Source organism: Mercenaria mercenaria, chromosome 4 (assembly GCF_021730395.1).
Source record: "Mercenaria mercenaria strain notata chromosome 4, MADL_Memer_1, whole genome shotgun sequence".
Taxonomy (NCBI): Eukaryota; Metazoa; Mollusca; class Bivalvia; order Venerida; family Veneridae; genus Mercenaria; species Mercenaria mercenaria.
In genome coordinates, this window is record NC_069364.1 from 12,908,687 (window position 1) to 13,052,865 (window position 144,179).

The 144,179-nt window shown below is 34.6% G+C and overlaps 4 protein-coding genes across 18 annotated transcripts; 2 read left to right on the forward strand and 2 right to left on the reverse strand.

Annotated features, from left to right (window-relative positions):
- Nucleotides 1-402: 402 nt before the first annotated feature.
- On the forward strand, nucleotides 403-23,708 carry LOC123551041 (uncharacterized). Of its 3 annotated transcripts, XM_053540497.1 has the most exons (14): nucleotides 403-668; nucleotides 1,034-1,351; nucleotides 1,594-1,965; nucleotides 2,307-2,366; nucleotides 2,880-3,053; nucleotides 3,790-3,903; nucleotides 4,666-4,776; nucleotides 5,312-5,392; nucleotides 6,613-6,702; nucleotides 15,908-16,084; nucleotides 17,616-17,789; nucleotides 20,419-20,448; nucleotides 21,068-21,198; nucleotides 21,382-23,708. In XM_053540497.1, exons 1-14 carry the CDS (start codon nucleotides 605-607, stop codon nucleotides 21,922-21,924), a joined length of 2,439 nt encoding a protein of 812 aa, XP_053396472.1. In that variant the 5' UTR covers nucleotides 403-604; the 3' UTR covers nucleotides 21,925-23,708. The 3 variants fall into 3 exon arrangements, with proteins under 3 accessions (XP_053396472.1, XP_053396474.1, XP_053396473.1); XM_053540499.1 differs by lacking the exon at nucleotides 15,908-16,084; XM_053540498.1 differs by lacking the exon at nucleotides 5,312-5,392.
- A 1,104-nt stretch (nucleotides 23,709-24,812) lies between these two features.
- LOC123552674 (sushi, von Willebrand factor type A, EGF and pentraxin domain-containing protein 1-like) lies at nucleotides 24,813-67,347 on the forward strand. Of its 13 annotated transcripts, none has more exons than XM_053540484.1 (45): nucleotides 24,847-25,375; nucleotides 28,206-28,523; nucleotides 28,892-29,263; nucleotides 29,584-29,643; nucleotides 30,181-30,354; nucleotides 30,909-31,022; nucleotides 31,796-31,906; nucleotides 32,138-32,218; nucleotides 33,305-33,394; nucleotides 35,062-35,232; nucleotides 35,921-36,097; nucleotides 38,931-39,107; nucleotides 39,694-39,870; nucleotides 40,730-40,906; nucleotides 41,101-41,277; nucleotides 41,872-42,048; nucleotides 42,242-42,418; nucleotides 42,612-42,788; nucleotides 43,381-43,557; nucleotides 43,756-43,932; nucleotides 44,519-44,695; nucleotides 44,890-45,066; nucleotides 45,655-45,831; nucleotides 46,025-46,201; nucleotides 47,029-47,205; nucleotides 47,399-47,575; nucleotides 48,168-48,344; nucleotides 48,538-48,714; nucleotides 49,542-49,718; nucleotides 49,885-50,061; nucleotides 50,649-50,825; nucleotides 51,020-51,196; nucleotides 51,782-51,958; nucleotides 52,430-52,606; nucleotides 52,804-52,980; nucleotides 53,738-53,914; nucleotides 56,606-56,779; nucleotides 58,276-58,449; nucleotides 58,730-58,903; nucleotides 60,335-60,508; nucleotides 61,296-61,469; nucleotides 61,904-62,083; nucleotides 62,756-62,929; nucleotides 63,960-64,090; nucleotides 64,395-67,347. In XM_053540484.1, the coding sequence occupies exons 1-45, from the start codon at nucleotides 25,189-25,191 to the stop codon at nucleotides 64,719-64,721; spliced, it is 7,962 nt and encodes a 2,653-aa protein (XP_053396459.1). In that variant the 5' UTR covers nucleotides 24,847-25,188; the 3' UTR covers nucleotides 64,722-67,347. The 13 variants fall into 13 exon arrangements, with proteins under 13 accessions (XP_053396471.1, XP_053396459.1, XP_053396465.1 ...); XM_053540485.1 differs by lacking the exon at nucleotides 24,847-25,375 and adding an exon at nucleotides 27,189-27,384; XM_053540490.1 differs by lacking the exon at nucleotides 49,885-50,061.
- LOC123552676 (putative inhibitor of apoptosis) lies at nucleotides 65,635-84,083 on the reverse strand. The gene is made up of 9 exons (XM_053540500.1): nucleotides 84,003-84,083; nucleotides 74,792-75,614; nucleotides 74,368-74,519; nucleotides 73,346-73,388; nucleotides 72,653-72,787; nucleotides 71,794-71,969; nucleotides 71,506-71,680; nucleotides 69,551-69,655; nucleotides 65,635-66,896 (listed from the first exon to the last, which is right to left on the reverse strand). The coding sequence occupies exons 2-9, from the start codon at nucleotides 75,153-75,155 to the stop codon at nucleotides 66,706-66,708; spliced, it is 1,341 nt and encodes a 446-aa protein (XP_053396475.1). The 5' UTR covers nucleotides 75,156-75,614; nucleotides 84,003-84,083; the 3' UTR covers nucleotides 65,635-66,705.
- Nucleotides 84,084-99,769: 15,686 nt separating this feature from the next.
- LOC128556214 (baculoviral IAP repeat-containing protein 8-like) lies at nucleotides 99,770-118,168 on the reverse strand. Its single transcript, XM_053540501.1, has 8 exons — nucleotides 117,332-118,168; nucleotides 116,909-117,060; nucleotides 115,130-115,172; nucleotides 110,243-110,377; nucleotides 108,544-108,719; nucleotides 108,062-108,236; nucleotides 106,532-106,636; nucleotides 99,770-102,371 (listed from the first exon to the last, which is right to left on the reverse strand). Exons 1-8 carry the CDS (start codon nucleotides 117,690-117,692, stop codon nucleotides 102,181-102,183), a joined length of 1,338 nt encoding a protein of 445 aa, XP_053396476.1. The 5' UTR covers nucleotides 117,693-118,168; the 3' UTR covers nucleotides 99,770-102,180.
- Nucleotides 118,169-144,179: the final 26,011 nt, after the last annotated feature.

The following is a 144,179-nucleotide window of genomic DNA, read 5'->3' on the forward strand; positions in this document are numbered from 1 at the left end:
ATACGTTTGGCCAATGAAATGCAAAGATTTAAAACGAATGCAGAAATCTGTTGGATACTTTCATCTGGGGAACACATTTTCTAAAACAGAACATTTCAGTGTTTCAGTCAGTGAGGCGCAGAAAGAGAATTCATAAACATAAATTTAAATGAAAATAATATATAAATTTTAATGATTAAACTATGCAATAAAACAGTTATAATATGCTCATGTGTTACAAGGATATATCAGAGCTAGGGGTACATCTCGGTATTTTTCATCTTCACATATCTGTCTCGGCCTACCGGCCTCGACGATATGTACAGATAAAAATACCCTCGATGTACCCCTAGCTCTGATATATCCTGGTAACACACTCTCACACATAATATAACTATTACTTAACACTTAAGATAACTTTTCTACTATCCTTATTTGCCGATGATACGCTACCCGCTACAATTAGCGTGTGTACACTGTGAAACTTTATATTTTTAATGGTATTCTTTTCAAAATTAATAGAAGCGACGTCCGTTGACATTCCTTCATTCAGGAAGTGATATTAAAATGGATCGTTTTCTAATCTAGGAGGATTCACAATATATTATTCTGCAAAGGACTAAGCATGGGACTATATGAATATGCCTTTTGTTCGATATTTTTCATTCAGGTTTTAAACTTTATTACAGGTAAACAGTTTTCAAATGATCAGGTAGAAGATACAAGTTGTTGACATTGAAACATGATTTTACACTAACTGGTTTACATTTTGATGAGAAACATACATTCCATGCCTAAGTGAAAACTATTAAATGTTTTCTGATTAATTTTGTATTCAGTTGTTAACAAAAAATATGTTCCATTCGTATTTAATGATTGTTTTATTCCTGTCTAGTGTGTATTTTTCCGGGGAGGGATGTTTGTATTCAAGATGTATTGATATAATATTTAAGAAAATGTATGAAGAATTGATTAGAGCAGTATTTCCTAATTCTATTCTTGGTAACCAACCTCTATGGTTTTCAAGTTACAGCTTTTGTAATCGTAATTTCAGGTCAACTGATACCGCAAGAAGAGTTGAAAAATGTCACATCGTGTGGCCTTCCCATAGATGTAACATGTGGAAGCAATGAAATTATCGCAGTGCATTCCTTGTACTTTTGGTACCATGCGACTTGCTCTGGCACATGCTGTAACTATGACAGCAGTCACTTTAGTGCTGGTGCAGATTCCGGCGTTATCCAAGCTGTCCGTCGTAAGTGTTCGGGCGAAAATGCATGTAGCCTAGTCCACCTTGATGGTAATCGTGATTTTGGAAGTGTGGGTGTCCATGACCCTTCTTACTTTGTTGTAAAATATTACTGCATACTTGGTAAGTTGGACAATTTTAAGCTATTTTACGATTTAAGATAAAAATCCAAATTCATCTTTTTGCTTTAATAATGTAGTACACTCTTTAATGGTATTTTGAAACAAATTATCATAGTTTGACTCATTTCATTACAGAAGTACGACATTTTAGCATCAAAGTATATAAAAAGTATTTCGTATTAACTATAAATTCTATTTTGTTTTTAAATCTGAATGTTTCTTAATATGTTTCTTTGTATACAGCATCGAGGATTACTTCAATTTGCTCAGGGGAAACGCTAACGTCAGCAGGTGAACCAGTGTATCTAATTAACGATAATTATCCGTCCGTGACGACTGGGAATAGCACGTGCGCGTGTTCAATAGAAGTTTTCTCGTGTACGTCCAGTATAAACCTTTATATACTTGATGCAGACTTGTACTTAGATGAAACAACTTGTGATCAAACTATTGACTTTGTCGATGGTACAAATACATCCCTCAGTGTGATCAATTGTAAATCTTATTATGACAACAGGATAGATGAAAACAGATTTAACACCAATTACTTGAAAATTGATTTTATTGATAATTCTGAACACAATCAAGAGGGATACATTTTCCTCGGATTTGGAGGTAACTTTGTTGTTAATTATTAGTTTGATCTTTTAAAATCTTTTACAACTGTGACTGTTACTGTTGTTGAGTATAAGCTTATTCTTTGCTGATTATTATCTAAGCCAGGTTTGCTCTTTACGATAACAACAAATATATATACGATGATATCCAAATTGAGGTCTTTTACTGCAGTAATTTGATATCATAATAGACACATAGACTATATAAGAAGAATGGTTCTTAAAGTACGCAACGGTAAAAACAGACAAAAAAGTTTTGAGTTTTAAATTGATCAAATTACTAATTGAACGATTGTAAACAAAGTTTTAAGGGTAAAATTTTTTCTTTTTGGATTTCAGTGTCTGAAACGGTTGCTTTTAAACTCAGCTGTCCATACGAACAACAATATGTATGCCGTGGTAAGTATTGTTACATGAACATGTGTATTACGGTCAGACGTAGAATAAATAGATGAAATTACATTTGTGTCAATTTTTTTTATCTTAAATGCTGTTGATATTGATATTAGATGACAAACATTGTTGTAAATGTGCGGCTAGTTACCTGGAAGACCAAATATTGAATTAAATGCCCGAGGTAAAATTGCATTTTTTTTATAAAAAGTATCTAGTTATTCATTTTCTTACGTTGTAATCATTTTGAAGAGTTACTAAAGACAATCCAAGATGACAACCGATCCATGAGTTACCGACACATTCAATCCCCTAGTAGTTTCAATAAATTGTTGAATTAGAGAAAAATGTAGTCATTTTTGTGCAATTTGCTCTCAACCAAATCTAATTTTATTAACTTGTCTTTAACGTATGATTTTATTCAGTATAGTTCTTTAAATGAGGCAATGTTGTCTACAGAAAAGTTTGACGTCCATAGATATTTTAACTGATAAAATATGTCACTTATAATTATTGCAGACTGTGGAGTTCCGGGCCCTATATCTCATGGAAAATTGGAACTCGTCGATAGCAGCAACAGCAGTTATGGTTCATTAGCTAAGGTCAGCTGTGACAATGGATATGAGTCAGAAGATTCAACAGTCAGCTGTCTAGATACAGGCCAGTGGGAAAGTGTTGCGTGTTTACTCAAAGGTTAAGATATATACTTGACTTTGTCAGAAGTTTTATTTTAAAGATGTGTCCTTTAAATACGTGACAATAACTTTACTTAGTTAATGGTTGTAATGAAAGGCTTGCAACGAAATATAAGTAACATAAATTGTAGCATCATCTGTTGCCATTTCAACCATTGTATAAATTACAAAATGCTCAGTTTGATTCTTGTTCATCAAACACTATTGACTTTAACACTTACCCTGCTAAATTTCTATAATGAACTTGTCCATCTTTCAATTTGGACTGTACTATTAACTGTTAAAAGGGTTGATTACCAAAAATATACTGACTGAATGGCGACCAGTGCAGACCAAAATCAGACTGCACGGATGTGCAGGCTGATTTTGGTCTGCACTGGTGGCAAAGGCAGAATCACTTGCCGCCAGCAGGCTAAGGTTTAAACACAATCAATAAAGGTATTTTAACTTTCAGAGCAACTGAGAACACAAATATTTAAATTAATGTAGCAATACAATGTGAATAAACATGTGTAAACATAAATGTCCCTGAAAAAGATCTGAGCTCTGTTTTAATAGTATATATGAGGCAGCATTCTCATTTTGTCATGCAAAACAAGTGCATTTACCATTCTGAAACAAATCTTATGAATAATTCCTGTCATTGTTTTTATATTAGTACTTTGATGAAAATTAATGTGAAAGGGCCATTTTAAACTCTAAAAGTTGCAATGCATATCAATATATTCTTACAGATTGTGGGACACCATATGACATTTCCAATGGCACTATAACTCCTGTCATCAATGGGAGTGCAACCTTTGGCGCAAGAGCTAATGTTATATGTGACGAAGGATATGAAATAAAAGGTAAGAATAGAATATGAAAGATATACAAGTATATATGCACTTTTTAGAGAGACTTGGAAGATATATCGTGGAAGGAACAGTCCTTGTTATTCATCTTTTCACACAGATAAGATGCCCAGTGTGAAAAAGCTTAAATGTTATATGTAATGAAGGCTTTGAAATAAATGTTAAGAATACAATATGAAACATATAATTTATAATGCCCTTTTCAGGGTAAAATGGAACAGTCCTTATAATTTATGCTTTCACACAGATAAAGTGACCACTGAGCATTGCGAAAATCTAGAAACAATGTGAACATTTGGAAACATAAAATTTAGGATATCAGATTTTTTTCCATCATTTGAAAATTGTAATTTATTTTTGTGAAATAGTAAGTTAAGAATACATTGCAGCATCTCTAGAACGAACACCGCCGGGTAAACTAAAATTAGGTTTGTTATTTATAGAGGTTATTATTTAGAGCTTTATAAAGCTTTCACTTGTCATTTTGTTCTGTGATAAACAATAAATAACAAGGACTATTCCATTCTATGACTGCGTAGAAATATCTTTGCTCTCCAGAAGTATCATTAAGCAAGATTTTATTTCATACCTTTCAGATTATGCAGAATGACATTTACTATTTGCGCGTTATTAAAGAAAGAATAAAACTACGTATATGTTCTTTACTTTCTTTGTGTTGTAAAAACATCGTCTTTAAATTGAACCAAGGTAAATTTTAATCAAAATTATTTTGAAGGTTAATATCTACCATTACAGGAAATTGTGCTGGTACCCAGTTTCAATGTGGCGATGGTTCGTGCATCGACAACAGTTTGTGGTGTGATAATTTTCCAAGTTGTGACGATATGTTAGATGAATTATTGTGTGGTAAGTCGTTATATATTTTTGTTCGCTAAAAACTGTCAAATACATAAAGGCTAATTTTTAGACATCCCATTCAGGAGTCAAATAACACGTTGTAGTGTAACTGTGATTAAGGAACGTAGCATTCCCTTTGTATATTCATCCTTGTTCTACTTTCCCCTTCAACCCCCTCCCCCATCCCCCTTACCCCTTCCTCTCCCTCTATCTATATTTTGCATAAAATTAAAATGTACTTGTTGGATTTTTGAAGCAACCCGTCTGTAATATTTGTCCGTTTCATCTTCTTTTTGTTGTTAACTTACTTTGCAAATGCGTGGCTCTGAGGCTGTGTTTGTGGTGCTTTGTGCTTCCGAGAAGTCTACCCTTACCTATTATCAAATAACACATGAGGTTCAAAAACACTAAATACTATTGCTTATACGTTATATATAAATTGGACACAGAGCTGCCATACGTAAGTGTGTAAGTTAAATGAAATGTTATTATTCTTGAGGACTCTGTAGATTTAATAATGAATCATTGTTTGCTTTCGTTTCAGAGGATCAGCAGTCTTGTCTTGAAGGTCAAATGTTATGTGGTACGAGTTGTGTTGATTCTCAAGTAGGCATAACATGCAATGGTAAATATCTTGTAAACAGAGGCCCCTTCGATTTAAAGGTATATTAATTCACTTCATTCTACTTCACATATACTGTCCTGAAGTGAAGTTCGCAAGTATGGTCTTAATAGTCAGGCGGCTAGACTGTAATTTGCACGTTATGATGGCACTGACCTTCTTTAAAATACATAATATACTTTACGTCATTTTCGCAATATACCCATCCAGTTAGGTCAGAAGGAAGAGCGGAAGAATATAAATTGAGAAGTCGTGAATTCGATGTGGGAGCGGCAGGTTACGATTTGGGAGATGACAATGATTGAAGTCATTCGTCCTCCACCTCCGATTTCCTATTTGGAAGTAGTTAGTAACTCGTAGAGGAATGGCCAGTATTTGTATCAAATCCGATGAACAATTGAAATACTGTTGAAAAGAAACGGTATAAATCCCAAATAAGAAAAACACACCCCTTTTCAGTACAGACATAAACGATATTACAGCTACCTTTCAATTAAAACTACCGACTTGTTTGTTCAAGATGTTGACGACAGTGACAAATGACAATTAAAGCTATTGGTGACATCTCAAGATATAGTGCCGTATTTACTGATATTGTATATTTTGACGAACAACCCAGATATTTGCCGAGACCGTTTTCCGTATATCATACGATATTCGCTGAAGCTTAGTATATATTTTCATATTTATATCACGCTGTGTTTAGTTGCTTATATGTAATTAACCAGTGTAGTAGAGCAAGAGCACTGAAAAAGATGGTGTATTTTAATGTACTATTGTTGCTTTCAGCCTGCGGTACAACTGATACCGAAGCAAGCACTGGAAGTATTAACAAAGACAGAGTTGGATGTATTATAATGCACAGTTGTATCCAGACAATGGTGTGATGAATACCGAACAAGCACTGGAACTATTTACAAAGAAAGAGTTTGATATATTTTACTGCACTTATTTTTAGAAAGTGGTACATGGATACTGAAGCATGCACTGGAAATATTTACATAGACAGAGTTTGATATATATTCTAAAGCACTTTTGTTTTCAGGCAGTTGTAAATTGATACCGAAGCCAGTACTGGAACTGTTTACACAGAAAGAGTTGAATATATATTTAAATGCACTTTTTTCAGACAGTGGTATCGTAGAAACCGAAGCGATCAATGGATATATTTACATACTATTAGAAAGAGTTGGATATATACTTGAATGTCTGTTTGGTTTCAGATAGCGGTACAACGGCTGCTGAAGCAAACACTGGAACAATTAGCTGTTTAGTGATAGGGAAATGGGAGATTGTCAAATGCTCAGCAAAAGGTACTTCTATTATATAACAAACAAAATGTCAATGGCACCAATTGCAAATCTATGCAATTGTTCATATCGAACGGTTTATGGTCAATCGGCGAGGATTTATTCAATGTATTATATTTTCATATTATTACATCCACCTTTAAAACGTACTTTGCATTATTTCTTCTGTGAGTGTCGTGCGGAGCCGCATTAAAAGAGGGGCATATTCGCATATTACATAATATCACACCGTAACTTTATACTTATTCGTTATAGCCTGATACATATTTGGTGACTTATCACGAGTTACGATTTTTTTGAATGCGTAATAGTTACTTTTAAAATGATTTGAATATATAGACATATTTACTTATTTAGACATAGATATTTGTACGGACAGGGATTTTACACTTAACGCTAGATTTATTTTTTGTGTGTAAAAATTTAGAAAATGGAATTATTAGTTAGTACAACAAAATAAATTTCGAAGTGATTCTTGGCGTTTTAAGAAGTTTTTATCTATGAAATACTATTCTAGTCAATAAAATTTATAGAAAACTCTCAAAAACATTAGTCACTCTATTGAAATTTAGTATAAAATAGAAAGGTATACTATACATATTAAAACATCTACTAAAAACAATATTTGTGTATTATTTTCGATATCAAATTATAAAGAACAAAATTTTGATGTCCACCAGGGGGCATGGATTAAACTCTTTTTACCACGACATACTGAAATATGGTAGCATATAGGCGCCGTTTCTTCTGTCCGGCCGGTGTAATGAAGTATTTCGACCCCCATAGAATAACGACCCCCCGGTCATTATTCTATAGAAAATGTGACTCCTATCCTGTAAAATATTGACCCCCCTTATAAAAAACTGACTCCCTTTGAAAACTCTATAGAATAACGACCCCCCGGTCATTATTCTATAGAAAAACTGACCCCTCCAAGTAAAATACTGACTCCCTGAAGATGACTCCCTTCGAATTTCATAGAATAACGACCCCGGTTATTATTCTATAGAAAAAGTGACTCCTTCCATGTAAAATACTCACTGCCGAAATTACTACATTCGAACTCTCATACAGTATCGATTCCCGGACATTATTCTATTTAAAAAGTTACTCATTCCGTGTAAAACACCGGCTCCTAAAAAGACTTTCGACGATAATATCCATTAAAACGTGATCCCCACCAAACCTAACGGACATTTTTACAAGATCTACAACTCTAATACCCTCCATTGCCAATAGTTAACATTTTGATTGTACTACTACTACTGGTGCCGCTACTTCTATTGCTATTACTACATGTACTTCTTCTTCTACTACTACTACTACTACTTCTACTACTACTACTACAACTGCTACTACTGATACTACTATACCTGCTTCCACTAATACGTCTTGTACATCTACCTCTTCTTCTCCTGCTGCTGTTGATGCTGTCACTTATTCCTCTGCTGCTGCTGCTGCTGCTGCTACTGCAACTGCCACTACCACTGCCACTACTACTACTACTACTACTACTACTACTACTACTACTACTTTCTATTGTTGCCGCTACCGTACTTTACTGCCACTGCTAAGTATTGCAACTTCTGTTAATACTAAGTTCTATGCTAGCAGTTTCTTGTGCAGTTTTCTTCTGAAAAATTACGTCATACCGAAGTTTGCAGGGATTATTGACACTGGTGTGTTTTGTGAACGTATTGTGAATTGTTATTTTCCTGAAAAAAATGTATACACCAAGATACAGCGTCTAGAAATAGAATCCCTTTTCCTGTTGCGGAATGCTCTGATTTCTGTGTCAAGTGATGGTATCTGATGCTAATGGTCAAATGGAAGGACAGACGGACGGACAAGGGCAAATCTATATGCCCCCTCCTCCGAGTGGGGGCATAAAATGCAGCAATTAGGCCTTAGATACAGGAGTTATCTCTAAATTTGACCAAATGACCGGGGGTCGTTTTTTTACGGGAGTCAATATTCTTCGTGAGGTTCAGTTTACTTCACGTGGGGGAGTCATAGTACTATGATCTGGAGGTCATAATACTATGACCGGGGGGTCACTTTTTCTATAGAATAATGACCGGGGGGTCATTATTCTATAGGGGTCGAAATACTTCATTACAAGTGTCCTACAATTCTTGTCCCACAATTTCTTAGCAAGTAGTTGGAATTTAGCGAAACTTCATAGGAAGCTTTTACTTTCAAGAGGAAATGCGCATATTGTCTTCTTGTTTCGGTCGAAACATTTTTCACTTAATTATTTCCCTTTGCTTATTCAACATTAGTTTACCTTAGTACAATTCTTGTCCGGAGTATTTCTCAGCAATCACTAGATGGAATTTAGCAAACCTTCATAGGAAGCTTTGCTATCAATAGCTGATGCGCATATTATCTTCATGTTTCGGTCGACCGATTTTTCACTGAGTTATTGCCCTTTGATTATTCAGCATTATAACACTACAGTACAATTCCTTTTCGGGGTATTCTTCAGCAACCACTGACTGGAATTCATCAAAACTTTATAGGAAGCTTCACTCTCACGAGGAAATCCGCAAGTAATTTTTATGTTCCGGTCGGATGATTTCACTGAGTTATTGTCCTATGAATATTTAACATAGTATACCATAGTACAATTTCTTGTCCAGAGTATTCCTCAGCAGCCACTGGCTGGAATTCAGCGAAAATACTTAAGATGCTGACGATGATTCTTCATGTTCCGGTGGAATGGCTTTGCAAGGAGATATTGCCCTTTGATCTATCTAATAGAATTCTGATTAATCCGGTGCTAGGTGTTAGAGGAGTGTTGTACATACAACTACCTCAATTGAACAGACTTAGTCAAACAGAGTCTGCTATTATATTGCTTGGTTGCATTCTTTGCAAGGGTCGTCTTATGTTTTTTATCATTGTTACATAATTACAATAAATAGACCATACTTTCACTGCAGCACATGCCCATCATTTGACAGGTATGTGATGACCTAACAGTATTAGAATTATCTTGATTTTACTCGTATGTGGCCCAGTCAAATTACAGTCTTTATTTCTCACAGCGTGTAGTTTTTGACTGCGCCGCCACAAAGGCCATTAGAACTGTAAACATACACGTGGGATTATTTTACTGACATGTATTTAGTTCAAAACATTTTAAAGTGATCACGCTGTGAAATTGTCAGTGAACATGCGTTTTCGTTATGCGTCAATCTGTAATAGACATTTGCGAATTAAGACGAAGTAGAGTGTGAAGACCTAGGACGATCTATTTTTCACTGGGGTTATCTCAACTAATTTGATAATGTTTAGTGCTGAAGAAAAAATGCATACAACAGGAATAAGGTCTGGCATATGATGGTTTATGCCATAACTATTGTGGGACATGGACGTGGCTTTGTCTGTTCGTCAGTCTGTTCTGTCCGTCAGAAAAAAATGTGTTACACATACAGCAAAAAGTATTGAACGACCGTCATGAAAATGTACAGGTATATTATTCAACATTTGGAGTTGCGCTTCCGTGTGTTAAGCACATCTGAGCACAAAGTGAGCTATTGTGGTAACACTGTTTCCGTCGTTTGTCTTCGTCTGTCGTTCACAATTTCAATTTCACTTCGCAGAGGTTGCATTTTTAGCCCAGTTTTAATAAAATTTGTCAAAATGTTATATTTAGAAAATCTTGGCTCAGACATTAGGCGACTTGGGCAAATTCTAGAAAAAGCTTTTTTATCTCTATATTCCATTTTCTTCATCTGCCGGGCAATATTTTCTACTGGATCTTATGAAACCGGGCAAGAATATTTGCCTATATCAAATGCAGGTTTATTTTGATCCTGGGTCGAAAAGAATATGACAATGACAAATGAAAGAACAGCATCCCTAACACTCTGGAGACTAAATAATATGAAACATAACCAAAACGTTTGTCTTAATAAAGTGTACGTACAGTTTGAAAGTTAGTCGTCTGGCGTTTAAAGGTAGGTCAGTAAGTTAAATCATAGAAACACATTCTGAACACTCTAGATGCCATATTTTCTACATAAAATTTAGTCAGAACATTTCTCTTTATAAATTGTAGAACAAATTTGAAATAGTAATATGAACTGGGGTATACAACTAGGTCACTTTGTCATATCAAATAAATTTTCTATCCAATCTATCATAAAAAAAAAGTCAGAAAGTTTGTCTTATTATATAATCTAGGTAAAGTTAAAAGCTTGGTTATACAGGGTCAATGTTTAGGTTGTAAAGTCATTAGGACTACAGAAACAATATTTTCCATTTGGTCTTTTATAAAATTTTGTCAGAATATTTTCTTTATATTATATGTATATAGTTGTAGATCAATCTCAATATTGCGTTGTCTGGGATTAAAAACTAGATCACTTAGCGATTTACAGACAGACCTAGTACGACTTTAAATCACTTGCTCCTCTCCAAAGTGGGTTCGAGACTCACTCGGGGCGTTGAATTCTTCATGTTAGGAAGCCATCCAATTGGTTTACGGAAGGTCGGTGGTTCTACTCAGATGCCCGTCCGTGATGAAATAACGGTGGGGAACCTGGGTCTTCCTCCACCATCAAAGCTGGAAAGTCGCCATATGACTTATAATTGTGTCAGTGCGACGTTAAATCCAACAAAACAAACAAAAAACAAGCAAACCTGGCAGCCTTCTTTTGTCATTTCGTTAAGACAAATATACTGACAGTCGTGATACGATTAGATCTTAATTGTGATCTGTGAAGTTTTCAAAGTTAAATTGTTTACGTCTGATGACGTCGGCTTAGACTGACCACTTTGTCTCAAATGCATAACTTTTAATGTTGAAGAAAATTTCGGTAAGGTGTTATGACAGTTGGTCAAAAACTTTTGGCTATATGTATAATATAAATTTTCTCTGACGGACAAACGAACGGACGGACATACAAATATATATTTCAGAAAAAGGTGGCATAATAAGCTAGATCTTATCACAATTACTGGCATGCATTTCCTACCGCACATAATTCTCCGCGCCCACAGGCGCGGAGTATTTGTATCTATTTATTTATTTGTTGGGTTTAACGTCGCACCGACACAATTTTAGGTCATATGGCGACTTTCCAGCTTTTAATGGTGGAGGAAGACCCCCGGAGTATTTGTGATGGCTTTTTGTCAGTGCAATGTATGTCGTAAATGACAATTTTGTCCTTTCGATTTGCAAAATTTCAAATTTTAATTTTTAATACCTTGCCTGGCTTATAACAATGGCATCAACTTTAAAAACATAAACGAGAAAAAAAAAAAGTTTAACAAGACAGGAAAGAAATCAAAGAGCAGAAAAAGCACTTTTTGTCGGACATCACTTGGAAAATTCCTTTCCTTTTCAGTTTGATGAATGTGCCAGAAAGAACTAGTTTTGATCCATAAACTAAAAAACGTGAATGTGCATTTCTCAAGCACATATTGGTGGCTTACCAATGTTGTTTTAAATGTAACCGTATCTAAATATTTTGTTCAGTGTGTTGCAATAATTACCGTTTGCGTAATAAAATTGGCAGTTGCTGCGTAAATGTTTCGCGCAAATTACCAATCTAAGCGTTTTGTAATCGCGCAGCGAAGATAACCAACTGGCGATTTAAGACATACTGATTTTATCTTCCGACAAAATTTCATAAGAGGACCTTTCATATAAAATCGTTTAATGATACAAATGACAAAAACCAAACATGCTTGAAGGTGTGAATTGTCCGAGCCGTTCTGTTTTAAGTTTACATTTTTTAAATAATAAAAAACGTGACTCATATAAATGCAGCGATTTGAAGAAGATATTTACGGCCTTGGTAATTTACGTACTATTTCTTTAAAAGTACTTATCGTCATCCCATGTGTATTTTATAAACACTTTATATTTTTAAAGCCACAATTGTCGTGTGTAAAGGTAATTTTTAGAACATGCGTACGAGTTTATAACATTCAGAAGTTAATATAGACCAAAAACGTTGTCGATCACCAGGTACTTACACTCAAATTATTACAAGAATAATTTTCCGAAGCAAAAAAGTTTTCACTTTTTGTTTTTGCCAACCACTATTTTAAATAGTGTTTATTTACATTTGTATGCCCTTTCGACAAATGTTGAACACATATTCATTTGACATTGATTATATTGAACAATAGGTAGAGGATTAGCCATTATAATGATACACATAAAAAACATCATACGCCCCTCGGTTTCTCAGTAAAACTCCTTACGAACAGGTAAATGACTCTTGCCCCTTGAAAATTTTCGATCGTCATAGGTGTCCACAGTCCACTTTGTCAAGTGTGAAATGTTAACCATATGTGTTCCTTCTAAAGGAACAATAACGAAAAGTGAAAAAAAACGAAGTTTATTTGGATTCGATGTGTAAGTTTCAGAGCCATACAAGACGTTTAGTTTTAGTATGAGCCGCGCCATCTGAAAACTAACATAGTGCATCTGCGACGAGCATGGATCCAGACCAGCCTGCGCATCCGCGCAGTCTGGTCAGGATCCATGCTTTTCGCTTTCAAAGCTTATTGCAATTAGAGAAACTATTAGCGAACATCATGAATCCTGCTGGTCTGGATCCATGCTGGTCGCAAATGCACTATGTTGGTTTTCTCATGACGCGGCTCAGATCACTCTTTGCCAAGGGACGCATTGCTACGACTGCTTTGTTCTACACTTTACACAGACTGAGAATTTTAACAGACTGGTATAACAGTTTGTGTAAATTGTGAATGTAGAACAATCCAAAGAACTATAAAATACATTTATTTTATAGCTCTTTGAACAATCTAACTGTCTTTTGAGACTGTCTTCCTGTGTTTTACAGTAACAGGAAAATTTTAAACATAAAAAGATAAAAGGTAAGGGTAAACTTCCCGGAAGCACAGATCACCCTAAACACAGCTACAAAGCCAAGTAGGACCGCAACAAAAACAAACCGCAGCGAAAAAATAGAATAGACGGGTTACTTTAAATATACAACTATAAGTACATTTTAGTTATATGCAAAACACAAGAAAGGGGGACAAGGGGTAAACAAAAGGCAGGGGCGCCGGGGGAAAGTGAAAAAAGCAACAGGGAAGCAACGCTGTCAAAACGCAGTCCCCCGCCGCACTTCTTCAATTAATTTTTTTTCTAATTTATAAAATTGATTTGAAGTTTTACATGCAATGACCTTCTGGGCTCCTAATCAAGAGCCTCACGAGCCGAGTGCAAAATTTAATCTGTTTCGCCCGGCTGATAAAGTAGACTGCAGCATGGCGGACTTTTCGCCACACAAGATATTGAAACTCACAAAGTCATATTAAAATTTTAAGAAAACGAGCCAATTAAGATCTTGACTGCGCAAACTTATTAATAGCTATACTTAGAATCTAAATGTTTAAATTTTGCTAGCCCGACAATAAAATTCTCACCTCAGTATATCAGGCAAGTGTAGATTTAGATGGCTGTACTGGTCAAATTTCAGCGTGCTTCGGCTGCCTACGTAGTGATGTACATATTAAAGTGGAATTAAATACATTACACAGTGAGAATGCTTACAGCTTAAACGGTACTTGGAATCTGACATGTAAGCAGGGTTTGCTGGTTCGAGCCAAGGACAGTTCCATCAAGACGGTATCGTTGGTTCTTGTTGCATAAATCAGATCTGATAATGACCAGACATCAGTCTATGTTTGTTCGACGAATATAAAACATCCTTCATATTTGTAAACGGACTACATATTCCCTTGCATATTGATGATATCAATTTGCAGCTGAATCGACTCAGGCATAAATGATGAAATACCATTTCGAAAGACGTACCACAATGGCTCTACAGAACCTCAGATATTTTGATGTGATGGCAAACAACAAAAACCACTCGGGTACACCATTTTCAAGCTGTGACACACATTTTGAAGCAAAATAGATAAAAAAGTAAATTTTATAATAAGGAAAATAATGCATATGTAAATCATAAGACGAAACGTTAGTTCATTTAATGTGGGAATGCAACTTTGCAAGAAATGTTTGGAAATGTATAGAAGAAAGGCTGAAAAACATCTTAATACAGTTATTGATATCACTTGTTTAAACTCGCGGTAGATTTTGGATTATATGAACATAATCATACCAGCCTTAATCTACTAATTAACACTGTTATTATTTTTAAACGAAATGGACTATTTGGAAATACTGAATTCATTGCAAATTCAATGTAAGATTGAATCAAGATAAAGTTTTTATATAAAACCTTTTGCTAATATCCGTCACGTTGATCAAATTCATTCATCTTTTCTGAAAAAGAGTCAACATCGTTCCACGACTTATACGCTGATACGCTTATGATTATTACACATTAATGATAATGAATTTTATGCGTTTTGGTTAAGATGTAATACTTTATTGCTTTCATTACAATGTATGATATTGATTTCTTTTTGTTAGGCGGATAGACCAATGCTCCCCGACCCCAATCACGCTATTGACGGGGATAATAAATGGGGTAACCCCTTTCGAGGGCGCCTGAGAAAAAATATTTCAACTGATAATTTTGTTGTTGATTTGGAAAGGTTTTGCTGTCCCATGTGACATTTAGCAAAAGCCGTATCGGCGTTTGATCATTCTTGTTTTGTGGCTGTACATGTCCCTTATCCATGTAGAGGAAAGCAAACATAGTCACCACCTTTTTAGATTTTACGAGTAGGGATAATTCCCGTTCAAAAACGTTTGGTCGTCAAAAGGTTGGCTTATTTTAAGTAAGTCGGCCCAAAGACCGGAATCAAAGCTATATTTGTTATGAGGGTGTGAGAGGCCCAAGGTATCCATGATAAGTTTATTACAAGATCCGTCTGTTTTTAAAAGTAAAAGCTATAAAAAAGCTTGAATTGATTAGTCAAACGTCCTGAATTCTTGAAATTTCTGTGCATCCTTTACGTAACAGACACCAAATTCAAACTGAAATTAGTAGTAAAATGATTGGCCATCTTGCTGGTTTCCGAGAGGTCAGTGGTTCCTATCAGGTGCCCGCACGTGCTGGAAATAATATCCGGAGGGGCACCTTGGGTCTTCCTCGACGATCAAAACCTGGAAAGTCACCTTACGACCTATACCTGTCGCTGTGTAACGGTAACCCCAACAAGGAAGAAAACAACGACTCGGAACTATATGCAAAGGATAAGTAATAAGAATAATAAGAAAGATGCAACAATTTCTTACTTACAGATTGTGGAGCTCCAGTAAATGTAACTGGTGCAACTGTTACAACGTCAAGTAATAACTTAGAATCCTCTGTTGCTACATACATATGTGGAGAAGGGTACACGCATATTTCCGGCGATTTGCAACGGACGTGTAGATCCGACAGTACTTGGAGTGGATCACTTCCAACTTGCATACCCGGTATGAAATCACCAGATTGTTTAATATATTTAAATGACGATGTTGTATGTATGTGTATAGGTTGGCGTGGCACTTATGAAAAGTGTCTTTGCCGCTGTATTCATGAGTCACGCAACATCAAGCTGTATTAATGATATGAATGAATTGGCACGCAGAAAAGTGTCATTCAAATATTCCACAAAACCACTGTGTCCGAAATTTCAAAATGAAGTAGGGATCATTTCATTTCAGTTGAACACAATCACACACATGCATCAAGCCCCACCACAATCCGACAACTATTAATTTAAATTTAAAATAGAATAAACAGTTCCCCCATGTCTATGTTTACTGTATTCTTCAAGATTTTTAAAGATGTATACATGAATCATTGAAAACAGTTTTAAATGGTGAAACAGATTTTCTTCATACTTTTGCAATTAAATTTTATCTTATTAATATTTTAAGGTAGTTGTTTTATTTCTACTGTAGCAGTCCTAAGGCAGCGACTTGTATATATTTTTAGGTATTAATCTTAATAGAAAACGATAATAAAGTAAAATAAGGTGGCATACATCCTTAGCCAGTACTACATACATTATCTATCGGGTTCGCCTATGCTGGAACAACCCAAGCATATATGACATTATACATTCCTTTTGAAAATGTACTGGTACCTTAAACATGTTTTATTCAGCTGAAACACTTGGCACTCTAATGTCACATATTCCAAATACAATCAGCACACCAGACATCACTGACTAAGGATAAGACACAAACAAAGGATAATCGAATATTTCATTTCAAGGATTTAAGCTTTATGTATTTATTTCCAGGACAATTGCAGTAAAAATTCTATCTATATCGTTTAGTTTCTTTTTGTGTAGAGTGTGTTTTTCTTTAATCTTAGTTTCCATTTGTATGGGCAATAACAGTTGAAATTAATATCTATATTTTTTAGTTTCTCTGTTTACAGAAAGTGCAAGACAAGTAACATTCATCTATTGAGTTCAGTTGCTTTCAATACAGAAATTGACTTTTATTATTTAGTTTCTCTTAGTAAAGGTAGGGCAAATTTTTAGAAAATTCTAACTACATATTTGTTTCCCTCTGTAGGACGTTGAAGAAAATGAAACACCCATGCATTGTTTCGGTTCCCTTAAATACAGACAATTACCTTTCTTAAATATGCAGGTCCTAAATCTGTTCAATATATCATTTATCTTTGCACCCAGAAACTATGAAAATATTTTAGCCTTGTGTTCAGATGCTATAAAAACTTCACCTATTTATCTAATGTAACTAACGTTGGTGCTGTTGCTACCGTGACGTGTAATACTGGATGCGATGCATCGGTGACGTCAATAAAATGTCTTCAGTCTGGACAGCTGCGTCATGAAGAATTACAGGTACGTTCTAGATGAAATGCAATAGACAATATAAGGTAAGTTCTGTGGTAAAAAAGCAACGAAAGCTGCCGAAAGGATAGCTTTTGCGTGCTATATCATATTGCAATTATCAATTTTAAAAATATATATGTTAATTTTCGCAGACTGTGGAAATCCCCCTAATATTCCCTATGGAAGTATCACTTTATTAGAAGACGGAAACACAACGTACAATTCTACAGCTAGAGTTACATGCCAAGAGGGTTATAAGGCAAAGAAACAGATGGTCACATGTAAAGAGAGGGGGAGGTGGGAAAGTAGTTCATGTGAACCAAAAGGTAACTTTTTTCGTGGTTGAACGGGTCGTTACTCATATAATAAAGAAAGATTTACGACAGTCTTCCGATATGAATCGGTTGTCTTTTTGCATATTGAGGTTTTTAAATAATCAACATCGTGATGTTTAATTTTCTTGAAATTAAATGAAATACTTTTTTGTCTTTAAAAAAGTCATAAACATAGAAAATATGTTTATAGTTAAACTGACACGGTGTAGGTCAAATGGCGATTTTTTGATGGTTGATAGATGATGGAGAAAGACCCAAGGTACCCTTCCGGTTGTAATTTCATGACAAGTGTGCACCTGGGTACAACCATCGACATTTTGTAAGCCAGTGGTAAAACAAAAAGAAACGAAACCACCGAAAAGACAGGTTTTGCGCGCTATTATCATATTGTAACAATGTCGACGCCATTAACAATTTTAGAGATACATATTTTTATTTTCACAGACATGTGAACCCAAAGGTAACTTGTTGTCGTAATAAAAGATCGAGGATTGAACGTGTCGAAACTTTTATTATTACGAAGGAATTACGACAGTTTTCCACTGAGCCTTCGATATAATAATCAGTCGTCACGTTTCAAATAATCACCACCATGCCGTCTCATTTTTATACACCCTTGGCGGGCGTGCGGGCGTGCGGTCGGCGTCCACAAACTTTGTCCGGAGCATTTCTTCTTCATGCATAAATGGATTTTGATATAACTTGGCACAAATGTTTACCACTATGAGACGGAGTTTCATGACTAAAAACCAGGTCCCTATGTCTAACGTCAAGGTCACACTAAGAAGTCAAAGACCAGATACAAGAATGACATTTTTATCCGGAGAATTTCTTCTTTATGTATGCAGGGATTTTGATGTAACTTGGCACAATTGTTCACAATTATAAGACGGAATGTCATGCGCAAGAACCAGGTCCCTAGGTCTAAGATCAAGGTAACATTTAGAGGCCAAAGGTCAGATACAAGAATGACATTGTCCGGAGCATTTCTTCTTCGTGCATGGAAGGATTTTGATGTAACTTGGCACAAATATTCACCACTATAAGACGGAGTGTTATTCGCAAGAACAACGTCCATAGGTCTAATGTCAAGGTCATACTGAGAGGTCAAATGTCAAATGCAAGAATGATTTGTCCGGAGCATTTCTTCTTCATACATGGAGTGATTTTGATGCATCTTGGGACAATTGTTCACCATCACGAGCCGGAATGTCACGCGTAAGAACCAGGTCCCTATGTCTAACGTCAAGGTCACACTAAGAGGTCAAAGACCAGATACAATAATGACATTTTTGTCCGGAGAATTTCTTCTTTATGCATGGAGGGATTTTGATGTAACTTGGCACAATTGTTTACCATTATAAGACGGAATGTCATGCGCAAGACCAGGTCCCTAGGTCTAAGGTCAAGGTCACACTTAGATGTCAAAGATCAAATATAAAAATGGAATTTTCTTGTATGACATTTTAGTGGGTTGATGAATGCTTCTACTTATTGTCACAAAACTTTATATACAAGTCACCCATGACACTAAGTTTAGATCAAGGTCAATAGGTCAAATGTCAAGGTCACGCTGACTTCTTTTACTAAAATGCATAAGAAAGGTGAATGATATCACCTATTGACTTCAAAGTTCATTTTAGGTCACTGATTACACCCATTTGGAAGTCAAGGTCGATAGGTAAAGTGTCAAGGTCACTGTGATCTTTATTATAAAAATGCATACGAAAGTTGAATGCTTCCACATGTTGTCACCAAACTTTATATGTAGGTCAGCCATGACACCAATTTGAGGCTCCTTTTATACAGCTGTTACACCTGTTACGGAAGGGTATTGTTGCTACTTCACATAATGAGAGGAGACATTGGGCGGAAGTACAATGCACAAGAAACTAAGACTTGTTTAATATTCTGATTGCAAATATAGGTACTAGTACAAAGTAATTTGCTATGACGGGCGTATATTGTGATATTCCGGCACTCTTGTTTAGAACTGAAAATCTTACATCTTAGGATCTAGATGAAAACTGAAACTTTTAAAATTCAGTCTACGTTGTTAGTAAGACTATTCTCACACGAATGAAATCCAGGTTTACTATTCTTGTCTTTAACCGAGTCATAAGCATTGGAAATGGGTTTAAACTCACACCGACACAATTTTGGTCAAACGGCGATTCTTCCATTTTTAAATTGTAAGAAACACCCCAGTTGCCTTTCCGGGCATTATTTCATCACGGATTGGCACCTGGGTAGAACCAGTGACCTTCCTTAAGCAAGCTAGATAGCTACCTTGCATTCTACACAATAAGCGAGGTTTCGAACCAACATCGGTTTGGGGCAATTGATTCAAAGTCAGTGACCTAAACCACTCGACTACGGAGGCCCCCTAACATATAAAAATCTGTGCTACATATATATCTGAATATAAGAACAAACTGAGGTAAAATATTTTAACTATATCATTTAAATGCATATCAGATTTTGTATGCGGGATAATTATGTATAATATTCCGTCATCACAGATTCAAATATGTTTTAGATTTCGAAACTGTTTAACATGCAGTTTATCAAAATGTCATTTGACAAGGGCAATTTTGATTTACATAAACTTTTTTTTCAGAGGATACACACGATGATAAACAACAAACAGGTATGTAAGTTATGGAAACATTTCAACACTCCAATGTTCATTTGTTTGGTAATAAAAGAAACAAAATTTATAAAATTTATATTCTTTTCAAAGTCAGCAATGAACATATATTTAACATTTTGATTCATTTTAGATAACTTACGAGATGCTAAGGTAGATTATAATGAGATGTAATTACAAGTATCTCACACTTTAATTATTAATGCTCGTTTTTTTCTAGACTTTCTGATGTGATCCGGTCGTATGAATGCAAAATATTTGATTTTATGAAAGAGGAAAGAAAATATGTTGTTATAAATAATATATTTTTTTCTAAATTCTACATGTTTTGCAGCAAAGAGGTAAAAGAAAATGTAGTTCGATTATTTTATAGAAACGTTAATTAAGTAGGACCCGACTTTTCTCAAAGCATTGTAAGTCATTATTTACATTAATTTCTTTTTGTGTCTTGTACATTTTACACAAATATACGTTGAAAACTTTTTTTCAGGTTTATGCAAATATTTGTTTTCAGAATTATGCAAATGATAAAGTACACTGTTTGCTAATATACCAGTACTATATTATATGATACATTATCGAAATGACATAAGAAATACATTTTGCTTTTTCTTTACAGAGGATGGAAATGCTTCTTCGACCATTCTGGTAGCCGTTCTGGTACCAATAATAGTCATAGGCATAATATTAGCAATCTGTGTTATTTGGAGATACAGACAAAGATTGTGTGAAATAATAAGTTCTAAAGGGGTAAGCAAATATACGTTATATATTCATATGTTCATATTGTCTTTAATTGAAATTATGGGAAAAAATGAGGCACTCAGTTGAAGACTAAAGAAATGCTTGGTTAATAGCTTATTTATTGACAAGGCATTCCTTTTAAATTTCTTCAATTGAAACTTAATTTTTCTTCCAATTTTATTTTTTCAGCATGAAAGCATATCATTCAAGAATGAAGAAGTTCTTCAGGATCCAAATGTATCTTCCAAAAATGAAGACATTCTTCCAGAAATTCCAGAAGTTCAGCCATGTCAGGATTCGAAAACTGATGTCCAGACTAACGAAATTGTGCCAGAAACACAAAAATGTCAGGAATCGAATGTTGCTGTCAAGACCGATGAAGTTCTGTCGGAAAAACAACAATGTCAAGAATCGAATGTTGCTGTCAAAACTGATGAAGATCTGCCAGAAAAACAACAATTCCAGGAATCGAATGTTGCTGTCAAAACCGAAGACGTTCTACCAGAAAAACAACAAAGACAAGAATCGAATGTTGCTGTCAAAACCGATGAAGTTCTGCCAGAAAAGGACCCGAATGTTGATGCGATGACTGAGAATGTTCTGCATGAAAAGCAACAAGGTCAGGATTCAGATGTCTCTGCTCCGAATGACGAACTACCAGACAACCAACAAAGTCAGGTTTCGAATGTTGCTGGGGACTCAGAAGAAAAAGAAAAGCCGGATCAGAGTTGAAATCTGAATGACTGTTGTTATAGAACGCAACCATTTTTTGTATATTGCATTACAATGTTAAGTGTCATTGTGTAATATTTATTCATGGCAAAGCTTTGAATAACCTTTCTTAATTTAAATGCATTACTTTGATATACTAAACATGTACATAACAGTTCAGTTTCTATGCTACATACATAAACCTGGTAAGTGTGCAGGATAGGAATCCAAGTGAAAACACAGCGCTGCTAAAATGCGCATATTCATTTTAAAGGGGTATTATGTGTTTTGGTTTCCTATCTGTTTGGTTGAGAGTAGGACCGACACAATTTATGTAATAATGCAACTTTCAAGGGTTTTTTTTAATGGTAGATGCCACTAGGGGCAATATTTCAGGCCTGGGTGGGAACTTGGGTAAAACCATTAATCTTCCGTTAGCCAGTCTGATGTTTTTCTCACATGAAGAATTATACCTAACGAGAGAGATTTTGAAGCCATATCAGTAATAGGCAAGTGATTCAAAGTTAGCGACGACCATTACCATTCGGACAAGTAGGCTCCATGTGTTTGACGTGAAAAGAAAACATTTGAATAATGAAACAAAAATTCAGTTTCATAAAGTAATAATACATATTATACAGCGATCCTAACCAAGTACCAGAACTAAACAAATATTAATTTCTATGAATGTATTTCGCTGTAAATATAATTATATTCGAAAGATGTAAAAACGTTCTATCTACGTACGAGATTCTCGAATTTGGTTATATTCTCTAACAGACAATATTAGAACAGGAAAAATTAGAGTGAAATATTAGATCTCCACAAAACTAATGTGCCTCGTACTCATTGAACTGCAAAACGCCTTTCTACAAAATGCAATGAATGGTAATATGCCAAAGTGGAGTACATGCATGTAATGAATCCTTTGATGAATCCATTAAACTATTTTCTTGCATAGCCTTAAAACCTTGAACGAAATACTTTTCAGTTACTTAATTATTATATTTAATTGTTATATGTGCCATTAAACTTAATTCTTATTAGATAAATGTGCTTGGTGCTTGTGATTGGATATAATTTGTTTCTAACTACTGTGATCTTCTTTAACTCTCATTAAATAAAACAATTTACAAGTTTACATGTTGTAAAATGACGGCATAATAAGTCGTTCTTTCTTCGTGAGTAAAGACTTTGTTCCTACGTTGTTGAAGCAGACCGAGTTAATAAACAATCATGGACTGTGTAATAAAAATCTGAGTGACACTGCCACATAGGCAAGTGAAAAGAAAGACATTTTTGGAGCACATGGACCAAAACTTTGTCAGGGATAAACACTCTCACGAAATTTGATAATGAATCTATTATAAAATACTGGTTAGTACACATCGGACAATGTAAGTTGTAATATAAATGTCAGTTGTTGAGCAAATAAATTTCCCTCCTAGAGCTGAAGCACTATTCTCTTTAGTTTATTGCAGACATAAATCTTCAAAATATTAAAACCGATTATTCCTAGCACTGTATTAGGCCAACAAACGCGTATTTAGCAAAGATTACATACTATTTAATGAGAAAAAAATCCAACGAATGAACACGTGAAGACGTAACAGAGTTGCTGCAGTGACTAGTCTCTCTAGTAACCGCCATCAAAGTTTATGTTGTTAAGCCGATACTGACAACAATATGTATTGTGTTGCTAACTAGATGATATATATTTGCCTGATCGTAAATTCAACATGTTATCAAATACATATGATAATGAAAATATTTTACGAATACAATTAAACTATAAGGGCATGTAACTATGTTAATTTATGTTTTTATTGGGAGTCAAGGTCACGCTGACACAATATGTCATATGAAAACTTTCCAGACTTTGATGCTGGAGGAAGAACCCAGGAGTCCCTCCGTGCATTATTTTATTAAGGGCACCGACTAGAACCAACGACATTCGTTAAGATAGCTGTTTGGCTTCCTCATGTGAAAGAAAACTACACCAGAAGCAAGGTTTCGAAATGCAACAATGGTGAGAAGCATGTGATTTGAAGTTAGCGACCTAAACTATTCGGCCATGGAGGAACCGATTTCTTTTGTTTGGTTGAAAGTCAACCGACACAGTTTAGGTCATATGACGACTTTCTCAGCTTGTGATGGTGAATGAAGATCCCAGGTACTCCTGTTTCAGGCATGGGCATGGACATGCATCTGGATAGAAACTCCTACCTTCCGTAAGCTAACTGGATGGCTTCCTCAAATGGAGAGTTATATGCCCAAACGAAGTTAAAGCCCATATAAGTGAGAAGCAAGTGATTCGAAGTGAATGACCTTGACCATTCGACCACGGAGAGCCTAGAATTTTTGAGACCCGAACATATACTTTTCTTTTTCCGTATGGTCTCTAGTTAACCACCTTTGGCATGAATAGAATAGGAATCCAATGCACAAAACGGATCGTCCATAGGATCCGTTAAATGATGGGGACTTATAAAACCGCAAATGTAAGATGTTTTATTGGTTAATGTTTGTTTTTATCTTCCTTTCTTTACTAAAGCGTGGCAAGATCTTTTGAACGGGCAGTCAAAATTATTACACATATATTTCCTAAACTGGGTTATTTCATTTAATTTACGCAATCCTACAAACGCAAAACTTTCAAGATATATAACAATTTAGATGTTAATTAAACAGAGGGAATATATAAACATTTTACCAACTTTCTTTTTGTGCATGACTGCTTAACAATGTTAGTATATACAAAAAGAAACATGTTTTAAGTTGACCTAAAAGCCAAGGCTACATTATCTCGTATTATATTACATTATACTGCTTGTACTATTTATATTAAAAACATACGCACGACTTGTTTACATTGGTTTCGTCGGTGTGCGTTTTATCACGTAAATTGCACCACATGCTGTTAGAATTTCTTGTTTGCTAACTATTTGTTTCACTTTGGGATTAAAAATTTACAGCACGGCAGTCAACTTAATTTCTTCCATATCGGACGAGATTTTTCGTTGTTTTCAACGGTGCTGGTAGACTCCATCTTACACCCCGGAGTTGGATTAACGCGACTCTCGTCCTGTTAATGACAAAATAATAATAACAAACTACATCTATGTTGTAGACTCGTGAAGTAATCATTCTCTTTTATCGTACAACAGGATAAAAACGAATTATTTTGATAGTTCCTCTTTGTTCATTACTTCATTCATATTTATCTAACTTCCTGTTTGAATAAAAAAGAAATAAAAATATTTAGACCACCGCCATACAAGGAAAATGTCAGTTTGGGAAGATAATATACATACAAAATCTGAATTTACCTCAAGCGTGGGAAAGTCTCATCAACATAAGTATTCACCATACCAGAAGATAATTACATATAACATTGAAAACATTGTAAAACATGAACCAAAGGCGGAGGACAAACTACTTCAGACGCATTGTGTCCTGTCAAAATGTCAAGGTAAACATTCACCTTTTTCAACATTATAGTGTCTGTCATATTTTTAACCTCTACCAGTCCCGAAAACCATAGTTTGTACTGGATGACGCAATAGGGCGACATTTGATATTGTGAAAGTAAGATCAAAATATTATTTTTCACGTTTAAATACAAGTAAATATGATAGCCTTAAATGAACTTACCGATCTTGACAACTAACGTATTGGGTGTTTCTATAAATATTTTACAATTAACACTAAAATCATTCTCATCTGTCAGAGATTCGTCAAAATCCCGGACGGACCTGTTCAGCTGGGTGCTACACATCCGGGAATGTACTAAAATAAGCATAACAAAATCAGAAATAATTATGAATTCGGACCTTCATTCAATATAAGAAGTTTGATCTCTAAGTGCAGTTTGGCGGTTATGCACAAACTTGTTCTTCTCTACACAAGTGGCAGTTGAATTATGCAAAAATGTACAAAAGTTCACCAGGAAAAGCCACATTCGAAGAAAGCAGTGGCCCATAAAGCACTTCACATTGAAATATGAGTATTTGAAATGTATACACGTACACATTAGCTGAGCACATGTAAAACGCGTTAATACTAGCGCAAGAAGGAATCATGAGAAAAGAATTTTGAGATTTGCTAGGATAGAGTAGAGCGAATGTAACACACATACGTAGCTGTTTATTGTATAGCATTTTCAAACAGTCAATTCAGTCGTTTATACAATGAACACGAGTTTCAGGATACTATATTTGAAACAAAAAATGTGCCAAAGTTTCAAACTTATAAGACCAGTATGGTATTGTCTGCAGATGACTGACTTTTACTTGATCTATATTTTATAACATATTCCAACGGTTTTTGAAATAGTGTCCCAAAGTGAGCAGAATCTACCTGGATGGCTGACCGTTCCTAGTTTGACACATTATTTTAGTTTTAAGACCCGAACGTCAAATGGAGCTATGAAATTCAATTCAATCATTCATTTTTTTTACACAACGATTACTCATTCGATCGAATGCTTAGTTCAATAAAAATCAGAAAAATAAATGCCTATGAAAATAGACCCTTTTATTCAGGAAACGTACCCTGACCACAATACCTGTTGACCCTTGCACTAAAATGCTTAGTTTTTGATACAGCAATATAAAAGCTAGATATATAGTACTGCGCACAAGTATAATGTTTCAGTTGTTTAAAGTTACTGTAATGTTACGCACCGTGAATTGTAGTGCCTGTCATTCAGCACGGTAGTATAAGATTACAAGTCCAATTTTAAATTAATATTTACATTGTAGTTATTATAAAAAGGTGTACAGAACCACAGCTCGAATTTATCTTAATCATTGTCGACTGCCGTAGAGGCAATGTTTTTTTTCCAGTATTCTCTCAAAACTGATGACACAATGAAATACTATGTTTTTCTTTTGCAACGATACAAACAAAAGGCACAATTTGTTCTGCATATAACTGTAGTACATACATAAGAGGGACACACGTTCAGAAACAGGACAAACTTTAGAGTGACATTTGGTTTTTATTTTGACTGGCATGTGTTTGACATAAAAAAGTTGTTTTTTCTTACTTTGACTATGTTCATCATTTATCGTGATGGTTTTATAAATTTTATTTGCGATTGGTCAGGTAAAGACAACTGTAGCAAATAAGCACTAATACAGAACGAATTAATGTCATGAAAAACTTTTAAATTCTTATGTAAAACTATCAACTTAGCACCTAAGATAAATTTTCTACTATCCTTATTTGTCGATGATACGCTACCCGCTTCAATTAGCATGTGTACACTGTGAAACTTAATATTTTAATGTTATTCTATTCAAAATTAATAGGAGCGACGGCAGTTAACATTCCTTCATTCAGGAAGTGAAATTAAAATGTATCACGTTTTAATATAGGAGGATTCAAAATATATTATTCTAAACGGACTAAACATGGAACTATATGAATATTCCTTTTGTTTGATATTTTTCATTCAGGTTTTAAACTTTATTACAGGTAACAGTTTTTGAATAATCAATTGATCAGGTAGAAGATAATTGTTGTAGAGCTATAAACTTAATTTTACATTAATGGGTTTACATTTTGACGATCACTGTAACTCAGGTGAAGAGTATTATTGATAAATGTTTTCTGAATAATTTTATTCCTGTCTACTACAGTTCGTTTTTGTAAACATCAAGTTTGTTAACATTAAAGATTGCGTTTTGTAACCTTAACTCCGGCTTCCATATTTTAGTGTTTCTAGTATATGAAAAACATGAGCTCAAGCTAAAACAAAACATAATCAAAAATTAGAAAGGTCATTTTGTAAGTAGAGAAATTTTGGTTTGAAAACGTGTAAACACGTATGACCTAATAATCGAACTGTAGTAGTGTTATTATTTTACGGGGAGAGATGTTTGTATACAAGATGCATTGATAAAATATTTAAGAAATGTATGAAGGATCGGTCAGAATAGTATTTCTTAATTCTATTCATATGGTGTTTAGGTTACAGCTATTATAAACGTAATTCAAACAACTCTTAAAGAAAATAGTCTAAATATCCTAACTATCTAACTAAGCAGTACTAAGACAATTACTGCTGTAATCATTCAAACAGTGGCGAGAAGATAACGTTTCTAAACCTTTATTCGAAGTTCTTATATATACTTTTGATTCCTTTATATAAATTGAAAAACAAAGTCTTGTCTAAATCTGTTTCGCTCTAACAAGGTTCTTCGATTGGCAATGTTTATTTAAATATAAACATGAGAAACGAGGGAATCAAACTAGCTTAAATTGGAGTTTCGTATTTTTGTTTTGAACTATTTCAGGTCAACTTATACCGCAAGAAGAGTTGAAAAATGTCACATCGTGTGACCTTCCTATAAATGTAACATGTGGAAGCAATGAAATTATCGCAGTGCATTCGTTGTACTTTTGGTACCATGCGACTTGCTCAGGCACATGCTGTCCCTATGACAGCAGTCACTTTAGTGCTGGTGCAGATACTGGCGTTATCCAGGCTGTCCGTCGTAAGTGTTCGGGAGAAAATGCATGTAGCCTAGTCCAGCTTGATGGTGTACGTGACTTTGGAAGTGGGGGTGTTCATGACCCTTCTTACTATGTTGTAAAATATTACTGCATACCTGGTAAGTTGGAAAATTTAAAACTTTCTTAAGATTTAGAATAAAAATCCAAACTCGTCTTTGTGCTTTAATAACACTCTTTATTACAAAATGGTAATGTGAAACAAATTATCATAGTATTACAGAATACGACATATTGACAGGTGCATGGCGTATGAATCTTATCATACAGTCTTACTTTCACCGTTTCCAGATGTCGAATTTCCTGAAACAATATGTCCAACATCTCTGTCATATGTTCAGAGATTTCCATCCTAGCTAGTTGACTATAACATTTCTGCTACATTGTAACAGTGTATAAAAAGTATTTCGTATTGACTTTTGTAATTGTTTAAACTTAATTTTGTCTTAATAATTTTTTTTGTATACAGCATTGAGGACGACTTCAATTTGCTCAGAAGAAACGCTAACATCAGCAGGTGAACCACTGTATCTAGCAAGCGAGAATTATCCATCCGTGACGACTAGGAATAGCACGTGCTCGTGTTCTTTAGAAGTTTTCTCGTGCACGTCGAGTGTAAAACTTTATATTATTGATGCAGACTTGTACTTAGATGAAACAACTTGTGAACAAACTATTGACTTTGTTGATGGTACAAGTACATCTCTCAGTACGATCAATTGTAAATCTTATTATGAAAACAGGATAGATGAAATAAGCTTTAGCACCAATTATGTGAAAATTGATTTCATTGATAATTCTGCACAAAATCAAGAAGGATACATTTTCCTCGGATTTAGAGGTAACTATATTGATAATTATTAGATCTAGTTTGATCTTTTAAAATATTTTACAAATGTAACTGTTACTGTTCTTGAGTATCGGCTTTTGTTTTGCTGATTACTATCAAAGCCAGGTTTTCTCTTTACGATAACAACAAATGTATACTCAAAATTCAGGCCTTTAGTAAGCATTTATACAGTACTAATTTGCTATTAAAATAAACACATACCCTATGAAAGAAGAATTGTTCTTAAATAACAGAAAAAAATACTTTCGAATTTATTATTGATCAAATTATTAGCTAAAATAAGAGTAAAGCGTCATTCTTTTGCATTTCAGTGTCTGAAGAAGTTGCTTTTAAACTCAGCTGCCAATACGAACAACAAACCGTGTGCCGTGGTAAGTATTGTAAAATGAATATATGTATAATAGTCAGTCATAGCAGAAATAGACAAAATAAAGCTTGTGTCAATTTCATTTATCTTTAATGCTTTTGACACTAGATGACATGTCTTGTTGTAAAAGTGTGGTCAATTATCTTTACTAGTAAATCTTGTATTAAATAACCATGGTAAAATTGCAATGTTTTATAAAATAAAATGATCTAGTAATTCATTTCATTTAGCTGTTATTGTTTTGAAGAGCCATTATAGATAAGTCAAGAACAGAGATGAAAACAGACACATGAGCCACCTATGTATCCAGTCCCCAAGTAGTAATGAAATATGGAACTGTATTATTCTTTTGAATTACTGACAGGTTGTAGTCTTTTTGTGCAATATGTTCTCGACCAAATCCAGTTTTGTTCCACTTTCCTTTAACGTTGAAAGTTATACAGAATTATTTTTTAATGAGGCAATGTTATCTACAGTAAATTGACGTCGATTTCTGATAGATATTTCAATTGATAAAATATGTCATTTACAATTATTGCAGACTGTGGAGCTCCGGGCCTTATTCCACATGGAAAATTGGAACTCGTCGATAGCAGCAACAGTAGTTACGGTTCATTAGCTAAGGTCAGCTGTGACAATGGATATGAGTCAGACGATTTAAATGTCAGTTGTCTAGATACAGGCCAGTGGGAAAATACTGCGTGTTCACTCAAAGGTTAAGATATATACTTGAATTAAACATAAGTTTTGTTTTAAACATGTGTCCTTTAAATACGTGGCAATTAATTTGATTAGTTGATGGTTGCAATGAATGGCTTGTAGCGAAATATAAGTAATATAAACTGTAGCGTCTTCTGTTGCCATTTTAACCATGATTGTTTAATTTACAAAATACCCAGTTTGATTGTTGTTCATCGAACAGTTTTGGCACTGAAACATTTTCAATAAAGGTATTTTAACTTTCAGAGCAACTGAGAATAAATAAAATCACATTAAAATATTGGACCCTACAGAATTGATGTGGGAAACACAGTAACACAATACTTGTGTTAGCATAATGTCACTGAATAAAATCTGAGCTCTGTGGTAGTATTCCCACTTCTATAATGCAGAACAAGTGCATTTGCCATTCTGGAACCAATCTAATTAATAACTTCTGTCCTTATTCTTTTGTATTAGTTCTTTGATGAAACTGAATGTGAAAGGGCCATTCTAAAACTCTAAAAATTGAAATGCAAATTAACATAGAACATGAAATATATTTTTCAGATTGTGGGACACCGTATGATATCTCCAATGGCACTATAACACCTGTCATCAATGGGAGTACAACCTTTGGCGCAAGAGCTAATGTTATATGTGATGAAGGATTTGAAATAAAAGGTAAGAATACAATATAAAACATATACAAGTATGTATGCACTTTTTAGGGAGACTTGGAGGACATATCGTGGAAGGAACAGTCTTTGTTATTCATCGTTTCACACAGATAAGTTACCTAGTGAGCACTGTAAAAAAGGTAAAATGCTGTATGTGATGAAGGCTTTGAAATAAAAGGTAAGAATACAGTATGGAAAATATAGTTTAAAATGCCCCTTTCAGGGTGAATGGGGAAGATTTGTCTTGAAATGGAACAGTCCTTATAACTTATCCTTTCACACAGATAACGTGACCATTGAGCAGTGCGAAAAGCTAAAAACAATTTGAATATTTGGAAACATAAAATTTAGGATAAAAGTTACATTTCAGATTTTCTCCATCAGTTGAAAATTGTAATTTATTTTTATAAAATAGTAAGTTAAGAATACATTGCAGAATCTCTATAAAGAACACCGCCGAGTAAACTAAGATTAGGTTTGTAATTTATAAAGGTTATTATTTAGAGCTTTATAAAGCTTTCACTTGTCATTTTGTTCTGTGAATAACAATAAATAACAAGGACTGTTTGTTCTCCAGAAGAATCGTTAAGGGAGATTCTATTTCATACCATTCAGATATGATATTTAATGTTAACGCTTTATTAAAGACAGAATAAACTACCAATATATTCTGTCATTTGACGTTTTACTTTCTTCTGTCATAAAAACATCGTCTTTAAATTGAACCGAGGTAAATTTTAATCAAAATTATTTGAAGGTTAATATCTACCATTACAGGAAATTGTGCTGGTACCCAGTTTCAATGTGGCGATGGTTCGTGCATTGACAACAGTTTGTGGTGTGATAATTTTCCACATTGTGACGACATCTTAGACGAATTATTGTGTGGTAAGTCATAATATATTTTTGTTCGCTAAAAGCTATCAAAAAATAGGCTAATTTTTACACATCCCATTCAAGAGTCAGATAACAAATTAGGTTCAAAATCACTAAGTACTATGGCCTATAAGTTATATATAAAATGGACACTGTTCACAGAGCTGTCATACAAAATTGTGTACCGCTGCTGCACGAGTGAAATGAAATGTTATTATTCTTGAGTGTTTGCTTTCGTTTCAGATGGTGAGCAGTCTTGCCTTGAAGGTCAAATGTTATGTGGTACGAGTTGTGTTGATTCTCAAGTAGGCCTATCATGCAATGGTAAATATTATCTTGTAAATAGAGGTCACTTCGCTTTAAAGATATATTAATTCACTTTATTCTACTTCACATATACTGTCCTGAAGAGAAGTTTGCAAGTATGATCTTAGTAATCAGACTAGACTGTAATTTGCACGTTATGATGGCACTGACTTTCTTTGAAATACATAATATACTTTACGTCATTTTCGCAATATACCCATCCAGTTAGGTCAGAAGGAAGAGCGGAAAAATATAAATTGAGAAGTCATGAATTCGATGTGGGAGCGGCGAATGCTGCCAACAGGTTACGATTTGGGATATGACAATGATTGAAGTCATTCGTCCTCTATTTCTGATTTCCTATTTGGAAGTTGTTAGTAAATCCTAGAGGAGTGGCCAGCACTTGTACCAAATACTATTGAAAAACGGTATAAATCCCAAATAAGAAAAAAAAAAACTCGCCTTTTCAGTATAGACATAAACGATATTATAGCTACCTTTCAATTAAAACTATCGACTTGTTTGATCAGGATGTTGACGACAGTGTAAAATAACAATTACAGCTATTGGTGATATTTCTCAAAATATAGATATTGTATATTTTGACGAATAACTAAGATATATGCCGAGACCGTTTTCCGTGTATCATACGATATTCGCTGAAGCTCAGTAAATATTTTCCTATTTATATAATGCTGTATTCAATTTTATATATGTGTAGCAGAGAAAAATGGTGTATTTTGATGTATTGCTGTTGTTTTCAGCCTGCGGTACAATGAATGCCAAAGCAATCACTGAAACTGTCAACATAAAAACTGTTGGATATATTTTAATGCACAGTTGGTTTCAGACAATGGTATGATGAATACCGAACAAGCACTGGAACTGTTTACAAAGAAAGAGTTTTATATATTTATTGCACTTTTGTTTACAGACAGTGGTACATGGATACCGACGCAAGCACTGGAAATGTGTAAATAGAAAGAGCTGGAATATATATTTTAATGCTCTTTTGTTTTCAGACAGTGGTACGTTGATACCAAAGCTGGATAAATTTACATAGGAAGAGTTATATGTATATTTTAATGTATTTTTTGTTTTCAGATAGCAGTACAACGGATGTTGAAGACAGCACTGGAACTATTAGCTGTTTAGTGATAGGCAAATGGGAGATTGTCAAATGCTCAGCAAAAGGTACTTTCTTTGCATAACGAAACACAAAGTCAATGACACAAATTTCAAATGTATGCAATTTTTCATATCGAACGGTTTGTGGTCAATAGGCGAGGATTAAAACAATGTATTTTCTTTTTATATTATAACTTCCATTTTTAAAACGTATCTTCACATTAATTCTTCTTTCAGTGAGGCCCGGGGCCGCGTTAAAAGCGGGAGGCATGTTAGCATATTTGCATAATATCGCACTGTAACTTAATACTTATTCGTCAGAGCCCGATACATATTTGAATAACATTTGTGACTTATCACGAGTTACGATTTTTTAAAGTGCATAATAGTTACTTTTAAAATGATTCGACTATTCAGACACTCTATAATATATATCCGGACATGGATTTTATGCTTAAAGCTGTACACCCCAGTTTTATAGTTTTGTATCTTGTTTTTGTTTCGAAATTTAGAAAACGGAATTATTAGTTAGTAATTACAAGAAAAATACATTTCAAAATGATTTTTGGCGTTTTAAGAAATTTTTATCTATGAGTCAATAGAATTTGTAGAAAACTTTCAAAAGCATTAGTCACTCTCTCAAAAGTTAGTATAACATAGAAAGGTATAGAGGAGAGATCGTGTTTGTATACAAATCCGTTGTATTTTGTTTTCGAACTGATAAGACAAAGGTCGGGTGGGCAGACGCCGAGCGTCCATTTTTTTTTTGTAAACAGTGATATTTTTTGTAACGGCTTAAACTTTCTTAAAACACAAATGATATCAATATGTTTTTGATCAATGGAAAGGTAATAAAACAAGCAATTTATTGATTACTTTTAATTATTATTTTGAAATAAAATAGATTAATTATGAACGCTTAACTTACAGTGTTTTTTCTAAAACTTTGGAGCATCGTTACGCCGCTATTAAAATCATATGTCATTTAAAATGGTTTTTCATTTTAAAAAGATATTTAAATATGAAAATATGAAAATCGTAAGCATTTCAAAACTTTTTGAATTTTTAAAATCCATAAATTAGCGAAAAGTTATTAAAATTTAAAAACTCCGATCCCATACACAAACGATGTAAAACATTTGTTTAGCCCACCACCAGATAAACAGGTGTTAATGTGTGACGTCACGGCGATCTCTCCTATACCATACAGAATTATTAAAATATCAATTAAAGACAGTACTTCTGTACTTTTGTTCGGTATCAAACTATAAAGAACAAAAGTTTGATGTCCGCCTGGAGGCATGTCTTTTAACTCTTTTTACCACAACATACTGAAACATGGGAATGCATTTAAACTCATCACCTGTGATTAGACCACCTATCCTTAGCCTCTGACGGTCACTTCATTTCCACTGTCAACATTTACTATGTAATTTGAAAATGAAGACCACATTCAAATAATGACTACTCACATTTTTGTTTTCGTAGCTGGGTTTTGATATTTGCGATTGACTATTCAAATGTTCTAAAATTAATTTGTTAAGTAAAGGATCAAACTTTTATTTCCAATGGTTATACGTGATAAATCCTGGTTAAACACAGTCATTTCATGCTAAGTCCCTTCAGTTTTTCACAGTTGTAAATATCGCACACATTTTTTTATCCTCTGATATCATAACTGCAACTATGAAATGATGTTGTTATAGTTAGCAAAGTTTGTTTTCTTACTTTAGATTGCGGAAATCTCAGGGAGATTCAGAATGGTACTATATCCCTTACTGTCATCAATATGACAACATATCAGTCGACGGCTGCCGTAACATGTGATGCAGGTTTCGTTGCATCGGCGGAAATAATTTCCTGTCAGGCGAATGGCACTTGGGAAAATGCTAGTTGTATTACTGGTAAGTCATTATCATTTCTCTGTAATTGGCAAATAACAAATCAAAAGATCCTTATTAAGAGTATGTGGTTGGTGAACGCCTTCAAACATTGCGTGTTTCATTGTGGTATTGAAGATTCAGATTATATGAAATACGAAAAGTGTAGAGATGATCAGTGGTTACGGGACGCAGTGTAAAATGATATTAAATTTTGTCTTCTGGCCTGCTTTCGGCTATTTAATGGTGTTTTCTTGTTGCTCTATAATTTCATCTTTATTGACTATATGTTATGCTTTGTCTACGCATTAGTGTTTAGATATTATATTATAAATTTAGATATGTAAATATATATAAAGGAACTACAGAAAGGTTACTGTTCGAAGAGGCTGCAGTCTTGGAACCTAGAATTGCATTCTAGACATTTTCATTGTTTATAGAATTATTTGTTAAATTGCCTTTTCAAAGGAACTTTTTAAAGTTATCGTTAAATGGACATTCTGACCCAGTGTTGAAAACACTTTCCGTATATCTTCTTACGATTATCTTGATCAATAGCTGTTTGCCGATAATATATAAACATTAATGTCATAAACGAATCAGTTTTTTCCACAATCTCTGATTTGATATACAAGAAAGGAAATGATTAATTTTTTTTAGAAAATGGCAGGTATGATTGAAATATACACTGTTATTCATTGTATTCTCGTAGACTGTGGTCCGCCTCAAAATGCGACCGGTGCCTCAGTAACAACTTCAAAGGGTAATATTGAAAATTCAGTAGCAACATATGTATGTACAGATGGATACGCACATACATCTGGGGATCTTCAGCGAACATGCGGATCTGACCATAAATGGAGCGGAATATTGCCAACATGCACGCCAGGTAAACCTTTTTGGATTTTTTTCTGTTCAGTTTTAGTTGAAGTGGCAAAGAGCTTGTTCGGAATATTTACCATTACTGTTAAATCATTCAAGAAACAATATTTTCATTTTGTCATAAGGTATCAATGCATTGTGGAACGGCTTAATACCATCGGCCCATCCTCCACTTTGTAACTGTTTATTTTTAATATACGTAAAACGTTGTTATTACACTCTTAGGAAAGCCTCATCATAGACACTAACTAAAGACGTTTTAGGTTTCTTAATTAGTATTTCATCCGTTTTAAGACACTTCTATCTAAAGTGAATTGTAAGTCGTTCATCTTTATATATTATCTTTTCGACATTATATATTTACTTTCCATCGATGAATTATGGCTATCATTGAATTATTCATGTGCAATGTAAATTCAACACAGCAAGTTCGATGCTTCAGTTTAGAAAAAAAAAGATACATTTAATTTAAACCAATGAATACAGTCAGTGTCATGTTTTACCAGTTAACACCTTTCACTATAGAGTTTTAAACGCATGATTTCTCTTCTATCTTATATGATAATTTTCATATATTCTGAAAGAATGAAATTTCTTGAAAGCATTTAGGTCAATTTTAGAACATTTACTTGTTTATGTTTAACCTGAACGTGATCTTTTATGCTGTTTTATATCCTTCAATATTCCTAGTATTTAATAGGCCTTTGTCTATCATAAAATGTATGCCAAACTATTCAAAGGAGTAGAAGATTCTTTCAAAAGATATTGTTGTGTATGGCGCAACACATTTGTTCTGCATAACATAGATATTCGGCTACAAAAGTAGAATGTTGACAATAGAAAAGCGTGTGATGTAAAATAAAATGAATATTTCCAAATAAGGTGATCTTTGTAGAGAGTACGAGGGCCATTCTAAAACAAATGAAAATCGTGCTGGAATATGGTACACAGTCTATGTTCAGACTTCAAATTCAGTTTATTATTTCAAATATTCATACCAGGAGAACTGGATATATTTTTCTGGGCCACAGAGTCGCGTTGACAACAGACAGCGGGTGCATAAAGGTGACCGTAGACCAGTAATTGCAAGCAAACTATTACTGTACAAATCCTACACCGTCAGGAAAGTCAGTCACTGGAAAGTTTTATAGATATAGACACAAAGTACTAAAAGCTATTAAACGAAAGTACAAAAGAAAATGCGTGGCTTTGTGCTATCATCTAAATTTGATTTTTAGCGTTTCTTTAGTGCATTTGGCCCTATTGGTCTTTTGCTCCTCGGTTACCAAGGGAGGCACCCATCGGTAACAAACCTTTCTTAAACCCAAGTGCTAGGTGAGAATCTCATGAGGTATCCCCGTTGAAATGCCAAAAAAAAGACGCTTTCACCGACAGTGTGTACCTGGCGTCTTCACCAATGTTCTTTGACGTCACTGCTATTTTGGACCTGCTAGTATAAGTCCTGTCTTAAAGGGTTGCCCAGCCATTTCTAAATTTACGTACCCACTCTCTGATACAGCAGACTTGAAGAATGCAGTTCAATGAGTATCTGCCTTGCCGGTATTTCTAAAGAACAACGTACTTTCATGTATGCTCTAATTTCAGAATTTTGTAAGCTTCTCAGCTGAATGTATACAAAATTATATATCCCCGAAACGGAACGATAATTTTAAACACTAGTACAACTTTGCAAGATTATAAAGGAGTCATTCATGTATCTTCCATGTTAAACGCGAGTTTTTTTTTGCGTATCAAACTTCTACGGATGAGCGCGATTGTCATTATTTTTAAAATGTCACTTGTATTTCCTACTTCTTTTGAACCATTCAGTAAATGTATATAACGAAAGGCACTGTTCTTTGAAGATCAAATGTACCCGAGGGACAGTCATAGGACACTTTACATTTATCTAAAACTCTTAAGCTTACTCCAGCCAACATTCTAGATTTTATTGCTTCTTCCATCCCTGTAAAGCTCACCATAAATTTACAATCAACGCTAAATATGCTTCTTTATTCTGGGCTCGATGCGTCATTAGCAGATGCTCTTTTGAAATGGCAAATAAAACCTTATTCCCTTTATACAGAAATGTCGTCCCTCAATTCCCGCTTGAGACGCTTGAAATGAGCATAGCAAGCATTCAGGTGATAACATGGCAGAAACAGTAGAGAGTGAAAAATCAAAATATCACCGAATCACGATTTTGCAATGTCACTTTAGGTATACAAGGTATATATAGGCAGTTCATGCACACGGCGACGCAATGCTGGTATATCTGCCACCACTAACAATACTAGCTGGCTAAGCAGTTAGATGCAAAAGTCATATTTCGCCGCCGCTGGTAGTTCGGCGGAAAATGGCACAGTTTTGTTACTAGTTAATATGTAGTTATAGAAACATACGCATTAAAATGATACACAAAGATAACTGATACAAAAAAAAAACTTAGTAAACGTAAATATATTTCAAACTCAGTTTCATATATAAATCGATTTTTTAAGCATTTTAGTCCGTTTGAAGAGCGCCAACACGCAATCAAAACATGCAAATAAACGCACCGATTGGCTGGCTAGTTTGTCGCTCTGGCGTATGTAAGTATCTACGAACAAACGAATTAGATAGAAGTTGACGGAGAACATTGCCAACTTGCATATCTGATGTGCAGTCTCAAATGTCTCTAATATTCGAACATGCTGAACGTTGTTTTAGTATTCCTTTGTTGAACTAATCCTTAGATGGGAGGTACATTTTATACCAGGCAATCTTATGAAATGAAAAGTCTGATATGCAAAAGCTTTACAGAAAGGTTGTTAATATTTTATCGTATAATTTTTATGTAGATTGCGGCATACCTGCAAATACGACAGGCGCTGAAGTAACGACATCAGCTGGTACTACTGAAAATTCAATAGCAACGTACGTATGTCAAAATGGATTCACACACACATCCGGAAATCTAACGCGTACATGTGGACCCGACAGTACTTGGAATGGAACACTTCCAACTTGCACACCCGGTATGAAATTACGCAATTCGTTTGAAACATGAACATACTATACATTTTTCTTCATGAAATTCATAGTAGAGAAAATCCTCTGATAAGAGTTTCATGTGATAATTCCATACAATGTCCATTCACTTAGAATTATTCCCTATTTGATATTTTAAAACTAATTAAATAGATTAAGGAAATGTTATTATATGTGTACATTGTGGCATTTCCCCAGACTCCATGTGTAAAAAGATAATGATTCCAGCTAATATGGCTGAATAGTTTGCAAAATAGAATTTATTATTACAAATCAATAAATGATAAATAATGTATTTTGTATCAAATCTGATATTCATAATCATTATACAGTCAGTGATTTACTGTTTTCCTTGCTAAAATCTGATCTTTATGAAGTAAGGTAGATTTATTAGTGCAATGTCATTAAATCGCTAGATGTTGCGTGAGCGTGTTAGATCAGGTCTCCTTAAAAATTACATTAAGGTATTTTAGGAATTAATTGATATTGCATTTCAATATCTTAGTTGTTTGTTTTTCAAACCCAAATGTATTATATATGAGCGGAAAGATGCAACAAATAACTTATTTACAGATTGTGGAGATCCAGACAATGTAACTGGTGCAACTTTTACAACGTCAAATAATAACTTAGAATCATCTGTTGCTACATACGTATGTGGAGAAGGGTACACGCATACTTCCGGCGATTTGCTACGAACGTGTAGATCAGACAGCACTTGGAATGGAGCACTTCCAGTTTGCACACCTGGTATGAAATCGCCAAATTCTTTGATATATTTACATGACGGATGTACTGTATGAAATAAGGTAGATGTATCGGTGAAATGTCGTGACATTTGTAGATGTTGCGAGTGCATGTTCAGTTCTTCTTAATAATTAACACGTAGGTATTTAAGGAATCAATATAATTCAGTTGCAACATACGTATGTCAAAATGAATTCACACGTACATCCGGTAATCTATGGCGTACAGGTGGACCCGACAGTACTTGGAATGGAACACTTCCATCTTGCAAACCTGGTATGATATTACGCAATTCGTTTAAAACATAAACATACCATACATTTTTCTTCATGAAAATCTTAGTAGAGAAAATCCTCTGATAAGAGTTTCATGTGATAATTCCATACAATGTCCGTTCACTTAGAATTATTCCCTATTTGATATTTTAAAACTATGTAAATAGATTAAGGAAATGTTATAATATGTGTACATTGTGGCATTTCCCCAGACTCCATGTGTAATAAGATAATGATTCCAGCTAATATGGCTGAATAGTTTGCAAAATAGAATTTATTATTACAAATCAATAAATGATAAATAATGTATTTTGTATAAAATCTGATATTCATAATCATTATACAGTCAGTGATTTACTGTTTTCCTTGCTAAAATCTGATCTTTATGAAGTAAGGTAGATTTATCAGTGCAATGTCATTAAATCGCTAGATGTTGCGCGAGCGTGTTAGATCAGGTCTCCTTAAAAATTACATTAAGGTATTTTAGGAATTAATGAATATTGCATTGGAATATCTTAGTTGTTTGTTTTTCAAACCCAAATGTATTATATATGAGCGGAAAGATGCAACAAATAACTTATTTACAGATTGTGGAGATCCAGACAATGTAACTGGTGCAACTTTTACAACGTCAAGTAATAACTTAGAATCCTCTGTTGCTACATACGTATGTGGAGACGGGTACACGCATACTTCCGGCGATTTAAAACGGACGTGTACATCCGACAGTACTTGGAATGGAACACTTCCAACTTGCACACCTGGTATGAAATCACCAAATTCTTTTATATATATACATGACAAATGTTATGTAAGTAGTCTCTGGAAGAACTAATCACTTAATGAGGGTTACACCTTGAAATTTGATACAATGTAAATTGGCGATTATGGTTTATATATCTGATATATCCGACTAAATTACTTAGAATGATTTAGGATGTATTATCATATTATGTAGATTGTGGCACACCTCCAAATTCGATGGGCGCTGAAGTAACCACATCAGCTGGTACTCTTGAAAATTCAGTTGCAACATACGTATGTCAAAATGGATTCAAACATACATCCGGTAATCTAACGCGTACATGTGGACCTGAAAGTACTTGGGATGGAACACTTCCAACTTGCACACCCGGTATAAAATTACACAAATCATTTAAAACATTAACATTCCAAACATTTCTTCATAATTTAAAAGATCTTCGTTGAACGAATCCACTGATAAGCGTTTTATGTGATAATTCCATAAAATGTCCGTTCACTCAGAATTATTCCCTATCTAATATTTTCAAACTATGCAGATACATTGAGGAAATGTTATTATAGTGCACATTGTGGAATTTCTGCTATATACTTCAGTGTGTAATAAGGTAACGATACTGCTGATAATGGTGCAAAATAACATTAATTCTTTACACGATGACAGATCAATAAATGATATATAAAGTATTTTGTATCAAATCTGATATTTATAATCATTATAAAGGCCGTGACTTACTGGTTTCAATTGGCAAAACCAGATCTGTATAAAATAAGGTAGTAGTATCGGTGTAATGTCGTGATATTTGTAGATGTTACATGAGCATGTTTGTTCAGTTCGTCTTAATAATTAACACGTAGGTATTTAAGGAATCAATGGAGATTGCTTTTGAATGTCTTAGTTGTTTGTGTTTGAAACATATATGTATTTTATATGAGCGGAAAGAAGCAATATATGACTTATTTACAGATTGTGGAGATCCAGACAATGTAACTGGTGCAACCTTTACAACGTCAAGAAATAACTTAGAATCCTCAGTTGCTACATACGTATGTGGAGACGGGTACACGCATACTTCCGGCGATTTGCAACGGACGTGTACATCCGACAATACTTGGAATGGAACACTTCCAACTTGCACACCTGGTATGAAATAACCAAATTCTTCGATATATTTACATAATTAATGTCGTGTTAGTAGTCAGTGGTAGGACTAATCACTTCATGAGAGTTACATTTTGAAATCCGAAACAATGTAAATTAACGATTATGATTTATATACATGTTATTTCCGAATAAATTACAGAGAATGATTTAGGATGTATTATCATATATGTAGATTGTGGCACTCCTCAAAATTCGATGGGTGCTGAAGTAACCACATCAGCTGGTAATCTTGAAAATTCAGTTGCAACATACGTATGTCAAAATGGATTCACACATACATTCGGTAATCTAAGGCGTACATGTGGACCCGACAGTACTTTGAATGGAACACTTCCAACTTGCACACCTGGTATGAAATCACCAAATTTTTTGATACATTTACATGACGAATGTTGTGTTAATAGTCTCAGGAAGGACAAATCACTTGATGAGAGTTGCACCTTGAAATTTGATACAGTGTAAATTGACGATTATGATTTATATATTTGTTATATCCGAATAAATTACACAGAATGATTTAGAACGTATTATCACTTTTGTAGATTGTGGCACCCCTCCAAATACGAATGGCGCTGAAGTAACCACATCAGCTGGTACTCTTGAAAATTCAGTTGCAACATACGTATGTCAAAATGGATTCACACATACATCCGGTAATCTAAGGCGTACATGTGGACCCGACAGTACTTGGGATGGAACAGTTCCAACTTGCACACCCGGTATGAAATTACGCAATTCGTTTAAACCACAAGCATGCAAATCATTTCTTCATGAAGATCTTCGTTGAACGAATGATCTGATAAGCGTTTTATGTGATAATTCTATAAAATGTCCGTTCACTTAGAATTATTCCTTATCTAGTATTTTCGAACTATGCAGATAGATTGAGGAAATATTATTATAGTGCACATTGTGGAATTTCCGCTACTTCTGTGTGTAATAAGGTAACGATTCCAGCTGATACTGCTGAAAATGTTGCAAAATAACATTTATTTCTTTACACGATGACAGATTAATAAATTATATATAAGGTATTTTGTATCAAATCTGATATTTATAATCATTATAAAGGCCGTGACTTACTGGTTTCCATTGGTAAAATCAGATCTGTATGAAATAAGGTAGATGTATCGGTGTAATGTGACATTTGTAGATGTTGCGTGAGCATGTTTGTTTAGTTCTTCTTAATAATTAACACGTAGGTATTTAAGGAATCAATGATGATTGCTTTTAAATGTCCTAGTTGTTTGTGTTTGAAACATATAAGTATCACATATGAGCGGAAAGAAGCAATATATGACTTATTTACAGATTGTGGAGATCCAGACAATGTAACTGGTGCAACTTTTACAACGTCAAGTACTAACTTAGAATCCTCTGTTGCTACATACGTATGTGGAGACGGGTACACGCATACTTCCGGCGATTTGCAACGGACGTGTACATCCGACAGCACTTGGAATGGAACACTTCCAACTTGCACACCTGGTATGAAATCACCATTTTTATATATATATATATATACATGGCAAATGTTGTGTTAGTAGTCTCTGGAAGAACTAATCACTTAATGACGGTTACACCTTGAAATCTGGTACAATTTAAATTGGCGATTATGGTTAGTATATCTGATATAAGCGACTAAATTACTTAGAATGATTTTGGATGTATTATCATATGATGTAGATTGTGGCACTCCTCCAAATTCGATGGGCGCTGAAGTAACCACATCAGCTGGTACTCTTGAAAATTCAGTTGCAACATACGTATGTCAAAATGGATTCACACATACATCCGGTAATCTAACACGTACATGTGGACCCGACAGTACTTGGGATGGAACAGTTCCAACTTGCACACCCGGTATGAATTTACGCATTTCGTTTAAAATATGAACATACAATACATTTCTTCATGGAGATCTTAGTAGAACAAATATTCTGATACGAATTTTATGTGATATATCCATACAATGTCCGTTCATTTAGAATTATTCCCTATCTATTATTTTCAAACTCTGCAGATAGATTAAGGAAATGTTACAATAAGTGTACATTGTTGTATTTCCGCAAGTTCGATGTGTAATTCCAGCTGATACTGCTGACAATTTTGGGTAAAAAAAACATTAAGTACTTTAGACGATGGCAGACCAGTAAATGATTTATAAGGTATTTTGTAAAAAATCTAATATTCATAATCATTATATAGGCAGTGACTTATTGTTTTCCTTGGTAACATCAGATCTATATGAAGTAAGGTAGATGTATCAGTCCAATGTCGTGAAAGGTCGAAGTGTTGCGTTAGCACGTTCGTTCAGTTCCTCTAAATCATTTACATTTAATTATTTAAGAAGTCAATGGATATTGCTTTTAAATGACTTGGCTGTTTGTTTTTCAAACTTAAATATATCACAATGAGCAGAAAGAAGCAACATATTACTTATTTAAAGATTGTGGAGAACCAGAAAATGTAACTGGAGCAACTGTTACAACGTCAAGTAATAACTTAGAATCCTCTGTTGCTACATACGTATGTGGAGACGGGTACACGCATACTTCCGGCGATTTGCAACGAACGTGTACATCCAACAGCACTTGGAATGGAACACTTCCAACTTGTACACCTGGTATGAAATCACCAAATTCTTTTATATATATACATAACAAATGCTATCTAAGTAGTCTCTGGAAGAACTAATCACTTAAGGACGGTTACACCTTGAAATTTGATACAATGTTAATTGGCGATTATGATTTATATATCTGATATATCCGACTAAGTTAGTTAGAATGATTTTGGATGTATTATCATATTATGTAGATTGTGGCACACCTCCAAATTCGATGGGCGCTGAAGTAACCACATCAGCTGGTACTCTTGAAAATTCAGTTGCAACATACGTATGTCAAAATGGATTCACACATACATCCGGTAATCTAACGCGTACATGTGGACCTGAAAGTACTTGGGATGGAACACTTCCAACTTGCACACCCGGTATGAAATTACACAAATCATTTAAAACATTAACATTCCAAACATTTCTTCATAATTTTGAAAGATCTTCGTTGAACGAATCCTCTGATAATCGTTTTATGTGATAATTCTTTAAAATTTCCGTTCACTTAGAATTATTCCCTATCTAATATTTTCAAACTATGCAGATAGATTGAGGAAATATTATTATAGTGCACATTGTGGAATTTCCGCTACTTCGGTGTGTAATAAGGTAACGATACTGCTGAAAATGTTGCAAAATAGCATTTATTTCTTTACACGATGACAGATCAATAAATGATATATAAAGTATTTTGTATCAAATCTGATATTTATAATCGTTATAAAGGCGGTGACTTACTGGTTTCCATTGGTAAAATCAGATCTGTATGAAATAAGGTAGATGTATCGGTGTAATGTCGTGACATTTGTAGATGTTGCATGAGCATGTTTGATTAGTTTTTCTTAATAATGAACACGTAGGTATTTAAGGAATCAATGGAGATTGCTTTTGAATGTCTTGTTTGTGTTTGAAACATATATGTATTATATATGAGCGGAAAGAAGCAATATATGACTTAATTACAGATTGTGGAGATCCAGACAATGTCACTGGTGCAACTTTTGCAACGTCAAGTAATAACTTAGAATCCTCAGTTGCTACATACGTATGTGGAGACGGGTACACGCATACTTCCGGCGATTTACAACGGACGTGTACATCCGACAGTACTTGGAATGGAACACTTCCAACTTGCACACCTGGTATGAAATCACCTAATTCTTTGATATATTTACATGACTAATGTCGTGTTAGTAGTCCGTGGTGGGACTAATGACTTCATGAGAGTTACATCTTGAAATCCGAAACAATGTAAATTGACGATTATGATTTATATACATGTTATTTCCGAATAAATTAAACAGAATGATTTAGGATGTATTATCATATATGTAGATTGTGGCACTCCTCCAAATTCGATGGGTGCTGAAGTAACCACATCAGCTGGTAATCTTGAAAATTCAGTTGCAACATACGTGTGTCAAAATGGATTCACACATACATCCGGTAATCTAAGGCGTACATGTGGACCTGACAGTAATTGGGATGGAACACTTCCAACTTGCACACCCGGTATGAAATTACGAAATTCGTTTAAACCAAAGCATGCCAATCATTTCTTCATGAAGATCTTCGTTGAACGAATACTCTGATAAGCGTTTCATGCGATAATTCTATAAAATGTCCGTTCACTTAGAATTATTCCCTATCTATTATTTTCAAACTATGCAGATAGATTGAGGAAATGTTATTATAGTGCACATTGTGGAATTTCCGCTACTTCGGTGTGTAATAAGGTAACGATTCCAGCTGAGACTGCTGAAAATCTAAAATCATTTTAAACATTTACATTCCGAACATTTCTTCATGAAGATCTTCGTTGAACGAATCCTCTGATAAGAGTTTTAAGTGATAATACTATAAAATGTTCGTCCACTTAGAATTATTCTCTATCTAATATTTTAAAACTATGCAGATAGATTAAGAAAATGTTATAATTGTGTACAATGTAGCATTTCCCGAAGTTAGGCATTTAATTTCAGCTGATCCTGCTGAAAGATTTGCAAAATAGCATTAAGTATTTCAGACGATGACAGATCAATAAATGATGTATAAGGTATTTTGTATCACATATGATATTCATAATCATTATATAGGCGGTGACTTATTGTTTTCCTTGGTAACATCAGATCTGTATGAAGTAAGGTAGATGTATCAGTCCAATGTCGTGAAAGGTCGAAGTGTTGCGTGAGCATGTTCGTTCAATTCCTCTAAAAAATTTTACATATAGGTATTTTAGAAGTCATTGGAGATTACTTCTGAATGACTTGGTTGGTTGTATTTCATGCGTGAATGTAGTATATATAAGCGGAAAGATGCAACATATAACTTATTTACAGATTGTGGAGATCCAGAAAATGTAACTGGTGCAACTGTTTCAACGTCAAGTAATAACTTAGAATCCTCTGTTGCTACATACGTATGTGGAGACGGGTACACGCATACTTCCGGCGATTTGCAACGGACGTGTACATCCGACAGTACTTGGAATGGAACACTTCCAACTTGCACACCTGGTATGAAATCACCAAGTTATTTTATATTTTTACATGACAAAAGTTGTGTTAGTAGTCTCTGGAAGAACTAATGCCTTAATGAGAGTAACGCCATGAAATCTGATACAATGTATATTGACGATTATGATTTATATATCTGTTATATCTGAATAAATTACACAGAATGATTTAGGATGTATTATCATATATGTAGATTGCGGTACCCCTCCAAATTCGATGGGCGCTAAAGTAACGACATCAGCTGGTACTCTTGAAAATTCAGTTGCAACATACGTATGTCAAAATGGATTCACACATACATCCGGTAATCTAACGCGTACATGTGGACCTGAAAGTACTTGGGATGGAACACTTCCAACTTGCACACCCGGTATGAAATTACACAAATCATTTAAAACATTAACATTCCAAACATTTCTTCATAATTTTGAAAGATCTTCGTTGAACGAATCCTCTGATAATCGTTTTATGTGATAATTCTTTAAAATTTCCGTTCACTTAGAATTATTCCCTATCTAATATTTTCAAACTATGCCGATAGATTGAGGAAATATTATTATAGTGCACATTGTGGAATTTCCGCTACTTCGGTGTGTAATAAGGTAACGATACTGCTGAAAATGTTGCAAAATAGCATTTATTTCTTTACACGATGACAGATCAATAAATGATATATAAAGTATTTTGTATCAAATCTGATATTTATAATCGTTATAAAGGCGGTGACTTACTAGTTTCCATTGGTAAAATCAGATCTGTATGAAATAAGGTAGATGTATCGGTGTAATGTCGTGACATTTGTAGATGTTGCATGAGCATGTTTGTTCAGTTTTTCTTAATAATTAACACGTAGAAATTTAAGGAATCAATGGAGATTGCTTTTGAATGTCTTAGTTGTTTGTGTTTGAAACATATATGTATTATATATGAGCGGAAAGAAGCAATATATGACTTAATTACAGATTGTGGAGATCCAGACAATGTCACTGGTGCAACTTTTGCAACGTCAAGTAATAACTTAGAATCCTCTGTTGCTACATACGTATGTGGAGACGGGTACACGCATACTTCCGGCGATTTACAACGGACGTGTACATCCGACAGTACTTGGAATGGAACACTTCCAACTTGCACACCTGGTATGAAATCACCTAATTCTTTGATATATTTACATGACTAATGTCGTGTTAGTAGTCCGTGGTGGGACTAATGACTTCATGAGAGTTACATCTTGAAATCCGAAACAATGTAAATTGACGATTATGATTTATATACATGTTATTTCCGAATAAATTAAACAGAATGATTTAGGATGTATTATCATATATGTAGATTGTGGCACTCCTCCAAATTCGATGGGTGCTGAAGTAACCACATCAGCTGGTAATCTTGAAAATTCAGTTGCAACATACGTGTGTCAAAATGGATTCACACATACATCCGGTAATCTAAGGCGTACATGTGGACCTGACAGTAATTGGGATGGAACACTTCCAACTTGCACACCCGGTATGAAATTACGAAATTCGTTTAAACCAAAGCATGCCAATCATTTCTTCATGAAGATCTTCGTTGAACGAATACTCTGATAAGCGTTTCATGCGATAATTCTATAAAATGTCCGTTCACTTAGAATTATTCCCTATCTATTATTTTCAAACTATGCAGATAGATTGAGGAAATGTTATTATAGTGCACATTGTGGAATTTCCGCTACTTCGGTGTGTAATAAGGTAACGATTCCAGCTGAGACTGCTGAAAATCTAAAATCATTTTAAACATTTACATTCCGAACATTTCTTCATGAAGATCTTCGTTGAACGAATCCTCTGATAAGAGTTTTAAGTGATAACACTATAAAATGTTCGTCCACTTAGAATTATTCTCTATCTAATATTTTAAAACTATGCAGATAGATTAAGAAAATGTTATAATTGTGTACAATGTAGCATTTCCCGAAGTTAGGCATTTAATTTCAGCTGATCCTGCTGAAAGATTTGCAAAATAGCATTAAGTATTTCAGACGATGACAGATCAATAAATGATGTATAAGGTATTTTGTATCACATATGATATTCATAATCATTATATAGGCGGTGACTTACTGTTTTCCTTGGTAACATCAGATCTGTATGAAGTAAGGTAGATGTATCAGTCCAATGTCGTGAAAGGTCGAAGTGTTGCGTGAGCATGTTCGTTCAATTCCTCTAAAAAATTTTACATTTAGGTATTTTAGAAGTCAATGGAGATTACTTCTGAATGACTTGGTTGGTTGTTTTTCAAACGTAAATGTAGTATATATAAGCGGAAAGATGCAACATATAACTTATTTACAGATTGTGGAGATCCAGAAAATGTAACTGGTGCAACTGTTTCAACGTCAAGTAATAACTTAGAATCCTCTGTTGCTACATACGTATGTGGAGACGGGTACACGCATACTTCCGGCGATTTGCAACGGACGTGTACATCTGACAGTACTTGGAATGGAACACTTCCAACTTGCACACCTGGTATGAAATCACCAAGTTATTTTAGTAGTCTCTGGAAGAACTAATGCCTTAATGAGAGTAACGCCATGAAATCTGATACAATGTATATTGACGATTATGATTTATATATCTGTTATATCCGAATAAATTACACATAATGATTTAGGATGTATTATCATATATGTAGATTGTGGCACCCCTCCAAATTCGATGGGCGCTGAAGTAACGACATCAGCTGGTACTCTTGAAAATTCAGTTGCAATATACATATGTCAAAATGGATTCACACATACATCCGGTAATCTAACGCGTTCATGCGGACCCGACAGTATTTGGAATGGAACACTTCCAACTTGCACATCCGGTATGAAATTACGCAATTCGTATAAAACATGAACATACAATAGATTTCTTCATAAAGGTCTAAGTAGAACGAATCCTCTGATAAGAATTTTATGTGATAATTCCATAAAATGTCCGTTCACTTAGAATTATTCCCTACCTAATATTTTCAAACTATGCAGATACATTAAGGAAATGTTAAAATAAGTGTACATTGTAAAATTTCCGAAGTTCGGTGTGTAATTCTAGCTGATACTGCTGAAAATTTTGAAAAATAGCATTTAGTACTTCAGACTATGACAGATCAATAAATGACATATAAGGAATTTTTTTTATCAAATCTGATATTCATAATCATTATATAGGCAGTGACCTACTGCTTTCCTTTGTAACATCAAATCTGTATAAAGTAAAGTAGATGTATCAATCCAATGTTGTTAAATCTCGAAATGCTGCGTGAGCATGATCGTTCAATTCTTCTAAAACAATTTTACTTTTAGGTATGTTAGAAGTCAATGGAGATTACTTTTGAATGATTTGGTTGTTTGTTTTTCAAACGTAAATGTATTATAATTGAGCGGAAATATACAAATTATAAATTATTTACAGATTGTGGAGATCCAGAAAATGTAACTGGTGCAACTGTTACAACGTCAAGTAATAACTTAGAATCCTCTGTTGCTACATACATATGTGGAGACGGGTACACGCATACTTCCGGCGATTTACAACGGACGTGTACATCCGACAGTACTTGGAATGGAACACTTCCAACTTGTACACCTGGTATGAAATCGCCAAATTCTTTTATATACTTAAATGACGAATGGTGTGTTAGTAGTCTCTGGAAGAACTAATGACTTAATCAGAGTTACACCTTGAAATTTGATACAATGTAAATTGGCGATTATGGTTTAAATATCTGTTATATCCGACTAAAATACGCAGGATGGTTTAGGATGTATTATCATATTATGTAGATTGTGGCACTCCTCCAAATTCGATGGGCGCTGAAGTAACGACATCAGCTGGTACTCTTGAAAATTCAGTTGCAACATACGTATGTCAAAATGGATTCACACATACATCCGGTAATCTAAAGCTTACATGTGGACATGACAGTACTTGGAATGGAACACTTCCAACTTGCACACCCGGTATGAAATTACGCAATTCTTTTTAAACATCAACATACAATAGATTTCTTCATGGAGACCTTAGAAGAACAAATCCTCTGATAAGAATTTTATGTGATAATTCCATATAATGTCCGTTCACTTAAAATTATTTCCTGTCTAATATTTTCAAACTATGCAGATAGCTTAAGGAAATGTTACAATAAGTGTTCAGTGTGGCATTTCCACAAATTCGGTGTGTAATTCCAGCTGATACTACTAAACATTTTGCAAAATAGCATTTAGTACTTTAGACTTTGACAGATCAATAAATTATATATAAGGTATTTTGTATCAAATCTGATATTTCAAATCATTATATAGGCATTGACTTACTGTTTTCCTTTGTATATCATCAAATTTGTATGAAGTAAGGTAGCTGTATCAATCCAATGTTGTTAAATCTCGAAATGCTGCGTGTATATGTTCGGTCAATTCCTCTAAAAGTTTTACATTCATGTACTTTAGAAGTCAATGGAGATTGCTTTTGAATGACTTGGCTGTTTGTTTTTCAAACGTACATATATCATAATGACCGGAAAGATGCAACATATAACTTATTTACAGATTGTGGAGATCCAGAAAATGTAAATGGTGCAACTGTTACAACGTCAAATAAAAACTTAGAATCCTCTGTTTCTACATACGTATGTGGAGAAGGGTACACGCATACTTCCGGCGATTTGGAACGGACGTGTAGATCCAACAGTACTTGGAATGGAACAATTCCAACTTGCACACCCGGTATGAAATTACGCAATTCGTTTCAAACACGAACATACCATACATTTTATCATGAAGATTTTCGTAGCGAAAATCCTTTGATAAGAGTTTTATTTGTGATAATTCCATACAATGTCCGTTCACTTAGAATTATTCCTTATTTAATGTTTTCAAACTATGTAGATAGATCAAGGAAATATGTGTACATTGTGGTATTTTGCTAAGTTCCATTTGTAATAAGGTAACGATTCAAGCTAATACTGCATAAAAATTTGCAAAATAGCTTTTAGTATGACAGATCAGTGAATGATAAATAATGTAGTTTGTATCAAATCTGATATTCATAATCATTATACAGGCAGTGTCTTACTGTTTTCCCTGCTAAAATCTGATCTGTATGAAGTAAGGTAGTTTTAATGTCTTAGTTATTTCTTTTTCAAAACTATATGTATTATATATGAGCGGAAAGATGTAGGTAATAACTATTTACAGATTGTGAAGATCCAGAAAATGCAACTGGTGCAACTGTTACAACGTCAAATAAAAACTTAGAATCCTCTGTTGCTACATACGTATGTGGAGACGGGTACACGCATACTTCCGGCGATTTGCAACGAACGTGTACATCCGACAGTACTTGGAATGGAACACTTCCAACTTGTACACCTGGTATGAAATCACCAAACTATTTTATATACTTAAATGACGACTGATGTGTTAGTAGTCTCTGGAAAAACTAATCACTTAATCAGAGTTACAACTTGAAATTTGATACAATGTAAATTGGCGATTATGGTTTATATATATTTTATATCCGACGACTTAACTACGTAAAGTGATTTATAATGTATTAATATATTATGTAGATTGTGGCACCCCTCAAAATTCGATGGGCGCTGAAGTAACCACATCAGCTGGTACTCTTGAAAATTCAGTTGCAACATACGTATGTCAAAATGGATTCACACATACATCCGGTAATCTAAAGCGTACATGTGGACCCGACAGTAATTGGGATGGAACACTTCCAACTTGCACACCCGGTATGAAATTACGTAATTCGTTTAAAACATGAACATGCCAAACATTTCTTCATGAAGATATTCGTTGAACAAATCCTCTTATAAGAGTTTTATGTGATAATTCCATAAAATGTCCGTTCCCTTAATATTATTATCTATCTAATATTTTTAAACTATGCAGACAGATTAAGGAAATGTTATAATTTTGTACAATGCAGGATTTCCCTAAGTTCGTTGTGTAATTCCAGTTGATACTGCTGAAAGTTTTGCAAAGTAGCATTTGCTACTTCTGACGATGACAGATCAATAAATGATGTATCAAGTATTTTGTATCAAATCTGATATTCAGAATCATTACAGTGACTTACTGTTTTTCCATGGTAACATCAGATCTGTATGAAGTAAGTTAGATGTATCAGTCCAATGTCGTGAAAGGTCGAAGTGTTGCGTTAGCATGTTCGTTCAGTTCCTCTAAAATATTTATATTTAGGTATTTTAGAAGTCAATGGAGATTTTTTTGAATGACTTGGTACTATTGTACTATTAGCATGTGTAAATGTTGAGTTCTGCTCAACCCGGGGCTAGAGGGCGAGTACGGTAGCATGCATTTCCACTACCGTCCATGAACAGGCTCAATCAAACCGAACCTGCAACAATTTCGTTTTTGTCGTGTTGAGCGACCTGTGAAGTTTCCACTTTTCTCTATTTGGTTGTTTGTTTTTGAAGCGTGAATGTACTATATATGAGCGGAAATATGCAACATATAACTTATTTACAGATTGTGGAGATCCAGAAAATGTAACTGGTGCAACTGTTACAACGTCAAGTAATAACTTAGAATCCTCTGTTGCTATATACGTATGTGGAGAAGGGTACACGCATACTTTCGGCGATTTGCAACGGACGTGTAGATCCGACAGTACTTGGAATGGAACACTTCCAACTTGCACACCCGGTATGAAATCACCAAATTCTTTTATATGTTTACATTTACATGACCAACATTATATTAGTAGTCTCTGGAAGAACTAATCACTTAAAGGCAAGGAAAATCTCCTATATAAGTGATCCCCGATCCCCTTAATACCAGACATCTTAATCCCCAATAAACAGGATCCTGTCTGGTCCAGTCCAGTCTGATAAAGGTCCATAAAACCCCTGTAGACCTGACATGCAGTCCATGTCAGAGGATCATAAATTTTATTGATATGTACAGTTAATTGGTTATTTCATGTGTTTGCATTTTATTGATTGAAATGCAGCTTTTTTCAGAATATACACAAAATTCTTTTATTTGATAATATAATAATTATAACTGGTCACGTTGAGTAATGCCCTGACCAATTAAATTATAACTTACAGCAAAGCGATTCTCACCCTTTTAGAAAAATCTCAACTTTATGTACTAAAAAATTAAATAATTATTTAAACCTGAAGAAGAGAAATAAGTTTTTTATTCAATTTTTATGATCTTTTTATCTATGTAACAAAATAAAACCAGAAAAATTGATAATCACTGGATTTTATTACATATTAAAGAAGCGTTCAGTTGCAATTTTAATAAAGAAAGAAAGAAATATGCATGGACAAAAGAAATTTATATATTAAAATGCATTTGGGGATATATAGCTCCCTGTGTAGGGCCTAAATACATTTTCTCTTAATTTAGAATAAAAACCAGCAATAAAGAAATATCATTGTTCAAAATACACATGTCTTATTATTTAAAAAAGGTGCCAGAATGCATTTTCTTTTATTTTTAATAGAAATCCAACAGTAATGAGATACTATTGTAATAAAACTTGATTCATTAAAAAATACAAATTACTGTTAACACTTTGTTTGTTTAGCCCTAATTAAATCTGGCTTTCTAAACTCATAATGGTGAGAACTGGTTTGCTATAAAGGTGAAAAATATCACATGCAATCTATATGTACTGCACAGTAGCTATACAGTAGCTTAATATTATGATAAACAGAAGCAAGTCTATCAATCGTCAAGTCTTGTATATTGTCTCTTACCGCCAATGCGCAGATCATAGGCCACATACCTTGCATACCAGAATCATTGTCTTTAATGAGAGTTACACCTTGAAATCTGATACAATGTAAATTGACAATTTTGATTGATATACTGTATCTGTTATATCCGAATTACTTACACAGAATGATTTAGGATGTATTATGATATTATGTAGATTGTGGCGCCCCTCAAAATTCGAAGGGCGCTGAAGTAACGACATCAGCTGGTACTCTTGAAAATTCAATTGCAACATACGTATGTCAAAATGGATTCACACATATTTCCGGTAATCTAAGGCGTTCATGTGGACCCGACAGTACTTGGAATGGAACACTTCCAACTTGCAATTACGCATTTTTTTTAAACATCAACATGTCAGGTCACACTCGGAAGTCAAATGCCAAAAAGGTTTTTTTCCTGTCCAGTCAGTAACTCAACAATCCTTAAAAGGATTTTGATATCTCTTGGGGCAAATGTTTTCCATCATGAGACGGAGTGTCATGCACAAAAACCATGTCTCTAGGTTTAAGGTCAAGACATAGAGGCCAAACGTCAGATACAAGAATGCCTTTGTCCGGAGCATTTCATCTTCATGCATGGAGGGATTTTGATGTATCTTCACACAAATGTTCACTACCATGAGACGGATTGTCAAAAGCAAGAACCAGGTCCCTAGGTCTAAGGTCATTGTCACACTTAGAGGTCAAAAGTCATATTCAAGAATGACTATGTCCGGAGCATTTCTTCTTCATGCATGGAGGGATTTTGATGTAACTTGGCACAAATGTTCACCACCATGAGACACCCTTGTTTTTAGAATTACTTCCCTTTGTGTTTTCTATAAATAGCTTATATTGTAACTTTTTATTACTGGCCGTAGGAGGGATTTTGATGTAACTTGGCAGAAATGTTCACCACCATGAGGCACCCTTGTTTTTAGAATTACTTCCCTTTGTTTTTTTCTATAAATAGCGTACATTGTAACTTATTACTGGTCGTAGGAGGGATTTTGATGTAACTTGGCAGAAATGTTCACCACCATGAGGCACCCTTGTTTTTAGAATTATTTCCCTTTGTTTTTACTATAAATAGCTGAAATTGTAACTTTTTTATTACTGCCCGTAGGGAAAAATCGAGACCACTTTTCTGTGGTGCAACATGCATGCTACATCGAATTTTAGGTGTATGTTGACCTAACTCTACCTGGTAAAGAGTTTTGTGTGGACTTATAGTATATATAGATTTTTTTCTTTTAGGATTAATTTCCTTTTGTTGTTACTATTAATAACTTATATTATAACTTTTTATAATTGCCCTAAGAGATTCCATATGAAAATGTAGGTGCTAGTTTAATAACGGGCATATATTTTGAAATTCTGGCACTCTTGTTTATATTTATAGATGTTATGAAACCAACAAAAACTGTAGATTTTTGTATATGCAAATTCTAATCCAAGTGTTTTGTTATAACATATTGTATATATAGTACGATATTGTTTATACATCCTTGACAGATATCAGTTCATTATTTTATACTGCAGTAAAGAAAATTAGTTGCTTTCCAGTAGGGGACTTTGTACTGCATGGCAATACTTCATTCACTTGTTTAGTTAAATTTTGCAGACTGTGGTATCCCCAGTGCCATAGACAATGGTACAATATTCGTTGATGTCGACGGCAGAACCACATATCTATCTACAGCAACTGTAACTTGTGTCTCGGGATTTTATCCAACGACTGATACTATTATATGCCAAGCTAATGGCACATGGGAAATAGTCTATTGCGTTGTTACAGGTAATATCTTCAAATCTTTATTCAGTTCAATTTTCTGTTGACCTTCCGTTTAGCTGTTTACAGAGAACACTCAACTTATCAGTTTTAAGGTGTTAAGCTCGACATCCGGGCGAGTGAATATTGGCAAGCCTTCTAAAATCATTCGACCGTCACCTTTTGTCATGTAATTGAAGGTATCAGATTTTGTGCAAAACAAGTAAATACTAGAACTGAATCCAAAAAAAAAACCTTGGTAAAGTTAACTTAGCGCAGTTACATTAAGTGATGTATGTTGCAAATATCATATTATTTAAACCCAAATTATCTCTCAATTTATTAGTTATTATAGGAAAAGAAGATAGTTTATTTGTACCAAAATCCCGAAATGGGTCATGGACAAAGCATCAATTTAACATAGCAATGTAAAACAGTGCAAAGCATGGGTAGATGGCTAGACAGCGTCTGCATTTGCGCAAGTTTCGCTGCAGTAAAATTTATTTTAAAATCGGAATGTTCTTAAAGTCACACAATTAATCCCCAACCTTCTCATCCCCTCCAACTGATTTGGGCTTTTTGTGCCCCCATGAGTGGTGAGGGCATATAGATTTGCTCTTGTCCGTCCGTCCGTCCGTCCTTCCGAGAATGTTGTGTCGCGCCTAGCTCCAAAAGCTTTTGACGTAGAGTCACAAAACTTTACAGGAATGTTGATCAGCATGTGTAGTTGTGCTCCTGGGGTTTTGCGTCTGGATTCATTCAGTCGTGTAGGAGTTATGGCCCCTGACTTTGTAAAAATTTGTCATTTTAGTGTTGTGTCGCGCCTAGCTCCAAAAGTATTTTGACGTAGAGTCACAAAACTTTACAGGAATGTTGGTCAGCATGTGAAGTTGTGCACCTGGGGTTTCGCATACGGATTCATTCAGTCGTGTAGGAGTTATGGCCACTGAATTAGTAAAAATTGGTCATTTTAATGTTTTGTCGCGCGTAGCTCCAAACGTATTTGACCTAGAGTCACCAAAGTTTACAGGAATGTTGGTCAGCATGCGCAGTTGTGCACCATGGGTTTCGCGTCCGGATTTATTCAGTCGAGTAGGAGTTATGGCCCCTGACTTATTTTGTTTTTTTTAAGTTTTTTCATTACACAAGACCAGACTTCTTGTCCAGACTTACTAAAAAAAAGTTTGTGAAACATGTATGTAAAAATGTACTTGACCTAGAATCATAAAATATTAGAGGATTGTTTTATAGGCTGTGAAGTGTTCTCTTTAGGATTTTACTCAGCTAGGCCAGAGTTATGGCTAACTAAGTGAAAAATACACATAAGGTTCTTAAAAGTTTGTGTTGCAAACATCTTAAAAATTATTTAACCTGAGTCATAAAACCATGTTAGAGTGGCAGGTGGGTGGGGGGGGGGGGGGGGGGGGGCACCTTTGTCCTATGGACACACATCTAGTTTCATTTGTTTAACAATAGTTGATATTCATTGTTTTTATATGCCAATCAACTGTTACTTAATTCAGACTGCGGGAAGCCTCCTCAAATTATGGATGGTAAATTCGTCCTAAACAAAGAAACGCAAACGACGTTTGTTTCTTCTGCAACTGTTGTCTGCGACATTGGCTATACAGCAACTTCTCCTAAAATATCATGTCAAGCCAATGGTTCATGGGAAAATGCATCATGTGAAATAAATGGTAATACATTTATAATAAAATAATCTAAAATAATTGCAAATCGTTAATCAAACATAATGTGAGCTATACAAAAAAGTGCAATAAAAATGTTGAGAAATGAAATAATACATATAACAATTATATTGACATCTAGACCTTTTCACGTAAAAGCAGCCGATAGTTAATTCATCTTAATATGCGGTCTATCATAGGTGTCAAAATTTAAACGTCGTATAACTCGGAATAAGACTGCGGTTATTCAGTTGATAGCGGTCACTAAATGATTTATATTGAATTTAAGACTGCGGAATCCCAAATACCATAGACAATGGTACCATATCTGTAGATGTTCCTGGTACAACGACGTACCTTTCTACTGCGACGGTATCATGCGAAGAAGGGTTCGATGCATCATCTAATTCCACATCGTGTCAAGCAAGTAGTGTATGGCAAGATGTCTCCTGTGTAATTAAAGGTAATGGGTAAAAATCAAGCTATTATTTATGTCACAGGGTGTGAAAAAGCAAAACAGATACGTTTAACGTATGTAACGATACATTTGCATCACGAAAATATCAACTTAAAAAGTGCCAAAATTTCAGCAACGTCCCCTCAGTCCTAAAACCTTGGATCCGCCCCTGTAGTTTTACGTTCCTATTACAAGTTTGTTGAAGGTCCAGTCCCGCATAAACCGAAACACTTTATTGTATTATTTAAGTATGATTAATTTTCTACAAATATACTAAAGCTGCACCGTTAATAAAATATGCAGTGGATAAAACTGTTCTACAAAAAATGAGCATTTATATCAAATTTCAGATTGTGGTATCCCAAAAACAAAGACATTAGACAATTTTCTGTAAAATGTAAAACCCAGTATGTCATAGAATCAGCCATATTCCTTGAGTTCTTGTTAAACATCTTCGAATTTCCAATTGTAAGCTACCAGTAACTTTCGTAAACTTGTTTTCGATTATTATGACGTGAAATATAGATCTAATTATTTACTATCGAGAAATGGGGTATCTTTAAATATACCTCAGGTGCCCCTCCGTGCATTCTTTCATCACGGGCGGGCACTTGGGTAGAACTACCGACTTTGCGTAAGCCAGCTTGATAGCTTCCTCACATGCAGAATACAATGCCCCAAATGAGGCTCGAACCCACATCGATGAGGGGCAAGTGATATGAAGTCAGAGACCTTAACCACTCGGCCACGGAGTCCCCTTGTATTTTTCAGTAGATATTACATTACAGAAATATTTTCTGTAAAATGAAACCACCTAATATGTCATAGTATCAATTTTATTCCTTGAGTTCGTGTTAAACATTTTTAATTGCAAAGCGTGTTCTCCTGCTTCCAACTGTATGACTGAAATGACATTTGCGTGCTAATGATAGTAATAAAAGCTTAACCAGTGGTAGGGGCTTAATGTCCCATGCAAACGAAAGACTTAAATTCGACTGCATTGGTTTGCGAGCAAATAGTTAATCTACGCTTTACTATAGGTTATTCAATGGTTTTCAGTTTCACGCATCATTTTTTTGGAATATTGAGGCGAGTAATGACAGGTAAAACTATATATATTTCTGTACCTGTATAGTTTGTACGTTTCTTTTTCTTATTATTTTTAAGTTTTAAGTCACACGATACAGTTAAGACCTTCCGGTGACTTTCTGTGAAATAACCCAATATTTCAGGCAAAAGCTGGCACCTTTGTAAAATCATTGACCGTACGTAAAAATGTTAGAGAGCTTCCTCATGTTAATACAGAAGCAGTCCTGAAATCCAGGGAAGCGAGTGACAAGTATTCAAAGTGTGACCTTATCAACTTGGTTTAGGCCTTTGTAGCAAACTTTTTGATTCTCAACACTGATATGAATGTTTTCGTTATCTAATTTGCAGATTGCGGAATTCCTAGGACATTAGACAATGGAACAATAGATATAGATACTCCTGGTAAAACATCATACCTTTCTACTGCAACTGTGTTTTGCGACTCTGGATTTGATGAATCATCTGATTCAATATCGTGTCAAGCGAACGGTACATGGCAAGCCGCGTCTTGTGTGATCAAAGGTAATATATACATCTATAGTAGTTCTACACATCTATTCTTACTAGCCTTCAGCCTGAGAAATGTCAAATACAATAGATGATGGCATAGTATATAGAAGTTTTTCTGATAAAACACACTGCAAGTCGCGCTTTTCTGATCAAAGGTTATACATGCACATAAAATTGCACTCTTTCACTCTTTAAATGATAGATGCCAGCTTTTATTCTTAGCCTGCAATACCGTATTGGGGCGATGATAACTAAAGTTTATACACTTGGACAAGAACTATCGGAATTTTGCATTTTAGTACTTTAAACGATTTATATGCATGTCATAAAAATTTCAGCGCCTTTTTTTCTGATTAATCTTAATTTTACTTAAATCTGTATCATTATAGTCATCATATTTTATTATGTTTGATTTTAAGAACCCATTGCAAAACACAGACTGAATTTTCATAAAGTTCACAAAACGAATTACGCCCGTTTCTATCTAAACACCTCATAGGTCGTCTGACCCAAGTTTCTATTTGAGCTTTTTGTACGGCTTTTTGGGCAGCGTCCGTTAACAATCATTCTAGGCCAGAATCTATATAGCAAAGTCGTGTTTCACTTGTTTAGTTTTATTTCATAAAATAGTTCTGTGATATGTAGTTTATGTACATGTCCTTTGAGTCATCATTTCAGTAGTCCGTATTTGTGAAGTCCTTTTAATCAATTATGTAAAATTTAATGTTAGAAATAAATCCTTGAGTTACCAAATCTTGCATTTTATTACATATTAATGTTTCAATCTTGAATAATTCAGACTGTGGAATGCCTCCGAAAATAGATGACGGAAACATTGAAATAAATGCAGAAAACAAAACAACTTTCGGCTCAAAAGCGGTCATTAAATGTCAAACTGGATTTAATCCATCCAGTGTTTCAGTTATGTGCCTTGCAAACGGAACATGGACTGAAGCTTCGTGTACAAGTAAAGGTAATTAAAATCAGCATTGATATGAGCCGCGCTATGAGAAAACCAACATAGTGGCTTTGCGACCAGCATGGATCCAGACCAGCCTGTACATCCGCGCAGTCTGATCAGGATCCATGCTGTTCGCTTTCGAAGCCTGTTGCAATTAGAGAAACCATTAGCGAACAGCATGGATCCTGGCCAGACTGCGCGGATTCGCAGGCTGGTCTGGATCCATGCTGGTCGCAAAGCCACTATGATGGTTTTCTCATGGCACGGCTTATATATCAGTTCTATTACAAATTAAATACCTGCTTATTTATAATCCATTTTTTCAAACGTAAAACGAAGACCAGTTACATGTTAAAGATAGGATAATTATATTTTAGTATTACGGATACTAGTAATATTCATACACAATAACGAAAAAATGTATTACGACATGTTTTATTTTACAGCTTTAGATTGTGGGCCTCCTCCTAACCTCGATAACGGACAAATCACCTTGTCAACCATTGGAATGACGCAGGTCGGAGCAACCGCAATAGTGTCATGTAACATTGGATATATTAAATCTGTCTCGTCAGTTACGTGTTTAAGGTCTGTACAGTGGCAACAAGCATCGTGTGATATTATAGGTAAGGTAAAACCTGAGATGGTGTAACAGTTGCCATCTCAGCAGCTCACTGAATCCTACACGACCGCACCCGTAAAAAAATCTCTTTAACTTCAATCTTCTCGCATCCCTAATATGCGAGAGTAATCTATGTCTACAGTCCAAAAGGTCAAACTTTTGAGTTAAAATTAACACTGCTTAAATAAAACAGGTTGGAAACTCCATAGGGTAAAGGCATTAAAAGGACACTCGCTGAAAGGGAATTCGCTGAGTTTTACCAAACCTATTTATTATACGGAGTAAATTAAACTCTGTGTGTATCCAGTTTGTCAGGACATTTGTGTATCTAGCGACCGCTTTAGCCAAAGGTATGATTCTGTTACTGATATTGTTACTGGTAGTGCGAGGTTATCTAGCTAGAATAATCTAAAACGTGATATACGATTTATAGATTGTTGTTTGAAAGTCAACACATGTAATCTGTTGTCTACCCGTAAATCTCTAAGACTAGCACGTTTTAATAATAATATAAATAATTTTAGGCTAGAGAAAGTTTTATTCATTTCTTGTCCCATCTTTTTCTTCTACAAATGTAGCACCTAAAAGAGATGTCACAATCTATTTAATCCAAATTACACTTTTTTCATTACGTTTGCTTAACGTATTTGTTGGTTTTCTCGGAAACGCATTTCAGATTGTGGAGACCCGCCTATTATTCGCCATGGTATAATTGAAGTTTTAGAGGGTTCATTTACAACCTACGACTCCGTTGCCCACGTTACCTGTCAGGAAGGATATAGAACAGAACAAAAGTTTGTTGCGTGTGAGGAGACAGGCACGTGGGAAACTAGTACATGCATTCCTGAAGGTACTGACTCATTAATTAATCATAACTACCTACAGATACAAACGAAAAGATAAGCGGAAAAAAACGAAAAGTATGTCTGTTTCTATCGGGGCCAAACATTTGGGACGAAAATAATATACCGAGTCCGTAGTTATCCTGTATATTCTTATATTTGATGTAATCTATTTATTCGATACATTTATCGTCTTGTTTGATCTGGGTTTAGCGACGTTGTTCAACAGTTTTCCAGTCATGTAACGGCGGGCAGTTTACATAACCAGTGTTCCTGTATTCTGTGTCAGTACTAACCTGTTCTCTGCAAGACTAGTAACAGTCAACTTCTCCACATGATTCAGAGCTAGAGGGCGAAATGACTTCTAAAGCAATGCCATTTCAGAAAATTACAACGGAGAGAACATACTCCTCGTCCGGGGATCGAACTCACGGCTTACATGTACCAATGATTCTTGTAGTTCATTATTATTTTTGTACGAAAAAATATAGCTTTTTCAAGTAATTATTGTTATTTCTACCGAAGTCTGTGAAACAAACAAATACAAGGATGAATATCCAACAAGGAAAACAACGTTCCATAAATGCAGCCTCCCCAAACCGAACTAAAAGCTTGTTGACATGCACTCGACCGACACATATAAATCCATTTTTATCGGTAATAAACATGTACGAACAAGACTTCATATCCTTTAGAAGACATGATAATGGTTCATTAGTTCAATTATTTAAAGAAACGAAAAATCTATAAGGCTTCTTTCAGGGCGGGTTTTGTATTCCCTTAGTATATACATAGCAAATTATGTGTAGATCATTAATATGTTTGTAAGACATGATAGTGGTTCATGTGTTGTGTATACGCTTAGTTTACAAAGCAAATTATATGCAGATCATTAGTGCATGTTAATAAGACATGATTGTGGTTCATTAATTATTACAAGAAAACTATGTAACTGTTACGAGACATGGTTTTGTATCCGTAATAGAAACATATCTGAAAAAGACAGAAAATCAAAATAATAAACGAATTCTCTTACAGAACACGACGATGACATTTTTATCATTCTTGTGGCAGTAGGTGGTGCTGTGTTGTTGCTCGCGCTCATTATACTGGTAATAATCAGCGTATTGAGTAAGTCAAGGAAAACGTCTATGAACTTACACCATGAGGTAATATAACACGCATTTAGTTGTTACTGGGATGTGTTTGTTTAATTCAGTCTCGACAAGCGGCGTGCATTTAACTGAAATCTCACATTTATACAGTTTTTATTTTTTTAAATTTTGTAAAACATTCCAGTAAGTTTTGACAAAACATTTTGATAGAACAAGAGGCTATCCTTCCCTCATACTGGACATATCAGCAGATGCATATAACCTTTTTAATTCATCAATCAAAATTCAAGATTATGTTACATGCATGCGAAATATAACTAATCACCGGTTAGTTAAATAACATCTCTTATATTTACAGAGAATGAACAGAGATTTTCATAATTATGATAATAATATTACTAGAGAAAACTATTTACCAACTAAACACGGAGCGATTGAAGATGAAGACTTTTCAATCGACGAAGCTATTGCAGTTGTAGAAGGACCTCCTATAGAAAATGGTGGAAATATACTGTGGATTGAAGCTCCGCTTCCAGAACAGGGACATATTATGTCACCAGACGATATTAATGTATTGGAAGAAAATGTTTTCAAACAGCACGAACCTCACATGTGGCATACTGATATGCACACACATACGGAAGGATCAGAATATGATTGGGAATTTTCACCATACCATTTCTAAGAAAATACCTGCTACCGGAAGATATCATTCAATTAAAAAAGAAGTTCAGGTCACAAGATTAGTGATATTAATTTTGCCGATGACTCATGCGGAGAACCGTAACACATACAAGTTTAATTTCTGGTATTGAATTGTCACTTATGAACTATTGTCACCGTCATCAGTGTTTTGTGTTGTAGATACATCAGTTCGAACATTTGGAAACCATAAAAGCCGTTGATAAATTTTGTTATATATGACTAGTCACTCGCTCAAGGTGTTTGAACATATGCTGATCTTAATGTTTACATAAATCATCTTATTATTACAATAATATCTGGTTTATCATTTCATCAGTAAATCAAAACTAATATTATTAAAGATGACAAGCAAATATCTTCTAAATCTTAATATTATTTGATCGCTAAATTTAAGGAAAATAGTCTTTTATATTCGTTTACTTATTAACAGATGTTGATAGGATTTTACTTAAGAAATAATAGGTTCCCAAACGTGGTTTATCGTTGAGGTCTTATGCGTAAGAATATATCACGAAGGCCGTAGGCCTGAGTGATATATTGTTTCACATAAGAACGAAAAACTCTGGTTATTCACTGATAAATCACACTTGGGAACTTATTATTTCGATTCTAACACGACATACTAGTATCAACAGTGTTAGAAAAAAATGGAAACTACTTTTTACGACCGCGCTACGCACCTGGATCGGATGACGTCATTGCACGCGAGTGGTATATTGCAGAATAACCCGAGATAGATTTTGCTCTACATGTATGTAGGTTATTTGCTGGTCGTGTTAGAATAGTATGTAACAGTTGATTTGTATACATACACGTTGAACTTGTCTTATAGGTGAAGACAAACGGAAACCGATCCTGTAAATACTTGTACATATGAAAAGTTTAAAACCCCATTGCAAATTTTCTACGTTCATTTATTCATTATACTGATGTAAAATCATATACAATAACATAAAAACAATATTACTTAGAATACCGTTGTCATCTTTGTTATTGCCTGCGTTTAAATTTTACTCTGTAAATAAAGTGACTTATAATGCAAGTATGTATAGGTCTGTTCATTATTATAAACGTAAACACAAGTCACTATCATAAGAGATTTATCATATCTTATCTTGTGTTATATTATTTCCTACACAATTACATGTACATTACCATATGAGACACCTTATGTTCTTTGCTTAGCCTTTTTCTTCGACATCGTTTATTGCCCGTACTTTTATGTTGTCAATGACGTTTTTCTTTTGTACAAATTACCACATTTAAATTGGTGGTCATTAAACTGCTGTTAATACTTTTAAGAAAAATACCAGTCAAGCAACCCTTCAAAAATTGGGTTATCTGTATTCAGAAACTTTTATAGATATGTTATAATAATTAAAAGGACAGCTGACACAGACTTCTTTCCCTAACATGATTATGGATGATCATTCAACATATTTTTGTTAACAACATTATAAACATTTAGATAGACAATTGAAGAATCAAGATACAAATTACAAAACAAAAGACGAAAAACGGCTTCGCGCATTTCAACAAATTCTCGTAACACAGAATGCAAAACATTCCAGTCATTCCGGCACCAACATTGTCTTACTTGAATGTATGTGATCAAATCTTGTCCATCATATGTGATTAAATAGTCATAATAAAAACACATATGTTCAGTGCCAATTAGTATAGCAAAGTCCGTTGTACACCTAAATATGCACAATGCTGTATGCTTCACTATAAATTCCATTGTTTACACGTTTCCTCAGTGATTAATGGTATACGGCTAAATGCATGTTTTTGCATAATGGTCCATAAAACAAAACATTGTGTATAATTTAATAAACACAAAGTCGCATGTTTCGCAATATCATCCATGTACATGTAGCTTTCACGTTTATTTCACACAAAAATAGTGCTACATTTTACAAACGCTCCAAACACCAACGTACTTTGGTAAATACAGGCTTTATCTATACTAAGTAAGTTCGAATCTTCTGCCTAATGTGTCTCTGGCATACTGGACACTGTGTCAGTGGTTCAGCGCACTCCATGCATAGACGGTGATGCGTACATGGAATGAACAAAACGTTAACATCATTCCGTCCACACGTCATGCATTTTATCAAACTTTTAAGACGCATATTTTCTTCCATGGGAGTTTCTGAAATGTATAATGCTCAATAATATAAACATTTCAGCTGCAAGAACATCGCTTACACGTTCTTAATGCGTAAGATTCAACTGTATTCAAATGTTATCACATTTTTTTCAGCTTGACATGTTCGAGTGAAAAATATGTAGGTACTCCAAAGTTGAAAATACTTTTTTGATACTTCTTGCTTGTACGAACCTTCAAAATTGGCAAAGATCTAACCATTGCAAACTTTAAAAAATGTTTGTTTTACATGATGATTCAAAACATCTTTCACACCAGTTTTCATGACAATATTCTGTCTGGTAAAAGACATCTCGATGTTACATTGAAACAAATGAATCTTCTCTGTATGCAGTATGCAGTACAATAATGGTACGTAACAAACTGCAAGAGTTGGACATATTGTCATAATTTCATGGAACTATATAAATAAGTGTTTTATTATACGACTGCTGAAGTAGATTTTCATATTCTATTTTTTCCCCCGCCTTTTTCGAAGAAAAAAGGGAGATATAGAAATAGGCTGCGTCCTTCCGTTCTTCTTTCCGTCCGTCCGTCACACTTCGTGTCCGGACCATAATTCTGCCATCCATAAAGGGATTTTGAAAAAAAACTTGGCGTAAATGTTCCCCATAAAGAGCCGATGTGTCATGCACAAGACTCGGACCCCTAGCTTCACAACATGCATGTTACATCCAAATTTTATTTTAATTTGACCTATCTCTACCTGGTAGTGTGGCCTTATATTATATAGAATTATTTTTTAGGATTAACTCCCCTTTGTTGTTACTATAAATAAGTTATATTATATTTTTTTTTATAATTGGCCAAAAAGTTCCATATGCAAATACAGGTGCAAGTGTAAAGACATTTGCTATGATGGGCGTATACTGTGACATTCTGGCACTCTTGTTTACTTATAATATGTAGTACTGGCATGCAATATGTTTTGTGAAAAATGTCTCTAGGCGGGGTACGCTGGTAACTCTGTTACAATTTTTTGTTTCTAGTAATAAATGTAATAAATACTGCTATACAACTTACAGTACTGATGCAACTAGCGTGTAATATGAGACACGTTACGAACACTAATTTTTCACACGTGATGACCATAGGGGTATAAATTAAGGCCAGGTTCTGCTTAAATTTCAATGTGGATGTATTTTTGACACATTGTTAGAACTAAATTAGACAGAATGCTGCATTTGGTGAAGTTTACCCAATGTAAGTATGAGCAGTAATACCATATCTGATGTAGTTTTGCGATGTGTGACAGTTAAAATCTCTGTGAGAAGATACTAGTACATAATCCCTACTTTTCTCTTCATTTATGATAGTTTTAGCTGATTATTCAAAATGAGGTAAGGATTTTTATTTTATGCTACCTAGTGAAATACTGAAAAATATCAGTGAGATATTTCTCTATATCACTCACAGTGCCGAACTTCTTTTTTTTCAGATAAGATTATCTCCCTTGAAATATATTCTATAATTAACTGCCTTTGTTGCCTTTATAATTGCTGGTATCCTATTATTATCATAACATTTAAGCCATACAGGAGACATGTACAGCTAGATAATCCTATATAGGCCAAGCTAGCTATAATAAACTTTGCAAAAGAAATAAAAGTAGATCTAATGCTCTAGAAATATTACCTTGGTTGCTTGGCCTTCAAGCCGTTAATGTGTTAATGTATAATAGATAATCTTTCCTCCACTTTTCATCGGTTCCTCACCATCGTATGGTAGATTTTACTGGCGACAGCACATTTAGTTGGTTGTTGTCTTAGTTTATTATCACAAGACATCAACTCAACCTTATGTAATATGCCAGCATTTCTGTCGAAATTCTTCCCCACCCAGCCAGTTGTGTTCCAAATTCCATCCCTATTCGTTATGCTGTACAGCTCCTAGACAAATATTTCCATTAAATCCATGATGATATTCAATTCTGCAGCTTGATTTTCCAAGGACTTTCGGATAATCCCCAGTTGTTTACGTTTTTCGGATTGTTTTTTAATCTGACCTTCAGCGTTTGTAAAATTAATAAAGCAAGCTTCTGGTTATTCAACGAACTGACGGCATTGACCGAAAAGTTTTAAATTTGCTTACTTAACTTCTGTCTGTTGGCGGCGGATTGTGCATTTTTTAACAAAATATTTTAAATGTAGTTTTTGTTTTCAAAAACAAAATGGCGTCGTGTTGATTTAATGGACCTAATCACCAATATTCGATATTAATGTGCCTGAGTGTCCATGGTAATTTAGCGGATGCATCATATGTAACACGGAAGCCTAAATAAATCTTAAGATCATCATGAATTATTGGTCTTATTTGAACATGTAAGCATGTATTGAACAGAAAATTCGTTGATCTTTACCAATTAGCATAAAATAAAAAGAAAATGTGTTTGTTTGCAGTGTGATATCGAAATATATCTTCACCGATAAGGGAGACAATTGAATATTTTCACGAAGGGGGAGCCTGAGCGAAAATATCAGAATTGTCTCCCATATCGGTGAAGATATGTTTCGATATTACATTGCAAACAAACAAATATCCTCTCTATAATCTGAAACGGGCCTGGCTGTGTGTGATGACACTGTGAACATAGAATATATAGTAAAAGGTATAATACCAAACAAACGTTTGATATTTACCCTGATGACGTCGTTCTAACTCAGTAGCTTTTTCCTGGCGTTGTTTCTTTTCCTTTATTACCTCAACCATTTCAATTATCTCCTCTATAGTGGGTTTGATAGAACCTGTAAATAGGTGAATAATTCTACTTAACAAAATAAGCTTTAAGCTTTTATCACGATCGAACTAAATTAAATTAGTATAAATTAATTAACAGATACGAAGAACTGTAAAATCAGTTGCAGCGATATTAACACCTTCAAATCAAACATTGGTTTTAAATACATTATGCTTTAAATATCAAAGTTTGCAGGTATATCAATTCTGGTTTAAGCCGGTGCAGATTTGGTAACTGATCAGTATGATGTACATTTAAAATGCTGGATAGAGGAAGTGTGACCGCACTTGCTTATAGGATGTGGAAGAACAATGCTCTAAATATTTTAAAAGCAAGTTAAACTGAATAAAATTCTAATCAGTAGTTACAATGCAGTAAAAAGAAAACAATTAAGATTAAAACGTTGAGACAGCGTCTATATTAATAATTATCTAGGAGTGAGTTATGTTTCAATGATTCAGAAACCCTGAAATTTCTTTCTGTAGCTGCATATGCATTTAGAAAAAGGTGCCTTTATTCAGGGACTGAATTATTTTTACATTATTTCGAAAGAACATCAGTCTTTAAATCAAAATGGTAGAATTAAACTAAGATCTATTTTGGTTAAAAGGAGTGGGTGCGTTTATTAGGAAACGCTTTTAACGGGTGTTAACACTGGGGTTTAACAGTAGTTTCTGCACTAGATCCCTTAAAACAGTTACATGGGCTATCTGTAGAGCAAAAAAAAACAGCATTTTGTAAAACTTTACAAAGCTATAACTCTTAAATCGGGCATGGCTTCCATATGTTCTGACAACATTGAGCAGATTCACTTCATATGTATACATTTCTGAAAGTATGGAGCAGATTTCTATAAAATTGTTAAGAGAAGTTAGTCTTACAAGGCTTATTAGTATTCGGCAATATACAGCGTTCTGTAAAATTCCGAAGGGCCATAACACCTTAACCAGACAAGGTCTGACAAGATGAGCAAGTTCAATTTTGTAAATGGTATTTCTGTCAGAGAAGCTAACCAAACATGACTCATATAAGTATTGCATTTCACAAAGTTTCAAAAGTCCGTAACTCCTTAACTAGATAAGGTACATGTATGTCCTGACACATGTGTGTATGTTTGGACAAACTTCCTCCAAAACTGTAGGAGGGATGGATAACATGACGACAACTATACCCCCTCCACCTCTCTTTCTCCCTTCCACCCCTCTCCCGACACACACACACAAAAAAGACAACCAATTTCTCGGCGCTTATAAACTAGGACCACGTGCAATAAATGTAACATAATGTCACTTAAAGCTACTCGCCCTCGCCCCAAGTCTGGGTGAAAATTTTCAACATATTACTTATAAGAATAGCTTGCAAAATTATTATGCCAATAAGTTTGTACCACGAGTCACTTTCAGAGTACTCAATTCTTATGGATTTTAGAGGGAAAATACTTTTCGCCTAAAATGTGTTGGTTGGTACATTTAATACATTTATAATATAAGTATTTTTAATTTAATAATTGTACAAACAGTCATACTGATTTAGATATGTTGAGCTTTTAAATACACTCCTTAGTTTAAACTTTAAAAAGATGCTTATAAATTGTGTTTACATTTGAATATAAATACTTAATGATTTCAACAAATGACAAGCCCTGTATTTTCCTTCTAATGTAATTGTGTTAATGTGCACCGATCCCAGTAAAAGTGCAAACATTAGCCCATGTGAGAGACATAATGTGTTATTTTGTCTTTCAAACACACCCCCCCCCCCCACCCCCCCCCCTTCACCCATCCCCCAGAAAAATTAAATTTAGTTTACATTAACTATCAGACAAGGATAATAAATGGTTAATCAGTGCAGACTAACCCATGTTTCGCAGATCTTCTACAGCTTCGTTAAAATCTATCAGTTGATATCCCATCTCTAGACAGGTGTTCTTATGTTCCTCTAGAATAGCTTTTATTACTGGATCTCTCAGAGCTAGCTGTCCAGTTGCACCAGGCAGACCTTGACGACCGGGGGCTTCCTCGTTTTCTGGCTCCTGCAGAAAGTAAGCTATGTCACTCAATTATACTGATTTTTATGTATTTACATATCCGCAATGTTCGATCTACTACATAAAACATCAAACAAATAAAGGGGAATGTTATCTACCTCTGAGTTATATTGTTCCGAAGCTTGAACAAGCGCTATGAATTCATCCCCTTTCTTCTCCCTGGCATAATCACATGCCGGAAACCAGCGACAATGCTCTGTCCATGGAATATCATCCGCGTCCCAACGTCGAAGTCCACCATCACACATGAAACAGCGCACGTGGTCTTCGAATCCTGTCAGATGATAGCAATTCATGTAGGTGGTTTTATAGATATATTCAGGCAATTTCTAAGACACAGAACAAGGATATATTTCTATAATTTTCTCATACATTGAGAGGAATATGAAAAGGCAGTTAATGTGTTGAATAAAGTAGTGCATGTAACTAATCGTCTCACACTGACCACTTATTATCGTAGATAGTCGGTGACAAAATCAGAAAGAGCAGCAAGTGAAGCAAGAGGAAAATGGTACAGAGTCTGTAGTAATGTATAGCACATGTAAGCTAGATTAACAAAATGAGCCGCGCCATGAGAAAACCAACATAGTGGCTTTGCGACCAGCATGGATCCAGACCAGCCTGCGCATCCGCGCAGTCTGGTCAGGATCCATGCTGTTCGCTAACAGTTTCTCTAATTGCAATAGGCTTTGAAAGCGAACAGCATGGATCCTGGTCGCAAACCCACTATGTTGGTTTTCTCATGGCGTGGCTCAAATTATGAAAATGAAACTTGCACGTCATTCTAAGAAATCCTAATCATGCGCGTCAACAAAATGTAAGAATAACTTGATCATAATAATTGATAGAATTTTAATATTTGGTTCACTGTCCGACCTGAATCCTTCAAACTATTCTATAAATGGACACAATATATTATTGTTAAGTTAGTCTCCTGAAAAATACAGAAAATCATACCTGTATAGTACAGTCCAGCGTCAGCTAATTCGGCAGGTGTCTGGTGTAAATAATTCGGCCAGCCAGTATATGATGAAACACGGGCCTCATATGTCTGGTATTCAGGATGTCGGCACTGCACGCTTGTCTCTGGATCTATAAATAGTTGCTCTTTTAATTCAATAAAAGTACTCATTTGGGACAAGTGTTTTACATATATACGTTATTATTGTTACGAAAGCAAACGGGGATGAAAATGAAGGAAAATCCAATAGTGTTTCCGGCTGTTACGGAAATTTCCTTATTTTGATACAATTAATCCGCCGAGTAATTTCGGGAAGAAAAGACATTCTAAACCTTTCACTTATCATTACCGCGTGTAACCACATAAATTAATATATTGGAAAAAAGGAATATTATCTTTTCGATTTTCGCTCTTTATTGGACGGTCTTTTAAAATAATGAATGAAGATACCGGACTAATTTTACTTTTAGAGTAAAAAGAAACATCATTCCGTGTCTATTGTAATTTTTACGAAACTCTTCACGAAACAAACTTAGTGCATTTTTATATATTAATTCGTTATTTTGAAATATTATCTTATTAAAATATTTCATTTTGAAAAGAGAATGCTCATAAGGATCACAGTCTATCTATAGCAAATGAACGAAATCATATTTCGATAACTTAAAATGGATGTTTTAAATACTCACGTTGCAGGTCACGTGCTTGTCCATTAGTTTCTGCTTGCTGGGTCTGAAAGGAAAATTTTTAATTAAAATAAAAATCCTTACCACCGAAACTGTGTCATAATATATTAGCTATGCGTTTACCTTTGCTATTGTTATATTCTAGTAAAGCAAAAAGTACATAAATATTTATATGAATGTTTCTGTTTTGTCATTATTTTTTATATTATAACATCACTGGGATAACATGATAAATATAAAACGGTAACAGTGATGATCAATGAAAGATGGTCAAGTCAACAGTTATGCATTAATAGAAACTAAAGAATCTGACTATACATAAGTGTAAAGAATTCCTAGAGAGGTAACTGGATTTTTCAAATTTTCACGGTGTCTTCATTTAGTTCTGCATTTGTCATCAAAATGTTTGATGGGTTATTAATAGGGTATTTTAGATTGTAAAGAATGACCATTCTGGACACCAAAGAGTGATTTTTTAATTTTGGTTTTACAATTTGGCCATAAAACTGACATTATTAATGATATCTTAAACATTCTAACATAAAGCATCAATTTATGAAAGAAAATCTTGTATGGATATGGTGGATCAGACAGTAGACTATAAAAGTTTGTGTTAACCCTTATCATGCTGGACACGATTGATTCTGTTTTTGCTACCATATCCCAGTGTTCGAAACTTGAACCGGTTAAATTTTCATTCAAAATACTGTTCTTGGTGGGAGACACTGGTATGATGTTTTGATTTTATTGTAAAGATTTTTCAGTGTTCATAATTCTTAACTCGTACATTTGTTTTTCGAAGTCTTCTGAAATGGGGAAAAATAACCCTAAAAGTTTATCAACCGTTAGCTTAATCGCCTGTTAAAGTTTCGAATAACTGGACAGTCTGATCAAGATCTGCACTGTTCGCCATTCAGTCAGTATCTTTTTAGTAAGCACCCCTTTTTAGTCAATGGTAATGTCAAAATTGAAAGATGGACATGTTCATTATAGAAATTAAGCAGGGTAAGGTTTAATCGGTTAACCTTTATAGCAGATAATCTTGCAGCTCCGAGATGTTCAAGAAGGTACTGACATTCTCCCGAATATCGTACATGTTCTTGTATGGGATCATCGCCTTCTGAGAAATCTTTGAGACCAATACCACACTGAAAACAGCGCACCAGGTCACCTTGATCTGAAATCACAGGAAAAAACAACGCCATCCGTTAAGGTGAACCAGAGAAAGTAAGGGCGGAACAATTTTAAAAATTCACACCTAAATGAGCATTTTGCCGTTATTATAATATATAACTTAAAGCGTCACAATGATAATTTAACAAAACATATATTGCCTAACTGTTGGTATCTAATTAAAAAACTATTAAATTAAATCTGCATTATATTGATAACTAGTAGGTTATGTTCCCTAATTTAGCTCTTTTATTAAATTATTCAAGGTCAAGATACCTGTGAAGAAGAAGCCGGCTTCACAAAGGCATACTGGGCCGGGATTTGAACGCGTCCATCTTGCGTATGTTTGCAGCCTTTGACTGTAGTCTATAAAGTCAGGATATCTTGCGGGTCGGACCGATCTTTGAGGTACTGTCGCCGTTCCTACAGTCGGTGCGTATGCTGATTCAAGCTGTCTGTTACCATTAAGAATACCATTTCTGGTCACATGATGTCCAGTGCTAAAGTTATAACCACCTCCCGCGGATATTGCGGAAAACGATGCTCCATTTGAAAACGCGATTTCAGATCGCTCTTGACTTGCCTGATCTGATGATACCTGCTGGGGAAAGCTAGTTCTTGCAAAATTTTGTGCCATCATACCGAAACACTTGACAATGAATATGAAGAAGCAGGCAGAAGCGGATGTTAACTTGTATCTTGTTGCTGGACTTTTTTCATAAGCACTTGATGCGTACAAACACTAATTCTACATAACAAATTAATACTTTACAAAGGCAAATCAGACAATTACCTTCCTCGGTCAACGGTTCGTTTATTTAACATTGGATGGGAACCGTCACTGTCACTGGTATACTGATGATTTGCATCTGCTTCACAAATGTCACGAGCAATTAGATGTATTATCTTCTTGACGTATTTCCATTCAGCACATCGAAAACGCTGAGGACCATAAATATTTCTTTTGCACAAATGTATTCTTTTACAATAAGCAATGAGCTCTGCTTTAGGAATATACCTTGGGGAATGTAGTATTTTTGCTGTCACCATTGTAGTGGCTATATGGAGTTCCTTCAACTGGGTAGATAGCCGTTATTATCTGAAACAAATAACGGGAATTTTACTGAATTAAAACCAATCTTTTTACACACTTCAGGGTTTCCAGTATCAACCGAAACTTATGATTTGTGTGTATAAATAGCTGGTATCCTATGCTTAATCTTGTTAAAGGACTTTATAATGAACATCATCCTTTATCAATTTTCTATAAGACTATCTCATTTATTTGTTATAGAGGATTGCATATTTGATAAGTATAGTAGAACATAGGACTGAATTTATTTGTTTTAAATGCCTCCGCCTCCCCCCCCCCCCCCCCCCCCCCCCCCCCCCCCCCCCCCCCACACACACACACCCACCTACACACACACGTTTTATGGCTCTGACAGTGTGACAGTATATGTTCATGTGCAACATTGAAAGTAGTGCTTCTCTGAAATAATTTTGCATATTCACTATTTGAACAACTATGCTATCTGTTTCTAGAAACAACAACAACAAAAACCCGTAAGACAGCCAAGCTCGACTATTCGAAATATTGTCCCAGAAGCAGGAAAATATTACCAAAAAGGTTAAATATCAAAAGAGTTTTTAAGTTCAAAAGGGGACAAAATTTAACCAAAATGCATGTCAGAGTTATGGGACTTGGTGCTATCAACTAGTTTTATAACCCTGAAGACACATGTGAAGTTTCTTTTCAATATCTGCATTAGTTTTGGAGATAGTAACTTGCATGTAAAACTTTAACCAGAAATTTCTATGTCCAAAAGGGGGCATAATTTGCCCAAAATACATGTCAGAGTTATGTGACTTGACCCAGTGAGGTTTGTAATTGATCTAGAAAAAGAAAAAATAAGTTTCAAATCTATATGCCCTTTAGTTATAGCTGTAAGTACTTGCACGCAAAACTTTAACCAGGATTTTCTAAGTCCAAAAAGGGGAATAATTTGCTCAAAATACATGTCAGAGTTATGGGACTTGATCCAGTGAGGTTGTTAATTGATCTAGAAAAAGAAAAAATAAGTTTCAAATCTATATGCCTATTAGTTATAGCTGTATGTACTTGCACGCAAAACTTTAACCAGAATTTTCTAAGTCCAAAAAGGGGCATAATTTGGCCAAAATGAAGGTCAGAGTTATGGGACTTGCTGCTATCAACTAGTTTTATAACCCTGAAGACACATGTGAAGTTTCAATTCAATATCTGCATTAGTTTTGGAGACAGTAACTTGCATGTAAAACTTTAACCAAAATTTTCTAAGTCCAAAACGGGGCATAATTTGCTCAAAATACATGTCAGAGTTATGGGACTTGACCCAGAGAGGTTGGTAATTGACCTAGAAAAAGAAAAAATAAGTTTCAAAGCTATATCCCTTTAACTGATGGCTGTATGTACTTGCATGCAAAAACTTAACCAAGGTGTGACGCCGACGCCGACACCGACGCCAGGGTGAGTAGAATACCTAGACTATTCTTCGAATAGTCGAGCTAAAAACAAGAGCTCCACCAAGCGGGACAATATACGCATGTGAGGGGATGGGAGGGGAGGGGAGGGGGGCGTGGGTTGCAATGTAGATTGTTGAAGTCTGCATCAACACCTGTCTATATTCCAAGTTTCAAGTCAATACCTTTAATAGTTTTTACGTTATGCTCTGGACATGAAATATGATTGGCTGATTTCACCTTGCTGTGACCTTGACTTTCGATCTACCACCCTGGTTCATGCTCTCACCACATCGCCTCATCACCTCATACCTACATCCCAAGTTTGAAGTCAATACCTTGAATGGTTAATAAGTTATGCTCTGGACACGAAAAAAAAACGAAAAAAAATTGATCTTTGAGCTCAATTTGTGACCTTGACCTTGGACCTACAGATCCGGTTCATGTGCTCTGCACATCGTCTCATCGCCACCTACCTATAAGCCATGTTTGAAGTCAATATCTTGCATAGTTATTTAGTTATGCTCCAGACACGAAATATGATGGCCAATTTTGATCTTTTAGCTCAACTTTTGACCTTGACTTTTGACCTACAGAGCCGGTTCAAGCGCTCTGCATATCGTCTCATTGCCATCTACCTATATGCCAAGTGTAAAGTCAATACCTTTAATGGTTATAAAGTTATGCTCCGAACACACATTATGACGGATAGACGGACAGACACACGCACCATCACATAAAACGTCCCGTTTTTTTTCCAAAAAAGGCGTATAAAAAAACCCAAACAAAAACCATAAAAAAGCACTAAGAAACTTTAAAGGACGTGATAGACTCCACCATGTACTGTTACAAAAATGATTTCTTTATTGATTAAAGGTTAAAATGTGTATGCTATAACTGTATCAGCCGAAAGCCAGTTAATAAACACAGCAACATATATCAACTTTTGTTAAAATACTGTGTGACAGATATCAGCAAAAGCGATCACTCAAACCCTATCAGGAACAACAACTCTGCTAATTATGCTTTGATTTTAACGACATTGCAAGTGAACACGACCATCTGCAACAAATAGCAACCAAACTATACTAAATAGTAGGCAGCTGGTGAACAAAAATTACAGTGTCTTGTAAATGAGAGGGTAATACATCTAGTACTATAATGTACAGATTCAAACTGCAATTAACATAACCATTCACATAGAATATAAACCGAAGCACAAATACTTTTACAAAGTTACAAGAAAAAAGCGATCATTCTTTCACGAAATCAGTGAGATAATCGTGTCCAATCTGACTAAAATCATTTCCTATTAACGCTACACTTTGGATATGAAGACAAGCTATAGAGCATCACGTTCAGACGTCCTTTCCGCCTTACTTTCAACAGTAAAAGTTAAAGTAAAATATATTTAAACATTAGATTGTGATTATCGCGGGTTCATAATTGGTATGGTTGTGCCCTCGTGTTTCATTTGCGAAGAAATAAAATAATAAGGCTTGAGGAAACACCTGAGAATTAGTTATTTTCCCTATTGTTTCCCATTCAAAATTGAAAAGCATTGTAACGGAGTACTGGAGGTAAAATGCCTTAATGATAAAGCTTTATATTTAACAATCGGTAGGTAGGTGTTCCTCATGCTCTGTGGTGTATTGGTCTAGCACGCGGAGAACTTTTTATTGCCGCGGCGGCCCTGGTTCGATTCCCGGCTCCGGTGTGATTTTTTCTTGATTTCGCATTTTTAAGATAGTTTAGAAACAAAAGCTCATGTTCTTATGTTCATAATATTACGAAATTTCTATTCTAAAGATGATTTTAGCCAAAATCTGTATACTGGCGGAAATAAAAATAGAATATTGGAAATCCGATTATACAAGAAGATGCGATCCCTCTCTGCCTGTAAAAAAACCGTTTTATAAGACCAATAATGATAGTTCTGAGAGGCTATACTGTAGTAGATTCTTGGATTTCGCGACGAAAGAGGGCCTACCAGTCATCTACTGCTTGCATCAACTATGAAAGTAAAAGATTAACTGCGTAACCATAATAATTCGGTAGTGTTTGTTTTACGTTTAACTACCTTTTAACAGTATTTCAGTCACAAAAATAATAGTAATAATTTACGAAAGTTGAGTGGGTAATTGCATCCTCATACATAGTCCATTTTTGTTATGTCACAGTCCACATTTCCGAATTTATCCGTACTTAACTAATGCTTTCATGGCATTCATACACGTTTCTGGATGTTCATGTAAACGCCTGCAAATTGTATTTTTGTTTCGAGTGTTGCGAGGAATTTTTAGCATTAATCATAAGATTTATATACCGTTATGTTCAGATTTCTTATTTATTTGAGTTACCTTCGAACAAATGGTGCAACACATAGGTGAGTTTTCTATGGAATGTCATGCAAATTTCTAACTACACCATTCAAAACGATAAATGTTTATTAATTTAAATGACTATTTTAGGCCCTCCTTACAAAGTTGTTATTATACCATAAATCTTGGCGATATCCGTATTAAAAGAAAAACGCGCTTTTCTTTTGTAAGCGCATTAAAACTGATTTTGGGCCTGCATGCCCTAGCAAACATATTTTAAGCCTTTAATTAATACCTGAAACAGAAACCTATTAAATTATGCGTTTATGAAACGCGTGACATTCTGTAAAATGGGAACTTCCGTGTTCCTTTCAAAATATAAACGTTTATAGAACCCACCATATAACAAACTGCCTTCATTTCTTGCGTCTGAAGCATTCGCTCACATTTGTTCGTTCAGACTGTCTATTTAAAAAGAAAAAAAAAACGTCTGCAAATAAGGTACCCCTGTTTTATTAACATGTACTTACATGAACCTTAGTTTTGTCACAATGTTTTGGAATTTTGTACTCGTATATTCTATTTCAATCTATGCTTTCGGATGAAATACTGAGATATAAAAGATATATTTGATAAATTCAAAGTGAAAAATATCAAATAATTTTACAGTACTTCAGTTTGGACTACTTTAACAGCGTTTAAATTCATTTCCCCTTAGGGTGCCTCAGACGCTGTCATCCAATGCGATAATAATTTCAATAAGAGTAGTTTCCGGTGTACAAATTAAATTCATATTGAAACCAAGTTTTCCTTAGTTTTAAGCTTCCGCCTCGCTATGCGCCGTTTATTAACAGAAACGAAAATAGTATCATTTAGTATGGTTTTGACTTCCGATAAGATATTGAAAGGGTCTGTAGAATTTCAGGCATATTCATGTACAGCCCAGCAAAAACTGTCATTGAACTAATAAATCACAAAAACAGTATATTGCCAGGCAGGTAAACAAATAACCCATTTTCTCATGCAGTGCACATGTCCGCAGCAGTCAATTCTCCCCGGATGTACCATTCCAACTACGCTAGTTCAAGGACACATTATCCGCATCCGCTGTGCTCTTGCTAATTGTAATAAGAAAGTGTTTCATTGTACGTGCTTTACTCTTGCCATGAATTAAAATAAATCCAGTACGTGTTATTGAAATGAAATGTCACAGCTCCGCCACTCGTAGAAACAAGAGTGCCAGACTGTCGTCATCAAACTTAATCTAATTCAAGGGGCATAATCCAAGAGTGCCTGGGGCGATTTGGCCGGTTATCGAACTTGGCCAAGATATTATGCCCTTAAACATTGTCAGCAAGTTTGGTGAAGATCCGATGAAAACTGTCTGACTTAGAGACCGGACAAGGCTAAATGCACAGTTTTTCTGTAATTCAAGGGCCATAATCCAAGAGTGCCTGAGGCGATTTGGCTGATTATCGAAACTGGCCGAGATATTATGCCCACAAACATTGTCAGCAAGTTCGGTTAAGATCGGATGAAAATTGTTTGACTTAGAGACCGGACAAGGCTAAATTCGCTGTTTTTCGAGTAATTCAAGGGCCATAATCCGAGAGTGCCTGGGGCGTTTGGCTGGTTATAGAACTTGGCCGAGATATTATGCCCACAAACATTGTCAGCAAGTTTGGTGAGGATCCGATGAAAACTGTTCGACTTAGAGAGCGGACATGCTTTGGACGCCGCCCGCCCGCCCGCCGCCCGCCACGGGTGTTCACATAATACGCCCCGCTCGTATAATAAAATTGCTTACATGAGTTAACACAACTAGTAGCAACCGAACGAAAGTCCAATACAAGAAACACGAGAAAAACACAATCGTGTATGCGTGAAAATCTACAGTGTATTTTATAGTTATTAAAATTAATGTGGATAAGTAAATAAAACCGAAAATTAATTTATGAATATTTTACGCCAATGGCTTATACGTACATGTGCTTCTTTATTGGTCATGATATAAACAAGAGGGCCAAGATGGCCCTAGGTCGCTCACCTGAGAAACACACCATAACACACCATAATTTGACCTAGTGATTTCATGGAAAAAAATATTCTGACCAATTATCATTAAAATTGGAGCAAAAACCTTGAGTATAAATAAGTATTTTCTTTGATTTGACCCAGTGGCCTACTTTTTGATCCAAGATGACCCATATACAAATTTGACCAACATTTCATCAAGGCAATCATTCTGACTTAATTTCAGGAATATCAATCGGAAAATATAGCCTCTATTGCATACACAATGTTTTCTTTGATTTGACCTAGTGACCTAATTTTTGACCCCAGATGACCCATATTCAAACTTGACCTAGATTTCGTTAAGGCAATCATTCTGACTTAATTTCAGGAAGATCAATTGAAAAATACAGCCTCTATGGCATACACAAGGTTTTTCTTAGATTTGACCTAGTGACCTTCTTTTTAACCCGATGACCCATTTTCAAATTCAGCCTAGATTTCATTAAGGTTATTATTTTGACTTAATTTCAGGAAGATCAATTGAGCCTCTATCGCGTACACAAGCTTTTTCTTTGATTTGACCTAGTGACCTAGTTTTTGACCCCAGATGACCTGTTTTCGCATTCGGCCTAGATTTTATCAAGATAATCATTCTGACCAAAATTCATGAAGATTAATTGACAAATACAGCCTCTATCACATACACAGGCTTTTTCTTTGATTTGACCTAGTGACCTAGTTTTTGAACCCAGATGACCCATTTTCGAACTCGGCCTAGATTTCATCAAGATAATCATTCTGACCAAAATTCATGAAGATTAATTGAAAAATACAGCCTCTATCGCACACACAAGCTTTTTCTTTGATTTGACCTTGTGACTTAGTTTTCGACCCCAGATGACCTGTTTTCGAACTCGCCCTAGATTTCATCAAGATAATCATTCTGACCAAAATTCATGAAGATTAATTGCAAAATACAGCCTCTATCGCACACGAGTGTATATCAAAATCCCCTTGATCAAAATCCCCTCCACTGAAAAATGACTGGGTGTTACAAAATCCCCTTCACACATTTGCAGGGGGTATCATAATCCCCTCTGTTATTAACATTATAGATATATAGATATCAGTGCTCCAAATTATATTATGTTTGCTAAAGGCATTGTATTTACGTGCTTTGGGCAATAGACTTTTAAGTTGTATATAGTTGTATTTGAACTTGATGAAATAAGTAAAAATCACAGAGGGGATTATGATACCCACTGCAAAAGTATGAAGGGGATTTTGTAACACCCTGTCATTTTTCAGTGAAGGGGATTTTGATCAAGGGGATTTTGATGGTCTCCCATCGCACACACACCCTTTTTCTTTGATTTGACCTTGTGACTTAGTTTTTGACCCCAGATGACCTGTTTTCGAACTCGGCCTAGATTTCATTAAGATAATCATTCTGACTAAAATTCATGAAGATTAATTGAAAAATACAGCCTCTATCGCACACACAAGCTTTTTCTTTGATTTGACCTAGTGACTTAGTTTTATCCCAGATGACCTGTTTTCGAACTCGGCCTAGATTTCATCAAGATAATCATTCTGACCAAAATTCATGAAGATTAATTGAAAAATACAGCCTCTATCGCATACACAAGGTTTTTCTTTGATTTGACCTACTGACCTAGTTTTTGATTCCAGATGACCCATTTTCGAACTCGGCCTAGATTTCATCAAGATAATCATTCTGACCAAAATTCATGAAGATTAATTGAAAAATACAGCCTCTATCGCACACACACGCTTTTTCTTTGATTTGACCTTGTGACTTAGTTTTTGACCCCAGATGACCTCTTTTCGAACTCGGCCTAGATTTCATCAAGATAATCATTCTGACCAAAATTCATGAAGATTAATTGAAAAATACAGCCTCTATCGCATACACAAGCTTTTTCTTTGATTTGACCTAGTGACCTAGTTTTTGACCCCAGATGACCCATTTTCGAACTCGGCCTAGATTTCATCAAGATAACCATTCTGACCAAAATTCATGAAGATTAATTGAGAAGTACAGCCTCTATCGCATACACAAGCTTTTTCTTTGATTTGACCTAGTGACCTAGTTTTTGAACCCAGATGACCCATTTTCGAACTCGGCCTAGATTTCATCAAGATAATGATTCTGACTAAAATTCATGAAGATTAATTGAAAAATACAGCCTCTATCGCATACACAAGGTTTTTCTTTGATTTGACCTAGTGACCTAGTTTTTGACCCCAGATGACCCATTTTCGAACTCGCCTAGATTTTATCAAGGAGATCATTCTGACCAAATTTCATGAAGATCAGTTGAAAAATACAGCCTCTATCGCATACACAAGCTAAATGTTGACAGACAGACAGACGACAGACGACGGACATCGAGCGATCAGAAAAACTCACCTGAGGTGAGCTAAAAAAAAAACATTGTTTTAAGTAAGACGCGCTTCGGACAGTCCAGTATTTTACATATTGGATCGTTTTCGTCTTATATCATATACTTTCATTCTAATGACAGTAAAATGAAAGAAAAAGATGTCAACAATGTATGAATTTTGCTAAAAGATTTATAATCAAGCTAGATAATGATAATAATAAAAATTAAGAAGAAAAATACCCTTTATACAGCATAAAAGTTTGCTTCTACAACCCTCTGTATTCCTTTCAAATTTACCCGAAGCACGTAGTATTTTGTTTGGGATTCCAAAATTAAACTGCGTATTATACAGGTAGTGTTTATCTAGCACAGTTTAAGCTATTAGGTGAAGATATCAATTTCTCACCTATCGGACAGAAAAATCTCTATTTTTAAAAATGCTGGAAAATCTTATCTCACATGGGTTATCCCACACTCCTGTTACGGACTACTTCATGCACTGAATATACATATTATTCATGTAAAATAATTAAAAATCAGGTACCTTTATCTTTTCTCTCCGTTCCTTATAGTGTATTTCTCGATTCAAAATTCATTACTTTATGATAAGAACGTACCGTTATGCTACAAACGATAAAACTAAAGCGGAACTTTGTTATTGTGCGTCACTGAAATGTCACGACTCACTTCTGCTTACAGACGTCAATTTCCCGCGTTTTAAATAGTTTCATATTTTCATGCTTGTTTTTATTGTTTCTGTTGTGGTAAGTGAGAAATAGAAACCATCATTGGTGTTCGACGAAGATCGGAAATCCTAACCCTCGGGCGCACCGCTCAAGTCTTAAACTCGGCACAGCCTCGTTTAAGACTTGAGCGGTGCGCCCTCGGGTTGGGATTTTCTGATCTTAACCGAAGACCAATGACAGATTCTCTATACGTTCTTTATTTGATTTTGTTGTTTGTGTGTATGTGTGCACGTGTGTGTGTTTTTGTAGCTGATTTGTTTTTCTTTTCTTTTTCTTGCATATTAAATAGAAATATACATCTGACAGCTCTATAGTGAAAATGTTTCGTAGACATCAACATGTACAAAAGCTGATTAACATATCAAGAAACATACCAAGAAAATAGTAACATTTTATTTAGTGACAGATCGTTATCAAAATGATTGCCGTATTTACTAATCCCCAAAGATAACGTGATTCCGGCGCAAACGCGAGGACGCGTCCATTTCATGATAATTGATAAAATGATAATTCCTACTGATTGTGCAGTATGTGACACATAAATATCATTATTTGTTTCATTTTTGACTGACCGGTAGGTATATGGCAAAATAGCTCAGTCGGATAAAATGCAGGTACCAAATCGTTTTGCATGATCAGATATTTTGTTGTTGTTGTTGTTTTCCTATCCCTTTTCAATTCTGTTCCCGTATTGTTCGTTTTTTTTCTCGTATTGTTTGTGTTTGTGTTTGTTCATGTGTTGCATATGTTTAGTACATGAGTTTAACTAATATGACCTTTGATATGATATTAAACTTTCCTCATCTGCCATGTCGGCTTCAGATATTTCTCTCGGGTCATAGAGAAAATGAAAAAAAAAAACTATTTTTATACAAAAATAAAATGAAAATTAACTGCCGTCGCTGAGTTTTGAACCCATGCGGCAAAAGATCTGATGCTAATTTGTAATTGGTACGAAAGCGTGAAATATTTAGATTTTGACAAGTTACAAAAATGTGCCCTATTTAAATTTTTGTAAACATCACGTTATCGTTGGGACATATTTACCCGGGTTATAGTCCGATTTCGAGGTCAGCGATGTTTATGACTTTTAATAATGGAATGGTCCATTGTTTAGGTAGTGTTATTCAGTACGATAAAGCGGTTCTTACCTAAATAAGGCAAGGTAAATTGTGCTGATTTCCCTTATCGGCAGACGAGTCTATAACGCCAAAATAAAACTATAGCTGACGTGTTTCTATATCGATTAACAGACAGTTTACCTTGAAATCGGTGACTGTTTCAAATATCGGTCAGTGCAGTTGTTGTTGTTGTTTTTGTTAGGTTTAACGTTACTCAGACTTACGTAAGGGTCATATCTGTTTTCTTCCAGTTTAGCATGGTAAAGGAAATTCTTATTTGCCCCTCAGGCTTAGGTTGGACTGGCAATTGGGTATAACAATAAACCGACCTTCTGTAAGCCAACTGGAAGGCCTACATCTACACCCCAACCAAATGTTCGAACCCACATGAGTCGAAGTCTGTTACTTAACCACGCGGAATTATAGCCGTTATCAAACAACTGTGCACGATTTCTATCTGAAATTCCTAGTGGATCTTAACATCATGATGTTACACCCTTGAAAATAACAAATTAGTTTAAAGATACTGTGTTTACATACATATTGTTGATTGCGTACACCTAAGTCTAAAAATAGATATTTGGTTTTCCAACAATCAATATTTTATAAAAACTTAGTGTTAAGGCTCGTCTACTCTATTCAAGAAAATCTTGTAGGGCCCATAAATCACTAGATAATTTATATCTTGTACAAGCAATTAGTGCTTTGCAATATTACTTGAACTTAAAAGAAACATTAATTTTAAATGGAGGGAAATCATGACAGGTAAATAAAAACGATGGCCGAAATGATACCGGTACAAAGTGTTTATAAGTAATAGTTACAGTATGTGTGAGAGTACCGAGATGTACCCCTAGCTCTGATATATCCTGGTAATACACGAGCATTACATATTATAACTGTTTTATCGCATAGTTTATCATTAAAATTTATATATTATTTTCATTTAAATTTGTTTATTATTATTTTTACTCTTTTGATTCCCTTTCTGCGCCTCGCTGACTGAAACACTAAAACTTCTGTTTTAGAAAATGTGTTCCCCAGATAAAAGTATCCAACAGATTTCTGCACTGGTTTTAAATCTTTAAAATTTCATTGGCCAAACATATTGTAAAACTTGTTGTTTTGTTTGTAAAAAAAAAATCGAAGAAAAAGAAACATTTGAGAAATCTCAGAATTTCATATATTTCATGTATTTCTGAATTTGGCAATAACTATCAAGTTTTTGAAATATTCTAGTTTATTTATTCTTTTACTTTATAAATGTAGGTGTTTGTGACAATTCTTTCTCTGTGAACTGTAAATTGGAGCTAAAATCATCTTTTCTTTGAAAGGAAAAAAATATACTCCCTTGATAGGACCTCATGCAATAGAGAAAAAGCGTTGCGATATATATCGGAACAGTTTTACTGTGCTGATATAATATATCGCAACAGCTTTTTTATAATGAAACTCTATAGAGATTTCTGTGTTGATATATATATCGTAACAGTTTTGTAAAATATCAGCACATATTTTGTAGTATTAATGTGTGTTACCATGTTTAACATACTGCAAAGATCAACGGAAAACTGCCGCACTATGCGATATAGATTAAATATTTGTACATTTAAAAAAATGAATCATTGGTGAAAACATTGATTGAGAAAAAAACAATCTCTAGTTGAAGTGATACATATCCAGCTGAAGAACAAAGCTACTTAAAAGATATTATTTCAGGAAATATGATATAACAGTCATATTTTGTTAATATGAAACCTTGTGAGAAACATCATTGATAATGTAAAAATACTTTTTTGAGAACACCGAACTTCCTGATGTTACTCTTCCACTGGAGTACTAGATATAATTTTATTATTGAATTATATAAACTTGGCTTTTGAGAATGTCATTCAATTAAAACATCATTTTTTTTCTGCTGTCCACACTGCCATGTTTATTGTTAAATTATCAAAGCCAAACATTCAATGATGGTTTTATTAGATCTCAATACACATTTAATGAAAAAATGTAAACAAAATACCATACTGGGCATTTATCAGAGCATTTGACAGCACTACCAACCAAGAAAAATAGGACGAGTTCTAAACGCTACAAGATCTTGTAGCCGAAAATTATCTGGAAACTGCTTATCAAAAAGCCACTAATGGGGGACACAATGTACCGTCTACACTATACAAGTTGCTGTGATTTATATCTTGTGCAAGTTTTCTTGAATAGTGTAGACGAGCCTTTAGCCTTGAAATACTTCATCACAATAGTAAATATAATGTTGAGATATAAACTACATAAATATTTACGTAAAATAAAGCTGTTGTTGTTTGTAGTATTATAGAAAAAGACAGCTGTTTCTATTTTTAATGTCATAGATAATGATTTAAATGTAAGACAATAACAACAAGAGCTGTCACAAGAGACAGTGCGTTCAACTATTTCGATGCTAGATAATGAAAGTCGGCACATCTGAGAAAGCTGGAGCTGTTTCTGGAATGTTGAATGAATCCATTGAGGATGAAGATATTGGACATCTGTATCAAATGTATTTTGTAAAGTGCATAAAAAATATAAAGGCGAGAAAATTCATAGGAACATTCTGCAAGAGAAATGCGTCATTTATAATTATCATGTGGCTAAAAATGTGGAACAAGTTTGAATCAAATCTGTTCAGTAAAAACGGAGATAGAGCAAAACTGCATCACAACTTGAATCTGATTTTCTAAGTAAACAGGGGACACAACTCATACCATATTGGTGCCAGCGTTATGGACCTTGTCATATGATGTGGGGTGAATCAAATCCATTTAGTAACAACAGAGATTGGCGAAAAAGTATGAAAAATTAAACTGAAATTCTAAGTAAAAAGGGACATAATTCAGGAAATATTGGCGCAACAGTTATGGCTATGTTATGTGTCATAGTGTGGGTGTTGATGTGGAATAGTTATTTTAAGTTAGAATCAAATCCGTTTGGTAATGACAGAGATCGAGTAAAAGCTTAAGTGCATCAACACTTTCCCCTGAAATTCTATGTAAAAAAAGGGAATATTTAATTGAATATTGGTGCCAAAGTTATGGCCCTTGTGTCAAATGATGTGGAACAACTGTTGTAAGTTTGAATCAAATCCCTTCAGTAATAACAGAGATATATAGGAAAATACATCAAAATAAACCTAAAATTCTACGTAAAAAGGGGCACAATGTAAGAAAAAATGGTATATCTTGTGTCATATGATGTGGAACAACTGTTTAAGTTCGAATCAAATCCATTTAGTAACAGAAAGTGAAGAGTGGAAGTGCACCAAAACTTTAACCTAAGGGTAATGGGGGACTATTCATGAAATATTTGCGCGAGAGTTATGACCTTTGTGCCATATGATGTGGATGATGATAAGGAATAACTATTTTTAAGTTTGAAGCAAATACATCAAGGTATTACAGAGAGGAAGAGAAAGTGCATCAACACTTTAACTGAGGTGTGGACGCATAAAGACGCCGACGCCGGGTCGAGTAGGATAGCTCTCCATACACTGTGTACAGCGGAGCTATAAATCAGTAATACAGATAATAATTGTTGACTGTCTACTCACTATAATGTCCCGTTATAGTTATCGTGCTATCGTTTTTGCATCATGTACAATAATGACACCGGAATACGTTTGAAATTGGATCTAGTACCGTTAACGTTTTCAGCATATTTCAGAATAACAATTCTGTTCATCCAAAAACAAGTAAGCCGACCAGCCCGGGATCCAGATTTCTTTACTTAGGGCGGTATTTTGGTATCATTTTGGTATCAACCCCTATACTAGTTTAACCTCAGGGTCCATGGTGTGGGAAGATACGTGGTGTAGGGACACACCTCCTACAGGGGTGATCCAGGAAATGTTTGAAATAAAATATAGGTATAAAACGGTGAACTTGGTGCATTTTTGCGTTTAAACTTTGATGTGTATAAGTCACTGCTCAGCCGACTAGAGGTGGTTGGACATGGACCACCGGCCCCAAATCCCCTGGAAATAATTTCATGTTGTAAAGTTAAGAGAAACATGATCTTTTGATGGGTTTCTACTAAGAAAAAGAGGATACTATGGCAAAGGAAATTGTTTAAATATGCGGAAAATGTTGAAAGATATAAATGATTTAGCTGCCAAACAGTGAGGAATGAATGCCACGTGATATGTATAAGAAAAGTAGAAAAAGAGCGCCCAATGTGCGTTTAAGCTATGAAAACAGAAAAGAAATGTTGGTTTAAATAAATGCAATTTTCACTGGAAATGGGGTCAATTTTTGAGCCGCTCGAGTGAAATTTGAAAGTCTGCACACATTTTATTTTATCGATGCTGCTTTACTTTGTATACACCTTTTGAAACGCCAGCCAGTTAATAGTCAAAACAAGTCAAAACAATTTGCCTGAGGTCCGATCTCGAGCAAACGACTTCCACCATTGACCGGCTTTTATTACATGATATCAGAAAAAATTCAAAGTTTTGCTTTCTTCATTTGTTCATGCTAGCACAGAAAACCTGTGTTGGACTACTGACCGGTCAATAGCACTAACTATGGACCGCCGATTTTTATAAGCAATCATGTAGTAATGTCAATTAGCGAAAAGTACCTAAGACCTAAAACAGCCTTGATGCACTTACAACAAAAGTCAGGTCAATAAGTACCTGTGTACAAGCGAGGCATATATATCTAAATGAATGAAAACAAGAGCTAAAGATCATATGAGTTTTAAACGGATAAAACTTTTACGAATTTCAACTGAAGGACACTTAATGTACCAAAGATATGGCTTTTTTGCCTGGTTAATCTGTACAATAAATAGGTGGCAAACTTGTTCTTGCGTTTTTCTACATTTTCTAGCTAATAAGTTGGAAAGATCAGAGAGGCATTTCTTGTTTTCCTGTCTTAGTTCAATAAAATTGCATCAAAAAGGCTCCATTTATTATTGGGGCGTATAGGACGGTACAGATGTACATCTCGTCCAAATAATAGGACGTTTCGGGACAGCGTGATAACATTTGACTGTCGCTTTCATCCCGATAAGCCAAATGAGTAAGGCTAATGTACATGATACCTTCACTGAATCGCATACTTTGACATTTTGTGATTATTTAAATTATAATATTATTCATATTCTTTCTCGTTTAAATACTGTTCCTATCAGTGAAAGTACATTATGATAATCTCACTGTTTATAACTGTGACATATTCAAATATATTTTCTCGATATTTCAAGAAACCACATGACATGAAATGAGCTAATTGCACAAATTCTCCCTTACGTCAAATACATTTACCTTACACCACCATTACAGCACTAAATGCTGCCAAAATACGCAGTGAGTAACACATGATTACTTTCTTATGAAAAAAGAGAAAACCAAGCTAATAAATACCTGTAACAACATTTTTGAAGTCAACAAATGTAAATTCATTCAAATTATCCATTCAAATTAACCTCTCTGAAAGATGATTGGTCGGTTATTATTACCCCTAGAAGCAGGAAGTATAAAATATGTAGTTTATGTAGATTGGGTTCCCATTTGATATTGAAAGTTATGTTCACTAGTTCACGTAAAAACAAATACGTTTAAGCAACAAGCTATAAGCAACTTTGAAGTTTTATCACCACTTAAAATACAAAATGCAAAAACAAAATTATCAATCAGCTGAATATTGAAATTTTGCTGTACTAATACTGTTTACTTACGGAAAATCCACTAAATCAACAATCGCGCACATTCAGAGGCGTAGCTTGGCAAAATTCAACTTTGCAAGGAATATTGGAGCATTTCCCCTTGGAAAAGATTGAAATTCTGTATCACCGCAGCTGCACTCAGGTGTATTTTGAGACATAATTTGACGAAAAAAAAAGTGTTGTAGTATTTGCCATGCAAATATAATATTTTCTATACATCTGCTTATAAAACAAATTTAAAAATGCAAAACTATAATATAACAATACTTTTACGCACTTCATTTACATATAGAAATAAAAACAATAGAAATAAGAACGGCGACACAAACTCTACTGATCAAAATAGAAAACCTGCCAATTATTATTTGGCCGATGGATTATGGGCTTTAATGTTTTTAAATACCTAGCTATATTGTTGTTATCATTGTCAATAATCCTTTTAAATCAAATTCAATAAAAATTAAACGTATCTATTGTCGGAAAGGTTTCAATAAAATTTAATGTAACACCATTAGCTTTGCGAAACCTTACACCGAAATTCTTTTAATTAAATAAAAGAAATACTTCACAGGGATTATCAGATAGAAACAGGAGAATAACACAAGATTGTGTCGTAAATAATTGCGAGTAAGCTGTTTATGATAAAATTTAAAATAATTGGTGTGTCTACATTCGCGAAAAGCTCATAATTAACATATCCCAGGACCTTACTGTTCGTAGAATAACTCAGAACTATAACATGTGTAAGAAAGACTTTTTGCTTTTTATAAGTGATGTAAAACGTTTTTGGATGGAGTAGATATAGGGTCTTTATATAAGTGCAAAATAAAGTACATGTTTCCTTGTTCAAAATTTCATGCACATTTCTATAGACATGATGTCCGACTGGATATATATTAGTCAATCTTTCTACACTTCTCCGAAAGATTTAGACATCCGTGCAATTGCGAATGTGCTGATTTGATTATAATGTCATAAGTATTTGTCGGATAACGAAGAAATTTTGAAGGAACTATTATAAATGGAGATATTTCCAGGCCTTTTAATGCGTTCTGAAAAGTTTTACCGCACAACCCACCATCATTTTATCCTTCATTTTTTTGCAGTCTTTGAATTTTTACATATAGTTTTTCAATCTTGAGAAAAAAGATGTAAGCACGTGCCTTAAGTGCTTATGAGAATCTACGTCAATGACATTCTTTATGTCGTCCAGAGTAATTTATTTCCCTGCGATTAGATGTCATGCATTTATTATATATTTTGTGGTTATGATTTTACTTCCCCTCGGCTGAAGTCGTGCTTTGGAGTTTTATATTTCAGCGAAAACTGCAAAGAACAGAACAAATTACATAAAATAAATAAGATAAAATTTGAATCCAATAAAAGAACAATCATCCCGAGCAAAGGGTGAACAAAGGGAATCAAAGTACTGAAAGTACAGAAAGGCTGGCTACCACAAAACACTGGATGAAATCCGTGGGGGAAAGATGTTTGCATAATCTTAAATATTATGGGTTTTCCATATCTAACTAAGGCGAGCATAGGGTATTGATGTGATGAACCATCTTGATTAATTTGTGAAGGCAGTGTAAGAATATTACAGACTAAAGATGGTGAAAAAATACATTGTGTTTGCTTCATTGGGGATAACATAATTAGTGAGACAAACGGCACATAATGCTCACTTGGGAATCTGAAACCACAAAAATTAATATCTTATAAAAACGTAAGGTTCCGAGAATGTAATCCAATCAAACCACATAGGATAATGAACGAAATTCATAGTTTATTCGAGAAACGTAGTTTATCAAATGTAAACCATGGTTTAACGGTCGATATATTAGGATTAAAAAATCAACCAGGAATTTCGGGTGTGAACCTGCGTTTACGAATCTTGAACGCCTGTATACGAACGTGAGCCTAGGTCTATGATCTTGAACCATAGTTTACAGACGTGACATTTATGAAAATCGTCCAATAATTACATAAACCTAGGTTCACAGTCGAAAAACTAGGATTAACGATGGATAAACTAAGTTTTCCAAACTTAAAAGCATGTAAACCTATTATTTCGAGCGAAAACAAAGGATAACGTCGTAAACCATAGTTCACATCGTAAACATAGGTCCACGTTTGTAAACCCAAGTTAAAGTTCAGTCGAGAAACCTAGTTTATCGAACGTAAACATGGGTTCAAGAGTGTAAACTATGGTTTACGCCTGTTGTCCTATGTTTTCGCTGGAAAATATATGTTAGTATTCGATAATCCTAGTTTTTCGACCAAGAATGTAATTATTGGATTGCCGCGAACCATTGTTTACGGGCGTGAACCTATGTTTACGACCATGAACTTGGGTTTACGAGATGAACCATAGTTTACCGGAACGTGAACCTAGGTTTACGTTCAGTAAAATTGGTTTCTCGAACAAAACTATGATTTTTGGTCGTAATCCTATGTTCACGAGCGTGAACCTATGTTTACGGTCGTAAACCCATTTTCACGGTCGTAAACTTAAGTTCTCGATCGTTAACTTATGTTCATGTTCGTAAACTATGGTTTACACTCATGTAGCCTGGATTACGCCCGTAAACTTAGGTTCACACTCGTGAACTTAGACTAACGACCGAAATTCATAATTCATAAAAAAAACTAGTTTAAACCTTGTTTCACGGGCGTAAACTATGGTCAACGCCCGTTATCTTATGTTTCGCTCGAAAATAATTTATGGGTAAGTATTCGAAATACTTGGTTTTGCGTTCGAAAAACCTACTTTATCGTTTGTTAATTCTAGTTTTTCGATCATGAACCTGGGTTCACGTTATTATCGGGCAATTAGCGTGCCATAAAAGTTTATATATGTTTATAAAGAAACAGTAATGAACATTGAGAGACATAATTAAGAAATAATAAGTTCCAAAACGTGGTTTAGCGTAGAATAACCCGAGTTTTGAGTTCTTATGCGTAAGAATATATCACGAAGGCCTGAGTGATATATTGTTTCGCATAAGAACGAAAAACTTGATTTATACAAGATTAACAAATAAAAAAAAAACAATCAATCAACAACGACATGGTAAAAGTCGTTTAAAGATGCAACACAGTGCGAAACAATGTTAACTTCAAGACTGTATCAATTAATGCATTTGTTAAACATTACCGTTACGAGTCCACTATGATCGTGCACCTTTGTACAAGAAATATAACTATTAACATTTAAATTTTGTTTTCAAAAAAGATCGCTTGCATTATTGCACAAGAAATATAACTAGTAACATTTGTTTTCAAATAAGATCACGTGCATCTTTGCACAGTAAATATAACTAATAACGTTCGTTTTCAAACAAGATCACGTGCACCTTTGTACAAGATATATAACTAATACATTTGTTTTCAAATAAGATCACGTGCATCTTTGCATAAAAAATGTACATAAACACGTTGTTTTTCAAAAAGTATCATTGTTCATATCATTACAATTTTCACAAGAAATGTAACTATAAATGTTTAAAATGTTTTCAAATATGATCACATGCACACTGCACAAAAGATGTAAATAAAATTTTCAAACATGATCACATGCACCTTTGCAAAATTTGTTGTTTTCTTTGATGTTTCTTTGTTTCTTTTTCTTTTTTTAAATCATAATCAGTTTTTAAATTCCACGTGAATCGTTGCACAAAAAGGTATAAATATGTTCACGTGCATCATTGCACTAGATCTTTTTTTCAAATATGAAATATGCATCATTGCACAAGAAAAATGATCACGCTCATCTTTGCACAAGAAATGCAACTGAAAAACAATTATTTGCAAATAAGTTTATATAAATTTTTCATTGAAAATTATATGTTTTCTTTTTCCAGATATGACCACGTGCATAATTGCACAAGAAATTGACAAATATTTATGTACACCATAACCCTAAACACTTGTTACTGCAAATGTGCACGTGATCTTATTTGACAACAAATGTACCCGTTTGTTTGATTGCTGTTGTTGCCTTAAATATCTTTTTTATCACGTGTATCACTGCACTATAAATATGAATTTGCATCTTAGCACAAGAATTATGAATTTGTTTTCAAATATGAACACGTGCATCATAGCACAAGAATTATGATCACGCTCATCTTTGCTCAAGAAATGTAACTAAAAAACATTTGTTTGGAAGTAAGATTACGTGCACCATTGCACAATAAATTTAAATTTGAATATTTCTTTTTGTTTTTCTTTGTTGGTTTTACCCCCAGATATAGCCACGTGCATCATTTCACACAAAATTACAAAGTTCATGTGTACCATAGTACCCAACAAATTTGTTACTGTAAAACTCGTTCGTATATCTTCCTCTCTATTGCAAACAGCCATTTTTCCTCCGGGTTATGTCATTAAGCTTTGATTTACTTGACCCTTGTTTGTTTATGCACATAACAGTGACTGTATTATCTGATCGTATTCTGATATGAAAAGGACAAAGTTCACTTAAGCCTTATATGGCCTACACAATTTGGAAACTTTTCAAATTGGTTATAATATACATTGTTTGCTACCAGAATGTTTATCTACTATAATGAATTTAGTTTTTTTATTAACAATTTATTATTTTGTTCAAAACATGCCACTGAATAAACATGCCACTGAATATTGCTGAAATTACAGATTTTTTAGAAAATGAACATTTTTTGCCATATTTATGTCACATGGGCATGTTTTAGTAGTGAGCACACTCAAGGACCACAAAAATATTTTGACCATAGGTCCAGCCTCTTTCACAGAATTTATGGTCATTTTTTAATTATGGTCGACAGCTGTGCTCATAATGAAAATTTCAGATTTGTTTAAAAATTTGGTTAAGAACTGAAGATTTCCCATACCCTTAATGTTAAAAGTATTTTCATTTACGGCATATATTTTCTTAGACAATGAATAAATTGTAAAATAGTTCATGCAGTTTGATAAAACAATACTTTTTGATGAAAGAAAACTTGTTTTTCACTCCATTTTGAGACGTTCAGTTTTTAGGCCATTTTTGGGCAAAAGTGAATCTTCTCCAAAATTTAATGCGTATCTTTACAAATAGACTGTAATGCTAATAAAACCGCCTTAAGATCTAGGTGTTTCTCGTTTATATCCCATTGACCAATTCATAACAGTGTCCCACCCCTCTATTGATAAGTCTGTAAAATGTGCTATGTTGTAATCATTTGTAACCACAGATTTCTCACAGGAAGGCAGATTAGTTATCCACCATTGATATCCTCTCTACAGTCAATTAGTTAACTGTATCATTGAATCATAGTTCACTTTAGTTGGCCTGCAGCATATCATTTCGTAAAATCTCTAAGTGTTTGTAAAATGCTGTAGTAGCGGACAGGGCACGGCGGGGGGACAAACAACAAACCTTCAGATCTCAAATAGATAAAGTCACCTTATCCAAAATAGACTGGCAAAGAGATATGATTTTCTTGCACTTTCGTTTGATAGCGTTTCTGTCATTTTCACTGATTTTAAAACAAACCATAGAATGACTTTTCTGGATGGATTGTAAGACCTAAGCCATCAAATAATTTCAGTTTTTAGTTGTTGTTTTTGTTGCACATTTTGAGCACACTCTTCGTACTTATAACCTTAGAGAAGAGAATCATCAATGAAACCAGTATTCAAATAGTCTTGCTTCCTTAAGTGTGAAAAAGAATATTTCAAGAGTTTAGTGAAATATCGTGGACATAAATACAATCCGTTTGGCAAACATGTATATACTGATAGCAAATGCTTCCCCAGAAAAAAACGCAAATATTTCCTGCATTGTTCCGCCACATTTACACTATAATAAACATCTTAAAATTGCAGCTTGCTAAGTATAATCAAAGCGCTGAAAGCACTGTAGGACGGTTGTCCTGAAAAGTGTCAAACGAAACAGAGCAAAAATGAACATTGGTGTTAAACAAGTAAGTGCTTACCAAAAGCCACTCTAAGGCTTATTTTAAGAATTAGTTTAAGTACAGTAAGCCTTCGTTTGCATTGTTTCTGTTGGTGCATATGTGGCAGATAAAGGTTAATTTCAACCTTGTTTCCATTTTCTGCTGTACATGTGTTATGTTCTTGCATTTATCATGTGGTGTCGTCTCAGAAATGCTGCAAAGTAGATTTTTTTGGCTTCATCACTAGACACTATAGACACAAGGAAAATACTAAATATTGTATTCTGGAATAAAGATTTCACTAGGAGGCTTGTATATTCTTTATATAGGTTGAATTAACCACTTCTGTAACAAACCCATTTCAAACATGTTTTAACTGAAAAGAAAGAACATTATGTATTCTATAAACTTTAGCAATAAAACAATGTTAGACTAGTTTAAAATGTTCTAAAAACAAACAAAATTAGGATTTTAACATGCAGGCATTTACAAAAATGGTTTATCTTATTTCCTTTTTATTTTTAATTATTTTATTCAACTCGTTTTATAAATATCCTCTATGTAAAACACATATATGCAAGACTCATCTGCTGACAAATTGTAAAAGAAAAACGCGCTATTCAGCTAGGGCTTGAGAATCGTTTTCAATATCAAAGCTACACCCTGTGACTTTGAAATCGAACTAACTTTGATGACCTATATGAAAATCACAGTGATTCAAGAATCATATAATAAATATAAAGTTTCAACGTGTTCGTCGGTTAACTATCATGAAAATAAGGTATATGGATCAATGGGCCAATGCTTCTTTGTAGGGCAATACGAAGCAAGATTTAATAGGAAATTTAGCCAATATGACCACCCCCATCGTCTTGAATATTGCGCCCCAGATGTGAGACTATGTTTTTGGTCCGAGTAACAGTTACATTTTAAATGTATTAAACTTAACAAGGTATAAATACTAGTTCACGATTTTACACGAGATCGATGATGGGCGCCGGATTAATCAACGATATCCTGCAACAAATTTTCTACTTTTATATATTCTTTTGGTTTAATTTTAGTTTTCAACAATATTTCAGCTATTTTCACAGACAGTTTACCGAAACATCATTCCTGGGAAATATCAGAGATGTTATTTAAAGTTATATCAGTGACCTTAAAAACGCAGAATGTAGGTTTTCTCGTGACGCGGCTCATTTTAGAAATTTTATTCAAAAAATATTTGCTACTCTTTAGACATTCAGTGCGAGTACAATACAAAACATAAGCATATACAGGTTATAAATAGCACACTTACACTGAAATACTGTTACTAATTTTAGACATTCAATGCAAGCACAATACAATTTCAGCTTCAGAGATGTTTATGTGCGGTTACGGATCTCTGTAAAGTAAATGGACGCAGAAATAACGCCTAACCAACTTTACTAAATAAATAAAACATGTACTTTTGTGAAGAAAATCAAGACAGCGCCGCACTGCAAATTATGCCCCGTCGTAGGATAATACAACAAGTTCAAGCTTCCTTCCAAAATGGCGGCTTCCAGTGAAATGATCGTGTCTTTTTGTCCCGTGACGCAGCGTCTGTATTAGTACTCGTTTATATTTCAAAATACTTAGGTTTTTTTACTTGTCTTAAGATAAAGTTCGGTGCGACTTAAAAGGCAGAGCTCCTTGAAAAATCACCAGTGCCCCTTAAAATTCATAGAAGTGGTATTATTGCAATGGCTTCAAATATCTGTAATTACGGATCCTTATTAGGAATTTTACGTTCTGTTTTTACATTTATGATATTTGTATCAATGGTTATCTAGCAAATTACGTGCATTTTGGAAGGAAGAATGGGACAAATTTCGGTCAGGAAACACTGCTATGCTAGACCTCTGGTATGGGAGAATGACAAACAACCATTTACATGAACATTTTTGTTTTAAATTCAAAACAAAAACGTTTTCAAAAAAGTAATTGATCAGAGTTTTACACACTCAGAGAAAAACACTGAACACAGAAATTCTCAAAAGCCCATGTTTAATTCACCAAACCGCTAACGGTCTAGGGCTTTTTAAATGTTAATATTTTTCATCTCTTTAGAGTAGGGGGTGGTACTAGGAACCTTTTGGATGTTAATTCTCATTTGTATAGCTAAAAAACATTCCCAAGTGTAAAACACTGGTCAATGATTTCTAAGATTTATGGATGCAATATATGTGAAAGATGGGAGGAGCAATATGTGTTTTTCAAAAATTCCACGCACCTTCTTTATTGTTTGATGTACAGGACGTACATTGGAAGCTGACATCAAAATAAAACCTTGTTAAGTTTTCGCACGAATGATTTTCGTGAGAATATTTCAAAATACATGTTAAATTCATAAAAAATAATAAAACTAGTGAAATTAAAAAAAAATATTCCGGTAGGGTTCGAACTACCGACCTGTTGATTATGAAGCGAGAACGCTAACCACTAGGCTACAGAGGAATAGTGACGTCACACCTTTTATAAACACTTTTATAAATTTATAAATTTTATTTACAAAGTCGGTGCAAATATAACAAATAACAAAAGCTCTAGTGAGCTTTTAAAACCGACTTAACATAGCACATAATAAATGGCTGGCATTTAAAACTATTATGCAGGACATACATTATATACATATATCAATACGAACAAACTAAAATATAAGAGATCAGCGGGTATCAAAAGTGCATCAGTTAAAAAAGTAAAATACTGGTTTTTAAAATTAAGATTAAGAAAGACCTAATTATCATAGTATTATCTATTCTATATTCAATATCACAGAGAGTGCCATCACATTACACATGAGTATCAGTTACATATCACATAATTATCACAGAACATTATTTTTTAAGTATTGATAATCTAGACTAAATTATTACAGTAGTGATAATATTTATAAAACCGAGAAATCCAAGTCCATAAAAGTGCTGTTAAAAGTCAAAATAATGACAACAAGCATACAAAGGATGGTACAGTATGCAGAGTGATCTTGGCGCCCACCATTGAGCCATTTTCGAATGTTCCAAATTTCAACACTAGCTCAAGGTCAAAATCAAGGTCAAATTTCATTTCGGTACACAACACTGTGCATGTGGTCCATGCATGCGGTCCAAATTTGAAAGCTAAAGCTTGAGAAATGTCAAAGTAGGTCACTAGATCAATCTCAAGATCAAAGTTCATTTTAGTACACAAAACTATGCATGTGGTCAAAATCTGAAGGCTAAAGCTTGAAAAATGTGAAAGTAGGTCACTAGGTCAAAATCAAGGTCAAATTTCATTTCGGAACACAAAACTATGCATGTGGTCCAAATTTGAAGCCTGTACCTTCAAAAATGTGAAAGTAGGTCACTAGGTCAACGTCAAGGTCAAAGTTTTTTTCGGTGCACATAACTATGCATGTGGTCAAAATTTGAAGGCTGCAACTTGAGAAATGTAAAAGTGGGTCACTAGGTCAAAATCAAGGTCAACTCGTGTCAAGATTCATCTTGCCACTCAAAACTATACATGTGGTCCAAATTTGAATGCTGTAGGTTATTGACAAGAGATTTTAAGCTTTTCCCTATATAAGTCTATATGAACCATGTGATCCCCGGGGCGGGGGCCATATTTGACCCTAGGGGGATAATTTGAACAAGCTTGGTAGAGAACCACTAGATGATGCTACATTACAAATATCAAAGCCTTAGGCTTTGTGGTTTGGACAAGTTTTTCCCTATATAAGTCTATGTAAACCATATGACCCCCAGGACGGGGCCATATTTGACCCTAGGGGAATATTTTGAACAATCTTAGTAGAAGACCACTAGATGATGTCACATACAAAATATCAAAGCCCTAGGCTCTGTGGTTTTGGAAAAGAAGATTTTCAAAGTTTTTCCTTATATAAATCTATGTAAATAATGAAAATAAACAAAGGGCCATAACTCATTCAAAAATTGTTGAACAGCCTGATTTTCAGAGGGACACAACTAGGATACAAATACATCATTCTGACAAAGTTTGGTCAAAATCCCCCAGTAGTTTCTGAGGAGATGCGATAACGAGAAATAATTAACGGACGGAAGGACGGACGGACGCAGAGTGATTTGAATAGCCCACCATCTGATGATGGTGGGCTAATAAATCGGTATATTGGTTTCACCTGTACTTGTCCCTTTAACGATTACACATAGCAAAAAATAAAGAAATTAAATAATTCATTGAAAAATAAAAAGTTTTCGATGAAAATAAAAGAAACATTAACATTCATATTGCAATCGACCATCAGTAAAATTATATATGTAATAGGTCGCGTTTCACACACCACACAGAGTGGCCAGAAAAGGGTTTTTTACTAAATATGACCGATTTAAATTGATCAGGGAAGCATTAAGATCATGATACATTTCATTTTATAAACATCATTAAAACCTTCATACTTTGTAGTTTGTGCACATATGTGGATAATGTTTATACTAAAATTATAAAAGTACGAAATTTCTATTTGAAAAATGGTCATTTATGAAACATGACTCTTTTCCTTCTGTTTTGTATTGTGAGAATAGGGAGTGATAGTATCAATTTTATAACGAGTAGGGAAGCATTAAGATGCTATTAAATCACAAAACTTTTTACATCATTATAATAATGAAAGATTAAAGTTTCTGCTGATATGTGGATAAATTATGTGGCATTATAAATAAAAAAGTTACTACAATTAAAAAAATCATTTCCTATATATCTCTATAGTAGCAAAATCAATCGGATCGAGAAATCGATAACGCCGATTTTTCAAGCGTATTTTCAAGGGAGACAATTCCATCGATAAGCCAGCGATTATCATTCAGGTACATTATTTTACACAGAAATAGTGATTCATTTAAAAAACGCATCAAAGACCAACGTATTTGGTAAATAAAGGTTTTATCTATGCTAGGTAAGTTCTAATCTTCTGTCTGATATGTCTCTGGCATACTGGACACTGTGTCAGCGGTTCCGCGCACTCCATGCACATACGATGGTGTGTACACGGAATGAACAAAGTGTTAACGGCGTTCCGTCCACACGTCATGCAGATTATCAAACTTTTAAGACGCATATTTTCTTCCATGAGAGTTTCTGAAATATATAATGTATATAATACTCTATTAATTGTCAAATAAAAGTAATATTTAAGAATATAAATACGTTATCTATACACGTTACATATTATATATCTAACACAAAAATTTACTTTCTTGTTAAAACATGAAACATAATGCTAAACATATATTTTTATGTCTATGTACACACAACAAATAACTGTCTGTAACAGGAATTACATATACATTGTATTAAACTGAATCAATGTCTTTTATACAGTACTATACTGTCTCCTACATCCTAACTATGACATTTATCAAGGCCATAAGTTTCTCTTTCTTACTTAGTACAGTTTTGTGAAATGGGCAGGGATCTTCACTCGGTACATATTTACGGAACAACTCTATTAACATTTAATGATAATTTATTACTGTTAATTCTAAAGCTGGGTAAAAGTTTGTACTGATTCTTCCTACTGTCATAAGATTAATGAAATAAGTGTAAAAATCATAAAAACTCAATCTCCGAGAGAAATAAAAAAGACGATATAGACAGAAGAAAGTGACATACGAGGGGCGTTCAATATGTAATGTTACTCCGTATGTAGTTCCATAACCGCTGGTTATTTTTAGATGCAGTTTTCGGCAGATTATAGAGCAATTTATTGGGACCACAATAAAAAATCCGCAGGTTCAAAGTAGAACTATAATCATTTTAGTGAGGTGTACTCAGGTATACTAGACCATTTTTATAATTTAGGTTTGTCCTGGGCATCCAGAGTCTAAGAAAAATAGAATAACTTGTAATATCACAAAATTCTATCATTTTTCTTCGAGGCACAGCAATTTGTGATGCGTTTGCTTTTGTTTTAAACTATTTATTGCATTTTCAATTTTATAACACAACTAAAAATTCTAAACTTGAGGTCGATTCCATCTGGAATGGGTGTTGAGAGCGATTAATCAAAGTTGTAAGAACTAATTTCGCAATCGAGAATTAAGATACTAGTATCAACCTTAAATATAAGAATTTTTTAAACGATGATTATCTTGCATGACAAAATTGCAGAGGCCCATTGTACTCGCCTTATCATTTTTCGAGTAACAATATACACACTCAATTTAAAACTGTTATAAACTTTTTTATTTTAGTTTTCATATGTTTTTGTGAAGATCATGATTTGTTTTATTTAATTTAACTGAAAATTGAACTATAGTTCTAGTTGTTGAATAGTAGAATCAAGGAATTGCATATTACAATCACAATAGTTTGGACATAAAATTGTCCAGTATACCCGAGTACACCTCACTAAAATGATATTTTTTTACTTTGAATCTACCAATTCTTATAATTTATATAACATTGTGTTGCAAATAAATTGCTCTATAATATGCCGAAAACCGCATCTAAAAATAACAAGCGGTTACGGAACTACATACGGAGAAACATTACATATTGAACGCCCCTCGTATATATTACAACGCAAAAAACATAAAACCATAAAAATACCTATCACTTATAGTAAGTCGGGTAACATAATTTTTATGACCCAGCTTGAAACAACACTGACCGGATAGTGCTTACCCCTAGGCAATATTATAATACACAATGAAATTCAAAGGGCTATTAAACATTTGACACAATTAAATTATTTTATGCTTAATGTAATTGTGTGCAATCTTGGGATTAAATTAAGTTAATTTTCAAACGAATAATTAAAAATGTACCAAAAACAGGCATTAAAGGCACTGGCCTCAAGATCGTTCAACAACAACAAAAATATTTTTTAGACTTCTGGAAATGAATGCTATGATTTCTTAAGAATGCTTTGAAACTAAATTACTGAGAGACTATACGTTACGGAAACATTATGATTACAAGAGCTGACACTAATGGTGACAAATGCCCCCGCAGCACCTTGACCTTTGACCTGGTGACCCCAGTTCAGTAGGGGTGGTGTACTCATAAAGTACTATCAGCGTGTGAAGTTTGAAGGTCTTGGGTGAAGTGGTTCGCATGTAAAGTGCCTTCATGCAAAAAGTTAACGTTGGCCCCTGTGACCTTGACCTTTGACCTGGTGACCCCAAAGTCAGTAGGGGTGGTGTACTCATAAAGTACTATCAGCAAGTGAAGTTTGAAGGTCCTGGGTGCAGTGGTTCGCGAGTTAAGTGCCTTCATGCAAAAAGTTATCGTTGGCCCCTGTGACCTTGACCTTTGACCTGGTAATTCCAAAGTCAGTAGGGGTGGTATACTCAATAAGTACTATCAGCTTGTGAAGATTGAAGGTCCTGGGTGCAGTGGTTCGCGAGTAAAGTGCCTTCATGCAAAAAGTTAACGTTGAGACTAACGAACTAACGAACGAACGAACGGACGGACGGACAGTTGAAAACTAATATGCCTCCCTTCGGGGGCATAGAAAATTAAAAGGCGTTTTTATATTCAAGCGCATTTAACACTAAATCCTCCATAGGGTTATTGGTACCTCATTATTGCCGCGGCGGTCCGGGTTCGATTCCCGGCGCAGTCATCTTTTTTCCTTGATATGGCATTTTTAAATAGTTTAGAAACCAAAAATTCATATTATAATGTTCATAATATGACCAAACTTCAATTTGAAAGATAACCTTGATAAATTGATAATTCTGTTGTTGTTTTTTTTAACCTCCTTTCAATATTTTATTCTGTATTTATAAATTAAAGCAGTCATTTGCCGATTTTTATCGTAAAGATATAAGTATATCCTGTGTATTTATTTGTTTCGGAATTCAACTATTAATTCATTAAATTGGTCTAATTACAATCTCAGTTGTTGTTTTTTTTTTGGCACTACAATCCATAGGCTCTGAGCTATAACAATCTGTACCGACAAAACCCCTGCAAACCACAGTATGTTCAAATTGTATCATTTTTTCAGCAAAACATTGAAATATTAGAGTGAAAAATATCTGGGTATTTCAAAGTTGAAAAAAATAGTTTTAAAACTTTTTGCTGGTACGAACTGCAAGTATCCGGAAGATGGAACCATATACAATTTGAGTATAGCTATATTATACCGCTTTTGAAATCAAATGTAAAAACAATGATTCATACAAATGTGATTCAACAGAATGGCAAGCCTGAAATTCGTTCAAGGTTTAACTTCTGAAAATCTAGAATAACCCACATACATTCGAGTGCGAACAGTAACTTAAGGTTTTTTCCTGCTTGCTATTGTTGAAATAGTGGAGTGAAATACTTCATTAGTACTGATCTGTGGTTAAACTCTTTGCAAAAAAAAGAAAGAAAAAAGACACTGTGTCTTTTCCGTTTAAAATATCTTTCACTCGTGAACACCAGATCTTAAATCTTCACTCTTGGTTACGCACTCGTCAAACAAAATTGCGTCTGGTATTCACTCAGTGAAAGATAGTTTGATCTTACACTGAAACTAAAAGCTTCCCCTTGCATACTTGAAACGTATGCATAGATGTAAGGTAGGAGAGAATTGATACTGTGAGTATATACTGTAACATTGTCTTGCAAGCATTCCTTTAATCCGACAGCACTACTTACACATTATCCACGTATTGAAAGGCTTGCTTGTGAATAGTCAAAACTATTGCTCGAAGTCCTAAAGACCAAGGGCCGATAGTTATGATTACTGACCGCGGCAAGTCATTCAATAAATGTTTTATTACATGGCAGTAGAAAGAAAAATTCATATTTTTCCTTTAAGGTTTAACTGTAGCCCAGAAATGTAATGTAGAACAATAGACCGGTCAATATCACAAACTATGACCCGGCGATCATGTAACAAATAACAATACTAATGGAACCAGCGCATATGGTGGACAGGGTATAAAACACTATTTTTTTCACATGCGATGAGTTCTGATGACAATAGAGGTATAAATTAAGGCTAGTGTTTGCTTAAACTTCATTGTGGATGTATTTTTTGAGAATTTTGTTTAAGGAAATGTTAGAGAATGAAACAACTGATGACGTAACACTCAATGTTAATATGAGTAGTAGTAGTACCAAATTTGATGTGATTTTGCGGTAACCAAATATGACTGGAAATTTCTCTTATATAAGATACATAACTCCAACTTTACATATCATTTTATGTTAGTGTTAAGCTAATAATTAAAAATGAGCGGATCTGGCTACACTGGGAACATAAAATATATAATACAAAACGAATGTGAGATATTTACCATGATGACGTCGTTCTAACTCAGAAGCTCTTTCCTGGCGATGTTTCTTCTCCTTTATAATTTCCACCATTTCAATTATCTCCTCTATAGTTGGTTTGACAGAACCTATTGGTATGTGAAAAACTCTATGTAGCACAGTTATAATGAATACGCGGAAACTGTTAAATAATTTGCAAAGTTACATAATGCCTTTATATTTAATATCATGTGTTAGCATATTCATCTATCGGATTTAATTCTGATTTTAGTTGGCATGGGTCAGTAAACTGATGTGTGCTCCCCGAATACATTCTGGACACAGGAAATGCGACAACATTTGCTTGTAGGATGTGAAAGAATGAGGCTTTTAAAGATTTTAAAGCGAACTATTTTTCTTGCATTGAACAAAATTCTATTCAATTGTTACACAAGGTAAAAGTGTAAGATTAAGTACGTAAGTTGTAATATGTCAATAATTATCTGGGATTGAGTTATGTTTCACTATCTGTAGTGCAAAATACAGCATTTTTGAAAACATCTACAAGGACATAACTCTTGAACCCGGCATGGCTTCTATATGCACTAACAACACAAGCAGGCTCACTTCGTATTTATACATTTCTGCAAGTATGGGGAAGATCCCTACTAAGGTTTTCTACAAAGCTTATTAGTATTGTGCAATATGCAGCGTTCTTTAAAATTTCGATGTGCCATAACACATTAACCTTATAATGTCTGACGTTATGCTCAAGTTCATGTAACAAAAATATTTCTTTGTATTTTAAAATTGTAAGAGAAGTTATCAGCACAAGGTACCTATTAGTATTGCATGCTACGAAGTTTCAGATGTAGGTAACTCCAAAACCAGACAAAGTACATGTTTGTCCGGTTCACTTCATTGTGACACGTTTGTGTACGTTTGGGCAAATTTCCTTGAAAATTGTAATTTAGGTATCAGAAGTGACAGAAGGACAACGTTGCAACTAAATCCCTAAACAAACTCTTAAAGAGCAAGAGTAACATAGTACCACTTAATACATTTATATTAGATCTAATTATGGAATATACTAACTTAGATATTTTGATATTCTAAATACACTCCTTAGTTTAGACAGATGTTATCGATATTGTTTACATTTGAATACCTTCAACGAAAGACATGTGTTATATTGTCCTTAAAATGAAACTGTGTCAAGCGATCAAGGTAAATATGCAAACATTAGGCTCATGTACGCTTTTGTAATGTTTTGTCTTTAACTTACAACTCAAGAAAAATTAAACTGTGTGTACTTTTACTAATTAATGGGGTTAATAAGTAAAGACCACAGGGGTCCGGTACATGAGTGAATTGAGTTTAATGACTTATTTTTGAGTCCTAGAGCCATAATTATGAAAAACCAATGCTAATATAACTTCTCACTAGGCATAGGGAATAGTAATATTAGCATGTTTTTTTTGTTTTTGTTTTTTTCTAATTATGGCTCATGTACTCAAAACTAAGTCATTAAACCCAATCAACTCCTGTGCCGGATCCCTGAGGTGAAGACTAACCCATGTTTCGCAGATCTTCTACAGCTTCGTTAAAATCTATCAGTTGATATCCCATCTCTAGACAGGTGTTCTTATGTTCCTCTAGAACAGCTTTTATTACTGGATCTCTCAGATTTATTTGTCCAGATGCATAAGGCAGACTTCGACGACCAGGAAATTCCTCGTTTTCCGGTCCCTGCAGAAAATAAGAGATGTCACTCAGACTGGCGGCTATGTAATTACATATCCACAATGTTCGATTTAGACCTTTCTAACGTAAACGTAATTACGAAACGGAATACTGAATCCGTAAAATTTTAGGCTAATTTGTGGTCTATGGGAGACAATTTCATATAATAGTAATACAATAGTATCTCCCTTAGACCATTATTTGCAAATAACATTTACGGATTCAGTAATCCGTTTCCGATTTACGTTTACGTTAGAAATGTCTTTTACTAAACAAAATTAATTAAATTACAATAATAGAAAAATTTATATACCTCTGAGTTATATTGATCCGAAGCTTGAACGGGCGCTATAAATTCATTCCCTTTCTTCTCCCTGGCATATTCACATGCCGGAAACCAGCGAATATGTTCCCTCCATGGAACATCATCCGGGTCCCAACGTCGAAGTTCGCCATCACACATGAAACAGCGCACGTGATCTTCTAAGCCTGGCGGAGGAAAGACAGACAAAACATTTCCAGTCAAAAGGTTTGCATATAGAATATTTTAAAAGCATTAGTTTTTTTTCATTTAATTTATTTAAATTCTGTATTAGGGAAGCAAAACTACAATAGTGAACCAAGTGGTGCTATGTCCCACTATGTGACGAATCGCCCAATCCAAATCTAAACACCAACATGTTTTTTTCGTTGTTGGTCAGCGGTAAAATGATTAGTAAATCCCAAAAAGAAACTAGAATGTGTCTGTAGGACACAGGGTGTGCCCCCCATTGTACATTTGTCACAAATAAGGGGCAATAATTCAAATGCTTGCAGTGTTAATGGGATTTAGCCTAAACAAACATTTTATTGAAAGGATTTATTATTCTAGGCCATATATTTTTGAGCTATGAGCATCACAAACAAACAATCCACTATTTTGGCTATTTCGAGGGCCATAACTCTATAATAAGCGCAAAGATTCTCAAGAGGAATGCCAAGTGTGAAAGGTCACATCATGATAAAAGACTCAAGCAATGTTTCATGAATTTACATTAAACACTTTTTGAACCAGGCACATAATTAGGTGAAAATGTGCATTTTTTACTATTTCAAGGGCCATAACTTTAAAAATAGGGGGTGGAGCCGGCCAAAAAAATAAAAGGTGTGAAAGTTAAAATCATGATAAAGACTTATGCAAGTTTTCAACTAATTATATAAAATACTTTTAGAGCTAGGTGCGTCAAAAGGTGAAAATGGGCATTTTTGACTATTTTAGGGGCCATTACTCTGAAAATAAGGGGCGGGGCCAGACAAAAAATAGGAGGTACGCAGGTTCATATCATGACAAAGACTCATACAAGGTTTAATCATATTATATGAAATACTTTTTGAGCTAGGCACGTCTCAAGGAGAAAATGTGCAATTTTTACTATTTCAGGGGCCATAACTCTAAAAATAGGAGGCGGAGCCAGACAAAAAAATAGCTGATGTACAAGTTCATATCATGATATAGACTCATACAAAGTTTAATCAATCTATATGAAAGACTTTTTGAGCTAGGCGCGTCACAAGGTGAAAATGGGCATTTGGGCATTTTTGCCCATTTCAGGGGCCATAACTGTAAAAATAGGGGGCAGACCAAAATGAAAAATAGGAGGTGCGCAAGTTCATATCATGATTAAGACTCATGAATGCAAGGTTTCATGAATCTATATCAAATACATTTTGAGCTAGGCGTGTCAGAAGGTGAAAATGTGCATTTTTGACTAGGGCCATAACTCTAGAAATAGGGGGCGGAGCCAGACTAAAAATAAGAGATGTGCAAGTTCATATCATGATTAAGACTCATGCAAGGTTTCATAAATTTATATCAAATACTAGGCGCGTCACGAACTTCGGACGGACGGACGGACGGACGCACGGGCAAGACCAAATCTATATGCCCCCACCACTACTCATAGGGGGCACAAAAATGTTCATTATAATATCTAGAAATATATGGCATTAGGAGAATAAAGAAAATAGTATACCAGTATAATACAGTCCAGCGTCAGCAAACTCTGCTGGTGTCTGACGTAAATAATTCGGCCAGCCTGTAAATGATGAAACACGAGCCTCAAATGTCTGATACTCAGGATGTCGGCACTGTACGCTTGGCCCTGGATCTATAAACAGTTGTTTTTTAATATAATAAAAGTATTCATTTAGGTCGAGTGTTTAACATATATATGGTTATTATTGTTACGAAACCAAATGGGGACGAATATAACGGAAATTCATAACAAGGAGACTGTGACTCAATGCAGACCTGGAGCACTTCGTGCTCAGGTGAGCTAAAAAAAAAAGGAAGACAGAAAGAAAAATACGCCAGTAAATGCCGGAATCATTCCTGAAAAAATTATAAATCGTTTTTTACATGTGTCTTAAACTAATAACGTCCGTGTGATTTTAACGGCCACACGCCGAACCGCAAAAATGTATAGTTACCGCCACTGCTCTGTTTTTGTTTTGTTTTTTTAATGAATCAACTCGTTGTTAAGCATTTGATCTTAATGCACTACTCAGAAATATAATTTTGAAATTAATTTCAAAGGATGCTGTGTTGCCACACAGATAATTACTTAAACAGTTTATTACAGAATGATTATTTTCTTTATATAGAAATAAATATATTTTCATCAAAATATTATTACATTTAGTATGCACTTGTGCGATGGCCTCATGCTACGCACCAGAAAAGAAAGTTTTGAGAATAGATACAGAAGCCATTCTAAACCATTTTATGCGTTCTATATCATATATACCTACAATTACGCCGCCCGTGATGTTATAAAATCATAGCCATTAATCGTATTATTCTAACGTGTATTTACTCATCACTAGCCGCCCCTGGATTTTTCAAGCTCATATCAGTTCATAAAATTCGGTGTAAAAATAAATATACGGAAACGTATTAAAACTATTCTAAAAAGAAGTGAATCTTTTTTTTTTATGAACAAAAATTTTTTTTTTCTTCAAACTACGTTGCTTTGATGCACACACCGAGTTTCTACGCACCTGAATATTTAAATATTTTAAGTCAATTAAGACGGGTAGCATTCCTGATAATCTTGTGCGTGGTCTTTTATATATGAATAAAACTAACAACACCCGTATGATTATAACATACGCTGAACTTCATATTTCTCAATCAAAAAGGCACCAATTATTATCCGCCCCTGGTTTCTAGAAACACGTATCAGCGCATCATAAAACATTTCGTTTCAATGCAGTACACAAACTTACTTATAAATTCGAAGATAGATAGATTTCTTTATTTCTTCCAAAAATGGAGAGCATACAATTCTATCTTTCCACGCACATTAATAGTCAGCTTATACAGAATTATTTTTTCTCGTAAGTAGAAATTTAATCCAAATTTTATTATATTTCAGTATGCACGCACGTGTTTTCCCTATCGTTGCCCGCCCCTGGATTCTTAATATTCATATCAGTCCAATTAAAAAAAAATCTTTATTATATATATATATATATATATATATATATATATATATATATATATATATATATATGTATATATATATATATATATATATAATGAAACTATTCTAAAAAGAAAGACTGAATCATATTTATCAAAAAAAAATCCCTTTATTTCAATTTATGTGGCTTTGATGCACACCCCCGAATTGATACGCGCCTGAATACCCAATTATTTTATACCCGTTGATGCAGAAATCATTCCTGAATAATTGTATGTATCATATTGGTATATATGTCTAAAGCCAAGACCGCCCGTGCGATTATCACGGCTATACCCGGAACCGTGCGATTCTCACGCCGCCGCGTAATTATCAGGCTGATCACTACCAAATAGAATGTAAGCCTCCGCAGGTCTATCACAAGTAGTCCAAATATAAATAGTACTAATCGTTTTTTCCTTTCCTAGTGCATTTTCTGGGCAGCAACGTGTTTACTTTTACCCTACCGCGTTTCAGTATGTATCTCTTTGCATTCTATTGAAATCGGCATGTTCCTATTGCATGCTAGGTAAAAATGGCGGCGTAAGAATTTAATGTCTCGAAAAGAGAAATTGAAAGAAGCGAAAAGTAGTAAATTCAGCGGGTTGTATTTAACGAAATGTAGTTTTCTTATATAAAAGTTAACACCCCCTTTTCTTTTTGCTTTTCTAAAGTAGCGATCTAGTTCTTTATGGGAATATAAGTCTCTGAAAATCCGATATGCTAGAAAATGTCGAAAAACCGTTATGAAGTAAGTGGATTTTATATGAAATAAAGAACAGCTGGATTTAGTGGTGTTCAGCCTATCACACGCATGGTAATATTATCAAGCGTGTGATATTCACGCGACACCGGTACAAATTAGGTAGCAGGGTACACTTGGATTCGAAAAATTTGGGCACGGACAGTCTTACATGTAGCGAGTCGCAATATTGCACTTCCCTTATGAGCAGAATCAGGGTGGCCATTTTATAAATTGCGTGCATGTTTTGTGCTTTTAATTAATGAAAGATCAGGATTCTCGTACAAGAATAAAGAAAGTTATCAAAACGCACTTCCCTTATGAGCAGAATCAGGGTGGCCATTTTATAAATTGCGTGCATGTTTGTGCTTTTAATTAAACATCAGGATTCTCATACAAGAATAAAGAAAGTTATCAAAACGAAAGTTTTACACCATATATTAAAATAGCATGCAAAAATCATCAATTTTGCACTTTTTGAACGGCCTGCAATGATCTCGCTGCAAGAACAATGCCCAATTTTATTGCATTTCTCAATTTAATAGTCCTTACTGAACTTCAGGATATAAACGGAATGGGGGCCCATCCAGCTCATTTTTTCACAAAATAGCAAAAATGTTCCCGGTATCAATCAACAAGCACAGAACCCTTCCGTGATTTGAATTTTTCCGCGAAAAGGTGTCTCATCGAGCAATACGAAGCTAGCAGCAGTTAATTTAACAAGTGACATCAGAATTTTACATGTATCGGCTGTATAAATTTTCAAAAGAATTAACAATCATTACCTCTCACCTTAATTTACAGACATCCAAAATCACGAAGTTTTAATTATTACAAATATTGACGGGGGCCAAAATTCGAAGTGTACCCTGCTACCTTACAGACTCCGGTATATGGCCTAAGACCACAGTTATTTTTACTATATGTTTTATATAGGCACTGGACACTACTGCAATTTTGCATGCATTCCAACCCCCTTAAAAATACCTGAACTCAACAGAACTATTCAAGAGAAAAAATTCCAGCCATAGTAAACATGGGGTTGACCCGCTCTTTTTTCCACCATTTTGAACCAAATCATATGCGTATGAAGAATACTCGCTAGATGGCCGCAAACAGGCAAAACAGGCCCTATCAAAAAGTCATGTTATGCATTTTCTGACATTCTCATTCTGTCAAATTGTACATGTACCTACTATTTCATATCTCCTCTATTAAATTATGCCATTTATTGCAGGTCTTTCCCTAAAGAATTCACCAATATTCACCATCAATCAGAGGAACTATTTTCCGCGTAACCACTTCCGTATTGTGTCAACCAAGGGCAAATAACTGTGATCTTATGCCATATACCGGGTTCAAGCAATTTGAACGAAAAGTATCTAAAATGTATATATTTTCTAACAATGTTAATACTAACCCTAACCTTTAGTCGGAATATTATACATATTATACTTTAAATGCGTTCGGACATGCAATAAATTGAGTATGTTTGTCGTTCTCTCCGACAATAACTTCTGGACATGCGCAGAAAACATATCAGCAATAAGCAACATCGTAATTTTATGGCATACAGACACTAAATAGGAAAAAATGGTAGTCGCTTTATGGCGGATACAAATAGTCCTCATCTATGCTTGACATGTAGGTAGCATTTTCATAATGAAATAACAACATGACAAAAATTTTCATGGAAACTGAGATCTTACACCACCACTACAATTTGGGGTCTCATATTTTTAGCTGATGTTGCAGTTTGTGTGTTTGCCTGAAAATAGTTTTCTTGCATCAAACATGATCCCCACTTTTCTTTTGATTTTTATTCAGCACTGACAATATTCTTCTAGAAAATGTAAGTTACAGACATTGGAAATATGTCAATTTCATGTAGAATAAAGAAGAACGGCTATTTAAGGTGTTGTAACCTATTATTACGTGTACATGATCAACTGCTAGTGTTTCCGGTTTTTGGAGATCGGTATAAATTACAGACTCCGGTATAAAGCGGATTCAGGCAATTTGAACGAAAAGTATTTTAAATGTATATATTTTCTAACCATGGTAATAATAACCCTAACCTTAAGTCGGTATATTATACATATTCTAAATGCGTGCGGACATGCAATAAATAAATATATAAAAATCGTAATTTCATTACTTGTATATGATTGATTATTAGTGTTTCCAGTTGTTACGGATATTTCCTTGATTTTAATAACTTTCATCCGCCAAGTAATTTAGGGAAGAAAAGGCATTCTAAATCAATCACTTACCATGACCGTATATAAGCAGATTATTTTTTAAATATGAAGCCAGGAATATTATTCTTTCGATTTTTGTCAAACAGTCCCGGTCGTTTAAAATAATGAATGGCATTACAGGACTTAGTTTATTTTAGAGAAAGAAGAAACATCATTCTTTGTTTTTAATGTAATTTTACGAAACTTTTTATAAGACAAACTAACTACATGTTTAATTTCATTTTATCGAAATTCTAATTCGTTATATTGATATCTTATTTTATTAATTATTTAGTTTTGAACAGCAAATGTTCACAAAAAATTCAAAGATATAAATCACAGTCTATTTAATATAGCAAATAAACATTTTGGAATATTGGAATAAGATTTCGATAAATCGATATTAATACTCACGTTGCGGGTAACGTGCTTGTCCATTACTTTCTGCCTGCTGGTTCTGAAAAGGAGATTTGTTTAATTCATATAAAAACCTTACCACTGAAACTATGTCTTTATATATCAGCTATGCGTTTACAATTATTAGTCTAGTTTTCTAGTAAAGGAAAAAGTACAAGAATATTTATATGCATGTTTCTGTTTGTCATTATTTTTTATTCTATAGTGTTACACCTCAAAATGGTAGTTTAGGGAGAGAGTTTCTAAAAAAGCTAATGTAGCTTCCTACCCAATCCTTAATGTTGCTATATGTATTATTGTAACAACTGTAATTATACTGAATAAAAATATTGTTTAAACCAAAATGGTAGCAACGCATTTTGGTAGTCACTACCAAAGTTCGGCCGAGTTTTGATAGCGACAAAATGCGTTGCAAGGGTACATATGATGTGTTAATGATCATGGAATGGAACGTATTTTGTGTGCTCATTTTTACATTACGCACAAAAGAGATAGATAAAAGGAGGGAATGTCTCCTATAAAAATAGTGGGAGAGGGGCTTCGGAGCTCCCCTCTCGAGATATGGTTTTCGTATAAAAACTTTCAACCAAAATGTAGATTCCTGAGCGTGTGAAAGGGGCATACCCTTCCTGTCCAATGATATTGTATTGTTTTGTTGTTTTAATGTGTTAGTGTTGTCGGAGGGATAGTCCCCCGAGTTTTTAAAGTACGAAAATGTTGAATTCTGTAAAACGCGTGGGTCCTCCACCAAGATAATTTTTTAAAACATACCACATAGACATAAATGGTGAATTCTGTGCGTGTTTAGGGTTGTTAGATAAATATGTAGGCTACAAAGTGTTTTTCTCTTTAAAGGTGAGGGGTTTCGAGATTTCACCACATATCTTTGAAACACAACGTAAAAGAATGGTAAAATGTGGGCGTGGGCTTATTCGAATAATTTTCCAAAAACTAAATTCTTCGCCATTAGATTTAGATTTAGTTGTGCGAAGTTCCTTCAATATCTCAAGATGTATGTCGAAGTTAGAGATGTACTGACCTCTCTTACGTATGTTCCAATGGTCCTGCTTGACTGAATCTAGGGCCGTTATATTTTCAAGGTCAAATGGTCAAGGTCGGATGAGCGACTAAGTTTCATCATGACTCTCTTTGAAATAATATTGTCCATTCGTCACAAAATATTCTTTTTGTACATCACGAGATTATGATCAATACCGTTTTCCGTTGGATGTGTACATATCCAACGCATTTTGGTACTACATTTTTGTAAACTATCAAATTGCGTTGAGTGTAACGCATTTTGGTAGAGACTACCAAAACTCGGCAGAATTTTGGTAGTGACTAAAAAATGCGTTGCTACCATTTTGAGGTGCAACATAGCATCACTAACTTCGACTTTTAGCGAAACAGTAACAGTGGTGATAAATGAAAGATGGTCAACACTTATGCATTTACAAAAGTAAAGAATCTGACAATACATACTTGTAAAGAATTCCTAGGATGGTAACTAGATTTTTCAAATTTTCATGGTATCTTCATTAGTTTTGCATTTGTCATCAATTTTGATGGGGGTATTAATAGAGTAATCCAGATTGTAACTTGTGACACCAAGTATTGTTTGAATTACAATTTTGGTTTAACATTTGTGCCATAAAACTGACAACATTTGATATCTTACACATTCAAATATAAAGCAGTAATTTACTAAAGAAAACCCGGTTACGGATTTGATGGAACTGACTGTAGACTATAAATAGTTTGTTTTAATCGGTTTACCTTTATAGTAGACAATCTTGCAGCTCCGAGATGTTCAAGAAGGTACTGACATTCTCCCGAATATCGTACATGTTCTTGTATCGGATCATCCCCTTGTGAGAAATCTTTGAGACCAATACCACACTGGAAACAGCGCACCAGGTCACCTTGATCTGAAATTCCAGGAAAAATGCCAAGCTTAAAGCTGACCAGAGAAGGGGCGGAAGAATATGAATAATTCATACATTAAAACTGCACAACGATAATTTAACAAAACACATTTTGCCTGAAGTACAATGCATGCCTTAAACCTTCACAGTGAAATTTTAACACAACATAAAAATATTACCTTAATTGTTGGTAATTAATTTAGCAACTACAATTTGATTTTTGTTGGTAACAATTAAGTTAAATTTTGTATAGAATTATTCAAGGTCAAGGTACCTGTGAAGAAGAAGCCTGCTTCACAAAGGCATACTGGACCGGGATGTGGACGCTTCCATCTTGTGTATGTTTGCAGCCTTTGACTGTAGTCTATATAGTCAGGATATCTTGCGGGTCTAACCGATCTTTGAGGTACTGTCGTTGTTCCTACAGATTGTGTGTATGCTGATTCAAGCTGTCTGTCACCATTAAGAATACCATTTCTAATCACATGATGTCCAGTGCTAAAGTTATAACCATTTTCCGCGGATATTGCGGAAAACGACGCCTCATTTGAAAACGCGATTTCAGATCGCTCTTGACTTGCCTGATCTGATGATACCTGCCGGGGAAAGCTGTTTCTTGCAAAATTATCTGCCATGACACCGAAACAATGAATATGAAGAAATAATGCAGAAACGTTAATCTAGTTGCTAGACTTTTTTTCAAAAAGAACTGGATGTCAGTACCAACACCAATTCAACACAACACATTTATGCAAAACAAAGGGTAAAGCACTTGACCTTCCTCGGTCAATGGTTCGTTTATTTAACATTGGATGGGAACCGTCACTGTCACTGGTATACTGATGATTAGCATCTGCTTCGCAAATGTCACGAGCAATTAGATGTATTATTTTCTTGACGGATTTCCATTCAGCACATCGAAAGCGCTGAGGACCATAACTATTTCTTTTGCACAAATGTATTCTTTTACAATAAGCAATGAGCTCAGCTTTAGGAATGTACCTCGAGGAATGTAGTATTTTTTCTGTAACCATTGTGGTGCCTATATGGCATTCCTTCAACTGGATGATCAGTCTTTATTATCTGGAAAAATATAACGGAAAAACCAATCTTGTTACACACTTTAGAGTTTCCAATATCAACCAAAACCCATCAGTTGTGTGAATGTGAAACTGGTCATGAGTACATCAGTGTAATTAACTGGTATCCTTATCCTATGCTAAAAGCGTCATAATGACTCTTGTTAAAATGTGACTGATGAGGACTTTATAATGAACATCATCCTTTTTTTCAATTTTCTATAAGGCTATCTCATATATTTGTTATAGAGGATTGCACATTTAATTAGTATAGTAGAACATAGGACTGCATTCATTTTCTTTTAAATGCCCCCCAACCGACACACACACGCTCGCAAATACGCACGCGCACGCACACGCACACGCACACGTACACGCACGCACGCACGCACACACACACACACACACACACACACACGTCTTATGGCTCTGAAAGTATGGCAGTATATATTCATGTGCTTCGCTGAAATAATCTTGCATACTTACTATTTGAACAATTATGCTATCTGTTTCTAGAAACAACAACAACAAAAAAACAAGAGTTTCACCAAGCGGGACAATATACGCATGTGAGGGGATGGGAGGGGAGGGGGAGCAGGGTGTGTGTGTGTGCACGGTGGTGGCGTGGCGGGGGCGTGGGTTGCAATGTAGATTGTTGAAGTCTGCATCAACATGTCTATATTCCAAGTTTCAAGTCAATACCTTTAATAGTTTTTACGTTATGCCCTAGACATGAAATATGATTGGCTGATTTCCACTTGCTGTGACCTTGACCTTCGATCTACCACCCTGGTTCATGCACTCATCACATCGCCTCATCACCACAAACCTACATCCCAAGTTTGAAGTCAATACCTTGAATGGTTAATAAGTTATGCTCTGGACACGAAAAAAAAACGAAAAAAAAAAGATTGATTTTTGAGCTCAATTTGTGACCTTGACCTTTGACCTGCATACCCGGTTTATTTGCTCTGCGCATTGTCTCATCGCCACCTACCTATAAGCCATGTTTGAAGTCAATACCTTGCATAGTTATTTACTTATGCTCCAGACACGAAATATGATGGTCAATTTTGATCTTTTAGCTCAACTTGTGACCTTGACTTTTGACCTACAGAACCGGTTCAAGCGTTCTGCATATCACCTCATTGCCATCTACCTATATGCCAAGTTTAAAGTCAATACCTTTAGTGGTTATAAAGTTATGCTCCGAACACAAATTATGACGGATAGACGGACAGACACACGCACCATCACATAAAACGTCCCGTTTTTTCCCAAAAAAGGCGTATAAAAAACCCCAAACAAAAACAATAAAAAAGCACTAAGAAAATTTAAAGGACGTGATAGACTCCACCATGTAGTGTTATAAAAGTGATTTTGTTATTGATTAAAGGTTAAAATGTGTATGCTATAACTATATCAGCCGAAAGCCAGTTAATAAACTCAGCAACATATATCAACTTATGTTAAAATACTGTGTCACAGATATCAGCAAAAACGATCACTCAAACCCGATCGATTTTTTCTTGTAACTTTGTAAAAGTATTTGTCCTTCGGTTTATATTCTATGTGAATGGTTATGTTAATTGCAGTTTGAATCTGTACATTATATTTTACAAAGTTACAAGAAAAAATCGATCATGATCGAAATCAGGGGCAAATAAATCATTTGAGTTTCGTAGTCTGAATCAAATTTTGATTTAATGGAGATAATCGTGTCCAGTCTGACTAAAATCATTTCCTATCAACGCTACACATTGGATAGGAAGACAAGCTATAGAGCATCTCGTTCAGACGTCCTTTCCGCCTTACTTTCAACAGTAGAAGTTAAAGGTAGCAGGGTACACTTCGAATTTTGGCCCCCGTCAATATTTGTTATAATTAGAACTTCGTGATTTTGGAGAGATAATGATTGTTAATTCTTTAGAAAATTTATACAGCCGACACATGTAAAATGCTGATGTTAGTTGTAAAACTAACTGCTGGTAGCTTTGTATGAATCAATGAGGCACCCCTGTAAGGGGAACTTCTTCTTCAATATTCTAAAGTTTCTAGGGACTTAAAACGCTACCTGACGGCACAGCAGCTCAAAAATGTTACGGTGAGGACACATAAAAGCATAAAAGTCAATATACACGCATAAGATTTTTTTAGATTCTAGCTCCAGTAACAAGGTTCTGGTACAGTAAAAACTTCATTTTTATCCTTATTAACACACACAGCGCATATTTGGTACAAGAATTGCATTTCGTCAATCAGGGGGATGTTCGGACGATGAGGACCCCATGAAATAGGAAATTAGGGGGTGGGGACATTTTATTTTCGCAAAATGGTGTAGAATTGCCCTTACATCATTCCTTATGACAAAATACGTTATATCATGTCAGTAAACGGTAAAAAATCGGATGTATTGTACGTTCTTCGTCTCGTAGCGACAATTTGTAAATTTCGGCTAAATCTGCGCATTAGGGGTGGGCAAGTTTAGACTCTCTCATACAGACATCTTTTCATGCTATTGAAAACATTTTTATTTGGTTTAATTTACGGAAGACATATAAATAGTAAAACCCTCTTTTGTTCATTAACTGAAAAATTTTAAGGTAGCAGGGTACACTTCGAATTTTGGCCCCCGTCAATATTTGTCATAATTAGAACCTCGTGATTTTGGATGTCTGTAAATTAAGGTGAGAGATAATGATTGTTAATTCTTTAGAAAATTTATACAGGCGACACATGTAAAATTCTGATGTCAGTTGTAAAACTAACTGCTGGTAGGTTTGTATGTATCAATGAGGCACCTTTTCGCGGAAAATTCAAATCACGGAAGGGTTCTGTGCTTGTTGATTGATACTCAGGAACTTTTTCGCTATTTTGTGAATAAACGAGCTGGATGGGCCCCCATTCCGTTTATATCCTGACGTTCAATAAGAACTATTGAATTGAGAAATGCAATAAAATTGGGCGTCGTTCTTGCAGCGGGATCATTGCAGGCTGTTCAAAAAGTGCAAAATTGATGATTTTGGCATGGTATTTTTCATGGATGGTGTAAACCTTTCGTTTTGATAACTTTCTTTATTCTTGTATGAGAATCTTGATCTTGCCATTAATTAAAAGCACAAAACATGCCCGCAATTTATAAAATGTCCACCCTGATTCTGCTCATAAGGGAAGTGCAATATTGCGACTCGTTACATGTAAGACAGTCCGTGCCCAAAGTTTTCGCATCTAAGTGTACCCTGCTACCAAAGTAAAATATATTTAAACCTTAGATTGTGATTATCGCGGGTTCATAATTGGTATGGTTGTGCCCTCGTGTTTCATTTGCGAAGAAATAAAATAATAAAGCTTGAGGAAACACCTGAGAATTAGTTATTTTCCCTATTGTTTCCCATTCAAAATTGAAAAGCATTGTTACGGAGTACTGGAGGTAAAATGCCTTAATTATAAGGCTTTATATTTAACACTCGGTAGGTAGGTGTTCCTCGTGCTCTGTGGTGTATTGGTCAAGCACGCGGAGAAGTTTTTATTGCCGCGGCGGCCCTGGTTCGGTTCCCGGCTCCGGTGTGATTTTTTCTTGATTTCGCATTTTTAAGGTAGTTTAGAAACAAAAGATCATGTTCTTATGAATGATTTTAGCCAAAATCTGGAGTTCAGTCCCTTTAAGCCAACCCCCGTCTGACTGGTTCAAATAAAAATATATTGGCGGAAGTAAAAATAGCAATACTGGAAATCCGATTATACCAGAAGATGCGATCCCTCTCTGCCCGTAAAAAAACAGTTTTATAAGACCAATATTGATAGTTCTGAGAGGCTGTACTGTGGTAGATTCCTGGATTTCGCGGCGAAGGAGGGCCTACCAGTCATCTACTGCTTGCATCAACTATGAAAGTAAAAGATTAACTGCGTAACCATAATAATTCGGTAGAGTTTGTTTTACGTTTAACTACCTTTTAACAGTATTTCAGTCACAAAAATAATAGTTATAATTTACGAAAGTCGAGTGCATAATTGCTTCCTCATACATAGTCCATTTTTGTTATGTCACAGTCCTCATTTCCGAATTTATCCGTACTTAACTAATGCTTTCGTGGCATTCATACACGTTTCTGAATGTTCATGTAAACGCCTGCAAATTGTATTTTGTTTCGAGTGTTGCGAGGAATCTTTAGCATTAATCATAAGATATACCGTTATGTTCAGATTTCTTGTTTATTTGAGTTAACTTCGAACAAATGGTGCAACACAAAAGTGAGTTTTCTATGGAATGGCATGCAAATTTCTAACTACACCATTCAAAACGATAAATGTTTAATAATTTAAATGACTATTTTAGGCCCTCCTTACAAAGTTGTTATTATACCATAAATCTTGGCGATATCCGTATTAAAAGAAAAACACGCTTTTCTTTTGTAAGCGCATTAAAATTGCTTTTGGGCCTGCATGCCCTAGCAAACATATTTTAAGCCTTTAATTAAAACCTGAAACAGAAACCTATTAAATTATGCGTTTATGAAACGCGTGACATTCTGTAAAATGGGGACTTCCGTGTTTCTTTCAAAATATAAACGTTTATAGAACCCACCATATAATAAACTGCCTTCATTTCTTGTGTCTGAAGCATTTGCTCACATTTGTTCAGACTGTCTATTTAAAAAGAAAAAAAACACATCGCAAATAAGGTACCCCTGTTTTATTAACATGTACTTACATTAACTTAGTTTTGTCACAATGTTTTGGAATTTTGTACTCGTATATTATATTTCAATCTATGCTTTCGGATGAAATACTGAGATATAAAAGATATATTTGATAAATTCAAAGTGAAAAATATCAAATAATTTTACAGTACTTTAGTTGGGACTACTTTAACAGTGTTTAAATTCATTTCCCCTTAGGGTGCCTCAGACGCTGTCACCTATTGCGATAATAACTTCAATAAGAATAGTTTCGGGTGTACAAATCAAATTCATATTGAAACCAAGTTTTCCTTAATTTTAAGCTTCCGCCTCGCTATGCGCAGTGTATTAACAGAATCGAAAATAGTATCATTTTATGGAATCGAATTAGGGCAAAAACTGCATGGTGCTTTCGTAGACCCAATCTTGCGATTTACATATATGCATTCGTTATTCTCATGTTCACATGCTTCCTTCGGACATCCCATTTTGCATTGTTACATGACCATTTGTGCATCCTATGTTTACATGTTCCTTTCTTACATTCAGACATGCTTAATTGTTTCATTTTAATATCATGGTTACTTCTTCATTAGTCTATGACATTATCTTGCTTTCGGTCATGCTGCAATGTGACATGCATCACTCGGTGTATTAGCTTGTGGTTAACCTAGACACACCTTCCCAATGTGTTTATATTGTGTAAATGCCGATGATATGGACAGAAGTGGCTCCTGGACAGGTTGAATGTGCTTACTCGTACGTATGAACAGCTAGCAAGGTTTTAAACAAACACAATCTCACTTGTCACAATGCAGAATGCAATATAGCACTAAGCATAATGAGGTTACCATAATGTACATTTCTCATTATGTTACCAGAGGGCGCAGCTTCCGCTAAGTCACGGAAAAAATATGACACTACGCATTTTGGCTTTGTGTCCGGTGACTGGACCAAACCTGTTTGATTTGTCTAGACGCCCGGTAATCAAGTTCGAAAAGGCCTGTGTATCATCAAACATGTTAGCACCTTATTTATTGCATTAAGTCAGTTGAGATAACATTCGTTTTAGCTCGACTGTTCAAAAATAGTCAAGCTATTCTACTCACCCTGACGTCGGCGTCGGCGTCACACAAGTTTAAAGTTTTGCATGCAAGCACATAAGGCTATCATTTAAAGGCATATATCTTTGAAACTTATTTTTCCTTTTTCTAGGTCAATTACCAACCTCACTAGGTCAAGTCCTATAACTCTGACATGTATTATGGCCAAATTAAGGCCCCTTTTGGACTTAGAAAATCCTGGTTAAAGTCTGGCGGGCAAGTTACTATCTCCAAAACTAATGCAGGTATTTAATTGAAACTTTACGTGTGTCTTCGGGGTTATAAAACTAGGTGATAGCATCAAGTCCCATAACTCTGACATGTATTTTGGCCGAATTATTCCCCTTTTTAGACTTAGAAAATCTTGGTTAAAGTTTTGCCTGCAAGAACATATAGCTATTACTTTAAGGCATTTAGCTTTGAAACTTATTTTTTCTTTTTGTAGGTCAATTACCAACCTCATTAGGTCAAGTCCCATAACTCTGACATGTATTCTACTAAATTATGCCCCCTTTTAGACTTCCCTGATTAAAGTTTTGCTTGCAAGTTACTTTCTCCAAAACTAATGCAGATATTGAATTGTAACTTCACATGTGTCTTCTGAGTTATAAAATTAGGTGATAGAACCAAGTCCCATAACTCTTACATGTATTTTGGCCAAATTATGCCCCTTTTTGGAGTTAGAAAATCCTGGTTAAAGTTCTGCGTGCAAGTTACTATCTCCTATACTAATGCAGATATTGAATTGAAACTTCACATGTGTCTTTGGAGTTATAAAACTAGGTGATAGCATCAAGTCCCATAACTCTGACATGTATTTTGGCCAAATTATGCCCCTTTTTAGACTTATAAAATCCTGGTTAAAGTTTTGCTTACAAGTTACTACCTCCAAACCTTAAATGCAGATACTGGATTGAAACTCTATAGATATTTTAACATTTAGGGTAATATTCATGCTTCTGGGACAAAAATTTGAATAGTCGATCATTGGCTGTTGTACGGACAGCTCTTGTTAAAAGCAGCATTTAAAAGCAACTTTTTTGACAGGCAGCTACGTTTACTATTCATTGAAAATCTCCGTTTTAATTGTTAATTATGTAATTTAAGAGTGTTGAACTTAAAAAGTTTCGGTGCTGCGGGTGATACCGCTTTGGCCGAGTAAAATCTTAGTCGTAAGTTATAAAGTAAAACAAACTACTACTGATACAGATACAGCGCTACATTAAATCTCAATTTAAGGCTATCAAATATACGCTCGACTGTGTATGTGGGGAGACAATTAATTCAGTTGACATAATTTTGTTGTGAAAGCGCGCTATAAATATCTGCTAACTACACAATAGCAAAGGTAGTGTTTCGAAAACAATGCTTATTTCACTTGGATTCAGTTAAGAATATAATGTTGTTGTTTCTCCTGTTACCGGACGTGTAGTCTTAACACTCTCGGTACAGTCCGTGTGTTTCCGTATTTTATTACAAGGGGGTTATCTCAACTTGAACAAGAATTTTAGAATGTAAAAATATATGTTGTCACAACGCATCATAACCCATAGCTAAATTTATATGTAAGCATCAAAACTCCTTGCATTTTAACATTTAAGGAACCACTTATGTTCTTTCCATCAATTAGCATACACCATTGACGCTCCAAAGAAGACACAATGCAAGTAACCACTAGTAAGTAAGATGAATGATGGATGTAGTTTGTCAGATTAGCATGTCCGAAGCAACACGGACATTTTAGAAAAATGAAGCAAGCACAGATCATTTCTCACAATTAAGCACGTATGAATGTCAGAAAGGAACATGTAAACATATGATGCACAAATGGTCATGTAACAATGCAAAATGGGATGTCCGAAGGAAGCATGTGAACATGAGAATCGCAAATTCATACATGTAAATCGCAAGATTAGATGTACGAAAGCACAATGCAGTTTTTGCCCTAATTCTGTTCCATATCATTTAGTATGGTTTGGACTTACCAGTAGCTGTATCCGATAAGATATTGAAAGGGTCTGTAGAATTTCAAGCATATTCATGTACAGCCCAGCAAAAACTTCATTGAACAAATAAATCACAAAAACAGTATACTGCCAGGCAGGTAAACAAATAGCCAATTTTCTCATGCAGTGCACATGCCAGACTGTCGTCATCAAACTTGCTCTAATTAAAGAGGCATAACCCAAGAGTGTCTGGGGCGATTTGGCTGGTTATCGAACTTGGCCAAGATATTATGCCCACAAACATTGTCAGCAAGTTTGATGAAGATCCGATGAAAACTGTTCGACTTAGTGGACAAGGCTTAATTCGCTGTTTCTCGAATATCTCAAGGGTCATAATCCAAGAGTGCCTGGGGCGATTTGGCTGGTTATCGAATCCGGCAGAGATATTATGCTAACAAGCATTGTCAGCAAGTTTGGAGAAGATCGGATGAAAACTGTATGACTTAGAGACCGGACAAGGCTAAATTCTCAGGGGGAGGGGTGCGGTCATGACTGTTTGTTACAATAAGGCTGTTATTATTATTATTGTCATTATCAATATTGTTATAATAATAATTATTATTATTATGTACAACTCCATTGAATATGTCATTGTATGAAAATAGGCATTTAATCAAATTATTCAGTTTCAGTTTCAAATTCATAGTTTTTCGGTAATTCAAGGCCTATAATCCAAGAGTGCCTGGGGCGATTTGGCTTATTATCGAACTTGGCCGAGATATTATGCCCACAAACATTGTCAGCAAGACTGGTGAAGATCGAATGAAAACTGTTTGACTTAGAGAGCTGACAAGGCTAAATTCGCTGTTTTTCGAGTAATTCAAGGGCAATAATTCGAAATGCCTGGGGCGATTTGGCTGATTATCAAACTTGGCCGAGATATCTTTGCCAACAAACATTGTCAGCAAGTTCGGTGAAGATCCGATGAAAACTGTTTGACTTACAGACCGGACAAGGCTGAATTCGCTGTTTTACGAGTGCCAGACTGTCGTCATCAAACTTGCTCTAATTCAAGGGGCATAATCCAAGAGTGCCTGGGGCGATTTGGCTGGTTATCGAACTTGGCCAAGATATTATGCCCACAAACATTGTCAGCAAGTTTGGTGAAGATCCGATGAAAACTGTTCGACTTAGCGGACAAGGCTTAATTCGCTGTTTTTCGAGTAATTCAAGGGCCTTAATCCAAGAGTGCCTGGGGCGGTTGGCTGGTTATTGAACTTGGCCGAGATATTATGCCCACAAATATTGTCAGCAAGTTTGGTGAATATCCGATGAAAACTGTTCGACTTAGAGAGCGGACATGCTTTGGACGCCGCCCACCCGCCCGCCACGGGTGTTCACATAATACGCCCCGCTCTTTCAGAGACGGGCGTATAATAAAATTGCTTATTCCGTACATGAATTAACACAACTACTAGCAACCGAACGAAAGTCCAATACTACGAAGGCAAGAAACACGAGAAAAACACAATCGTGTATTATGAGAAAAACGTGCGTGAGGACCTACAGAGTATTTTATAATCATACAGCAACTGTTATTAAATGTAGATAAGTAAATAAAACCGAATTAATTTATGAATATTGTACGTACATGTGCTTCTTTACTGGTAATGATATAAAAAACATTGTTTTAAGTAAGACGCACTTCGGACAGTCCAGTATTTTATATATTGGATCGTTTTCGTCTTATATCATATACTTACATTCTAATGACCGTAAAATGAAAGAAAAAGATGTCAACAATGTATGAACTTTTCTAAAAGATTTAAAATCATGCTAGATAATGATAATAATAGAAATTAAGAAGAAAAATTTCTCCAGCATAAAATTTTGCTTCTACAACCCTCTGTATTCCTTTTAATTTGATCCGAAGCGCGTAGTTTTTGTTTGGGATTCCAAAATTAAACTGCCTGGTATACAGTAGTGTTTTATCTGGCACAGTTTAAGCCATTAGGTGAAGGTGTTCTTTATTTGATTTTGTTGTTTGTGTGTATGTGTGCATGTGTGTGTTTTTGTAGCTGATTTGTTTTTCTTTCTTTTTTCTTTTTGCATATTAAAGTGAAATATACATAAACAAAGATATAAAGGAAAATGCATCAAAATAAACCTAAAATTCTACGTAAAAAGGGGCACAATGTAAGAAAAAATGAAATTGTATATCTTGTGTCATATGATGTGGAACAACTGTTGAAGTTCGAATCAAATCCATTTAGTAATAGAAAGTGAAGAGTGAAAGTGCACCAAAACTTTAACCTAAGGGTAATGGGGGACTATTGATGAAATATTTGCGCGAGAGTTATGATTTTGTGCCATATGATGTGGATGATGATAAGGAATAACTAGTTTGAAGCAAATACATCAAGGTATTATAGAGAGGAAGAGAAAGTGCATCAACACTTTAACTAAGGTGTGGACGCGGAAAGACGCCGACGCCGGGTCGAGTAGGATAGCTCTCCATATACTTTGTATAGTGGAGCTATAAATCAGTAATCGTGCTATCGTTTTTGCATCATGTACAAGAATGACACCGGAATACGTTTGAAATTGGATCTAGTACCGTTAACGTTTCAGCATATTTCACAATAACAATTTTGTTCATCCAAAAACAAGTATGCCGACCAGCCCGGGATCCAGATTTCTTTACTTAGAGCGGTATTTTGATAACATTTTGGTATCAACCCCTATACTAGTTTAACCTCAGGGTCCATGGTGTGGGAAGATACGTGGTGTAGGGACACACCTCCTACAAAGGGTAGTCAGGGAAATGTTTGAAATAAAATATAGGTATAAAATGGTGACCTTTGTGCATTTTTGCGTTTAACTTTGATGTGTATAAGTCACTGCTCAGCCGATTAGAGGCGGTTGGACATGGACCGCCAAACCTGTAACATTAAATTTTGACCCCGTTAAAAATTGACCTCATGGGTCATTTTTCAACGGATTAATGATCAATTTTCAACATTGAAAATTGACCCTTCCCATTATTTAATGACCCACCCACGCGTAAAATTTTGACCCTTGTTGAAAACTGATCAACTATAGGCAGGTCATATTTCAACGTTGAAAACTGATCCCAATAATCTTACGCAATATACCTTTTACCATACAGATGAAAGATTAATATTTCTGTACTTTTTCTGAACTTTAAAGGCCTAGATTCACTACTATATAAGTGTCCCCGCCCCCCGCCCGAAATCCAATATACAACTCCCATCTTATCTGCTGCTTACCAGCGATTATGTAACCGTAACTGATTAGAGGGCAATTAGCACAGTAGGGACCCCAACTAGACCATGAAGATGTGTGCAGTGGCCTTGAAAGAAATTATTTTTTCTTCAGTGAATGTGGAATGATAATAATATTAATTATTATTTTGATATTATATAGATGATAATAACTATTACTTTAATGTTATAATAATATTAATAATACTCATAACCATAACCATAACCATAACCATAACCATAATCATAATCATAATTATTATTATTATTATTATTATTATTATATTACATAAAGGATGATTATATATACAGTAATGATATTGAAAATAATAATGATAATAAAACACAAGTATAGTGAAAACTTCATGAGTTCTTTGTGCTGACAAACAATATTTTTCTTATTGGAAACTGGGTTCCTTGTATTCATGTAATCAACATTATTTGAACTTAAAATTATTGTGTTCCATCTATAATGAATTTTCAATTTCAGTATGTTGCCAAAAGTGACTTTTTTCATGCTTTGCTTTGTAACTTTGAAATGCACATACAGTTTTTAGACAAATGTTATATACAGTATTCTGCTAGCTTTAGATGAGTGAAAGTCGCATTTTTCTGAAATATCACAATTCTCCAGACAGACTTTGAAAAAATAAAAACTTGCATATTTCTTTAAGTAAGTTTATCATTATTTCATTATTGTGAAACTATGTTTCTGATTATCTTATTATTGTGTTTGATCAACAAATATATTTCTTTACTTAGAAATGCCAAAAAAAAAAAAAAAAAAAAAAAAAACTAGTATAACTTTAAAAGTTATCAATTATATATCAGTTTAAAATAAATTACATTGTTTCCCCTTCTTACTAATTGATACACTTTGGTAGACTGACTCTCTAACAAACATTGACCCTTGTTAATTGGAACCATACTATGATGGTTATTAGCCCCCAACTGTGCTGGTGAAGACAGAAATCCCTTGGCCCACTGCCAAAATCTAGGCCTTTAAGTAATAAATATTTAGTTATACATTCGATACTGGCCAGAAATAGAAGTTAAAACCCAGCTACTAGATCGTTTCTCTATACAATAAACAAGAAAACTAAGCCAAAAATATAACAGTCACCTCCTCACGTCACTCATTATACTAAGTTTCATCCATAGCATGGAACTACATTTTGGACTACTTCACAATAACACTGAGTAGTCACTTCCGATTTGGTGTAATCCATCCTTAATGGTAGCCGGGTAAGTGGGATAATATTACAGATTACCTAATTGTTTTTCATGATGTAGCAAGTTTGGCTGTACGATTTCCGCATAAAGTTTCGGAAAGTGCGCAGTACTATCTCATTTCACAGAGTGGTTTGACGTGATCCAGCTATAATATATTAGTCATTCGTATCAGTTGATGTTTTGCTTTCGGTCTTGTAAATGTGTTGTAAGTTATATTTAGACATAGGGTCATTTTACGTTGGGCGTTCAATATGTAATGTTACTCATGTAGTTCCATAACCGCTTGTTATTTTTAGATGCGGTTTTCGGCACATTATAGAGCAATTTGTTGAAAACACAATGCTATATAAACTCAATTATAAACTATAACAAGAGGGCCATGATGGCCCTATACATCGCTCACCAGAGTTGATCTGGCCTACTGACCTAGTTTTTGACCCCGCATGACCAAGAGTTGAACTTGACCTAAAGATCATCAAGACAAACATTCTGAATAAATTTCGTAAAGATTTGGTTACAACTGTGACCTCTAGAGTGTTCACAAGCTTTTCCTTTGATTTGACCGGTGACCTAGTTTTTGACCCCATATGACCCAGATTCGAACTTGACCTATAGATTATCAAAACAAACATTCTGACTAATTCCCATGAGTTTCAAACTTAAATTGTGGTCTCTAGAGTGTTCAAAAGAATTTCCTTTGATCTGGCCTAGTGACCTAGTTTTTGACCCCACATACCCAGATTCATACTTGACCTAGAAATGATGAAGACATACAAACATTCTGACCCAGTTTCATAAAGATTGAGTCACAAATGTGGCCTCTAAAGTGTTCACAAGCTTTTCCTTTGATTTGACCAGGTGACCTAGTTTTTGACCCCACATGACCCAGTTTCAAACTTGACATAGATATTATCAAGACTAACGTTCTGACCTTGTTTCATAAAGATTGGGTCAAAAATGTGGTCTCTAGAGTGTTCACAAGCTCTTCCATTGATCTGACCTACTGACCTAGTTTTTGACCCAGCATGACCCGGTTTCAAAATTCTCCTAGAGATCATCAAGACAAACATTCTGACTAAGTTTCATAAATATTGGGTCAAAAATATGGTCTCTAGAGTGTTCACAAGCTTTTCCTTTGATCTGACCTACTGACTCAGTTTTTGACCCCACATGACCCAGTTACCTGACCTAGAAATAATCAAGACAAACATTCTGACCAAGTTTCATAAAGATTGGGTCAAAAATGTGGTCTCTAGAGTGTTCACAAGCTTTTCCTTTGATCTCACCTACTGACCTAGTTTTTGATCCCACATAACCCAGTTTCAAACTTGACCTAGAGATCATCAAGACTAACATTCTGATTAAGTTTCATAAAGATTGGATCACAAATGTGGTCTCTAGAGTGTTCACAAGCTTTTCGTATGATTTGACCTACTGACCTAGTTTTTAACCCCATATGACCCAGTTTCAAACATGACCTAGAGATTATCAAGACAAACATTCTGACCAAGTTTCATAAAGATTGGGTTACAAATGTGGTCTCTAGAGTGTTCACAAGCTTTTCCTATGATTTGACCTACTGACCTAGTTTTTAATTCCACATGACCTAGTTTCAAACAGAACCTAGAGATTATCAAGACAAACATTCTGACCAAGTTTCATAAAGATTGGGTTAAAATTGTGGTCTCTAGAGTGTTCAAAATGCAAATGTTGAAGGACGACGGACGACGCACGTCGACGGACGCCGGACAATGACTGGTCACAATAGCTCACCTTGAGCACTTTGTGCTCTGGTGAGCTAAAAATCGGTAGATTAAAGGTTAAAATATAATCATTTGAGTGAGGTGTACTCGGGTATACTTGACAATTTCATGTCCAAAATATTGAGATTGTAATATGCAATTCCTTAATTCTACTATTCAACAACTAGAACTATAGTTTAATTTTCAGTTTAAACAGATAAAACAAATCATGATCTTCTCAAAACCATTTGAAAACTAAAATAAAAAAAGTGTCTAACAGTATTTAATTGATTGTGTATAATTTTACTCGAAAAATGATAAGTTGAGTGCAATAAGCCTGTATCATGTATCTTAAGTTGATACTAGTATAATAATTCTCGATTGCGAAACTAGTTCATACAACTTTGATAAATCGCTCTCAACACCCATTCCAGATGGAATCAACCTCGAGTTTAGAATTTGTAGTTGTGTTGTAAAATTAAAAATGCAATAAATAGTTTAAAACAAACGCAAACTCATCACATCATGCTGTACCTCGTAGAAAAATGATAGAATTTTGTGATATTACAAGTTATTCTATTTTTTCTGAGACTCTGGATGCCCAGGACAAATCCAGGACAAACCTAGATTATATGTATGGTCCAGTATACCTGAGTACACCTCACTCAAATGATTATATTTTTACTTTGACCCTGCCGATTTTTATAATTTATATAGAATAATGTTTCCAATAAATTGCTCTATAATGTGCCGAAAACCCCATCTAAAAATAACCAGCAGTTACGGAACTACATACGGAGTAACATTACATACTGAACGCCCCTCGAACAACGTTGAAAATTGACCTCCTGGGTCATTTCAGCGTTACACCGCCATTACATGACAGACCTGTATTGAAAAAAGAATGTCATATCCATTTGGGCACTGTTACCGTCCTATTATATTAATCAGAGGGACCAAATCACTTGCCCCTCATCGATGTTGATTCGAGCCTAATTCGGGACGTTGAATTCTTCCAGCTGGCTTACGGAAGGTCGGTGGTTTTACCCAGGTGCCCGCTCTTATTGTGACAATCAGACGAGAATTTGACCTTTATCAGAACATACTCCATAAATGTCTAGCTGACACGGAACCCCAAGCTGATCATGGGATCCGCCCTCCCGACACACTCTTGATTTTACAGATATGTTAAAACTCTTCAATCATATTGAAAATGACACATCACCAGGCACCTTGAAGATAATGGACCCTATCCAGGCACGTAGGAAGAATTCACCAAATAGGCGAGGAGTATGGAGACGTAAGCGTCCAGGGAAGAGCCGTGGTAGGGGACAGGCGGGCGAAGCTCCACCCACGCCCTCTGGCGGAAAAAAAAATGGTTTGCAGAAAAGTATGTAATATTTAAAGCTCTTATTGCTGATAGTATCGATCAAAATTTTACGATTTATTACGGAATCCTGTTCGTGCCACTTAAAGTGTCGCCTCGCTATGGGCTATGCAAAATGGGGACTGTAAGAACGTTGACTGATGATAAATTCGACCACTTTGTCATTTTTTTGGAATTTTTCCCATAGTATTATATTGAAACTTTCCAAAAAATGCTGCAACATTCATTCCGGATCAAGTCATGAAAAGTGACCCAATGTAAGGCCTTCACGTGTTGACAGTGAGCAAAAAAAAACAACAAAACATCCTCTTCCCCAGTAATTTTGGATAATTTTTTTTTAAACAGATAAATGTAAGTCAGTTATTTATACAGAATATTTACCAATTCTGTTTTTTGTTTACACCAGTTGGTGCTGCAAATGGTTGCTATTTGACGGCATGTTCAGTTATATAAATAACTAATTGCAATCGGAAAATTCGAAGGTGGTCGACTTTATCATCTGTCTGAGTTTATCATCAGTACCAGTACACATTTTGAAACGCCAGCCAGTTAATAGTCAAAACTATTTACCCGAAGTCCCTACCATGACAAAAAGTCAAAACAATTTGCCTGAGGTCCGATCTCGAGCAAACGACTTTCAACATTGACCGGCTTTTTATTACATGATAGCGGAAAAAATCAAAGCTTTGTTTTCCTCATTTGTTCATGCTAGCACAGAAAACCTGTGTTAGACTACTGACCAGTCAATAGCACTAACAATGGAACGCCGATTTATATAAGGAATCATGTAATAATGTCAATTAGCGAAAAGTACCTAAGACCGAAAACAACCTTGATGCACTGATCATTAGGTACATGGCCTGTGTACATGCGAAGCATATACCTAAATTAATGAAAACACGAGCTAAAGATCATATGAGTTTTAAACAGATAAAACTTTCACCCATTTCAACTGAAGGACACTGAGTGTACCAAAGATATGGCTTTTTTTTGGCCTGGTAATTCTGTACAATAAATCGGTGGAAAAATTGTTCTTGCGTTTCTCTACATCTGCAGATAATATGTTGGAAAGATCAGAGAGGCATTTCTCGTTTTCTTGTCTTAGTTCAATAAAATTGCATCAAAAAGGCTTCATTTATTCCGGGGCGTATAGTACGGTACAGATGTACATCTCGTCCAAATAATAGGACGCTTCGGGACAGCGTGATAACTTTTGACTGTCGCTTTCATCCCGATAAGCCAAATGAGTAAGGCTAATGTACATGATACCTTCACTGAATCGCATACTTTGACAGTTTGTGATTATTTAAATTATAATATTATTCATATTCTTTCTCGTTTAAATACTGTTCTTTCAGTGAAAGTACATTATGATAATCTCATTGTTTATAACTGTGAAATATTCAAATATATTTTCTCGATATTTCAAGAAACCACAGAAAAACACGAAATGAAATGAACTAATTGCACAATATCTCCCTTACACCATCATTACAGCACTAAATGTTGCCAAAATACGCAATGAGTAACACATGATTACTTTCTTATATGAAAAAAGAGAAAACCAAGCTAATAAATACCTGAAGCAACATTTCTGAAGTCAACAAAATTAATGTAAATTCAAATTCAAAATATCCATTTATATTAACCTCTCTGAAAAATGATTGGCCGGTTATTAATATTATCCGAAACAGGAAGTATAAAAATATGTAGTTTATGTCAACAAACTATAAATAACTATAATTGTGTTCATACAAAAAAATCGGATTTATTTCAATGAAAATCGGATGAAAACGTATTAATTAATTTGATAACATAAATCTACAATATTTTGGTAAGGGTAAATACGTATTGATGCATGCCACTTTTTCTGTTCTTTGTTTTTCTTGTCCAGATAATCAGCATTTGTATAAGAAAATGGGTTGGGTAAGGAATTTACATTATAAAATGTGTTCAGACTAGTTCAGATTTTCAAATTTTCCAATCCTTGAGTAGAAACTAAGGTTTATAGAGAAGTGAACAGTACATATAATTGTGAAGATTTACAGTCTAATTTAAATTTACTTGGGGCATGGGCAGATCAATCGCCATTTTGTTTCAATGAATCAAAGAGTGTGGTACGCTTGATTGGAGGTGGGAGAAGCTACTTGTGATACAATCCCTCAAACATTAGCTGTTAGCTGTTTAAATGCATGCACGTGAGCACAAAGTACTGAAGTAGAGCTAAATTGTGATTGCCCATTGTGCGCTGACATTGTCATCAACGGTTGCTTTTTGAATACACCTGATGCCTAATGTCTGTACCAATAAAAACTTGGTCAGAATGTTTGTCAATATTATAATGTTGAATGGTAAAAGCTACCCACATGGTCACTTGATCTATTAAACCGGTACCTGTAAGCCCTTCACAGTACAACTCAATACAATACAATATCCATTTATTTTCTCATTTCATATGAACATATGACAGAATAAGGACACAATATAACAAATGTTTGAACGAGGCTGTTACATGTTTTTACATTACAAAATAATAAGAGAAAAAAGAAGAAACAAATATTCTTCTAGCATTTTACAAAACAGTACATATGTACAGATACTATTACATGTGTAGTAATACATAGTTTAAATCAATACGGCAAATATTAATATGAAGTTGATTATCTTAAGATGTCTAATCCTGATGGCAAATTTTCATGGCCCTTAATTTGATATACAATTAAAATATTATGAACCCATTAAAATTGAATCTGACATATTTAATGAGATCATTAATCAATTTTTCAATAATCAACCGCCATTAAAAAAATGATGGCCCCATTAGTTCTTACTAATTATGTGGAATTAAGGGGTACTTTTTTAATGGCACATTAATTTCATGCCAATTAAAATTTTTCATGGAGTTTTAAGGAGCCTGTTAACTTATTTTAATGGTTTATTTAAGCAGCTTTTCATGGCCATCAAAGTCATTTTTAATGTATGGCATTAAAACTATGGTCATGAAAATCCCATTAAATAGTAAGACGTAATGGGTGAATTTTAATGGTGACCTGTTAAAACTCTGTATAAACTTTTGAAAAAATTAAGGCCAATTTCGTTACTCTTTTAATGGCATGTGCATCCAGTAGTGAAAGTCTAAGTAAGGTATGGTTCAGTGGATGTGTTGGATAAGAAAATATCTAGACTCTTCCACGCGTTTATAATACATATTTTGTATTCACTAAGACAGATCTGTGTAACAGACTTAGAAAATATCGTGCGGGAAAAAAGTTCCGCCGACCGGATTCGAACTCTGTACTTTTCGGTTACTACGACAGCGCCGTTATCCTCTAGGCTACGTATCCATGCAGGCTATAGGTAAAGAAATATAATCATAATCCAGTACAGTATAAGGTAAACCTTGGAAAGTAAACACTATATCACGTCACTGTCAGGTATTAACAAAACACGATAACTTTTACTAATACCGGATCAACCCATAACAACGAAATAGGGAATGAGGTGGACACATTTTATGACAAATATCTTATATAGCGAAACTAATGTAAATAGTGACGTGGTCTAGTGGTTTACACGTATGATTTGTAACCTTACGGTGCTGGTTAAAATACAGGACGAGCTACTTTTTTATTTTCCTAGCATGGTTTTACCTAGAGAAGGAATACAGTTACAACTATTTTGTATCATGATTTTCTCCTGTAGTTATACTGGGTCTTTATTGACATTTTTCAGAGTGTCACATTTTAGAATATACATTGAACTATTAACATTACAAAATGGATAAAGAAAACTCTTGCAAAAATGAAAATGAAATCAAATTTGCAATCGTTAAAAACATTTTGAATGTTAATATTTTTTTAAGTAAATACAAAAGACGTTATATAAAAGACTTGCTAAAATAGAATAATAAGTAAAAATCATTTAAGAAAGAAGGGCTCGAACCTACACCATACAAACATAAAAATTATAGAAGTCCGATACCCTATCCACTAGACTACAAATCTGTTACTGAATAACAAATCATATTCTAGAGTTAAGAATACTACAATATACAAGTTAACACCACTTATCGGATAATACACCTGCTTTACCTGTTTTTTGGATTTTTTCAAGTACCGTTAAAATTAAATTATCGCGATCCATTAATATCCCTGGTCGAATAGTACTATCCGACCAGGGATACCTGACAGTGACGTCATATTATGTTTACTTTCCAATTTTTACCTTATATTGTACTGGATTATCATTATGTTTCTTTGACTATAGCCTGCATAGATACGTAGCCCAGAGGATAACGGCGCTGTCGTAGTAACCGAAAAGTACCAAGTTCGAATCCGGCCGGTGGAACTTTTTTCCCGCACGATAGTTTCTTATTCAACTATATAGTTATCTTGATTTTCTAGTGCTTCACGAACTATGCGTACATAATAAATTGTGTAGAAAACATCCGTCCATATAAAATGGCTTAAATGGCTATGAACACGTTTTTAACTGTAATTAACGAGCCTTTGCAGAATAACGAAGAAGCAATATCTATTCTAAAGCACAATGGACTGACGATGAGACAGTTATATCTTGCATTAACATTTGGTATACTTCATAATAAAAAAATGATTGATAATTAAAAAAACCCATAAAACTAACAAGAAAAAATGTAAAAACATTTTCCAAATCAAACTGGTCTTTCAAACAATATATATATACAAGAAATACATAAAATATACCTCGCCTATCACTGGTTTTGAACTTACATCGCTTGCGTGACAAGTAGCCATCACATCCACTGGGCTATACCTTACTTAGAGTTTCTCATACGATAAGAACATATTTCTATCTATTATAAGTATACATCCGTTTTGGGATATACCGTGGTTATTTATAGTTTGTTGACAAAATTACGTCACTGTCAAAAATTGTCGGTGGATTAGTAGATTGGGTTCCCATTTGATATTGAAAGTTATGTTTTTCTTTTATAAACACTAGTTCACGTAAAAACAAATACGTTTAAGTACAACAAACTATAGTTGTATCACTACTAAAAATACAAAATGCAAAAACAAAATTATCAATCAGTTGAATATTAAAATTTTGCTGTACTAATGATACTGTTTACTTACCATTTATGTTATCCGGAAATATAGTTGCACTATCAATAATCACTTCTTTTGTAGTAACACATTCAGAGGCGTAGCTTGACAAAATTCAATGTGTAGACGGATATCGGAGCATTGCCCCTTGTTCTGTATCACCGCAGCTGCACTCTGGGGCATTTTGAGGCATAGTTTGACGGGAAAAAAGTTTTGTTATATTTGCTATTTTCTGTAAATCTGCTTATAAAACAAATTTAATGCAGAAATCTAAAATAATAATACATGTACGTACTTCATGTAAATATAAAATTATAAACTAAGAACGGCAAAGGTCCGAGCATAACACAAACACTTCTGGTCAAAACAGCTAACCTGACAATCATTATTTGGCCGGTGGATTATAAACAACTAAGTTTTTAAATATATGTAGCTATATTGTTGTTGTTATTGTAAATAATCCTTTTCAGATCAAACTGAATCAATTTTAAACGTATATATTGTCGGAAAGGTTATAATTAAAGTTAATGTAACACGAAAAGCTTTGTGTAACTACATCGACATTCTTTTAATTAGAAAAAAATCATAGGGCACTAGCGGATTCAGAGGGGGACGCACCCGGCGCCCGCCCCCTCTAAAATCGCCGGAGCATAGGTAATTTGTCTTGTGTTCTGGGTAAAATAAGCGCAAAAGTATACATTTTTCTCGATTGCTACGCTCGCGTAAACATAATCTGTCTTTTGTTCTGACTGAAGAATAAAAAGCATGCATTTTTTCTTGCTCGCTACGCTCGCATTGATAATTTATCTTTGTTCTGGGTGACAAATATGCATTTTTTGTCTCTCACTCTACGCTCGAATACGTCATTTGTCTTCTGTTCTTGGTGAGAAATATAAAATATGCATTTTTTTCTTTGTCGCACAGGTTATTTGTCTTATTTTTGGCGAAGAAAATATGCATTGCTTGTTATGCTCGAACATTTAAATTCTGACAAGTTTTTCATGAGCTCCTATAAAGCCCTTCACAGTTTTTGTGTTAAATAGTTCAGGTTAACCTTCCCAATGAAATCCCCAGAAATCGAGCTAAGAAATTCCTAGGTACTTGTGCGAGAATAAGTCTGACAATTCATAAAATGTGACTATAATTAGCATGTTATTTTGACTGATTTTGTCACAAAACCTGTCCTTTGTCAATAGCAAATAAAGTACCTCAGAACGCCCAGAATGCACCAGATGGATCCATTGTTTTCAAAAATTTCCGGGGGAGCATGCCCCTACTTCCTTTATACTACAGATATTTTACGCCCCCTCTAACACCAAATCCTGTATCCGCCCCTGTAGGGGAATTACACAAGGTCGGAAGTAATGGATAGATCCGGTCTGTCAATCAAACCAATAATATTGGCCAATAAGATAAGGCGTTATCCGTCAATCCGTAGACTTTGTTGCTAAGACGCCATTGCGTCTCACAAGCTTACCGTAACTAAATATCTACAGACTGTAAAGTTCCAAATAAAAAGAGTACTCTTTTACGTTCTCTTCACGGTCATGTGTGGAAAAAGAGATGCTTTACATATAAAATGTAAATATGATATCTAGAAATAAGAAAAGAAGTGACAACATGTAATAAAAACCAATGTAGAATGCACATTTATCAAGTGTATCATTTCAAGAAATTACAGCTATTCATGTATTTTTGAATTGGTTTTCAGACAGGTGTCACAGGATTTTTATTCGATGCTGCACTCGAGAAAAAGGCAATTCTCTAAGGCAAATAAAACATATACATGTGAACGGCGATCTCCAAATTTTGGCCACACTACGAATTTTTATGCTAAATATTCGTGAACTGATTTTGTTTCTTTTCTCCTAAGAATGTCAGAAGTAATGTCGAATGCATTATCATTTTTAGTTTCAGCCACACTCAACAGATTGTGTGTGTGTAAAAATTTAAATGTTTTTTGGTTTTTCTCATTAAGGATATCAGAAGTAATTTTAGATGCGCGCCACGCGTTATTCATGTTTCTTGCCTTATTTAATGTTGCAGATGGTGCGTGGACCAACTGAAGCGTAGATTGTTATGAAAATGATGTTTGTTGCGTTACCACACTTAACTATAACGCCTAATTAACATAAATTGCTGTTCTGGTTCTGATGATAAATTAACTATTTTTATAGATAATTATGTATTTTACACGGGAATCAGCATACATTCGGAAGGGTGTTTCTGCATCTTTTTTCCAACTTGTAATGTATATATTTCGGAATAATGTCTGGGAGTACGTGTGCGCGAGTGCATGAGTCTTTTAATATAGCAATTAGCAGAAAATTCCGTAACAATGTATACACATATATTTTTTAACTTTCTTGTTTTCAAAATACAAATCTCAATGAATATAGAATTAACATGCGTTAAATTATCGTATGGCCTCTACATCTAATACACTTATAGATGTGTATAAACATCATTGTGTACATCTTGTAAGAATTACGTCAATTTGTAGCATTGACTGATCAAATAATAAGATAAGTTAATTAATGACATGAATAAATGTGTCGCATATTGAAAAACGTTGATACCTGCAGATTTGTTACTCTTTCTTTTCAATAAAAATATGTATTATCAATTACAACTATAACAGACACCCTCTACTTGTGATTAACACCGATGTGACAATCGATCTGTTTCCTTTTGTCGTTCGCAGCGGGCAAAAACCATGGTACCTACTGCCAAAGTTTAACTTTTTCAAACCGCCGGACATTCCTTCAGAAGGTATACATAAATATTGCAGCATTTCCACACCTAACGATGTTGTAGCTACCAACGTCGTGTGAAACACAATATAGGGAGCATTTAGAATATCACATTGTTATTTCATGGTTTTCATAAACTTCCTAACTCTTTATTGCAATTTAACATTTACACTTCATAACACTAAATATGAAGAAGTTCTGTGCCAAATTTAATTGATTTAGCTCAAATAGTTTTCAAGCAGTGGCAAAAAACACATCTAGAAAAAGTCATTTTTGAAGCGTTATGTTGTTGCACTTAGAATTTTCCATATTTTTCAGATAAAATAATGGTATGATATTATATATTTCTATGTAAATGTGTGTTATCAGCATAAAGACAATTTTTTAAGGATTATTTTGGTGTTTGATTTGTTATGATCGGATGAAAATTGTTGAAGCTGTTGAGAAAAATGTGAAGTGGGTAAGATGTTATGCAGTTTTTTACTGAAATTCCTTCCTTTTGTTATAATGAATAATTGCAATGTTAACAATATTTTTTCTTTAATATTTTGGTCCAGAATACTTCTCTGTTGTAATAGTACTTAAAGAAAAAAAATCAAAACCATGTATTTCTGAAATTTAATTGTATGAATTTTTAAAATTGAAAATCAGGTTTTTATGAAAAGATGTAGAGTCCGTAACCAATTGTATTTTGTAGATTTGTAAGATATTATGAGTCTTTATTGATTTTTTCTTATCAAATTTAACTGTTGACATTAAATTTTTATGCTATTTCCTTTATCGTTAATTACATTTTTGCTGTAGCACCATTAATATGGTTACGGACACTATAAAAACCCTGTAGTGTCCGTAACCTGTCTTTCAATGGTGTAAATAAACATTTTTTTAAATTTTATTTATAGTTGTTCTTATGAAAGTAATAACTGATTTCACAAGTTAATTAATCAACTTTATTTTTTATCAACTTGTTGATGTTGCAACCACATTGGAAAACCCTTACTGCGGCATCTTTATATACAGCATCATTTTCTGTTGCTGCAGCATGAAATTGAAAGATGTCATAGCAAACATGAAAACGACGAGAGATAAAGAATCACTATTTTTTTCAATATGGAAGGTTCACTGATGACAAATTTAACCAAGTATATTAATAATTTCACTACAAAAGGTAAATTTTGTCTACTTAATAATGCTACTTGAAACTGTAGTGTCCGTAACCAGAGCTGAAAAAATTAAAACTTGCATCTTTTTACAGAAAAATGAAAAATTATCATTTCAAAGTTTATTATTATTGAGAAAAAAAAACAAATATATGTATTTGTTGACAAATATTTTCAGATATAAAAATATAGATACAGTTCAAAAATGCTAAAAATCATGTTTATCATCTAAATTGCACAGATTTATATTAAAAATGTAAAGATGTGATAATGATAATTAACAGTTATTCACTTAAAGGCAAATTCCTTCACGAGCATCAATGTTAAGATAATTCAAATTCATGTAGCTTAAAATAATGTTTCTTTTCAAAATGTTTCAGAGGGGCGGTGTTATCTGGTTACGGACACTACAGAAATTAAAACAATGTACAAAAACAACCAGTATCACTGAAACTTCTGTTTAAATTATTATACATTTTACAGTTCAAGTGAATAGATCTTTACGAGTATTAATGATTAAAAGTATTATCTAAAAACTTGCAAATGAAAGAAAAATCTCTTCAAGAAGTACAAAGTACAAACCATGTGATGACAGGTACATGTATATTCATTTAGATGAGATTTTATATTTATGTGATGGGCATATAGTGTTGCTGCTCTATGTATGTACATCCGTCAGTTCGTTCAAAATCTTGTGTGTCCAACACCTCCCACCATTAGATTGCTCTGCTTCAAACTTTCATAGATGAACAACCTTGATGTGTAGATAACCATAAAAGAAGGAATTTCTCAGTGACTATTTTAACAACAGTTATGATACTATATTTTTATATAGAAATATAGAATATATCTAGAAAAATCTTGTGTGTCCGACTCCTCCCACACTATTAACCTGATTTGATTCAAAGTTTTCACAGATGAACAAGCTCAAGATGTGTATATTACAATAAAGCAAGGAATTTTTTCTGTGACTATTTTACTACTGTTATGGCCCTTTGATAGTTTCTGTTTTAATCATAAGGAATATAGAGAAACATTTTTATGTGTCCAACTCCTCCAACACTAGTAGCTTGATTTGTTTCAGACTTTCACAGATGAGCAAGCTTGATGTGCAGATGACCGTAAAGGGAGAAATTCTTTCTGTGAATGTTTTTACTTTAGTTATGGCCCTTTGATAATTTTTGCTATATGGAATATAGTATGATAGGGGAAAATCCTGTGTGTCCAACGATTCCCTATCTTTTAGCCTGATTTGCTTCAAACTTTAACAGATGAACAATCTTTATGTGCAGATGACCATAGGGGAAGAAATCTTCTCTGAGTATATTTTTACTGGCGACAGTTATGATCATTTTTGCTTTATAGAGAATGGCACAGTATGTGTGCGCATCTGTGTCGTATGGTTATAATATCTAGTTTTATATTGCAATTGAATTGCTTTATACGTAGAAGTATGTCTGATTTCATTGTGCATTTGTGATTCAGATATAGAGTTTTGATCTGATGAGGCAGCTGCAGTGCTGAAACTTAAAAGGCACAAAAATGCTGAATAGGTTAGAAGAGGTTAAATGGCAAGAAAGGCAGAAACTCAATCCAGGCCAATGTGAAAATTAAAAGAAAAATGAGAGAGAAAGAAAGAAGGATTGTAGAATGAGACAGCAACAAGAAG

Coding starts and splice junctions, on each gene's coding strand:
- LOC123551041 (XM_053540497.1), top strand. CDS start 605: ATGGGACTATATGAATATGCCTTTTGTTCGATATTTTTCATTCAGGTT. Junction 1,352..1,593: donor AAAATATTACTGCATACTTG/GTAAGTTGGACA, acceptor CTTTGTATACAG/CATCGAGGATTACTTCAATT. Junction 6,703..15,907: donor TGTCAAATGCTCAGCAAAAG/GTACTTCTATTA, acceptor TCTTACTTACAG/ATTGTGGAGCTCCAGTAAAT.
- LOC123552674 (XM_053540484.1), top strand. CDS start 25,189: ATGTCAGTTTGGGAAGATAATATACATACAAAATCTGAATTTACCTCA. Junction 29,644..30,180: donor ACAACAAACCGTGTGCCGTG/GTAAGTATTGTA, acceptor CAATTATTGCAG/ACTGTGGAGCTCCGGGCCTT. Junction 36,098..38,930: donor ATTGCCAACATGCACGCCAG/GTAAACCTTTTT, acceptor ATTTTTATGTAG/ATTGCGGCATACCTGCAAAT.
- LOC123552676 (XM_053540500.1), bottom strand. CDS start 75,155: ATGATGGCACAAAATTTTGCAAGAACTAGCTTTCCCCAGCAGGTATCA. Junction 73,389..74,367: donor CAAGATTATCTGCTATAAAG/GTTAACCGATTA, acceptor TTTTCCTTTCAG/ACCCAGCAAGCAGAAACTAA. Junction 72,788..73,345: donor ACAAGCACGTGACCTGCAAC/GTGAGTATTTAA, acceptor AACTATTTATAG/ATCCAGAGACAAGCGTGCAG.
- LOC128556214 (XM_053540501.1), bottom strand. CDS start 117,692: ATGGCAGATAATTTTGCAAGAAACAGCTTTCCCCGGCAGGTATCATCA. Junction 108,720..110,242: donor CGCTGGACTGTATTATACTG/GTATACTATTTT, acceptor TTCCTCCGCCAG/GCTTAGAAGATCACGTGCGC. Junction 102,372..106,531: donor GTTAGAACGACGTCATCATG/GTAAATATCTCA, acceptor TATATATTTCAG/AAACTCTCATGGAAGAAAAT.